Source organism: Somniosus microcephalus, chromosome 1 (genome assembly GCF_052327205.1).
Source record: "Somniosus microcephalus isolate GS21.2 chromosome 1, FLI_Smic_1.0, whole genome shotgun sequence".
NCBI lineage: Eukaryota > Metazoa > Chordata > Chondrichthyes > Squaliformes > Somniosidae > Somniosus > Somniosus microcephalus.
In genome coordinates, this window is record NC_140987.1 from 407,799,867 (window position 1) to 407,929,227 (window position 129,361).

At 44.8% G+C, this 129,361-nt stretch overlaps 2 protein-coding genes across 5 annotated transcripts; both read left to right on the forward strand.

The window, feature by feature from the left end:
- The first annotated feature begins 2,588 nt into the window (after positions 1 to 2,588).
- LOC147125166 (ubiquitin-like protein 3) lies at positions 2,589 to 69,994 on the forward strand. Of its 3 annotated transcripts, none has more exons than XM_085998499.1 (6): positions 2,589 to 3,248; positions 30,932 to 31,113; positions 46,954 to 47,062; positions 49,288 to 49,374; positions 57,517 to 57,594; positions 61,793 to 69,994. In XM_085998499.1, exons 2-6 carry the CDS (start codon positions 31,009 to 31,011, stop codon positions 61,846 to 61,848), a joined length of 435 nt encoding a protein of 144 aa, XP_085854625.1. In that variant the 5' UTR covers positions 2,589 to 3,248; positions 30,932 to 31,008; the 3' UTR covers positions 61,849 to 69,994. The 3 variants fall into 3 exon arrangements, with proteins under 3 accessions (XP_085854625.1, XP_085854634.1, XP_085854644.1); XM_085998508.1 differs by having other exon boundaries at positions 2,592 to 3,248; positions 59,004 to 69,994; XM_085998518.1 differs by lacking the exon at positions 30,932 to 31,113 and having other exon boundaries at positions 2,595 to 3,248.
- An 11,441-nt stretch (positions 69,995 to 81,435) lies between these two features.
- LOC147125167 (cysteine and histidine-rich domain-containing protein 1-like) lies at positions 81,436 to 105,831 on the forward strand. Of its 2 annotated transcripts, XM_085998533.1 has the most exons (11): positions 81,437 to 81,734; positions 83,614 to 83,663; positions 88,060 to 88,116; positions 90,677 to 90,840; positions 91,616 to 91,719; positions 93,645 to 93,706; positions 96,374 to 96,444; positions 98,056 to 98,161; positions 99,286 to 99,405; positions 100,643 to 100,705; positions 105,280 to 105,831. In XM_085998533.1, the coding sequence occupies exons 1-11, from the start codon at positions 81,671 to 81,673 to the stop codon at positions 105,571 to 105,573; spliced, it is 1,155 nt and encodes a 384-aa protein (XP_085854659.1). In that variant the 5' UTR covers positions 81,437 to 81,670; the 3' UTR covers positions 105,574 to 105,831. The 2 variants fall into 2 exon arrangements, with proteins under 2 accessions (XP_085854669.1, XP_085854659.1); XM_085998543.1 differs by lacking the exon at positions 88,060 to 88,116 and having other exon boundaries at positions 81,436 to 81,734.
- The last annotated feature ends 23,530 nt before the right edge of the window (positions 105,832 to 129,361 follow it).

Genomic DNA, 129,361 nt, shown 5'->3' on the forward strand with positions numbered 1-129,361 from the left:
GTCCCAGAGTACTGCAGACATGCCTGGTTTATTTATCAGATTACCAAATTTGTCAAAGAAGATTGACTTGATTCCAATCTAATACCACCAGACATGTCACCTTGGAGCCAACTGCATCCCAAATAGATGTCAAGAAAGATTGTTATTAATTAGTTATTAGACAGCTGACAAGTACAGGTTTGAGTCCTTGCTGGGTGGACAACAAATACTAGGAACAACAGAAAATGCTGGAATAACTCAGCAGGCCAGGCAACATCCGTGGAGAGAAAATAGAGTCAACGTTTCGAGTCAAACTCTGACCACAGCATGGACACACACACTGCCAATGAACAGTGGTTCAGTTGAAAGTAATTCCCTGTCATCCAACTATACTCTTTCATGAAGATAAGATAATTATATTATTGGGTGGTCCTTTATGTGTCAGCTGTGGCTCAGTTGGTAGCATCCTCAGCTCTTGAATCAGAAGGTTGTGGCGTCAAAGTCCCACTCCACGGACTTGAGTACAAAAATCTAGGCTGACACTCCAGTGCAGTACTGAGGGAATGCTGCACTGTTGGAGGTGCTGTCTTTTGGATGAGACATTAAACTGAGGCCCTGTCTGCTCTCAGGTGGATGTAAAAGATCCCATGGCACTATTTGAAGAGCAGGGGAGTTATCCCCGGTGTCCTAGCCAATATTTATTATATTCATGAACTCATTTCTCTTAGCTGGAAGGAGGAGAGCATGCCAGGAGATCTCAGAGACGCCGTAATTGTGACCATCTTCAAGAAAGGTGACCAGTCCGATTGCGGTAATTACAGAGGAGTTTCCCTGCTATCTGCCACAGGGAAAGTCATCGCAAGAATCCTCCTCAATCGCCTTCTCCCAGTGATCGAAGAGCTCCTCCCAGAGTCGCAATGCGGATTCTGCCCACTAAGGGGCACAATGGACATGATCTTCACCGCACGTCAATTATAAGAGAAATGCAGGGAACAGCACCAACCACTGTACATGGCCTTTTTTGATCTCGCCAAGGCCTTCGACACTGTCAACCGTGAGGGATTATGGAGTGTCCTCCTCAAATTCGGCTGCCCTCAAAAGTTTGTCACTATTCTCCGCCTGCTTCACGACGACATGCAAGCCGTGATCCTGACCAACGGTTCCACCACAGACCCAATTCACGTACGAACCGGGGTCAAGCAAGGCTGTGTCATCGCACCAACGCTCTTTTCAATCTTCCTTGCTGCAATGCTCCATCTCACCCTCAGTAAGCTCCCCACTGGAGTGGAGCTAATTTACAGAACAAACGGGAAACTGTTCACCCTCCGTCGCCTCCAGTCCAGATCCAAGGTCGTCCCATCCTCTGTCGTTGAATTACAGTATGCAGACGATGCTTGCGTCTGCTCACTCGGAGGCCGAACTCCAAACCATCGTAAACACCTTCACCGAAGCATACGAGAGCATAGGCCGTACACTAAACATCCGTAAGACAAAGGTTCTCTACCAACCTGCCTCCGCCACACAGTGCTGCCCCCCGATTATCAAAATCCACGACAAGGCCTTGGACAACGTGGACCACTTTCCATACCTCGGGAGCCTACTGTCAACAAGGGCAGACGTCGACGACGAAGTCCAACACCGCCTTCAGTGTGCCAGTGCAGCCTTCGGTCGCCTGATGAAGAGAGTGTTTGAAGACCAGGACCTCAAACCCGGCACTAAGCTCACGGTCTACAGGGCAGCAGTGATACCTGCGCTGCTGTATGCCTCAGAGACATGGACCATGTACAGCAGGCACCTCAAAGCACTGGAGAGGTACCACCAACGCTGCCTCCGCAAGATCCTGCAAATCCATTGGCAGGATAGGCGCACCAACATCAGTGTTCTTGCTCAGGCCAACATCCCCAGCATCGAAGCGCTGACCACGCTCAATCAGCTCCGATGGACCGGTCACATTGTCCGCATGCCTGATACGAGACTCCCAAAACAAGCGCTCTACTCGGAGCTCCGGCACGGCAAGAGAGCCCCAGGTGGGCAGAGGAAACGCTTCAAGGACACCCTCAAAGCCTCCTTGAAAAAGTGCAACATCCCCACCGACACCTGGGAATCCCTGGCCCAAGTCCGCGCAAAGTGGAGGAGAAGCATCCGGGAAGGCGCCGAACACCTCGAGTCTCTTCGCCGGGAGCAAGCGGTAGCCAAGCGCAAGGAGCGCATGTCAACCCAAGCACCCCACCCACCTGTGACAGAGACTGTAGGTCCCGCATTGGACTAATCAGTCACCTGCGAACTTATTTTTAACGTGGAAGCAAGTCAGCCTCAGTTCCGAGGGACTGCCTAAGAAAAAGAAGAAGATTTATCCCTCCGTCAATATTATTAAAAACAGATTATCTGGTCATTATCACATTACTGTTTATGGGAGCTGGCTGTGTGCAAATTGGCTGTGGTGTTTCCTACATTACAATAGAGACTACACTTCAAAAAAGTACTTAATTGGCTGTAAAGTGCTTTGGGACGTCCAGTGGTTGTGAAAGGCGCTTTTACTTTGATGTACAGTAGTTCAGGAATGGAGGAGCAAAGACTACAGATCCCAGAAGTCGCGGGGTACGACCGGATATGACGTTATAGTTTCCATGGCCGACGGCCGCCATGTTGCTGGGTGCCCGGCTCCGGCTATAAACAGACCGGGAAGGGGCTGTGGCAATGGGGAGTGTAGATACGTAGCTCGTCGTTTGTTGGAGTGAAAAATCTTCAAACTTAAATTACCGGGGGTTGGGGAAAGCTGTCAGGATGATCGGGTCCTGGTGAGAGGGAGTTACCCGGGCAGGGCGAAGGGGCTTCTCCCGGTCCGGCACGCCGAGGGCAGCCGATGCAGCACAGCCCCGGTCGGCACTTTATTCACATTTTCATCTTCAGGCATATTCCGTAATCGCTAAGAAAGCGACTCACTGTAAAACAAGAAAAAAAACGCTCCGTGAGATATTTTCGGAGGCGGCAGGCAGGGGCTTGGTTGTTCCCAATGTCAGTGCAGAACACCTGCCTTTCAGTGTGAGGCACTGCGGTTAGTGGCTTCCAGACTGATCGGGGCTGTATGTGTTTAAATCGGGGGCCCCCTCGCAGGTTGGATTAAGGGCACAGGCTTGTTTTCCCTCAAACCCTCCTCCGGTCTCTGTGTAATATCGCAGTCAGACCCCTTGTCTTCTCCAGCCTATACTGGGTGCTACATTTAGTTTGTCAACGCCTCGTACAAGATGTCTTCTGCATCTATTGATAAGGTAGGTTTATGTTTATAATTTTAACTTGGTGATCTCATTGTGGCAGTTTTCTCTTGGCAGATTTAATAACCCCAAACTATTTTTTTGTGTGGTTTGAAGGAGCTGATGTTACTTTTGGAATTGTTCAACAGCTGTTGATGAGGAAGTAGTCTGCATATTTGAGGTTCTGAACACTGGTTCAGACTGCGACAGTGACTGGAGATGAGGATAGATTCAGTAACAAGAATGTGGAGTTTGTGGCAGGAACTGAAAATAATAGTATTTGGTCATCTCAATGTTTACCCATAAAATTTGGAACTTGCCCTGCTGATCTGAGATTGCATTTTGAACAAGCAGTCTGACAACACAGGCAATGGCGGGTTTAAAATGGGTTTATGGGTGAAGATGTAGAACTGGATGATGTTGGCATGAATGTGGGAGATTGGAGATGGTTTGAAAGGAGAGTAGAGGGTATTTTTTTCCCTAGAAGAGGAGGGTTATATTGGTATATTTGAAAGGGAGGTAGAAATTGCTTGAGCAGAGCGAACCATTTACAGCATGAACAAGCATGACTAGTTGGGTGGTCAGTGGTTTAGGGGGAAAGGAGTCAAGGGAGCAGGAGGTGGGTCACATGGAAGAGAAGAGCTCAAAGAGGGCATGGGGAGATAAGAGAAAATCGAGAGCATTGGGAGTTCAGTGTGGGGTGGCAACTAGGGAAGATTTGGCATGTTGGGGGCAGGGAAGCATCCAACTCTACTGATCGGATGGTCTCTGTCTCTGACAAAGCATCCATTTGTTAGAGGGGAGAGTGGAGGGAAATGTCTTTTTAAAAATAAAAAATAAATAAAAAAATTAGAGCCAGGCCTTTCAGGAGTGAAGTTAGGAAACACTTCTACACGCAAAGGGTGGTAGAAGTTTGGAAAACTCTTCTGCAAAAGGCAATTGATGCTAGGTCAATTGTTAATTTTAAATCTGAGATTGATAGATTTCTGTTAACCAAAGGTATTAAAGGATATGGGGCAAAGGCAGGTATGTGGAGTTAGGTCACAGATCAGCTATGATCTCATTGAATGGCAGAACAGGCTCGAGGGGCTAAATGGCCTAATCCTGTTCCTATGAAAGAGGTGAAGGAGGCTGTTAATAGTGGAGAAAAGAAGATGGGTTATCTTTGATCTTGTGGTTAATCCTAGTGTAATCAGCAATTTTGGCAAAGGAATGAGGTCTGGCAGAGCTTAACTGGTCCAGTCAGATCTGGTGATGGATAGCTAAACCGGTTGTGCACCAGATGCATTCCAGTCTTCATTCCTTGAATTTGAGGAGCATAGATCAGGACAGAACTACGAGGTACAACCTAGGAGACGGTAAAGGTTTTGCTAGTTTCCCCTTCCAGTTGAATCACATTTCAGTCAAAGCCAGGGTGCCAATACAATTATCTGCAATAAGGTACTGAATGGCAAGGGCCTTGTTCACTAAGAACAAACATTCTGAAGGAAAATACAAGCTGTGGAGATTTTTATCTAGTGGCTTCCCAAGGGTGCAGTGGTGGCTTGAGTGACCAGGGTGGGTAGGAAGTCGGTGAGGTTACGCCCAAGTGGATTTGTAAGGCAGGAAGGTTGGTAAGAGAGGAAAATGTTTGTGCTGTTACTTGGAAGGAGGCACCAATGGGTGTCTCGATGGACCCTTTGGAGAATGCCAAAAGCTGCACAAAAGGTAGCCATGGATTTATTCAAGGAGGACTCGAGCGAAGGCAGAGGAGTAATAATGGATTGGGGGAGAAAAGCGAAGTGTCTGTGAGGAAAGGAATGAAAGGTGGAATGGGCAGATGACAGGAAGGGGGGAGCAGAACACCTGAGGGGGAGGGGTGGAAAAGAAGAAAGCAGTAATGGATTCAGGTCTGGACTGGCAGGTATTGTGAATGGACACAGGGTATTTGGGTTATATGGGCATGGCAAGAGATTAGGCACGACATGTTGCATTTGTAATCAGCAGGCAGGGAGGTGATGATATGGAATAGTCCAAAATTAAAGCCTGAGGCCCAGAGGTGGGATGAAGTTGACTTGGCCTAACAGCGTGGTGTCCACAACCAAAGTTCGGAGTGCGTTGTGGATCCAGGAGTCATTTGAGGCGCAAGATGGTAGCTGAGGCACAGTGTAGTGGCGCTTCTTAGTTTCCAAACGTAGCTTTGTCTTTTAAACTGTTTACTATAACACTTAACAAACGGAATTACAAAGCAAACACGTATAAACGAACACGGTCAAAAACTGTACTGCTCCAAACCTCACAGCTTCTGCCTCCTTCAACCACGTGCAGTTTAAACTGTAAAATGGCTGCACCCATGTGTGGCTTAGGGACTGTTCCATTATGGCAAGAATGAAGGGGGTGTCTCGGACTATACTACTGGAGCAAGAAAATAGGGGGTTTCTTAATACAATAAGTCGGTCAGGTAAATTAACTATTATGCCATTTAACCACTATTTTAAAGTATTTTCTTAAGCTTTTATGGCTCTTACATTCCGGCCCCTAATTGACTAGGCACATGAAGCATATCAATTACTCAAACATTAAGAGTCATAAACTAATGAGTTCAACATATTTACAATATAAGTGTCCACTTTTTTCGTTCGGGAACCTTTCACGCTGCTTCTTGCAGCAGGCAGAGCTTTGTGATCGGTCTTTCCAGGGTACTGGTCTTGGTTTGCAAACAAACGCGACGAACGACGCCTCTGGAGTCTGGCATGGTCTTAATTATTTTTCCCATCAACCAAGAATTTCTAGGGGCTGAATCATCCACAATTAAGACAATGTCTCCGACAATGAAGTTCCTCTTTATTTTGGACCATTTTTGACGCTCCTGTAGCAGAGGTAAGTATTCTCTTGTCCATCTGGTCCAGAAAAGGTCTGACATATACTGAACTTGCCTCCACTTCCGACGGGCATACAGATCTTCCTTTTTGAAGACTCCCGGGGGCATGGCTGGCTGTGTTTTCAACAACAACAGGTGGTTCGGAGTCAGGGCTTCGAGGTCATTGGGATCATCTGATGTCTTAGTTATCGGTCGGTCATAAATGATGGCTTCGACCTCGCACAGAACGGTTTGGAGTCCCTCGTCGTCAAGCGCTTGCTGCTTCAGTACAGAACTGAGTAGTTTTCTTACGGTGCGTATCTGTCTTTCCCAGACACCTCCGTGGTGGGATGCAGCCGGAGGATTGAAGATCCACTTAATTCCTGTTTGCATCATGGCTTCCTGTATTTTAAGCTGATTCCAACCTTCAATAGCTTCCCGTAGTTCTCTCCGCTCCGACGAAATTAGTGCCATTATCAGAACGCATAATGGACACCTGTCCTCTTCTACAGACAAAGCGCCGCAAGGCGTTAATACAGGAATCAGTGTCAAGCGTGTGTGCCACCTCAATATGAACAGCTCTGATGGTCAAACAAGTGAAAAGCACACCATATCTCTTGACAAGGCTCCGTCCTCGCTTTACCTCGAAAGGCCCGAAATAGTCCACCCCACGTCTGTAAATGGGGGCTTGTCTGGTAACAAACGGTCTTCAGGCAGGTCTGCCATTTTCTGCTCCCCAGCTCTAGCGTGTAACCGTCTGCAAACAATGCATTCAGAGAGTATTTTTCTTATTACGGAATTAGCTCCTGGAATCCAGTATCTTTGTCTTAGCTTCGCAAGCACGTGATTCCTCCCACTGTGTCCAATACTCTGGTGTATATGCTGAAGAATGAGGGTAGCAACCCGGAGGTCCTCAGAAAGGATAGCAGGATGCTTGGCCTCCTCTGGCATAGCAGATTTGTTTAGTCTCCCTCCCACCCTCAGTACTCCATCTTGCAGTGTAGGGTCCAGCTTGTAGATATGACTACCTTTCTTGATTGGAGTATTTCGCTGTAGAGCTTCGATTTCTTCTGGGTATCTTTGTCTTTGACTGAAGCGAACTATCTCCTTCTCAGCCTTGGCCAAATCCTCCATGGTCAATGAATTCTTGCCCAATGTGGTCTTGTGATGATGCGTATACTGCTGTAGAAGCATTCTCTGCTTATCAGGGTTACTTTCACACTGACTGATAGTGGCTCGGTACTCTTTTCTCTTACCGCTCAGGTGTAGCAGCAACTCTTTCAACCTTAGAAACCATGCAACTGCTTTCCTCAACTGGTGCCATCCTGAGAAATGGTTAACAAGCTTGTTCACTGTGTCAAAGTTCTCTTTCGTAGTTATGAGATTTACTGTGACTGATCCCTTGACTTCGACGTCGTCTTCAGCAATCTGACTTGGCATATCTGGTCTTTCTGGCCATGATCTCTCTGTTTCCAGCAGATAACTTGGGCCTTGTATCCAAGTTTCACTCCTCATGAAGTTTTCAGCCTTCAATCCTCGTGAGGCTTGATCTGCTGGGTTTAATGAGGTGTTTACGTACCTCCATTGAGATGGTTGTGTAGCTTCTCTAATGGATGAGATTCTGTTTGCTACGAAGGTCTTGAAGCGTATCTTCTCATTCTCTATATACTTCAGCACCGTCGTGCTATCCGTCCAGAAGACAGATTCTTCTAATGGGAGCTGTAACTTTCCGCATCACCTGGTCAACTTTAACTGCAACAACCGCTGCCGTCAATTCCAGTCTCGGGATGGTGACCTGCTTCAGCGGAGCCACCCTAGATTTCCCCATGAGGAAGGCACAATGTTTCTGGCCCTGTTGATTTGTCAGCAAGAGGTAAGTAGCCGTGCCATAGCCGTCCTCACTGGCGTCCGAGAAATGATGTAGTTGAGCCGTCTTTGTAACTCCAAAGCTCGCGGGCTTGATGCATCTACTGACGTTGAAGCTAGAAAGTTGTTGCAAATCTGTCAACCATCTGTGCCATCTCTGAGCTTGACCTTCTGGGATATCTTCATCCCATCCTCTCTTGTCTCTACACAGCTCTCGTAGCATCAGCTTCACCGGCAGAATGAGTGGTGCCAGGAATCCGAGAGGGTCGTAGATGGAACTGACCACGGAGAGAATCCCTCGTCTTGTGGATGGTCTTTCATTCACCATTATCCTGAAGTTGAACGTGTCTGACTCGATGCACCATTGTACACCAAGAGCTCTCTCGATAGGAAGGACATCGTGGCTCAGGTCCAGATCTTTGACTTCAGTGGCTCTTTCCTTTTCTGGGATAGAAGCTAGAACTGCTCTGCTGTTGCTTATCCACTTAGTCAGATGGAATCCTCCATTCGAACACAGAGTTCTAAGGTCTCTTGACAGTGCGATGGCATCTTCTTCTGTTGACACGGACTTCAGACAGTCGTCGACATAAAAGTTTCTGAAGATTGTCTCCACAGCCTCTGATGGTGCTTTGCCTTTGCCATCTTCTGCAGTTTTTCTGAGAGCGTAGCTTGCACAGCTGGGAGATGATGTGGCTCCGAACAAGTGTACGGCCATTCTACATTCCACCATCGCTTGACTAACGTCGCCATCTGGCCACCAAAGGAAGCGCAGAAGATCAGCATCTTCATCAGGGATTCTAACTTGGTAGAACATTGATTCTATGTCTGCCATCATGGCAACGAGCTCTTGTCTAAACCTAGTCAAGACGCCAATGAGGGTATTAGTAAGATCAGGACCTTGAAGTAGCTGGTCATTCAGTGAAGTTCCTCTGAATGAGGCGGCGCAGTCAAACAGTACACGGATCTTTTTCTTCTTTGGGTGATACACCCGTGATGAGGAATGTACCAGACCCTTCCATCGTCTCTGTTCAACTGTTCCTCGGGCACCTTTACAGCATAGCCTTTCGCTATGATGTTTCTCATGAAGCCTTTGTAGTCTTCGTGAAAGTCGGGGTTCTTGTTCAGCTTTCTCTTTAGACTGATGGCGCGTTGCTCTGCTATGCAGCGATTGTTCGGCATCTTCGCGGTCTGTCTTCTCAGTGGCAAACCAATGTGATAGTGGCCATCAATGAACTGTGTAGACCTTGTCATCAAACCCATAAACTGATGGTCTTCTTGTGACATCTCTGTCTTTTCCTCACAGCTGCGTTCTGAGAAGTCTGCGTTGAACTGCTGTATCAACAGCTCTTCAATGCTTGCGATAGAGATGCGATTAACTGTGACGTTTTGTCGTTCCTCCTTGTTCGGCTTTTGGCCATCATCTCTCCTTACCGGTCCATTGACTACCCATCCAAGGGCTGTCCTGACGGCGTAGGGTCCGTCATCCTTGCTGTTTATCACCTGCCATGACTCCATAGTTTTGTAGGCATTGGTTCCAATTAATAGGCCAATTTCTGCTGCAATGTATGGGAGACGCACCTTTTCTAGGTAAGGCCATCTATCCACATCCTTCTGCAGGGCTAGGTTCCCTATTCTAACAGGAATCCCCCTCTGTGTGAAAACATTAGGCAGGTCTATGAAGTCCTTCTCTTCAAGTCCACACACTTCTAGGTCTGACAGGATATAACTTTGCATTGACTTCTCATGACCCATGGTGCGTAATAGGATTTCTGTTCTTCTGCCTCTAACGTTCAGCTGTCGCATGAGTGATTCTGTGCAGAACGTTGCTGAGCTACCTGGATCCATGAAGGCGTAAGTCTCCACAAGCTTCTCGCTCCTCTTAGACTTGATCTTTACTGGTACGATGGCAAGAATACAGTCACTGTCACCGGCCCCAGTGAGTCCACAAGTCTCTGGTTCTAGCGACACCAGAGCACTTGAAACAACCTTCTCGTCGGTATTGTTTTCTTCACTCTTCTTAGAGACTTGTTCTTCTTTATGGATATGCAGCAGACTGGGATGTTTCCGAGTGCACTCTCTGCATGTTGTTCTTTGCTTACAGTTTCTACTCAGGTGCCCCTGAGAGAGACATCCAAAGCATAGGCCGTTGCACTTCAGGAATTCGATTCTGTCCTTATGTGGCTGTGCTTTGATGTCGCTGCAGAAATCCAATGTATGATTCTTCTGGCAGAATAAGCATGGCTTCTGAAAGGCATTAGCAGACGTCACTGTGCTGCTCTTTTTGGGAGATGAGTTCTGGGGCCTTTCTTCCTCGGCCTGGGTGACGATAGTTGCAAAGCTGCTTCCCCTGGAACCACCTTTCCTGAGAGTCTTTGATTCAACGGGCTTGGCTTTCACTCTTCCATCGGTGGTCGGGCTGACGCCTTGGATGTTTCCAAACAATGGGTCCCTAGCAATTTTAGCCTGTTTGTCTATGAAGTTCACTAAGTCTGCAAACCTGGCTCTACCTTTCCGTCTCTCCATTATCTCAAAGGCTGTTCTTCTCCATTGTTCTCTCATCCTGTAAGGAAGCTTAGAGATGATGATTCTCATAGTCGTAGGATTGTCCATCTCTTCCATGAATTCAACATCCTCCATGGTGTTGCGACATCCTATGAGGAAAAGAACATATGCGTTCAATGCCTCTCCGTCCTCCGATCTGATCTGTGGCCACTTGGTAGCCTTTTCGATATATGCAGTGGCTATCTTCAGCTCGTTACCATAGTGCTCCTGCAGCAACTTCCTGGCTTCTATGTATCCCCGGTCCGGTCTCATGTGTTCACAGCTTCTGACCAGGTCTTGTGGCTTACCACTGGTGTACTGTCCCAGGTAGTACAACTTATCACTGCTGCTCTCTGTTTTGGAGTCAATGGCTTGTTCAAAGGACCTGATGAAGGGCTTATACTTGAGTGGGTCGCCTTGGAACACTGGTATGTCTCTTTGAGGGAGTCGAAACAGATTCTGTTGTTTTACAAGCATCTCTGTAATTTCGTTCTGACGTTGCATCACTTGGTATAGGCTTCTCCCTGTGTCTTCAGGCCTCTGGTGGTCATCAGCAGGGTCTAGTCTAGACCGTCTGACGTCTGGGGTAGCATCACGTGCTCCTGTTAGTGGAGAGGCCACTCTTCCACGCTGTAATGCCAGGGGATTGCCTTCGGGCTCTGTTGTAACTCTTGAAGGTGCCCTGGATCCAACTCTGTGACAACGTTGACTGGCAGTGGCTCCCGCCGTCCCGTGAGCCTTCATAATCTTCGTACGCACTCAGCCTGGCGTCTGAGACCTCGATAGCTGTTTTTATCTCCAGCTGTTCTTTCTTTGCCTGCACCTGGGCCAGTTGGGCCTCTTCCCGTTCAAGAGCTTGCTTCTCCGCTAAAGATGCTGCGCGCGCCATCAACGCCGCCCGTTCAGCCTCCGCTCTCATGCGTCGCGACGAGCTTGTGGTAGAAGCGACTGACCTGCGTCCAGAAACAGAGCTACCTTTTTGATTTTTGCTCGGTCTGGCGGAAGTCTCTGAAATGCTATCGTCTGGTCCGACTTCATCGTCAACTTTATCTTTCTCTGCTGTAGCAGCATCTTGACGAATCTTTAACATCCACTGTTCCGTGGCCTTGATATAGTCCTTAATGCTGGTTGATTTAAGATCAAACCAGTTGTGTTGATCAGCGTTTCCCTCTTCTTCAGACAGAAGTGCTAGTACATCTTCATTGAGTACATTAAATTCTTCATGCAGCTTGGAGAAATCGTAATACATTGTCTTCAGCTTTCTTAATATTAGCATTATCTTCCATGAGACGATCAATTATCTTCATTTTTCCAGTTATCTGAGCTAATTTAGCCTTCCTTGCACCTATGCTTCTATGTAACTTCTCTTCCATTGCCTTTGGGGTGGCTTTATTTCCCTCTTTTGGCCAGCAATCTTTCTGGCTGATGGAAGCTCCTGGCTCCGTAAGGCCTCGGCCATTTTACCCGCAGCTCTTATTTAGCTTCTCAATAGAATGAACAAAGCAAGTAGCAGTCACTGTACCTTCGCTTTCTTATATTGTCGTCTGGCTCCGTGACCATTCGGGTATACGTTCGCCGACGATTCCGTCCCTTCTTAGGGAGCAAGTTTTTGACTAATGTAGTGGCGCTTCTTAGTTTCCAAACGTAGCTTTGTCTTTTAAACTGTTTACTATAACACTTAACAAACGGAATTACAAAGGAAACACGTATAAACGAACACGGTCAAAAACTGTACTGCTCCAAACCTCACAGCTTCTGCCTCCTTCAACCACGTGCAGTTTAAACTGTAAAATGGCTGCACCCATGTGTGGCTTAGGGACTGTTCCATTATGGCAAGAATGAAGGGGGTGTCTCGGACTATACTACTGGAGCAAGAAAATAGGGGGTTTCTTAATACAATAAGTCGGTCAGGTAAATTAACTGTATTATGCCATTTAACCACTATTTTAAAGTATTTTCTTAAGCTTTTATGGCTCTTACACACAGGTTGAAGTTGTCAGTGGAATGAAAGGGCCAAGGGGCGGCGGGGAGCTGACCGTGAGCCAGCAGAGGTTGAACCTGGGGTTTGAGATGGGTGTGTAAAGGGTGTATCCACCGACTCCCTATGAGCAATGTCACGGGAGATCAGCTAATAGTCAGGAAAAAAAACTGGAGTTCTGTTACCAATGCAGTGTGGTCAGATCAAGGTTCAGTCCCTCACTTGGCAAGGTTCCTGATCTCTGTGTGGAGTAGTCGGTGCTCTGTTTCCATGGTTTATGATGCATCCTGAACACCTTTGGTTGAATTACTGCATCTAATACTCTGCCAGTTCTCCAGTGTTTTCAACCAAAGTTGCTTTCCTGCTGGCTTTGCGTGCCACTCAGTAAGTTATTTTGGATTGTGAATTACAAAAGTGTTGACTGTCACCATATAATCTTTATAATAGACAGACTAGATGCAGGAAGGATGTTCCCAATGGCGGGGGAGTCCAGAACCAGGGGTCACAGTCTAAGGATAAGGGGTAAGCCATTTAGGACTGAGATGAGGAGGAATTTCTTCACCCAGAGAGTGGTGAACCTGTGGAATTCTCTACCACAGAAGGCAGTTGAGGCCAATTCATTAAATATATTCAAGAAGGAGTTAGATATATTTCTTAAGGCTAAAGGGATCAAGGGATATGGGGAGAAAGCAGGGACAGGGTACTGAATTTGGATGATTAGCCATGATCTCGTTGAATGGCGGAGCAGGCTCGAGGGGCCGAATGGCCTGCTCCTGCTCCTATCTTCTATGTTTCTATCTGGTGAGACTTTGGAATCGATAAAGGATTGGGGGATTTATATTCTAATCTCTGTAACTCTCATATTTAAAATTATTGGTCTCCCTGTAGCTGGATTTGGCCATGGACCAGGAATTTATTTGTGTAACTTGAACAGATCATTCAGAATTGATTCTTTTGACGACTTGTGCATCAGCTCAGGTGCACACATTGTGCTGGTCCCCTAACAAGATGATGCGGGTGGGGCAGTGAGATTGAAAAGGTCTGCTGTCGTGATGTTGGCTACCTCAAGCAATGGGTGCCCCTGCAGCGTGGAGAGTTTTCAGATCATTGAGTTTAACATTTGTATTTGTAAGTTTTCTGATCATTACTAGCCCTGAAGTGTTCATTACTGGGCAGTGAACGTTTACTACTACTGTATTGATTATCCACTCTATCTCCGAGAATTACTTGTGCCACATAATGTCCTGAATGTCAGTTGTTTGTATTTCTGATGTGTTGTGGGGAAATGATTTGAAGTAGAATAGCTAGAATAATAAGGATTAATGTGTAGCTGTCACGCCTCCCCAATTCTGCCTTTTAAAATGGTCCTTGGGTGATGTATGCATGTTCTCTATGGTAGGTTTCATGCAGCACTAACTTAAAATGATTCCTCCAATTTACACATTTCTCCTGAGGGCACTAACCTATGTTGGATTGCAATTCCACATCACCCAGATTTAAGAATCTGGACAATAAATGTTGGCAAACTACCTGACTCTGGGGATATCACAGCTGAGCCTGCACCTGTCATCATCTGATCTCCATACATACATGTTTTCTAGCAGTAGTCAGTGAGTGGTGGTCAGGGGTGAGAAACATGACTTTTTTTAGTTCCCCTTTCGTAGCTTTGGCACTGGGCAATTGTACAGGCTCTTCTGCTGTCTCTCTAACTTGGTGTAGATGGAGATTGAACATATGATCTTCCTGGTTGCAAGGGCTCGGTGCCAATGGGGTAGCGAATTACCAACTGAACCGTAAAAGTAGCAGCCTTTGGATTCTTTGCATTCTATGCATCGTGGCACGATAAATGGAGAGAATGGGGTATTATTCTTGTGTGTTATCTCGATACCTGCAGCAAAAAAACATTCTCCAGAGTTGCTGGTTCCACTTGATCTGTTGGCATGGATTTATCTGCTGGCTGTGGATGAAAGTATGGGACTTGTATGAATAAGGCATTCAGCTTCTGAAAAGATTAAGAAAAACCCCAAGCTGCACCAATAGCACTACCATGGCAACAGTGAGATCAAGCATTAGTGTTGCATAAGCAGAGGGGGAAAACAATTTATGGCCTACAGCTTTGAATGCTACCCCCTACAGGGAGCAAAAACAAAGATTCTTTACAGCAAAACGTTTTCCGTTTGCTTAACTTTGACTTCAAGAGCTAACCAGTGTAAATCTGGCAGCATTTAAAAAAAAAAAAAAAAAAAAAAAAATCTTTCCAGAATTTTGGTTTCTGCTTAATTAACAGTTTTTTGTGTTTTAAAATGCTTCTCAGAAATGCACTAGCATTGGGAGAGTAAAAAGAGAGCTGGGGGCCCCCATGTGTTCTGTGCTCATTGTACTTCGAAGCACGGCTGTGTGTGGAACATTTGAAAAGGGAATTTGACATCGCTGTGCTTGAATAATTTGTTGTACATTGCATACAAATATTTCTCAGGAGAAATAATCAGCAGGAAGGAGTTGTTGAGCCATAGGTTCAAATTAACAGGTGCCCATCTGAAATGGTAAGATTTTTGTTTTAATATATCTACTGACAATGTCTGCTCTTGCACTTTGCCTGGAACAATAACCTCTCCTAGCCAGTTCGCCTCTTTTTGTATTTCAGAAAGTATGTGTGGGGGGGGGGGGGCTGGAGAAAGGAGAAATAAAAGATCAAATAGCCCATTAAGCTTGTTTGTCCCAACAATTTGCACTGTCCTTAACTTTTCTAAACTAAAGAAGGCAAAACATTGAAGAGAAATCTCTGAAGTGTCTCTTTTACAGCAGCTGGTGAGACTACTCAAACTTTATTCTTCTAGAATTGCACCTACCTCAATACTGTAACTGGGCAAGAAGTTCAAAGAACTGTTATTGCAGTCTGAAATTGAATTAGTATCATGGAATGTGTGGGTGTGTAAGTAGGTTTGATAAGTAGATGTGCAAATAAGTGTTACTGACGCTCTGTCAAGTATTGATGCGGCCACATGTGGGAGTGCAGTGCCTGGTTCTGGTCACTATAATTAGGATCAATGAATTGTGAAGAGCAGCTAGGTGAGCTAAATCTTTTCCTGGATGGGGGGTGACGAGAACAGTGAAGTATGATCCAAGCTTGTAAATTATGAAGATTGTGAAGGTGTTTGCTTTAAGCCAGCAGGTCATTAACTAAAGAACTTGTAATGTAAATGTATCTGAAGCATGCAGCAGTTGCTCCTTGGGAATGGTTTTTCGAACAGTAGACTGTTGCCTGATGTAATGAATGTAGACCCAGCTGACCAGTTTAAAAAGGAAATGCACAGATTCCTGGTTCAGCAGTGAGTAGACGATGTGGATCGATAGCCAGGCAGGAGGGGACAGGAAATTATGAGTGGTTCACATAGTGAAGCAGATGGACGAAATTGTCTCTCTGTCTCTTTCCTTAGTAGTCTGAGTGGAGGGCGTTGCTCTGACCCACTATCACTGTAAATGATTGCCGCTGATTCTTTTCCACTGCATTGGATGATGCAGTAGTTAAAATTGTTTTTGTTGTTAAACACCATCCCACAGCAGTGCTAGGATTAATCTTGTGCCTATTAATTCATTCCCAAGAGGTTAATTAAAATTGCAACTGTTCATTTGGGGTCTCCTATCAACCATGAAGTCAATAAAATGAAACTTCCTGACAGTCTAAAAAAAGTGTTCAGTGCAGTTGAAGCTTGATTAAATCCATTGCTAGATTGGTAGCAAATGGTTTTTCTCATTGGTCAGCATTTCCATGAACTGCAGTTACACATACTAAACTGATTTGATGCAGACTAATGTAAAGTGCTACATATAGGAGAGAAAAACAGACGGCACGTATACTCCAGACTGGTGTTGCAATTGCTAAGGATGATGCTGAAAGAGACCTAGGAGTCTTGGTACATTTATTGCTAAATATGTGCAACCAATGCAGAACCACAAATAAGATGTTTAACTTCATCAGTGGAAGGAGTGATCAAACTTCATAGTCCTCTGGTCAGACCGCAGTTTAGGTTGCCGAGAAACGCGAGATGTGATGTTCAAGTGTTTGGAGGCAGTGCAAAGAAAAGCCGTAAAGTTGATCCTTGGTATTAGGAGTCTGAATTGTGAGGAGAAACTTGGGCATTTCGGCTTAGAAAGGAGGTGTCTGAAAGGTGATCTTATCGAGGTATACACGATTGTTAAGGGTATAGGGAATAGTTAACATGGGATGCTAATTTAAACTCTGGGAGAAGAACAAGGCGGTGCAGATTCAAACTAGTAAAAGGACATTTTAGGTTTTATAAACAGGAATTTTTTTCTTTGCACGAAGAGAAAGAAAGGAAGACTTGCATTTATATAGTGCCTTTCACGTCCACTGGACACCTCAAAGCGCTTTACAGCCAATGAAGTACTTTTTGAAATGAAGTCACTGTTGTAATGTAGGAAGGAGTACTCGTGTAATGTTAGGTAAGAGCACGCATCATGTGGAATAGCCTTGCAGACAGAGTTGTTGAAGGGAAAACTTTGGAACCATTTAAGAGAGAATTAGATGCCACAATGCAGGAATCTTCGAATCTCTCTGGGTGGAAAGAGTTATGATGGGCCAAATGGCCTTCCTGATCTGTAATTAATCTTGTGGTCCAGTATCTTGGTGTGCATATGGTGTGACACTGCAGTGGTTACAGTAGATAGAATTGCTGCTGTAGGGATGCTCGTGGCCTGTTTCCACTGACTTAGTGTTTTTCAGCCCCTACTGGTAGCAGTCTGAATGCGAGCTTGAATGACTTTGGAGGGTGTACCATTTTTAATGAACTGAGTGTTTTTTCTGCCTTGATCATGAATGCTGTAAATGGGACAGTATTTGGTCTTTTTTTTGTATACTGTAATAGGAGAGTCATTACACTGGGTTTCTCTATAATGGCAGTGAGTATGGGTTTTGGCCATTAGGGTTCTATTACTCCTGTAAAGACCTGTATTACTTGATTCTGATTGTGATCTCACTAGTGGCTGATAAATCTTCTCTGGATAATGAGCTAGAAAAGTATGTTTCTTTCTGGTTGTTGAAATTTCAGGAAGTTGGGTGGGGGAGGAGGGAAACGATGTGATTCTGTGTTTACAGAGATGGCTTCTGTCACTTCCTGTTGAGTAGTCTTTGACTTGGCTGCCACATGTTTTCTGCCAGCATTCTGGAGCTGCTGATCAGGTTAGAACTTTGGGGCATTATTACAAATGGCTTTGAGGCTCCCCGATGGCTCAGCAGAGTTACCCAGTAAGAAGCTGAGCCATGTTAGCTGGTAGATTCCTGGTCTGTGCTGAGTTTGCTGAACCCAGCTGTTACAGTTTGCCTCGGTCCCCTGGATTGGGAGGAGTAAACCATGCAGAGCTCCCACTCCTGATGGATCCCTTGACCCCTGCTGGAAGTGCAAATGTATGGCTGGCTCTGAGGATACAACTGAACTTCGCTGTGACTCTCCTGCCATTGTATGTGCGTGCCAGCAGCCAGCGACCCTTCTACAGTACCTAGTGAGCATTCTTCACGTGTCCAGACAGTGCACATCAATGGGCAGTTTAACTGTGAGGGCATAACTACTGAGCGCGATCCTTTTTTCACCTGATAGCCACTGTGACCTTGGTGTATTATCCCTCATTGACCTCTCTGCTGCTGTTGACGCATTTGACCAGACCATCCTTCCCCTTCACATAGTTTCACTCTTACCTATCTGATTGTAGCTGGAGCATCTCTACCAATGGCTTGTTTTCCTACCTCTGCCATCGCCTCGGGAGTTCCCTTAAGGTTTCATCCTTGGTGCCCTTCTCTTCCTCCACTTGTATGCTACTCTCCGTAACATCGTCCGCTGCTGAAACCCTCATGCAAGCCTTTATTACCTCCAGACTCAATTATTCCAATGCTCTCCTGGCTGCCCTCCCATCCTTCACTTTCCATAATCTTTCAGCTCATCCTAAACTATTCCACCTCCTAAATTATCCCACAACAACTCCTGCTCACCCATTGTCCCTGTCTTTCCTGACCTACATTTGCTCCTGTTTCCCCAATGTCTCAAACTTAAAATTCTCATCGTTGTCTTGAAACTCCTCCATGGCTTCACCTCTCCCTATCTCTGAAACCCCCTCCTGCCCCACAACGACACACTTCTCACCTCCCCGAACTCTTCATTCCTCTGGCCTTTTATGGATTCCCCCACCCCTTTCGCCCTGCCATTGGTTGCTATGCTATCGGCCATCAGGTCCCATACTCTGGCATTCCCTGCCTTGGGTTATGTGCCTAGGATCATTGGGAGTTTATTTCTCTAGCTGTCTGCCTGTATTTCTTTATCTTCCTGTTTGCAAGTAGGCCGTGGGAATATGATTGGGTATTTTGGACGTCGTGAGTTGAGAGCTGAATATGTGCTGATGGCTCTTGTTTTTAATTATAGGGTATTTCTTCTGGCATATTTTTCATTTTCTCCTCCATTACACCATTTTCTATGTTCATTCGTGAGTTGGGCTTGAAAACCAACAGCTGACAAGTCACTTTACATCTTATGGAAAATCATTTGGCTGCCAATGTAAGGGGAGTTTTGAAAATGTCCTAATCTCTTACAGTATGTACATGGGTGTATATTGTAGATTTTGTAAAGCCCAGACAAGAAGATTTCTGCATAGAACTGTGTGGGGAGTACGTAATACATTGCTGTTGCACTGCCTTTGTTTGGCTAGTCCTGTTGCAAGGGTTGTCTTCTATCTGTTTTGATAGGGTGGGTTTTTCCAAAGGTCTGTATGAAACTTGACATGGGAATAGTAAAGTGCCTGATCCCTATATCTCTGGGACCTCTTCATGGTGACTTTGTAACTTTTGAAGGCAAGTCTAATGCTGTATAAAGCAGCAGTTTAAGAAATGTGTAATGTATGTACCTTTTAAGGGGGAGAACTACTTTTTACAGCTCATGTATACTGTAGTACCGGCAGTGACCACACCTGTATATAACGTTGAGTAGTAATCTGTACAGCTCAGTTGCAGTCTGAGCCACGTTGAGTAAACACCGTTTGTACCGTTCTCCGCAGTCTGTGTCTGATTATACACGGACGTAACATTGGCGACGAGGCAGGTTCGAACCTACCTGCACCTCTGCATCACCTCCCGGGGATTCGTTCCTGGAGATCAGTGGATTGGAGGTCAAGGCCAGAGACTCGGGCGTCGACCACGGGCAACCGCCCAGTCATCCAGCAGAGACTCGAGAATTGCGGAGGAGGCTGTCGAGAGCCAGGCTTGGCTTTCCAGTCGAGGTGGTCCAGCGAAACGGGCTGGCAACAGGTAGTGCGCAGACCCTTCCTGGACAGCGGCGGGCTAGAGCCCGACCGAGCGGCACAGCAAAGGGCCGAGCAGCGTCGACGGGGGAGAGAGAGAGGGCAGAGCGCACAGGGCGCAGCTGTTGTTCAGGGGCCGAGCAGCGTCGGAGAGAGAGAGATGCGCAGAAACCCGCACGGCGCCGTCATTGCCACGAGGACCGCCGAGAGCGGCGTTGGCAGCAGCGCAGGAGAAGCGCGCGAAACCTACAGGGCGCCGCCATTGCCACGAGAACCGGCAGCAGCGGGGGAGGAAGGAAAGTGCGGGAGACGCCATTTTAAGCCATTGGGGGACGCCATTTTAAACCACACCCAAAATGCCGAAGAGTGGCAGTATCACCGCATTTGACAATGAAGTCGAAGATTGGACTACATATGTCGAACGAATAGAGGTGTACTGCAAGGCAAATGAGGTGTCAGATGACAAGAAAGCGTTGGTATTGTTGAATTTAATGGGTGCAAAGACGTATGGGTTATTGCGAAATCTAGTAACCCCAACGAAGCCAATGGAAAAGAGTTTTGAAGACATAGTAACGATACTAAAGGAACAAGTCCTGCAAGGGATCCCAGGGACCCAGTGTTATTTGGACGACATCCTGGTCACAGGCGAAAATGACAGTGATCACCTTGCCAACCTGGAGCAGGTGCTCACTAGATTGCAGGAATATGGGCTCCGAGCTAACCGCCCCAAATGCGAGTTTTTTAGAAAACATCTCGTATTGTGGCCACGTTATCGATAAAGAGGGGTTACATAAGTCCCCAGAGAAGATTGAGGCAGTAGTCAAGGCTCCAGCACCGGAAAATGTGTCACAACTGAGGTCGTTCCTCGGGCTGGTAAACTACTACCATAAGTTCTTGCCAAATGTGTCTACAATACTACACCCACTGAACACCCTACTGCAAACTGGGGTGCCATGGAAGTGGAGTGACGAATGTAGACGAGCTTTCCAGAAGAGCAAAACACTAATCACATCGAAAGAGGTATTGGCCCATTACAACCCAGCATTACCAATTCGGTTGGCATGTGATGCGTCACCCTACGGCATTGGAGCGGTGCTGTCGCACAAATTCTCGGACGGCTCAGAGAGGCCAATAGCCTTTGCGTCACGATCACTAACCTCAGCCGAGCGTAACTACGCCCAGATTGACAGGGAGGCCCTCAGCCTAGTGTGGGGAGTGAAATAGTTCAATCACTATCTGCACGGGCAGAAATTCACCTTGCTGACTGATCACCAGCCTCTTGTCTCCATTTTTAATCCGAAGAAGGGCATTACTGGTTAAAGAAGGGATTAATACAATTGTAATGAAGGATATTGGCTCTGATGATGTGGAATCTGTATGGGTAGAATTGAGAAATACTAAGGGGGGAAAAAACCATAAGTGGGAGTGGTATATAGACCTCAACAGTAAGGCGGAGGTTGGGGATGGTATGAAAAGGGAAATTAAAGAAGCGTGCAATAAGGGCACAGCAGTCATCATGGGTGACTTTAATCTACATATAGATTGGGCCAACCAAATTAGTAACAATACTGTGGAGGAGGAATTCCTGGAGTGTTTACGGGATGGTTTCCTGGACCAATATGTCGAGGAACCAACCAGAGGTCAGGCCATCTTAGACTGGGTATTATGTAACGACAAAGGATTAATTAGCAATCTTGTACGAGGCCCCTTGGGTCGGAGCGATCATAATATGATCGAATTCTTCATTAAGATGGAGAATGAAGTAGTTGACTCGGAGACTAGGGTCCTCAATTTAAATAAAGGAAACTACGATGGTCTGAGGAGCGAGTTGGGTAGGATTGATTGGGGACTGTCACTCAAAGGGTTGACGGTGGATAGGCAATGGCAAACATTCAAAGACCGAATGGATGAGCTACAGAATTTGTTCATCCCAGTTTGGCATAAAAATAAAACAAAAAAGGTGACTCAACCGTGGCTAACAAGGGAAATTAGGGATAGCATAAGATCCAAGGAGACGACATATAAATTGGCCAGAAAAAGCAATAATCCTGAGGATTGGGAGCAGGTTAGGATTCAACAAAGGAGGACAAAGGGATTAATTAAGAAAGGGAAAATAGAATATGAGAGTAAGCTATCAGGGAACATAAAAACTGACTGTAAAAGCTTTTATAGATATGTGAAGAGAAAAAGATTGGTGAAGTCAAGCGTAGGTCCCTTGCAGTCAGAATCAGGGGAATTTATAATGGGGAACAAAGAAATGGAAGACCAACTAAATTCATACTTTGGTTCTGTCTTCACAAAGGAGGACACAAATAACCTCCCAGAGATGCCGGGGAACATAGGGCCTGATGAAAGGGTGGAACTGAAAGAAATCAGTATTTGTAGGGAAATGATGTTAGGAAAATTGATGGGACTGAAGGCCGATAAATCCCCAGGGCCTGATAATCTACATCCCAGGGTACTTAAGAAAGTGGCCCTAGAAATAGTAGATGCATTGCTGGTCATCTTCCAGAACTCGATAGACTCTGGAACAGCACCCATGGATTGGAGGGTAGCTAATGTTACCCCACTATTCAAAAAAGGTGGCAAAGAAAAAGCAGGGAATTATAGACTGGTAAGCCTGACATCGGTAGTGGGGAAAATGCTAGAGTCCATTATAAAAGATGTAATAGCAGAGCACTTGGAAAGCAGTGACAGGATCGGACAAAGTCAACATGGATTTACAAAAGGTAAATCATGCTTGACTAATCTACTGGAATTTTTTGAGGATGTAACTGGTAAAATAGATAAGGGAGAACCAGTGGATGTGGTGTATTTGGACTTTCAGAAGGCTTTCGATAAGGTCCCGCATAAGAGATTAGTGTGCAAAATTAAGGCACATGGGATTGGGGGCAAGGTATTGACTTGGATAGAGAACTGGTTGGCGGACAGAAAGCAAAGAGTTGGAATAAACGGATCGTTTTCTGAGTGGCAGGCAGTGACTAGTGGGGTACCGCAAGGATCGGTCCTAGGACCCCAGCTGTTCACAATATATATTAATGATCTGGACGAGGGAATTGGATGTAATATCTCCAAATTTGCAGACGACACAAAGCTGAGTGGGAGGGTATGCTGTGAGGAGGATGTCATGAAACTCCAGTACGATTTGGACAGGTTGGGTGATTGGGCAGAAACATGGCAAATGCACTATAATGTGGTTATCCACTTTGGTGGCAAAAACAGGAAGGCAGATTATTATTTGAATAGCAATAGATTGGGAGAAGGGGAAGTGCAAAGAGACCTGGGTGTTCTTGTGCACCAGTCGCTGAAGGTAAGCATGCAGGTGCAGCAGGCGGTTAAGAAGGCAAATGGTATGTTGGCCTTCGTAGCAAGAGGGTTCGAGTACAAGAACAAGGATGTCTTGCTGCAGTTGTACAGGGCCTTGGTGAGACCACACCTTGAGTATTGTGTGCAGTTTTGGCCACCTTACCTGAGGAAGGACGTTCTTGCCATGGAGGGAGTGCAGCGAAGATTCACCAGGCTGATACCTGGGATGGCAGGAATGACGTACGAGGAGAGATTGTGTCGATTGGGCTTATACTCACTGGAGTTTAGAAGATTGAGAGGGGATCTCATCGAAACCTATAAAATTCTGTCCGGTCTGGACAGACTAGATGCAGAAAGGATGTTTCTGATGGCCGGGGAGTCCAGAACCAGGGGTCATAGTCTAAGGATAAGGGGTAAGCCATTTAGGACTGAAATGAGGAGGAATTTCTTCACCCAGAGAGTGGTGAACCTGTGGAATTCTCTGCCACAGAGGGTGGTGGAGGCCAGTTCATTAAATATATTCAAAAAGGAGTTGGATATATTTCTTAAGGCTAAAGGGATCAAGGGATATGGGGAGAAGGCAGGGACAGGGTACTGAATTTGGATGATCAGCCATGATCTCATTGAATGGCAGAGCAGGCTCAAAGGGCCAAATGGCCTACTCCTGCTCCTATCTTCTATGTTCCGGTGATGACTGCGCAACGACTACAAAGATGGTCACTTTTTCTAGGGGCGCACCACTATGAGATTGAATATAAGGGCACAAAACAGCATGGAAATGCTGATGGGCTATCACGCCTGCCACTGCCTGCTGCGGAGGAAGCACCAGCAGTGGATCCTGTCGAAATATTCCATTCGACTATAGTTGAATACCTACCGGTAACTAACGCTTGTATCGAAAAGGAAACCCGAAATGACCCGACACTGTCTCTGGTATATGATTTGGCGGTGAAGGGATGGCCAGCACATGGCGACTCACTGTTGCCAGCATTCTCGACAAGGAGAGAACAGCTGTCAGTGTGCCGGGGGACCTTGATGTGTGGATCCCGAGTGGTAATTCCACCCAAGTTAAGGGATAGAGTGCTCAATGAGCTTCATGAGGGTCATCTGGGAGGGGTAAAAATGAAAAGCCTAGCCAGGGCTTGTGTGGTGGCTGGGAATCGATAAACAAATCGAGGACCTGACCAAGAGCTGCTCAGGATGCCAGAAAGTCCAAAATGCACCACCACAGGCCCCTCTACACCCATGGGAGTGGCCCTCATCTCCATGGCAACGGGTGCATATTGATTTTGCTGGTCTATTCATGGACTCAATGTTTTTAATAGCCTTTTTAATAGCCGTGGATGCGCACTCGAAATGGCCTGAGGTCATCAAAATGTCCTCCACCACCACGGAGAAAACTATTGCAGTCCTACGGACCATATTTGCCAGGAATGGCTTGCCAGAACAGATTTGCTCCGACAACGGACCACAGTTTGTGTCCGAAGAGTTCCGGAGGTTCTTGAAAAAGAATGGGGCAAGGCATTACACATCCGCCCCGTATCATCCAGCCACAAATGGATTGGCTGAGAGGTTCGTACAAACCTTTAAGAAGGCAATAAAGGCTATGTACAATGACAACATTCCGCTGCAGCACAAGGTGGACAATTTCCTGTTCGCCTACCGGAATGCGACACATGCAGTCACCAACCAGGCCCCAGCCATGATGTTCTTTAACCGAAGGTTAAGATCTCGCCTGGATTTGCTCAGACCAAACGTACGAAGAGATGTTGAGAGTAAGCAATTCCAGCACATCCATGAGAAGCCAACAAGGAGCTTCAATGTAGGGCAACCAGTCTTGGCCCGTGACTACCGAACAGAAAAATGGCAGCCAGGAACGATATGCACACGGCAGGGCCCACTAATGTACACAGTGGACGTTGGGGAGAGCATTGTGAGACGCCATGCTGACCCGATCCTAGAGTCACAGGAACAAGTCAACCCCATGCCTCGCCCATACGTACCTGGTGATGAACCCGACGTACAGGTAGCATCTACCCAGAAACAGTAGCATCGGAAGCTGATGAACCAACCGACGACTGGGCCAGAATCGCCTCCGCACCAAGAGCAAGACACTCGGGCAAGGCGCTATCCAGAAAGGACCAGGAAGCCTCCCCAAAGATTGAATTTATAAAGAGACTATTTTCAGCTAATGTTGCATGTTAAAAGTGTTAATTGTAATTAGTTTGATATTTAATTGTTAAATGAGTGTTATGGTACTGTTAATCTAAAAGGGGAGGAATTGTAATGTATGTACCTTTTTTAAGGGGAGAACTACTTTTTACAGCTCCTGTATACTGTAGTACCGGCAGTGACCACACATGTATATAATGTTGAGTAGTAATCTGTACAGTTCAGTTGCAGTCTGAGCCACGTTGAGTAAACACCGTTTGTACCGTTCTCCGCAGTCTGTGTCTGATTATACACGGACGTAACAAAATGCACTTTGCTTTTTTGAAGCACTGCCATCATCTGCATTTCATCTTGAAAGTGCAGTAAATTTTAAAAGATGACTTTGCTGTTATTGAAGTGTCATGAACAAAGGCATAAAAATCTTCATGACCTGGGGAGGTCAATGATAAAATAGCCCCAAAAGATGGATGAGAGTTTCTTGTTTGGCTGCACTCCAGATTATAAAGCTTCATAATCCCTCTTGAGTTCACGTTTGCCTGTTCTGAAAGATCTGATGACAAATGTGGAAGTATTCTGTAAGAAAGATATTGGATCCTTTCCTTCAATCTCCTTAGGTTCACCTAACAGCCACAAATCAATCCCATTAGTTATCTAGTTTGCTGTCAGCTGCCATTGACCTTGACTATAGTGCTGAAACATTTTTAAATTGTCTTTAGGCTTTCCTTTGTGTTTGATGGCAATCTTTGTGATGATTCTGTCTAAACTCTCTTTCTACTTGTCCCTAATAGTTAGATCCATCTTTTGTTTTAACTACTCTCCTATTTATACAAATCTTTACACTTTGTGGCTGGATCATCAGTGTTTCAATTTAGATGGCATGGGAGCAGCAGTATCTGTGGTGGTTTCTTGTGCAAAAATATAATGGTAATGCTCCATTCATAGTTGTATTACTTTATCTGTTGGTTCTGGTTCAGATAGGCAATGATTTGGTATAAACATTGTCCAAGTCAGTATCAGAGGCTTTTTATCACCTGACTTTGCATGATTGTCCCATACCCAGCTTGAATGAACACAATGAAGAATGCTCTTGATACAGTCCATGGTTTCTATGTCAACACCAGACTTTGCTAGTCACCAAGACCATATGCTTGATCAGACAACTACTGATCTCACTAAAACAAAATTCCAATCAAACTATTATTTTCAAGCTAGTTTTCTCTTTCCCTTTCTTTCACTGAATCTTTGTCTGCTATGGTTGCTAGAAACCCTGTAACACCGTGTCTAAATGACAGTTCAACAGTTAGAAAAGCTTGCACTTAATATAGTGCTTTTAATATAATGAAATGTTCTAAGAGGTTTCACAAAAAGGTGGGATCAGATGCCAGGTAGGAAGTGGGGGAACAGCTGAGGTAGGAAATGAAGATGAGGTTAGAGGTAGGTTGTGAAAAGACTTTTGAAGGTGTGAAGAGATGTAACAAGGCGGAGCATTTAGAAAGAATTCCAGGGCGTGCAGAGCATCGCAGCCAAACTGAGCATATGTGTACCTCCAGCAAGAATAATCGAATAGTAACTGAGCTGTAGAGGTGCAGGGCTGCTTGCAGTTTTAATATTAAAAGTAAACTCCCAATTGATTTATGGATCTAATCCCGATGATGTCATTGATCAGACAGGCTTCTCTTTAATGTCCTCACTCTTTCCAAAATTGACAGTTTAACATTTGCCTTTTTATTATTCATTCGCAGGATGAGTCACTACTCTGTCCTGTAGTGACACACCCTATTTGTAGAGTGCTTTGATACAGCACAAAGCAATAGTAAGCTTCCTGTCCTGCTGGTATTGCCCTACCAACAGGGCATTGGCTTTCAGGGCTATTGGAAAAAGAATGGGAAAAATCCCAGCCTCCATTACATCCCTTCAGGCCCCAGTGATCTAGTGTATTGCAGATCTGCCTGGTTGTTATTGGAGTACTGAGTCTGCAATAGAGGGTTGAATCAGTTCCAGTCTTCCTTGCCAAGCATATCATCTTGGAGCCAACTTGACCTGAAAGAGGCCTTGCTTACACTTCTTTCCTCCCCCCCCCCCAACCAGGAGGATCCTTAGTTGGTTAGACAGCTGACTAGTGCGGGTGTCAGTCCATGCTAGTTGAACAGCAGGTGCCATGAACTCTTCACGTATGGTATGTTGCGCAGCTCAACTTGCTGTAAAATGTGTAAGTGCATTGCCAACATCCTCCTAACAACAGCATGGACGAACACCATGTTCCACCATTTGGAGGTGCCGAGCATCCGTTGGTTGTTTCTTTGCAACTCAATTGTAGCTATCAAACCCGGGACATAACACTTTCCAGTAACTGTCGTTTGAAATGTGAAACCTGCATCAGCTTGAGCAAGGTGAAAGGAATACTGGAGGTAGCTTCTGACATGTCGGCTACCTTGATGTTCTAGCAAAGTTGCTTACCAGACTTGCTTCTCACCACCCTGATTAAACCCAAATCCCCACGTGAGAGGCTTCAGCAAAGAGATGTATCACCTGTGAGGCTGGCTTCCCCCTCCATCCTGCTCTGTGACTGATGGGTGTAAATCGAAGCGTTCCTTCTGCATATCCATTTCTCCTTTTTACCACAAGTCCTTCAGTTCTCACATGGTCAAAGGTAGCCATAAGAAATAGGAGCAGGAGTAAGCCATACAGCCTATCAAGCCTGCTCTGCCATTCAGTAAGATTATGGCTGATCTTCAACCTCAACTTCATTTTCCCACCTGATCCCTATCAATCTATCTATCTTAAATATACTCAATGACTGAGCATCCAGTCTTTCCATTGCATGCCGAGGAGTTGTGAACCATGAAGGCAAACTATTTGGATGTACCTTGAATGCCACAAGCTTAATCTGCATTGCAACGTTCCTGTCAGTTGAAGAAAGACCAAAGCATCCTTTGATACTTTTCTGCGAGGCCCTGCAGTATTGCGTCCACACTGAGGTTGATTCCTTCCTGGTGGATGCCTGCAATTCAGACAGACATACTTTGTATCTTCAAATCAAAGCTTATAAGGGGATCTGAACGCCATAATACTTCCCTTATAACACACACCATAATAACCTGTTGTTTAAGATGGTGAGCAGCGTGCAATAGATCCCCAGGTGAGTTCATGAAACTGAGTGCTGCAATTCATTTAAAAATACCCAGAACACATTCTTGGAACATCCCTTACAATGTTGTCATCACATTATTGACGAAGACACCAAGATGATAGATTATGGTGGATCCCCTTTCCTCAGTCTTTTTAGACGAATTAGGACAATGAGTCTTCTATCTGCCCTTGCACATCCTGAAATAAAATCCAAGATTCAGCTTTATTATACTCCTATAAGCATAGGAACAGGAGTAGGCCATTCAGCCCCTTGAGCCTGTTCCAACACTCAATGCGATCATGGCTGATCTACGACCTAACTCCATACACCCGCCTTTGGACCATATCCCTTAATACCTTTGGTTAACAAAAAGCTATCAATCTCCACTTTAAAATTAGCAATTGATCAAGCATCAGTTGCCGTTTGCGGCAGAGAGTTCCAAACGTCTACCACCCTTTGTGTATAGAAGTGTTCCCTAATTTCACTCCTGAAAGGTCTGGCTCTAATTTTTAGACTATGCTCCCTAGTCCTAGAATCCCCAACCAGCAGAAGTAATTTCTCTCTATTGACCCTATCTGTTCCCCCTAATATCTTAAACTTCGATCAGATCACCCCTTAACCTAAATTTTAGGAAATACAACCCTAATTTGTGTAATCTCTCCTCGTAACTTAACCCTTGAAGTCCGGGTATCATTCTGGTAAATCTACACTGCACTCCCTCCAAGGCCAATCTATCCTTCTTCAGGTGTGGTGCCCAGAACTGCTCCCTGTACTCTAGGTGTGATCTAACCAGGGTTTTGTATAGCTGCAGCATAACTTCTACCCCCCCCCCCTTATAATCTAGTCCTCTAGATATAAAGGTCAGCATTCCATTAGCCTTTATTTTCTGTACTAATGGGGATTTGATACATACTTGAAAGGCTATGGGGAAAGAGCAGCGGAGTGGGACTAATTGGATAGCTCTTTCAAAGAGCTGGTACAGGCACGATGGTCCAAATGGCCTTCTGTGCTAGATGATTCTATGAGGGCTGGATGAGACACTAAATTGATTTTCCACTCTGTAACCCAGGGGCTTTGAGGCCAATTGTATCACTCCCCTGCTGCTGCTAATACAGCAGAGATTAGCTGAAGTGGTGCAGAGCAGGATTGAACATGTAAAAGTTCACTTCCATTGTTAAACCATCACTCCCTATGAACTGAAACCTGACCTACCCAAAATACACAGACAGCGTGCTGGAAAGTGAACAATGGTACTTTTTTTTTTTAAACCATTCAGGTATGCACTGGAAATGGTACACGATCTCTGCATTTCTAATCTCTCAATTGCCTGATTGCTAACATTCTGACTGCCTCAGAAAACAGCTGCAAATCATCTTGCAAAGTAAAATTATCAGAAGCAGGAGGGAGGAAGACCATAGATTGGCTAGTTTACAACACTACATTTCAACTTCGTGTGTGTCTCAAAAGAAAAGTGCTGAAGTTCTAGAAACTCGGTCCTCTCGCTTGTAGTTGAGACCAGGTGTCCTTGAGCGGTTTTGAGACTGGGCTTCCACAAAGTCCTTCCGCAAACGGCAATTGGTGCCCGTATATAGTATAATGAGAAATAGATTGGTGAATTAACAAAAGTACGCCATACTTGTACCCAGTTTCTGGCAGCTTCTGGTTACAGAATTAACCAACAAAATAGACTTCAAGGGTAACTGGGAAGGGGAAAAGCGTGGTTTCAACATTGCAAAAGTGAGATCTTCTCACCCCAGCTCTTCTCTCTGTGCTGTGTCCAGTAGATTATCTGTGCAGCTCTGATATTTAGCTTTGGATCAGATTACAAGGAGAATTCAGGGCTTCATGAACAGCACTTTTTCCACAAATATCTAATTTTTTAAATTGTAAGATTACAGGTCTTATTTGTACACATTGGGGATTTTATTGGGTAATCCAAATATGCCAGTGAGAAGCTACAGTCTCGCTATCACTTATTCTGGTGCGTTCCAATTTTAACACATTTGCCTTTTTTCCCCATTGGTCTTCTATTGCAGCTGCAACAGAGATTCTACACTACATTAAAATTATGCGTGTGATGTAAAGAAGATGTCTTCTATGATCGGGAGATGAGTTCACCCATCATTTTCTCTCTCTGGAAATGTTGTTGCTATGGTGATGCAAGGGGGACTATTTCATCTGATTCATGAGCAGGGCTGCTGTTTTATGATGCCTGAAAAAGACTGAATTTGACCTACTGTGGAATATTTACTATTGTTCTGGGGATTAATTCTGGAATTCAATCAGTTTATAAATGGGCCCATTAGTTTGAATGCCTAAGTTTATTACGCAATTTTAAGGTTTCAGGCATTTTATTGATGCTTTGGGGAATGTAATCTGATTTTTGTCCCATTTTCTGTGAAGAATGCAAATCAGTCCTGTTCAGGAGCAATTCAGATTACTTAATGTATTTACCCCTTGTATTGCCCATATAGGTGACTAAAATAGGACTGGGGGGCTCACTTTCTTTTCTCTCTCGGTAGTGTACAGTTCCACTGCTGCTCACTGACATTTGCTGTTTTTCGCAGATGGAGCAGTATTCAAATGAAGTTGGTGTGTCAGCAGGCTAGTTAACCATGTATCCTGTAAACCAAGTCACGCTAGGATGCATATGGACTGTTTGTACAACCTACATAATCATCTCAGTAAGCCACCAGTGGGTGCAAGTAGATCATCTGAATTGGAGAAAATTAAAGATGCCAGCTTCTGGGTAAAAAATGCTTTTCATTTATTAAATTTTAAAGTTGTGGGGGAGACATTGAAAGTGCTAGGCTTCCCATCAAGATGAGCTTTAATCCCCCTGATTCAACAGGTGGTCAGGTTGTCCCTTGTATCCTGAACCTCTACTAGGTTTTCAATTCTTCTATTTTGCTCTTCCAAAATATAACTGACCCTCCCCCACCCCCTCCATTTAAAGCACCAATATTTGCCTTGCTGGACCAGAATGATTGATTTATAAAGCAATTAAAAATTAACATCAGCTGTCTTTATGGGTTCTAAGTGAGATTGCCAAACTGAAGGGAGTGTTGTGCCTTGGACTCGGTCCATCAGTAATTGGATTGAGAATGTCCAAGCTATCTTCAGCTGAGACATTGCATGCTCCTTCTGTGCTGGCTGTAATGAGACTTTCATACCATCAGCCAAGGCTGGATTTGGACCAGGGCATGAGCTGAAAAAGACCATATTCTAACCCACTGCCGCTTTAAATCTTAGTTTGTCATGTGCTAGGAGTGTGTGTGAAAGGGAGTGATGGAAGGAGGGGGTTGACACTGTCCCTAATTAAAATGCTAGCTGTGTTTCTCCATTTACTGGTGCTGAAATTTTTCACGAATAATGTGTAATTGTGTTCCAGTCTGTGAGAGTGTCCCTTGTCTGGCTGTAACAGATGGTACTGCAAGGGCCAGTGATATAGGCTCTGACTTTGCTTGAACCTATTGTTCCCAGCTATTTTGCTTTTGTCTGTAGTCAGTGGCACCAGTCAGTTGCTTGGCTCTGTAGCTTTTTAATCTTTTCTCTTGCATTTTCCTTCCTCTGCTTTCCCATCCTCCCCCTTAATAATACTTTTATTTTATCTCAAACACTAATCATAAATAAAGCAACTGAGAGGAACTGGGTGACACTGTTTTTACAATTTGAGTGGTGCTGATGGTGAAATTCTTAGATTTCTATTTTAATCTAATGACATCCAACTCCTCACTGTATAGCGTACAGTTTTGGTTACCCTACATAGAAAGAAGGACTTGCATTTATATAGTGCCTTATCATCTCAAGATGTCCCAAATTGCTTCACAGCCAATGAGTTACTTTTGAAGTGTTGTGACTGCTACATTGATTCATTAATAAGGGTTTAGTGAAGGTGACTGGGATGATTCCAGACCTTGGGGGACTAAGTTATGAAGAAAATCTCAAGCAACTAAACTTGCTTTCACTGGAGAAAATAAAACTGAAAACTTGATATTGGTCTATAAACTAAGGAAATAATGTTGAAGTAAGCAAGCTATTTAACTTGGAATAATGAGCGTAGGACTAAAGGACTCTCTACTCTATTTCTTGGTGTTCGGCAACTCTGACAAATTACATAGGTGAGCCCTCGCACTGCATGTCCCAGGAAGTACTTTTATTTTCTAGATGTACAGGTATCTTAGTAAATTTGTGGTGTGTTGAGGGATTGAATGGAGCACCCCCTTTGCTTTATTTCCGCTCACTGGTTTATCATGTGCCCTTGTGATCTGCCTTGACTTTAGAAGGCAGAAGAATCATACTTCATTAGACTGTAACTGCTGTTTTTATTAAAAAAAAATTAAAAAAAAATTAGAACAGTTGCCATGACGCACTAAATTTTAAACTAGTAATTAGAAAAAAACAAATAGTTGTGTTTTTTCTCTCTCGGGTAGATTCTCCAATTTAAACCAGACAGGCTGAGAAATAACTTCCAAAAATGAGTAGGACGAAGCAAATTTAATCAACTGTATTAAACGCCGGAAGGCTTCCAGTCAACTATGGAAGATGTTTACATTTGAATTGAATCAGGTTAACCTCCATCTGTCAATGGTCCCTTCACTTTTTTTTTTCTTAAGCAAATCCAGGGTTTTTATGCCTCCACTACTCTATCTAGGAGTCCATTCCAAGTGTTCACCGCTCTGAAGAACTTCCTGCTGCTGATCTTAAATTTACCTTTTTGTTCATTTAAACTTGCAATTTAATTTAAAGTAATCTGAATTTTCATACTCCACTACTTTGTATACCTGTAAGGTCACCCCTCTGGTGCCACCTTAGCTGGCAGAAAAGCTCCCATTTCTCTGGTCATCTCTTGCAATGTAGACTTTTTACACTTGAGATCAGCCTTGTGGCTCTTCTCTACACTGCCTCTGGTACTTGGAATGTCTCCCTTGTTTCTCGGTGATTGAAACTGGGCACAGTACTCAAGGTGCAGTGCAATAGCTATCTCCTCTGACTTGTATTCCACTGTTTTAGCAATTTAATTCAACATTCTGCTTGACATGGTTGGACACATTGAACCTCAAGTCGTAGATCTCTTTCAACTTTATCCGTGGCAGTTTCAACACAATTCTTTTTGTCCTCCAGTTTAATTACACTCATCTGCATTCAATTTCATCTGCCATTTTTCTGCCCAGATACATATTTTGTTCAACAGCATCGCGCATCTGATGTGATGTCCTTAATTAGGGAATAGTTTACAAAAACTAATTGACTAGGTTCATATATGAAGAATTATCACTTCAGCAAAGTACCAGAGGCTGCTGGCACCCAGAACATACCCCAGCAATAGTCAGGAGAGGAGGAGAACAACTAGAACGCAGAGGCCAATTAATTAGAGTTGATTACGTATGCTTCTATAGAGAAATATGAGAGTTAGGGTTTCAGTATTGTGTTTCAAAATGCCTGCATGGAGTTCAATACAATTTTCAATCGCCTTGTATAGGAATTGTATGATTATTGGAGTTGACAATGCAGTTTAATATCTTCATCTTGCTGTGCTCTGGAGCGCTGGGGTCAATTCCTTTTTTATGTTGTGGAATTGGATTTTTAAACCAAGGATTACATTTTAAACAATGAGAAATAAATTATCACAGTTCACTCTTTTTACGTGGCATTTGTATTAACCAGGATTGATGTCAGTGATGCAGTCACCTAGAACTCCAAGCTCTCCATTACATTACAACAGTGACTACATTTCAAAAAGTACTTAATTGGCTGCAAAGCGTTTGGGATGTCTGGTGGTCATGAAAGGTGCTATATAAATGCTAGTCTTTTTTTTTCCTCCTGGGTCATTACAGGGGTACACAGAAAATGGCATGTGCTATTTGCTTGTGTGTCTGTGGCTTACCAGCCTGAGTGTGTCTTGGGAATTTGAGGCCTATTATCTTGTGTAGGCATCTATTAGGAGATGCTTCAGCACAGGGTACAGTCCAGTGGTTGGGGACATAATTTTATAAATAACTTCTAACCCTCTCCTAGGGCACAGGGCTATGTGAAGTAATCTGAGCACAGTGTTAAATTGAGCTAATGAAATAATTTGTCTTTGACCTTACAGAAACCTTTTGGGGATTTGAAAGGAGAAAGGCCAAGGAGAAAAGGGTCTATATTTGTACCGGTCTCCCAACTACAATACCCTGGTACAAAACCTTGTGGTAGACCATACTTGTTGCACCAATTTTTTTTTCCTCTCTCTAAGGCGCTGCCTATTCCATGAATGTCAGCAACCCTCTAATACCTTGGCCAAGTAACCATTCTTGTTTTTGCCTGGGTAATGGCATTCACATGTAGGTAGCATTACAGCTGAGCCAGGTATCAAAAGACATTTTCTAGAAGGAGGCACTGAATATGATGAAGAACAGGAACCCTGATTCTTTTTGTCTTACCGGAGACATTGAGCCCAATTGTGTGTGTATATAGCTGCACCCCCCCCCCCCAAGCTGAGATCACTAGTTCAGTGTAAATGGGGGATTGCACCTGGGACCTTCAGACTATGTACCACACTGGATGATGGTGCACTTGCTGATTGAACCATTGGGATTAAACCTGACTCTTTGGCTGGAATTTTGCTGGCGCTCAGAGGGCGGGTTTGGAGGCGGGTCGGTTGTCAAAATAGCAAAGATTGACGGCGGGTAGGAAACCCGCTGTCAACCCACCTCCACACGAGTCTCCCAGGAGAACTGACCCGACACCAAGCGGCGGGGGAGACAATTTAAGCTTATTAAATGGCTTGTTAAGAGCCAAATTAATGGTATTTTGAGGCTTCCTTCCAAATTTACGATCTCCCCCACTGCTCGGGGAACATGCCAGCTCACCCTGACGTGTTTTGAGTCTGCTCTGATGTTTCTCATAAAACTGACAGCCGCAGAAGTGGTGTAAAGGATGCCATCTTGCAGATGGTCAGTATCAGTGCACAGAAACTTTTGGTTACTTCATTTGTAATACATAGAGATTCCTTAGCTTCCAAGTGTTTAGAGGCAACTGTATGTCCAGTGCCACCTCATTGGAACAACCTCTCTCTCCATTGACAGATCGCTTCTGTCATCTCACCTGCAGCTGCCATCTACTGTAGCAACATTGGTGCCCTTGGAAAAAACCAGACCCGGGTCCTCTGAATCCTTCCACGATCAGCCCCAACACCAACATCACCAGGCACACCAACCGCACCAACCTCATCACCAACCTTCTCCGCCATCACAGGGCATCAGCCCCTGACAACATTGCTGCCCAGGAGGCCAGCGATGGCATCACCATGGCCAGATTTATTTCACTTGACGCTGTAAACCCTGGCTGGCACATGATGTGCCAGGTTGACACCATCCCACACCAGCACCGTGAAGCATCCCTTTAATGTCCAAGCCATTCCGTGCACACTCATCACTATAGTGGGGTGGGGGTGGTTATGTCTCAACATTCACTGGAACTCAGTAAGACACGTTTCAAGGTGCACACAGATCTGTCCAATAAGGGGCGTGTTGGAAATATGGATTTCACTATGTATGACAACACCTGACCGGAAACTTCACATGGACATTGGCTAAACCTCTCGAGTGCCTACCCTTGTGCATTGTTAGTTGGTATGGTTGCAGTAGGGCAAGTGTGAGGGGTGGCTAGTGAGATGGGGATGCGATGAGTGGGTGAGTTTGAATGTGGCTTTACAGTAACGTTTCGTGATCCACTGAGATCATTGAAAGCTTGGCGCCACTGTAGCCAGGGACCCCTGACTACATCCCTGCTTTTGCCCTCCTGTGCAATGTGCAACCAGGCTGCGTCTTGGGGCGGTCTCTTCCACCCTGCGTGGAGAGCCTGGGTGCAAGAATCCACCTTTCTGCAGTGTTTGCAGCACCTCGATGCTGTCAAACACTAACAGAACAACTGTCAAACTCAATGTGGCCATGGTCCCTTTAAGGAAACCGGCTGACGACGCTTCATCAAATGACGTCATCAGACCTGCTTCCTGTTAATTGGCCGGAAAGCCCACAAGACCAATCAAGGGAAAATCCCTTTGACAGAGTGGCTGCAGCCAGGATCGTGACTAGAACCTGGAAACTAGCTCTCCCGACACTGCTGAGAAAATCATGGCCTTTGTTTCCTTAAAAAAAAAAAATATGATGTCCCTTTTGTATATTCTCACTTCACTTTTTTTTTTCTCTCCTTTCTTTGATTCTAAGGAGCAATCAGGGCTGTGGAATCCGCTTTGAATTGCTCTGGTAAAGAGCCAATACAGACATGATGGGCCAAATGGCCTCCTACTGTGCTATAAACTTGTACGGTTCTTTGCATCATTTGTTCATGCGAGCAACCCGATTTCAGTTAATGTTAATCTGAAACTGGTTTCCACAAGGATCATTAGCATGGTGAAGGTGTGAGGCTGCTTCCAATGTTATTTCCATTCTTTCCCTTTTGTGGGGAAGTTCTGGCCTCTTGCACCTCCCCATGGTAATCTTGGAATCATACAGCATGAAAGGAGGCCATTCGGCCCATCTGTGCTGACTCTTTGAAAGAGCTATCCAATTAGTCCCATTCCCCTGCTCGTTCCCCATAGCCCTGCGATTTACTCCCCTTCAAGTATTTATCCAGTTCCCTTTTGAAAGTTATATTTAATCTGCTTCCACCACCCTTTCAGGCAGTGCATTCCAGATCATTATAACTTGCTTTTATTTAGAAAAAAAGTTTCCTCCTCTTGCTTCCTGGCACTTTTGCCAATTATCTTAAACCAGTGTCCTCTAGTTACCGATCCTTCTGTCGGTGGAAACAGTGTCTCGTTATTTGCTCTATCAAATCTATCCTGATTTTGAATGCCTGTATTAAATCTCCCCTTACTCTAAGGAGAACAGCCGCAGTTTCTCCAGTCTCTCCACATAATTGCAGTCCATCGTCCGTGGTACCATTCTAGTAAATCTCCTCTGCAGCCTCTCCAAGGCCTTGACGTGTAGCTGGGATTAGAAGTGCAGTAGTGCATAAGATTTGCAGACACACTGCCATGTCTCCCCACTTTGTGGTATCGTTCATGACCCCTTTTTAATTTAACAATGTAATCTGATTTCAGACTACCTTGATGAGGCTTGAAAGAAAAAATAAATAGAATTTCAGAAAACCATACTTTGATAAATTCATCTGGAGTTATTTAAATCACTGTAAATGGATATAGGTATTCAAGATAAAAGCCAGTTTCTTGATGTGACTTTCAAATCCTTGTGGCATGAAGAAAATATCCCTATATTCTTTGGGGACTCTGCATAGAAAAGAAAATAAGGAAAGGATTCTGAACAGTCCGAGCATGTTGTGCTGTAAAACTAAGTAGGGGAAGGGAATAGAAATGACCCCCCTCAAAAGGTTGAGAAACAATTGACTTTAAGCACAAGGAACATTGAGTATAAAATGTCCAGATGCTGTGCATAGTTTACTTCCTCTCCTTGTCTCTCTAGTCCTAGGTAAGATCCTTGGTCTGTACTGAGTTGTCTTATCTTAACTAATGCAGAAATTGAGACAAGGTGGCCCTGGGTGAGTGAGGGAAAACCCAGCCTGGGTTCCCTCTTCTAAGAAACATAGAAACATAGAAGATAGGAGCAGGCCATTCGGCCCCTCAAGCCTGCTCCGCCATTTAATGAGATCATGGCTGATCATCCAAATTCAGTACCCTGTCCCTGCTTTCTCCCCATATCCCTTGATCCCTTTAGCCTTAAGAAATATATCTAACTCCTTCTTGAATATATTTAATGAATTGGCCTCAACTGCCTTCTGTGGTAGAGAATTTCACAGGTTCACCACTCTCTGGGTGAAGAAGTTCCTCCTCATCTCTGTCCTAAATGGCTTATCCTTAGACTGTGACCCCTGGTTCTGGACTCCCCTGCCGTCGGGAACAACCTTCCTGCATCTAGTCTGTGTAGTCCTGTTAGAATTTTATAAGTTTCAATGAGATCCCCTCTCATTCTTCTAAACTCCAGCGAATATAAGCCCAATCGACCCAATCTCTCCTCGTACGTCATTCCTGCCATCCCAGGTATCAATCTGGTGAATCTTCGCTGCACTCCCTCCATGGCAAGAACATCCTTCCTCAGATAAGGCAACTAAAACTGCCCACAATAGTCAAGGTGTAGTCTCACCAAGGCCTTGTACAACTGCAGCAAGATATCCTTGCTCCTGTACTCTAATCCTCTCGCTATGAAGGCCAACATACCATTTGCCGCCTTAACTGCCTGCTGCACCTGCATGCTTACATTCAGCGACTGGTGCACAAGGATACCCAGGTCTCGTTGCACCTCCCATTCTCCCAATCTGTTGCCGTTCAGTAAATAATCTGCCTTCCTGTTTCTGCCATGCATCTGCCCAATCACCCAACCTGCCCAAATCATACTGGAGTTTCTCTGCATCCTCCTCATAGCACACATGCCCACCCAGCTTTGTGTCGTCTGCAAGCTTGGAAATATTACATCTAGTTCCCTCATCTAGATCATTAATATATATTGTGAATAGCTGGGGTCCTAGGACCGATCCCTGCAGTACCCCACTAGTCACTGCCTGCCACTTGGAAAAAGACCTGTTTATTCCAACTCTTTGCTTCCTGTCTGCCAGCCAGTTCTCTATCCAAGTCAGTACCTTACCCCCAATCCCATGTGCTTTAACTTTGCAGGCTAATCTCTTATGCGGGACCTTATCGAAAGCCTTCTGAAAGTCCAAATACACCACATCCACTGGTTCTCCCTTATCTAATCTACCAGTTACATTCTCAAGTTCCAGTAGATTAGTCAAGCACGATTTACCTTTTGTAAATCCATGTTGACTTTGTCCGATCCTGTCACTGTTTTCCAAGTGCTCTGCTATTACATCTTTTATAATGACATAAGAAATAGGAGCTGGAGTAGGCCATTTGACCCTTCGAGCCTGTTCCGCCATTCAATAAGATCATGGCTGATCATCTACCTCAATTCCACCTTCCTGCACTATCCCCATATCCCTTAATTCCCCAAAATTTATCAACCTCTGGTTGTATTCTAGTGATCCGTGTTAGAAATCCATGCATATGGACATACTTGGGACAGGCTTGGGCTTAGCTGTGACAATGCTATAGTCAGAATAGCCTGACATCATTGTTGATGCCTACACTTGGCTGAGGTACCAATGGAACCATACCCCAGATTGACTGTCTTCAGAAAAGATAGGTAGAAAATTGGGGGTGAAGGAATATGGTGTATTTGGCCACTTATTTGGGTCCCATTCTAAATTGACACTGTGTAACCAGAGAATGTCTCCAGTGGCCTAATATGCTATGTACTATTGTATAGACGAGCTGCATTTGTTTAATGAACTGACCAGCTGCCGCCTTGCCAAAATGGCCTGCAGAATTTACACACAAACTGTTTGACCCGTTGTCAAGTACTAATTTTGTGGCAATTTTAGTTGGTCTGAGCTACAGTGCTGACTTTTATTGGGACTGAGGGATCAGAACCTACAGCAAGTATCTCTATTCGAACTTGCAGTCTATGTTCATATATTGCAGGTCCAGTCTTCTGTCACGAGGGAGAACTCTTGCCTACTAAGGGCCTCTGGTGGCATAATACTGAAACTGCAATCATTGGAAAGAAAATTGAATGCTGGAAACTTGAAATTAAAATACATAAATTGGCTGTAACTTATCAGATTTATTTTATGATCCTAAAGGAAACTGTCCGATTAAACATCAGATTAATTTGTCAATTCTGATATTGCTGGACCATATCCTGCAGCTTTTCTGCATTGCAGTTCGGTTGTTCATGTCTGACTTTTCTTGTGTCTAAGCAAGTTTGACATGATCCAAAAAAATTCTGACACAGGGAATTGCCAGTCTTGGAAGTTGTAAGAGACTTGGGAGTCTTCACCTATTATCAATACAGAACAGCAATCAACAAAGGCAATAGAATATTGAGCCAAAATGGTAGAGTACAAATCATAGGAAGTTGTGATCAAACTGTAGTGCTGGAGGCAGTACAGAGAACCTTGACACTGATCCCTAATGTCAAAGAACTCCATTCTAAGGAAAGACTGGTTAAACTAGGGCTTTTCAGTGTTGAAAAGAGGTACCAGAGAGATGACCTTGGAGATATGAGAGTTAACAATCGATTACTTGATTAGGAACAATAGGGTGATCCTACTGCGTATTCGATGCCACCATGACAAAGACAGCGTTACATGCCTCCTTCAGGAGGAAGGCACCACTAATACAACACTACTGCAGATGGTCCAAACAAACTAAAAAATGTATAACATAACAAATAAACCTAAATCATGTTTTCCTCATCAATGATCATTAATGCCCTGTGGTGCCCACTGGTTGTGGAAGGCCTCAAACTGGACACTGCATGAAACCTCTGCAGGGCCACATAAGAACATAAGAAATAGGAGCAGGAGTAGGCCATATGGGCCTGCTCCGCCATTCAATAGGATCATGGCTGATCTGAACCTAGACTCACGTCCACTTCCCTGCCCTCTCCCCGTAACCCCTAATTCCCTTATCTGCTAGGAAAATGTCTATCTCCATTTTAAATTTATTTAATGTTGCAGCTTCCACAGCTCTCTGGGGTAGCAAATTCCATAGATTTACTACCCTCTGAGTGAAGAAGTTTCTCCTCATCTCAGTTTTGAAAGGGCAGCCCCTTATTCTTAGATTATGCCCCCTAGTTCTAGTCTCGCCCATCAGTGGAAACATCCTCACCGCATCTACCCGATCAAGCCCCCTCACAATCTTATATGTTTCGATAAGATCTCCTCTCATTCTTCTGCACTCCAATGAGTAGAGTCCCAACCTACTCAACCTTTCCTCATACGTCAACCCCCTCATCTCCGGAATCAACCGAGTGAACCTTCTCTGAACCGCCTCGAGAGCAAGTACAGGTAGACTATCCTTTATCCGAAAACCTCGGGACCAGCCGAGTTTCGGATAAAGGAGAATTTCGGATTTCGGAAGGTGGGTCGGCGGGGGTCGGCGGGGGGTCGTGCGCACGACTTACGCTGACGCTCAGCGTAAGGTCGGGGCCGGGGGGGTCGGCGGTTGGCGCGGTTGGCGGGGCCGGCGGGGTCCGCGGGGGGGTTGGCGGGGCCGGCGGGGTCCGCGGGGGGGTCGGCGGTTGGCGGGGCCGGGGGGGTCGGCGGTTGTCGGGGCTGGCGGGGTCGGCGGTTGTCGGGGCCCGCGGGGGGGTCGGCGGTTGTCGGGGCCAGCGGGGTCCGCGGGGGGGGCGGGGTCGGCGGTTGTCGGGGCCGGCGGGGTCCGCGGGGGGGTCGGCGGTTGTCGGGGCCGGGGGGGTCGGCGGGGGGTCGTGCGCACGACTTACCCTTTATCCGAACTTCCGAAACCGGAACCCTCTAAAAACCGAAGATTTTTTCGTTCGTACGCACGACTTACGCTGAACGAAAAAACCTTCGGTTTTTAGAGGGTTTCGGTTTTCGGAAGTCCGGATAAAGGGTAGTCTACCTGTATATCTTTTCTTAAATATGGAAACCAAAACTGCACGCAGTATTCCAGGTGTGGCCTCACCAATACCCTGTATAACTGCAGCAAGACTTCCCTGTTTTTATACTCCATCCCCCTTGCAATAAAAGCCAAGATTTCATTGGCCTTCCTGATCACCTGCTGCAGCTGCATACTAACTTTTTGTGTTTCATGCACCAGAACCCCCAGATCCCTTTGTACTGTAGCACTTTGCAGTTTCTCTCCATTTAGATAATAACTTGCTCTTTGATTTTTTCTGCCAAAGTGCATAACCTCACACTTTCCAAAATTATATTGCATCTGCCAAATCTCTGCCCACTCACTTAGCCTGTCTATGTCCTTTTGCAGGTTTTTTATGTCCTCCTCACTCACTGCTTTCCCTCCCATCTTTGTATCGTCGGCAGACTTGGATATGTTGCACTCGGTCCCTTCCTCCAAATCGTTAATATAGATTGTAAAGAGTTGGGGTCCCAGCACTGACCCCTGCGGAACACCACTAGTTACTGATTGCCAGCCCGAGAACGAACCATTTATCCCAACTCTTTGTTTTCTGTTAGATAGCCAATCTTCCACCCATGCCAGTATATTACCCCCAATCCTGTGATTTCTTATCTTGATCAGTAACCTTTTGTGTGGAACCTTGTCAAATGCCTTTTGGAAGTCCAAATACACTACATCCACTGGTTCCCCTTTATCCACCCTGTATGTTACATCCTCAAAGAATTCGAGCAAATTTGTCAAACATGACTTCCCCTTCATAAAACCATGCTGACTCTGTCCTATTAAATTATGTTTATCCAAATGCTCTGTTACTGTTTCCTTAATAATGGACTCCAACATTTTGCCAACCACAGATGTTAGGCTAACTGGTCTATAGTTTCCAGCTTTTTGTCTACTTCCCTTCTTAAATAAGGATGTTACATTAGCAGTTTTCCAATCTGCCGGGACCTTTCCTGAGCCCAGGGAGTTCTGGAAAATGATCACCAATGCATCCGCAATCCCTACCGCCACTTCTCTCAAGACCCTAGGAGGTAGGCCATCAGGTCCAGGGGATTTATCCGCCTTAAGTCCCATTATTTTACTGAATACCATCTCCTTAGTGATTTTAATCGTGTTTAGCTCCTCCCACCCCCCCCCCCCCCCATTGCCCCCTGTTTGTCCAGTGTTGGGATATTTTTAGTGTCCTCTACTGTAAAGACTGATACAAAATATTTGTTCAGCGTCTTTGCCATCTCCATGTTCCCCACCACTAGTTTCCCGGTCCCATCCTCTAAGGGACCAACGTTCACTTTAGCCACCCTTTTTCTTTTTATATAGCTGTAGAAACTCTTGCTATCTGTTTTTATATTTTTTGCTAGTTTACTTTCATAATCTATCTTCCCTTTCTTAATTAATCTTTTAGTTATTGTTTGCTGGCTTTTAAATGCTTCCCAATCTTCTATCCTCCCACTAGATTTGGCTAATTTATATGCCCTTGTTTTCAGTCGAATACTATCCTTTATTACTTTACTAAGCCACGGATGGCTGTCTTTTACTCCCCTTTTTCCTCAGTGGAATATATTTATCTTGAAAGATGTGAAATATCTCCTTGAATGTAGACCACTGCTCTTGTACCGTCTTACACTTTAATCTGTTTTCCCAGTCCACTTTAGTCAATTCTACTCTCATACTTTCATAGTCTCCTTTATTTAAGCTTAGTACGCTGGTTTGAGATCCAACTCTCTCACCCTCAAACTGAATTTGGAATTCAACCATATTATGGTCACTCATTCCAAGGGGATCCTTTACTAGGACATTTTTTATTAATCCTGTCATTACACAGGACCAGATCTAAGATTGCCTGCCCCCTGGTTGGTTCAGTTACATACTGCTCAAGGAACCCGTCCCTAATACACTCTATGAACTCTTCCTCAATGCTGCCATGCCCAATTTGATTAGTCCAGTCAATATGAAAGTTAAAATCCCACATGATTATAGCTGTTCCCTTATTACAAGCCCCAACTATTTCCTGATTTATACTCCAACCAACAGAGTTGCAACTGTTAGGAGGCCTATAGACTACGCCCACTAGTGACTTTTTCCCCTTCTTATTCCTTATCTCCACCCAAACTATTTCACTATCCTGATCTTTTGACCCAATATCATTTCTGACTATTGCAGTGATTCCATCCTTGATTAACATAGCAACCCCACCTCCCTTTCCTTCCTGTCTGTCCTTCCTAATTGTCAAATACCCTTGTATGTTTAGTTCCCAGTCATGATTATCTTGCAGCCATGTTTCCATAATGGCCACCAGATCATACCCATGTGTAGTTATTTGCACCGTCAACTCGTCAATTTTGTTACGAATGCTGCGTGCATTCAGATACACCTGGTGTAATTACCCAGATCCCAGGCCTGAGGATTTTCTGGGCCTATGTGTTTAAATCCTGGAGTGGGGCTTGAACCCACGGCCTTCTGGCTTGCAGGAGCCAAACTGACACTGTTAAAGAGGACTTACCTCCTCCATTCTGTTATTACTTTGAACCTGTGGCCCTTTGTTCTACCCTCAGAATTTGAAGTCATAAAGGCAATTTTAGGACTGATATCAGGAAGTTATTCTTCCTCATCCGTAAGTATCTTGTGATCGTGGGAGTGTGTAAAGACCAGAATTTCCCCACCGACATGGTGGCAAATTTGAAGAAGTAAGCACTGTGGGACATTTTTCTGCATTAAAGGTGCTATATAAATGCAAGTTGTTGTTGATGAGAACATCCTCATGAGTTTGCTCTTGTATCTCCTAGCATTCTCACCCTCCCTATCAAAACTGTACCCTACCAAGATCATCCTAGAGAGTTAAATAACCCCAGCCACTTTTCTCCACTACCAAGTGTCTCCTTAAACACTCGCCTTCAACAAGAAGTTTGAGGAACTCCTGAACTTCTTTCTCATGAAGATTAGGACCATTCATTTAGCTACCTCTGCTGCTTTCTCTCCTTTCCCTAACCCCAATCCTCCATTTTGCTTTCTCTCCCATCCTCTTGCTTGCCCTCTCCAAGCTCACCTTGTCCATGAGACGCACCTCCTGTTCCTTAGATCCCATGATAGCTAACATTTTAAATGGTTCCGTCTTCTCGCGTTCAAAATTGCCATCATTATACCCCCTTCAATAAACCCACCCTCTGTCCTGGAAAACTGCCACTCCATCTCCAACTTCCTTTTCCTCGCAAGTTCTTGAAGTTGTTGTTGTTCCCAGTATCCAGTCATGGATGAGCCTCAATTTCTCCAAGTTAAACATTGGCCTTTGTCACGTACCCATGCCACTGAATTCATCCCTCGCTGTCTCGGGCTGAACCAGACTGAAGTCTCGGTTCAATTCAACCCCATATACATACCATCACAAACACTGCCAACTTCCACCTCCACCCTTGCTGCAGCCCATCTGCTGCTGAAACCCTCAGCATGCTGTTGTCACCCCCATATCTAATTCTTTCAATATACTTCTGGCCTCTCTCATGTCCCCCACCCTCTGTAAACTTCAGCTCATCCAAAACTCTGCTGTTCCTATCCTATCCTGGACCAGGTTCCCCTCTGACTTTCTGGCCCCTTGTGCACACCCCCCCCCCCCCGCCCCGACTTTTTTCTGCCCCATTGTTGACGGGCATGCCTTCATCCACCTAGGCTCTATACTCTGGAATTCCCTCCCTTAAACCCTCCACCTGCACACCTCCCTCCTTATTTAAGACACTCCTTAAACCCACCTATTGGACCAAGCTTTGTCACCCTCCTCCTTTTGCTCTGTATCTTTTTTTCCTTGTCTCTGAAGAGCCATGGGATGTGTTTTTCTATATTAACGGTGTTATATAAATGCTAATTGCTGTTGAAATCTGCTTGGTAACTGTTTGTTTGGGTTACATTCCACATCAATTATTTGAACCCCTTTGATATTTCAGGATTACAGTGTACCTTAAAGTACCTTTTAATAATTTAACCTGGAAATCTCTCCCTTTGACCGCTTGTTCAGGTTCCGCTCCTAGACAGCTGTGTAAAAGGCAACCAAATTCACTGATCCAAATAGTTTCTGTCTTCTATGTTCCTATCTTAATAAATCGTGTTTTTTTCATACTGTAGAATTGCTCTCTGGTATCTTTCCAAGGATCAAAAAGTTTTGCAAATTTTACTTTACTGTCAGCCCTCAAGTATTCCTTACTCATTATGCTTCCAGCAGAGCTCTGCAGGAACCATTACTGTTTAATGGCTACTGTCAGCATTTCCTGTGTAAATATTGAATTAACATCGTGTCACTTGGGTACATTTTCCTCAAGACTTCTTTGTGTGGCTAAAAGGTGTCTCAGTTTGTTTAATGTGTGGTTTTCCTGGAAAATATGTTCACTATGTATTGTGTTTGGACTTATTGCAAATAATTTTGTTGATCACAAAGGTACTTTGTTTTTCTCAAGGGATGTGTGTTTTTCTCGAGGGATGTGTGTTTTTATTCACTTTTCTTGACATCACTGAGACATGCAGGGATAGGGTTCTACAACTGTTGGCTGCTCGGTGGTTATTTGCCATTTAGACAACAAATCTCAGCAGGTTACTTAACCATTGTGGGGGGTGCATTATGGCTGATTGTTTTTCCCTGTCATCCATAAATGTACATTTGTATCTCCTAGCATTCAATGGATGGTAATTGGAAGCAGGAATCCTGGCTGATTCTCTTCCACGCCCCCCCAACCCCCCCAAAATGCCTAGCCCACATCAGTGAGGCCAATTGTCATCCATCTACAGCATCACTCACTGAGATTAACTAACATCACTGTAACTAACATCACTGGCTGAGATTAGCTAACTCGGTACAGACCAAGGATCACCTTCATCTGTACAGCTCAATTGCACTGTGGACTGTGCAGTTGTGCACTCTGAGCTATCCGGGTGTCTGGCGAGAAATATTTTAATTTTCGTCCATGATGAATCTTGCAGAAATGTTTACTGAGGCTTACAGGCTCCGGTGGTCTGTGTGGGATATTGTTTCAGGCTGCATTGGCTATTGTGCTTTGCTCTGTCTTTAGCCACCAATTCATTTCTTCCTCTCATTTCTGTTGCCCACAGGTAAACCTGCGCCTTATTTTAGTTAGTGGGAAGACACAGGAGTTTGTGTTTTCACCGAATGATTCTGCTGCGGATATTGCCAAACATGTCTATGAAAACTGGCCCATGGGTAAGTGTCTTAGATATTCCACGGGGTTTTTGTGATAGTAAATGTACTAGCTCTCTAGGGGTGACACCTTCCAGAGTGCTGATTCTAACTTGATGAACTGCTCTAGCTTTGCTCCCATGGTTCAGGATTTCATGATTTATTGCCCTGAAATAATTTTTCAGTGCTTTGCGCGTGAGGAGCAATTTTGTTTTTGTACAAATCTTACTTTAAAATTAAGAAACCAAGATGAAGGATCAATGCTGAAAGCCCAGAATACCACCAAGGTTGAAGACATTAGGAGAGCAGATAGAATAAATCAAGAAATGCTGGTTTGGTGACGCCACATTTGGGTTTCAAAAGCTTATAGGAAAAGGGGCAGGTTAAGGAATTCCATAGTTTTGAGATCCTTGGGAAGAGTGAGCTAAAGTGCAAGGTGGTGCATGAGTCTTCAATTCAGTAAGATTGTAGTCATAGAATCATAGAAATTTTAGAATCATAAAAATTTACAGCACAGAAGGAGGCTATTCAGCCCATGTCTGTACAGGCCGAGAAAGAGCTATCCAGCCTAATCCCACTTTCCAGCTCTTGGTCCGTAGCCCTGTAGGTTACAGCACTTCAAGTGCATATCCAAGTACTTTTTAAATGTGATGAGGGTTTCTGCTTCTACCACCCTTTCAGGCAGTGAGTTCCAACCCTCCAACCCTCCCACCATTCTGTGGGTGAAAAAAATTCTCAACTCCCCTCAGTGTGGAGGATGAAAATGTAGATTGGTGTATTTCGAGCCTAGGAGGCAGAAGATGAGACATTTTTAAGAAGCACTGAATGTCTTTTTGTGTCGGATCACATTGAAGGATTAACAGCTTTGATATCCTCACTACAGATTTATTAGAAAATAATACTAGAAATTCTATACTATTGCTTTTGAGTAATTGTTTAGCACGCCTTTTCTTCGGTTGGAAAGTGGGTGATGAAACATAAGCAAATGGGTTCTACTAATGCTGCTCAGTGGTTTTGGTGCCAAGGAAAACTCTTAAGCATCTGAGACAGGCATGTTCACATTACTTCAATGCATTGTTGGTGATTGACCAACCAGCTTGGCTTATTGAGAGAACCTAGCGCGGTAGACCTGTCACTGGGGGCTAGGATTTTTCACTTTCTTGCAACTCTACAAGGCAACAGGTAGAGTGGTCCTGCAGGGGAACTGATTTAGAAACAAGTTTTTAAAAGGGCTGGCATGTTAAGAATATGCATAGAACTGAGGCAAGTCCTAGCATAAGCCCGAGGTGGCCATAAAGAGATGAGCACAAAGATCAAGTGGGAAATTACCAGCTCTATTGAATATGCTCCATTTCATATTTCCACACAAGTGTTACAAATCCTAATCTCTTGGGTGGCAACCAGTCCAATTGATAACTGCCAACATTACCCAGAGCTATTACCTGTTAATAGAAGTTGGGTTTCCAAGGGGAGAAAAACAGGATTGTGTATCTATTCTTGTACCTATTGAGTTGATTCTTAATATGCCACCATCTGTCATGTCTATCATTTTGAGGGGGTGACCCTTTGCAGTAGCCATTCTTCATGTGTGAAATGTACAGCAAGTGTCATCAGGTTATTCAAGGGGGGACATTACAGCCAAATTTGATTTCCACCCTACCTATCACCCTTAATAGTATGGGTCGCTACATGGTGATCAGGAAGTAATCAAACCTGGGACCTTCTAGTATGCATGGCTCAGAATCTTACTGGATAGTGCAGTTTCATCAGAGGAGTCCTATTGTAAAAAAAAATGTAGGCATATTTCTCAACCTTCCTATTAATGTCCCCCTTGTCATCCTCCCATATCCCCTTTTCCTTCTGTTTCTGGTTTTAAAAATTAAGACCTCATTCCTCCTCCAACACATTAGTTGTTTGACAGACTGTTTTCCTTCTGATTTTCCTCCTTCTGCCCTTGAAGGTCTGACTTGTACTGCGATATGGTTCCAGTGGCACAGCCACCCATCCCATTCAGAAACTGAAATGCAACCTGCAGATTTGAGGAGCGAGAAGTGCTTTTATGTGGTTCGCATAATTTTTATTTTGTGTAATATAATTTAGATTTTGCAGCTATCTTTTTCATTTTGAAATAGCACTCCCCTCCAGTAAAAGTGTTGGATGATTCACAAAATGCACTTTTTAAATTGGAGATTTCAAAACATTTGTCTGTTTTGTAGCTGAATATATATTTTTGTTTGCTACCCTTGCAGACTGGGATGAAGAACAGGTCAGTAGCCCCAACATTCTTCGGCTCATTTACCAAGGAAGATTTTTACATGGAAATGTCACCTTGGGGGGTAAGTTACAAACTTTGTGTGGCTTTTTTGCCATTTAAAAGTTTCTGGGAAGCTTGGGCAGTGTGTTGCTCCAGCATTCTGTCCAATTTAATTGGAAATGTAAAATATAAAAATGTTGGAAGCTCACAGCAGGTTATCTTTATCTGAAAGAGAAAGATAGGTGAAGATTTTCTCTCACCATGCTGAAAGGCCTGCTGTATGTTTTCGATGCATTCTCTTTGTAAATATGAACAGGAGTCGGCCATTCAGCGCCTTGAGCTTTCAGTTGGATCATGGCTGATCTTTTATCCACCTTTGTTACATATTCCCTGATACCCTTACCTCTCAAATCTGTCGATCTCCGTATTGAAAATTTCAGTTGACCAGCTTCTACGATTGTATGATCCACAGCCTTTTGGGAGAGAGAATACCACGTTTCCACTACCCTTATATGTGAAGAAGTGCTTCCTGATTTCACTCCTGAAATGCCTGGCTCTAATTTTAAGATTATGCCTCATTGTTCTGGATTTTCCCACCAGAGGAAATACTCACTCACTCACTCACTCACTCACTCACTCACTCACTCACTCACTCACTCACTCACTCACTCACTCACTCTCTCTCTCTCTCTCTCTCTCTCTCTCTCTCTCTCTCTCTCTCACTCTCTATATCTCTCTCTATATATCTATCTCTCTCTATATATCTATCTCTCTCTATATATCTATCTCTCTCTCTCTCTCTCTATATATCTCTCTCTCTCTAATATATATATATATCTATATCTCTCTCCTCTCTCTATATCTCTCTCCTCTCTCTATATCTCTCTCTCTCTATCTTATCGAATCCTTTTGAACACCTCAATTAGGTCACCCCTCAATCTTTTACTCCGGGGAATACAAGCCAAGTGGATGTAAATAATTTAACCATTTAAGCCTGGGTATCATTCTGGTGAATTGGTGCTGTACCCCCTCCAAGGCCAATATATCTTTCCTGAGCTGTGGTGCCAAGAACTGAATGCAGTACTCCAGATAGGGTCTGACTAAGGCTCTATGCAAATGAGGCATAATGTCTTCCCCGTTGTGTTTCGGCACCCTTGAGATAACGACCAACATTCTGTTAGGCTTTTTGATTGCTTTTTGTCCACTAGCTTTTAGTGGTTTGTGTGCATAAACACCCAAATCTCTCTGCACCTCCACAGTTTCTAATTTCTCGCCATTTAGATAAATACTCTGATTTTTCTTTCTTGGCTCCAAAGTGGATGACCTCGCCCATACCCACATTGAACTCCATTTGCCAGAGTTTTGTCCATTCACTTAATCTGCCTATGTCCCTTTTATAACTTCCTGCTCCCATCTGCACAACTTCAATGTACAATTCTCTATTCCTTCATCTAAGTCATTGATTAAATATGGTGAAAAGCTGAGTTCCCAGTACAGATCCCTGGGGAACACCACTTGTCACATAGAAACATAGAAAAATAGGAGCAGCAGTAGGCCATTCGGCCCTTCAAGCCTGCTCTGCCATTCAATATGATCATGGCTGATCCTCTATCTCAATACCATATTCCCGCTCTCTCCCCATACCCCTTGATGCTTTTTGTGTCTAGAAATCTATCTATCTCCTTCTTAAATATATTCAGTGACTTGGCCTCCACAGCTTTCTGTGGTAGAGAATTCCACAGGTTCACCACCCTCTGAGTGAAGAAATTTCTCCTCATCTCAGTCCTAAATGTCCTACCCTGTATCCTGAGACACTGACCCCTCATTCTAGACCCCCCCCCCCCAGCCAGGGGAAACATCCTCCCTGCATCCAGTCTGTCTAGCCCTGTCAGAATTTTATACGTTTCAATGAGATCCCCTCTCATTCTTCTAAACTCTAGTGAATACAGGCTTAGTCGACCCAATCTTTCCTCATATGACAGTCCTGCCATCCCAGGAATCTGCTGAACCTTTGCTGCACTCGCTGTATGGCAAGTATATCCTTTCTTTGGTAAGGAGACCAAAACTGTGCACAGTACTCCAGGTGTGGTCTCACCAAGGCCCTGTGTAACTGTAGTAAGACATCCTTGCTCCTGTACTCAAATCCTCTTGCAATGAAGGCCAACATACCATTTGCCTTCCTAACTGCTTGCTGCACCTGCATGTTTGCTTTCAGTGACTGGTGTACAAGGACACCCAGGTCCCTTTGTACATCAACATTTCCCAATCTATAACTATTTAAGTAATACTCTACCTTTCTGTTTTTCCTACCGAAGTGGATAACTTCACATTTATCCACGTGACTACGAGTGAGGCAGGTACGGGGATCCAGGAGGTAGAGCTGGAGGAGCCGCAGCCCTTGCTCTTGTCCAACAGGTTTGAGGTTCTTACTCCCTGTGGGGACAGGAGCAGGGACTGCAGGGAGGATGAGCAACCTGGCCACAGCACCGTGGAACAGGGGGCCATTCAAGAGGGGGGAATAAATAGAAATGTTGTAGTGGTAGGGGATAGTATTATTAGGGGGATAGATAGAGTCCTCTGCAGCCGAGAGCGAGAGTCCCGAAGGCTGTGTTGCCTACCAGGTGCCAGGGTTAAGGACATCTCCTTTGGGCTGGAAAGAAACTTGCAGTGGGAGGGGGTGGATCCAGTTGTCGTGGTCCATGTTGGTACAAACGATGTAGATAGGACTAGGAAGCCGGTTCTGTTAAAGGAGTATGAGCAGTTAGGGGTCAAATTAAAAAACAGAACCTCAAGGGTAATAATCTCTGGATTATTACCTGGGCCACGAGCGAATTTGGCTAGGACAAATAAAATTAGAGAGTTAAATGCGTGGCTCAAAGACTGGTGTGAGAGAAATGGGTTTTGCTTCCTGGGACACTGGCACCAGTACTGGGGCAGGAGGGAGCTGTTCCGTTGGGACGGGCTTCACTTGGCCAGTGCTGGGACTAGAGTCCTGGCGGATCATATAACTAGGGCTGTAGAGAGGGCTTTAAACTAACTAGTGGGGGGGAGGTTCCTAGAGAGCAAATAATAAAAATGACAACAGAGAAGGTCATAGACTTAGGTAGCAGTGGGAAAATTAAAAACCAGAGCGTGTCAGGAAGGGGCAGAAGGTATGGAGTAAAAGGTAAAGTAATAAAAAGGGCAAAAGCAGGAACTAAGTGTCACAAAACATATTTGAAAGTTCTCTATCTGAATGCACGTAGCATTCGTAACAAAATAGACGAGTTAATGGCACAAATAACTACATATGGGTATGATCTTGTGGCCATTACAGAAACATGGCTGCAGGGTGACAATGCCTGGGAATTAAACATACCAGGCTATTTAACGATCAGGAAGGACAGGCAGGAAGGAAGGGGAGGTGGGGTGGCTATGTTAATAAAGGAAGGAATCACTGTAATACAGAGAAATGATATTGGGTCAAAAGATCAGGATAATGAAACCGTTTGGGTGGAGGTAAGGAATAATAAGGGGAAAAAAACACTAGTGGGCGTAGTCTATAGGCCTCCGAACAGTTGCAACTCTGGACGGAGTATCAATCAGGAAATAGTTGAGGCTTATAATAAGGGAACATCTATAATTATGGGGGATTTTAACTATCATATTAATTGGACAAATCAAATTGGGCAGGGCTGCCTTGAGGATGAGTTCATTGAGTGTATTAGGGATGGGTTTCTTGAGCAGTATGTAACTGAACCGGCCAGGGGGCAAGCAACCTTAGATCTGGTCCTGTGTAACGAGACAGGATTAATTAAAAATGTCCTAGTAAAGGATCCCCTTGGAATGAGTGACCATAACATGGTTGAATTCCATATTCAATTAGAGGGTGAGAAGGTTGGAGTTGGATCTCAAACAAGCGTGCTAAGCTTGAATAAAGGAGACTATGACGGTATGAGAGCGGAATTGAGTGGATTGGGAAAATAGATTAAAGGGTAAGACGATACATGATCAGTGGTGTACATTTAAGGAGTTATTTTACAACTTCCAAAAAAAAAATATATTCCACCGAGAAGAAAAGGGTGTAAAAGAAAAGACAGCCATCCGTGGCTAAGTAAAGAAATTAAGGATAGTATTCGACTAAAAACAAGGGCATATAAGGTAGCCAAATCTAGTGGGAGGATAGAGGATTGGGAAAACTTTAAAAGACAGCAAAAAAAATAACTAAAAGATTGATTAAGAAAGGGAAGATAGATTATGAAAGTAAATTAGCAAAAAATATAAAAACAGATAGTAAGAGTTTTTATAGTTATATAAAAAGAAAAAGGGTGGCTAAAGTAAATGTTGGTCCCTTAGAGGATGAGACTGGGAAATTAATGGTGGGAAATATGGAGATGACAAAAACACTGAATGAATATTTTGTATCAGTCTTTGCAGTAGAGGACACTAAGAATATCCCAACACTGGACAAACAGGGGGCTATAGGGGGGGAGGAGCTAAACGCGATCAAAATCACTAAGGAAGTGGTACTCGGTAAAATAATGGGACTCGAGGCGGATAAATCACCTGGACCTGATGGCTTACATCCTAGGGTCTTGAGGGAAGTGGCGGTAGGGATTGTGGATGCATTGGTAATAATTTTCCAAAACTCCCTGGACTCAGCAAAGGTCCCGGCAGACTGGAAAACTGCTAATGTAACACCCTTATTTAAAAAGGGCAGTAGACAGAAGGCTGGAAACTATAGACCGGTTAGCCTAACATCTGTAGTAGGTAAAATATTGGAGTCAATTATTAAGGAGACAGTAACAGGACATTTGGATAATCATAATTTAATAGGACAAAGTCAGCATGGTTTTATGAAAGGGAAGTCATGTTTGACAAATTTGCTGGAGTTCTTTGAGGAAGTAACATATAGGGTGGATAAAGAGGAACCAGTGGACGTAGTGTATTTAGACTTCCAAAAGGCATTTGACAAGGTGCCACACAAAAAATTATTGCTTAAGATAAAAAATCACGGGATTGGGGGTAATATTCTGGCATGGATAGAGGATTGGCTATCTAACAGAAGGCAGAGAGTTGGGATAAATGGTTCATTCTCAGACTGGCAATCAGTAACTAGTGGTGTTCCGCAGGGGTCAATGCTGGTTCCCCAACTCTTTACAATCTATATTAACGATTTGGAGGAGGGGACCGAGTGTAACATATCAAAGTTTGCAGATGATACTAAGATGGGAGGGAAAGTAGTGAGTGAGGAGGACATAAAAAACCTGCAAGGGGACATAGACAGGCTAAGTAAGTGGGCAGAGATTTGGCAGATGGAATACAATACTGGAAAGTGTGAGGTTATGCACTTTGGCAGGAAAAATCATGGAGCAAGTTATTATCTTAATGGCAAGAAACTGGAAAGTACTGTAGTACAAAGGGATCTGGGGGTCCTGGTGCACGAAACTCAAAAGGTTAGTATGCAGGTGCAGCAAGTGATCAAGAAGGCCAATGGAATGTTGGCTTTCATTGCTAGGGGGATAGAATATAAAAATAGGGAGGTATTGCTTCAGTTGTACAAGGTATTGGTGAGACCGCACCTGGAATACTGCATACAGTTTTGGTGTCCATACTTAAGAAAAGACATACTTGCTCTCGAGTCAGTACAAAGAAGGTTCACTCGGTTAATCCCGGGGATGAGGGGATGGACATATGAGGAGAGGTTGAGTAGATTGGGACTCTACTCATTGGAGTTCAGAAGAATGAGAGGCGATCTTATTGAAACATATAAGATTGTGAAGGGGTTAGATCGGGTGGATGCGGGGAGGATGTTCCCAATGATGGGTGAAACTAGAACTAGGGGGCATAGTCTTGGAATAAGGGGCTGCTCTTTCAAAACAGATGAGGAGGAACTACTTCACTCAGAGGGTGGTAGGTCCATGGAATATGCTGCCCCAAAAAGCTGTAGAAGCTACATCATTACATAAATTTAAAACAGAAATAGACAGTTTCCTGGAAGTAAAGGGAATTAAGGGTTACGGGGAGCGGGCAGGAATTTGGACATGAGTCTAGGTTCGGATCGGACATGGCCCTGTGGGTAGCGGAGCGTTGCCAGGGGCCGTGTAGCCTGATCCTGCTCCTATTTCGTGTGTCTAATTCTGTTAGATTCAGGAGATGGTTCTGTGATAGTAGATTGGCGGTTAGGATCAGATCAGCCATGATCTTATTGAATGGCGGAGCAGGCTTGAGGGGCCGATTGGCCTACTCCTGCTCCTATTTCTTATGTTCTTATACTGCATCTGCCATGTATTTGCCCACTCGCTCAACTTGTCTAAATCGCCTTGAAGCCTCTTTGCATCCTCCTCACAACTCGCAATCCCACCTAGTTTCATGTCGTCAGCAAACTTGGAAATAATACATTTGGTTCCTTCATCCAAATCATTGATATATATTGTGAATAGCTGGGGCCCAAGCACTGATCCCTGCGGTACCTCACTAGTCACCGTCTGCCACGCTGAAAAAGATCCATTTATTCCTACTCTCTGTTTCCTCTCTCTTAACCAATTTTCAATCCATGCCAGTATATTACCCCCAATCCCATGTACTTTAATTTTGCACACTAACCTTTTATGTGGGACTTTATCAAAGGCCTTCTGAAAATCCAAATACACCACATCCACTGCTTCTCCCTTATCTATTCTACCAGTTACATTCTCAAAAAACTACAGTAGGTTTGTCCAACACGATTTCCCTTTCATAAATCCATGTTGACTTTATCTAATCCCATTGCTATTTTCTAAGTGTCCTGTTATCACATCCTTTATAATAGACTCTAGCATTTTCCCTGCTACTGATGTTAGGCTAACCGGTCTGTAGTTCCCTGTTTTCTCCCTTTTTTTAAATAGTGGGTTTACATTTGCCACCATCCAATCTGCAGGAACTGTTCCATAATCTATAGAATTTTGGAAGATGACAACCAATGCGTCCACTATTTCCATGGCTACCTCTTTTAGTACTCGGATGCAGATTATCAGGCCCTGGGGATTTATCAGCTTTCAGTCCCATTAATTTCTCCAGAGCAGTTTTTTTTTACTAATACTAATTTCCTTTAATTCCTCCTCCTCACTAGACCCTTGATTCCTTAGCATTTCTGGGAAGTTATTTGTGTCCTCTACTGTGAAGACAAAACCAAAGTATTTGTTTAATTGCTCTGCCATTTCCTTGTTCCCCATTACAAATTCTCCCGTTTCTGACTAAGGGACCTAATTTGTCTTCACTAATCTTTATCATTTTACATACTTGTGGAAGCTTTTACAATCCACTATTATGTTCCTTGCAAGTTTACTCATACTCTATTTTTCCCCTCTTAATCAATCTCTTGGTCCTTTTTGCTGAACTCTAAACTGCTCTCAATCCTCAGGCTTGCTATTTTTTCTGACTACTCTATATGACTCCTCTTTGGATCTAATCAGAGTACATATCCTTTGTCCTACTGTCTCTTACCTCTCAAATAATTTCCAACCCATATCGCAAGATTGTCTCCAATTCTGTGCACATCTGGCGGGGGGAAATTCGGTATCGCCCCATTTGGGGCGCCATTATTGGCGGTGCGCAAAGTTTAGCGCCCGTTGCTAATTATCGCCTCCGACAGCAAACTTGGCTTTTATCGCCCCTGGAGGTGATTGGAGCGTTAAATCAGGCGCTTCAGACCTGTCTTAAGGCGCAAATGGCGAGGCGCTGCCTCAGAGCGCTGGTGAAGCAAGGAAGGGCAAATCAAAATAAACCTGCGAAGTACTGCTCAGTACTCAAAACTCCTTCACACAGCGTTGAATCTCTCCAGAAGTCAGTCAGCCTCTCTCTCTCTCTCTCTCTCTCAGAATGCGTGGTGCAAAAATGTCACCAACAAAAAAAGGCAGGAAGCCGGTCGCCTTTGAATAGCGCTCCTAGTCCCTTTCTGACAGGATAACGCTCCACTCAACCTGTCGTTGCTGGCGGTAAGGCAGGGGGGTGCCACTCAATATCCGGTCAGGGGCGTTGCGCACTCGACTGACGCCACAATCTGCCGGTGCAGGAAATCATGGCGGTAGTGTTTAGCGCCACCGCAAAATGTCTAGTTAATTTCGCGAGCGGCACAAACATCGCCGCGCCCGGCCTCTAGTTGCTTGGCACCCTCTGGAGGCGCAAGCAACTGAATTTTTCCCCTCCTGGTATAACATCTTTGTCATGCTAATGTATTCTGAAAATGTTGTCCCTCCTTTCACAGCCCTGAAACTTCCTCCTGGAAGGATGACCGTGATGCACTTGGTTGCCAGAGAGACATTGCCAGAGCCTAATTCCCAAGGTAAGGTTGTGTCACTTCATGTGTATTCGGGAACTGAAATTATTGAAGCGTTTCCATACTTTCCTCCCCACTTTTCTACAGGAGAATACTAATTAAATTTAAAGATAATGTAAAACTTTTATTTGCTTTTTGAATTTGTTTTAATTCCCTGCCCCTTGAAAGCAGTAGCTCTGGGTGCCAGAAATAATCATTCTTCCCATGTGAGCCTTGTCCATGAAGTCCACAGGTTGTTTGACCATGGAGGGTATTACATGCAAGTTTGGAAGTTGTAATCTGTCTTCGTCTGATGTCCACACTTGTGTTCTTACCGAATGCCATCACTGAATAACGGGGGTAGAAATCCTGACTGCTTGCTTATGTCAATTATAGCAGATATTGGCTAGTTTGGCACTGACAAGAGTTTGAACCTGGGCCGCCTTGTCTGAATGGCTCAGTGCAATACTAGGCATTTACCAACTAAGCTACCAGGAAGTCCTCTTTTACGAAAAGATCATTAACTTGTACACAGGGCATCCATGTGGGAAGGAGGGGCCCTTTGTAGCAGAGGGACAGTTGTGTGGTCAGTTCGCCTTGTTTAAGTAGCACAGCAGGATCTGAGGGTGGGATATGTTGTGACAATGTGTTATGGTATTGCTGAAATTTTTTTACAGCTCCAGTCAAGACGGTATAAAAATTTCATACATGCATTACGATTTACTGAAATGTAGTGACAATGTTGAAATTGACCTGCCTGTGTACCCACAACTTCAGGACCTTTAAATAGAGTAGGAAAAATATATCCAGGAATATGATAGAAGATAGACGAAGATAATAGTTAGCAAAGGCAAACTCGACTCCGCTGCTAGTCTGATGATTTTTTCTTCTGGAATGTGTATTGAAATGACTCTCTTGCTTTGGTCAGGATTATGTTAGAACAATAAAAAGGAATTTGCTATATTTTTTTTTCCCCCACAAGGTTGTCTTTTTTTATTCTCCTCTTTCTCACCCCTACCTGGCTCTCTCTCTTCCCCACTGCCCCCCCCCCCCCCACATATTCCCCAAAACCTAGGTTTAATTCAGCTTTTCATTTGCTGAAGTTGCATTGTGCTGTATTCATATTAGAGTACAGTGTCATGATAACTTTAGCACCGATTAGAAACCTGCAACCATCAGATCTATGTGGCTCAGTACTGCACCTGGCAATTACCCACTGTGTTATCGGGGGCTAGGGGAGAAGAGAAGGTGAGGAAGCTTTTAATATCCTTGTATAAACGTGGCAAAGTATTATCTGGCCAAAAAAGGTTATTAAGAAAACTGAAAATGGTGCCTAATGGAAAAGATGGAGCTAAAAATGTTAAATTCAGTTAGTAGCCATTAAAGAAAACTACTTTTCAGTGTTGCTACCTTTTTTGCTCTGCTTTTTTGTACAGGTCAAAGAAATCGGGAGAAGACTGGAGAGAGCAATTGTTGTATGATCTTGTGAGAACTGTTTGCCTTGTACAGTGCAGCTGCTAATCAAACGAAGACCTTTTTTTAGGAACTTGTAAGAATTGTCCCGGAGTCTTCACATCCAAGAGATTGGTATGCAGCTGACTGATGACAAGTTCTTGCTTACTAATTTAGAGTATTCCTCATCATTGCATAGAATTCTACTGTGACATTTATCACATTAAGGATTTATATCCTGTCAAGGATGAACTGCCTGGGAAGAACTTTAAATATCTACACCTGTACAAATTAGAGGGGATGTTCCTGCTTTGGAGAAGCAGCAGTGACATTGGAGGCAAATCTTTCCATTGTGACCTTATTTATTTTTTTCTAATAATTAACTTTATTTTTTCTGAACTATCGATTTTTATTTCTCCAGTTTTCTTCCCTTCCATCGTGGAAGTGTTGACTTCTTGTTGGATACAGCCCCATGTGTGTCAGCCACCCTCTGCTTCCCTGTCCAAGTGACTGTTATGTGTGGGCCTTGACAGTAAATAGCAACAGGCTATTTGACCACTGGGGCATCCCAGCTGAACCTCTTCCTGTTCTCACTTGATGCCCGATCATGCACTTTACAGCAAATGGCATTAGATAATCAGGAGAGGGAACCCTGGCTGCCAATTTTCCCCCTCCTTGATTCAGGGGCACTGAGATCAGTTGTAGAACCCCTACTGCTGCTTTGGGTGAGACTTCTGTGGCCTGTCTGGCTCAGATTAAGTTTAATTGTTAAAGGAGATGTTAACATTGCCTTTTTAAGGAGGAGGGGGAAGATTTAATTTCCTGCAACTGTCCCCTCTGGTGGAGAATACGAGACTCCCTTGCTGTCAAGTTTAGCTGTGGTGAAGATGCACTTCAGACATTGCACATGTTTCAGCATGCGCTTTTCTAATAGGTCCTTTTTAAAAATAAAAAAAAATGTTTAATGAATGTGATCACTGTAGGGTAATATCCAGCCTTTTTATAAATAAGTGTCTGGAAGACACTTTACCTGACAGAGTGGAAAAGGAGTTTGTACTTTGGAATTGGTCTACCTATCATGTGAAGGTGCTTCAGAATATTTAGTGTGAAGTTTTGTCAGAGCGCCAAGAAATACTGCTTTTCTAGTTTACAGTTTGTATGTCTGAAGTTGTTCCCCCCCCCCAAAAAAGCTACTGTTAAGTCTTTCAGTAGAATGAGATTGCTGTTATTTTGACTCAAAGATTTGTCTTTCCCTTTCCGCTCCTGCGCAGCAGTTTAGATCAGAAACTTGAATGGGTTTGGGTCTGCATCACAAAACTCCAGACAAACTTCATGAACCATCTTAATGTAGGCTCTTATTGAATTTATTTCATATTTATTTTGGATTGAAGGAAGTGGTTATGTGGTCACATTTCAAAGTAATGTAGTACTCCTATAGGCTTGGCCTGATCCATGTTGCTGGGGAACAGAGACCCAATTTTGTGCAACCTGAACCATACAAACAGGAGTAGGCCATTCAGACCCTCGCGCCTGTTCCTCATTCAGTTAGATCAGGGCTGATCTGTACATCCAATCCATTTACATCCCTTCGGTCCATATCCCTCAATATCCTTACCTAACAAAAATCTGTTACTCGCCGTCCTGAAAATTTTAATTGACCCAGCACCCACAGCCTTTTGGGGGAAGAGAGTTCCAGATTCCCACTACCACTTGTGTGGAAGCAGTGCTTCCTGATTTCATTCTGAAATAGCCTAACTCTAATTTTTAAGATTATGCCGACTTGTTCTGGATTGCCCCACCAAAGGAAACAGCTCGTCTGTATCTATCTCATCAAATCTCTCTCATTTTACACACCTCGATTTAGATCACCCCTCAACCTTCTAAGCTCATGAGAATAAAAGCCAAATTTATGCAACCTGTTCTCATAATATAACTCCAAGTCCTGGTGAATCTGCGCTCTACCCCTTCCAATGCCAGTCTATCTTTCCTGAGGTTTTGTGCCCAAAACCATACTCCAGCTGGGATCTGACCAAGGCTTTGTACAACTGAAGCATAACTTCCTCACTTTTGAATTCCAGCCCCCTTGAGATCAAGCCCAGCATCCCATTAGCCTTTTGGGACCTGTGCACTAGCTTTTAGTTTGTGTGCATGGACACAAGTCCCATTGCTTCTCTCATTGAGCTCCACCTGCTGTAGTTTTGCCCACTTACTTAGTTTATGTCCCTTTGTAACTTCCTCCTCCTCCCATCCACACAACTTACTGTGTCTCCTAACTTGGTGCCTCCCACAGGCCATTCAGTCTGCAAGGGAAGAAATGGGCAGTGGTGCATTTGGACTTCTACTAGTGGATATTCATTATCTGAATTGTGTACATTGTACTGAAGTTGTTCTCTCCCATCCTCGCCCCATGTTGGATTTTTACACATGGGATACTGTGTCTGCTATTCAGTAGAGGACTACAGAATGAAATCCCCCATAGCCAGCTTGTTGGTATTCTGGTGCTGTTCCACAGTACTGTAATATTGCACCTTACTCACAGGTTCCTTTTTTTAATCAAGGAAAAACAATATTTGTGGAATGAAGAAACAAAATGACTGTGCAGACCTAACTCTCCTGTCATAGCTGCTCAAGAATAGCTGCATTGGTGTAGCAAACAGATGACTTATATTTAAATGTCTAAACAGGGAAATCCACTTGACATCAGCAAAGAAAAGGAAAGTACTGTGTATTTTGGGGAGGTGACTTTAAATGTGTGCGTATTTGTATGTTACAGGAAAACTACCTAAAGCACATCCTGCTGAAGCTGACTTGCAATCCTCCCTATCATGACGCTAAACTTTAAAGCCTACCAGTGGTTTTGTTGGTAAATTTGATCAATCCAATCCCCAGATGCAGTCTCACCATTCACGATGGAGTAGGTATCTTGTGAGTAATTTGTTTGTGATGTCCCTAGTGGTGACATTGGGAGTGGTCAAAAAGGAGCCTTATTTCCCACTCCCACCCCCACCCACCAAAATGAGCCATACACTAAAATAGTTGCTTTGATTTTATTCTTTAAATCTAAATCCATAATTCTTTTTTGCTTTTTGCTTCAGGAGTGATGTAATGAAAGCATTAATATTGACAGTGTATGTCAATCTAAGGATATGTTTACACTACAACTGTAGTGGCAGTGAGAAATAGTTTCACTCTTATAGTGCAAATGTGGCTTAAATCCAGAGTCTGAGCTTGACTTGACACAAGAGTGCGATTCCATGAAGTACTTTGCTGCAGTGTTGGTTCAGACCATAACTCCACATTTATAATGCACCGTTTACCATTGCTATGAAGCAGAAACTGCTCCACACACATCCTAATTTTATAGTGGAAATGCATCCTGCTGATGAGTGGTTCTCCTACCTCCTTTTATAGTGGAATTTTCTTATTCAACAAAAAAATATCACTTTTAGACTAAGTGTAATGAGTTGTCTTGATAGCGGAAGTAAAGTTTCCATCTGAGCTCTACAGATAGTCTCTGGTTTTATCCCTAGTCTGTGTTGAGTTAGCAGTTCTTGGATAATGGTAGAGACGATACAATTGATCGTAGCACCGTTTTGGGTTCGGGAAGAATTGGTTGGCTTCTCGCTCCTGAGCTTTCTATGCTGCATGAGGACAGGATTGTGATGTCCTCCACGTTTCAGATGGGACCATTCATCAGAACGCGGGATCGTTTCATAAAAAGTAAAAACTGCAAATGTTGGGAATCTGAAATAAAAATAAAATGCTGAAATACACAGCAGCTCCATCAGAATCTAAAGTGAAAAAACAAATTGATGTTTTGGCCCTTGATCCAACTGGACTTGATTGATCTGTGTATATTCATTACTTTTTTAATTTCAGGATTGTTTGTTCAGCATTCTTCTGTTGTCTGACCCTCAAAATTGTTGATCCAGTTACATCTTGTACTTGGCTTTTTAAAAAGAAGTCTGCTGATCTTCGGGTGGCCCTTTTTTAATGTAACATTCGCCACAGAAGCAATGAATAAATGGAAAGCAGCTCGGAAGGGACTGATGGCTGCAATTCTGAACCTGTTTTTCACAGCAACTGTGAATGAGCTGTCAAAACCCCAAGGGAAGGAATTGAAGTGCTGAAGCTTTCCCAGTTTTCTGTAGTTCAAAATTCCTGATGCAAAAGGACAATTTATCTCGGGAGAGAACTATTGTATAATAAACTAAATCATGAATAATGTATGGCTTTTAATAATTGTATGATCTAATTTAACAGGCATGTGTTGGTACAACACATTTTTATTTCTATAAATGGGTTTGATATGCCTGCTTTTAAAAAATCTTGTTTAAAAAAAAAAAGATTGAAGTTGCTTAAATGTATAAAACCTTTAAAAAATATATATATAACCAGTGTAAAACTTGCAGTGAAGAGTCTCTGTGGATTGTCTGTACTGTATTGTACCCTGAAACTCCAGAACCTTTCTGGCTTCAGACATGCTACTGTGCTGAGCTTACACAGTTGGGTTAATTCACTTTATTACCTTCCATCTTTTTCTACCACATTTTAATTTGTAAGGCAATGAGTTCCACAGGCTGCACGATCTCAATGGTCATCACAGCCAAGCTTAAATTGTCCTCGGTCAGGGCCACACGTGCAATTTTACAGCTTAACCAGAGTGCATGGCCATCAGTTGTAATGCCTCAGATGTGATCAGCTAACGTCAAACGTACGACCTACTTGGTCTGTAAGACTCGGCTTTTCATTGACTTAATTAGCTGAACCATCAAAGAATAAACCAAGTTACTTTATCACCCTGCATTCTGCTATCCATTTAGCATTAATATCACGCATATAATGGCCAAGAGAGGTTAGAGATAAACAACCAAATTGAATTCATTCCAAGTTGGAAAGAAATGTTAAAGAAGTTGGGGTCTGTTTGGAAAAGACTCGATTTAAAATTTTGGAAATTATGAAGGGGAATGATATTCAGTGGTGAAGAAGTTAATAAGAAACCAAGTTAAGCAGTTATTACCACCGAGTGAGAGAGATTTAGCATGTTACTAGAGAAGATTATTGAACAAATAGTACCAATGGATAATAAAGGAAACTGGATGTGCTTCTGGAAAGAGAAGGGATTAACAAAGTGCAGGGCCCTGATTGGAGACATCCAAGGATCTTGAGGGAAATGTGAGAAGAAACAGCAGAAGCCTGATAAATTATAATTCAAGCTTCTATTGAGAGTGGATGTGCTGGAAGTGGCCAATGCCATACCTACTTTCAAAAAGGGAGACCGAGTTAGCTTGGATATTTACAGGCCAGGTAGTTTACAAAATTTTCTGAAACATGTTAATCTTTAAAGATGAAATTACAAAATAGAGGAAGTAAAAAATAATTACAGCAGCTAATACCAATTTCAGAAGAAAGATTATGCTTGACAAACCTGACGGTTGTTTGCCGAGGTGAAGGATATGGGAAAAATACAGTGCCTCTGTGCATTGGCCTTTCAGAAATATTTGAATATAAGGTTAGTTTACAGAGGAATGTGAGGCTGTGGAATGCACTACTGGCGTTTGTGATTGTTGCAGAGGCCACGTTAACATTTAAGAATAGTTTAGATAGGTGGTTGAAAGAAAGGGTGTTAAAGGGATATAGGGACAGGCTGCTCATGGGGAGAGTAAACACCAACACGGACGGTTGGGCAGAATGGCCTGATTCCGTGTTGCAATTTCTATGTAACTAAAGACCACAAAACTGCAGGTGCTGGAAATCAAACGGAAACAAAGTGCTGAAGACACTCCGCAGGTCAGTCAGTATCTATGAAGAGAACAGATGCTTGCATGCAGCCAGACTTGGACGACATTCAGGCTTGGGCTGATAAGTGGCAAGTAACATTCGTGTCACACAAGGGCCAAGCGATGACTATCTCCAATAAGTGAGAGTCTAACCACCGCCTCTTGACATTCAATGGCATTACCATCACCAAATCTCCCACCATCAACATCCTGCGGGGTCACCATTGATCAGAAACTTAAGTAGCCCAACCACACACATACTGTGGCAACAAGAGCAGGTCAGAGGCTGAGTATTCTGCAGCACGTGTCTCATCTGACTCCCTAAAGCCTTTCCACCATCTACAAGGTACAAGTTAGGAGTGTGACGGAATACTCTCCACTTGCCTGGATGAGTGCAGCTCCAACAACACTGAAGAAGCTTGACACAAAGCAGCCTGCTCGATTGGCCCCCCATTCACCACCTTAAACATTCACTCCCGGTGCACCGTGGCTGCAGTGTACCATCTACAAGATGCACTGCAGCAACTTGCCAAGGCTTCTTCTACAGTGCCTCCCAAACCCGTGACCTCTAATACCTAGAAATACAAGGGTAGCAGGTGCATTGGAACACTATCACCTGCAAGTTCCCCTCCAAGTTACACACCAGCCTGACTTGGAAATATATCACCGTTCCTTCATCATTGCTGGCTCAAAATCCTGGAACTCCCTCCCTTACAGCACTGTGGGAGTACCCTCACCACACGGACTGCAGCTGTTCCAGAAGGTGGCTCACCACCACCACCTTCTCCAGGGCAATTGGGAATGGGCAATAAATACTGGCCTTGCCAGTGACGCCCACAACCCAGGAACAAATTTTTAAAAATACTAGTTAACATTTCTGATGTCGGGACTACATCTGAAATGTTAACTTGACTATTCTCTCCACAGATGCTGACTTAATTGCTTAGCAATATGAGGAAAAAATAGAATTAAGATCAATTTTAAAAATGGAGTGGTTTGTTGAACTAAATGCCTATTATCTGGTCTAAAAACTGCAATTAAGAACGCAGGAATGACGCAAGGCCACTTAGCCCCTGTTTCAGGATCCAGTCTGACCATATATCCATCCCTTGCCCCTGCCTCCCCATCATAAACTCATCTCCCTGTGGAATTGAGAGTCGATACAACTCTCTTTTGAATGATTCAACTGAGGCAGCAGCTGCTGCCCCAGGTGTCTGTGCCACAATCAGGTACTCAGTGTTAAAATATTCTATAAATTCTTTGCAGTAGTAAGTGAATTAGTTACAGGATGCACAGACTCAGGATTAATACTAGAGGCATAATGAGGGAGGTTGGAGGAAATCTTTTCATGCAAAAGGTTATTAGAATGTGGAATGCATCATCACACGTGGCTATTGAAGCTGAGTGAATCATAACATTTTAAGAGTGGATTAGATAAACATTATTAAAGGATACAGAGAAAGCAGGAAACTGGTTTGGAACTCACACCAGCACAGCCACAAGTGAACCTAGGCTGCACCTTTTCCATTGCTTTTATATCCTCCCTATAATGTACCCAAAAGCACACAATACGCCAGTTTTGGCTAATTAAGGTCCTTTTCTCTGTGTCTTAAGTACAAAATGTTGACACTTTAATATCTACATACCAAGGCCCTTTTACTCCATTAAAAATCTTACCATTTAAGGTATATTTTCTTTCCCTGTCTTCCTTCCAAATGTATTACTTTGGCTCTTGCCTCGAGTCAAAATGTTGTGGGTTCAAATCCCCACAATAGATTATTAGAGTATATAATCTAGGCTGACACAAGGGAGTGCTATATTGTTGGAGGTGGCATCTTTTGGAATGAGATGTTAAACTGAAGCCTCGTCTGCCTGTTCAGATGACGTGAAAGATCCCACGATACTAGTCAAACATCAGGGAGCTCTTCTGATGTCCTAGCCAACATTGCTTCCTCCCTCAACCAACACCACCAAAACACATCTCTGGTGAATCCGGCTACACCAGGGAAGGAGACCCTGAACCAAGTGCAGTGGGGGAGAAGGAAAGAGCCAGTCTAAAAGAAAAAATCAGCCTCGCTGCCATTTTCTGGTGTCCAGGCCGCTTGGTTTATATTCACAAACAAATGAGGGAAACATGGCCTCTGCACAAAACTGCCTAATTTGATTCTATTTGGCTATGTTACTCCGAGAAATGGCTGGTGTGGGATTTTTTTTTTTAAATGTCACACTTATCGGGCTGGGGCACAGTAAAGGACGCTTTACTTTCCATCTTGCTGTTCTGTACGTGGGCGTGCTGACACTGGATCCCTGAAATAGAAAGTTCCATTCCCCAGTACTAACAACCTTTATTTTTTTTAAATAAATCTGGCCTGATTAACTCATGCTTCTCCAAGTGCTTAGAAATTTCAACCGGTATTATAGATTCTATGATTTACCAACAATTGAAGAGAAAGTGGCCCATAATTTCCCAGTTTATCCCGGTCTCCTATTTTGAACACAGGTGTCATTTGTCACTGCCACTGGAGGGTGGCAAATGTGAAGTCTCAACTTGAAATCTTGTTTGAAGTTTAATTTTATACGAGCTATAAAATTTCTCTTCAGGATCCCAGATTATCATAGTGCTGAGATTTCCATGGTCTTCACTCGTGTACTCTCTCTTTTTCTCTGTGTGTTACATAGAATCTACAGCACAGAAACAGGCCATTCGACCCAACTGGTTTGTACTGGCATTTATACTCCACATGACCTTCCTCCAACTCTAACTACCGCTGCTCTATTCCCTTCCTCCTCATCTGTGCGTCAAGCCTCACTTTAAATGTATCATGCTATCTGTTCCATGTGGCTGCAAATTCCACATTCTGACCTGTGCGTGTGTGTTTCTCTTTATCTTACTCTGTGTTTGTGTCTCCCTCTATGGCTGTATCGGAGTATTTCTCTTTATCTTTCTTACTCTGTGTTTGTGTCTCCCTCTATGGCTGTATCTGGGTATTTATCTTTATCTTTCTCACTCTGTGTTTGTGTCTCCCTCTATGGCTGTATCTGGGTATTTCTCTCTATCTTTCTCACTCTGTGTTTGTGTCTCCCTCTATGGCTGTATCGGAGTATTTATCTTTTTCTTACTCTGTGTTTGTGTCTCCCTCTGGCTGTATCTGGGTATTTCTCTTTATCTTTCTCACTCTGTGTTTGTGTCTCCCTCTATGGCTGTATCTGGGTATTTCTCTTTATCTTTCTTACTCTGTGTTTGTGTCTCCCTCTATGGCTGTATCTGGGTATTTCTCTTTATCTTACTCTGTGTTTGTGTCTCCCTCTATGGCTGTATCGGAGTATTTCTCTTTATCTTACTCTGTGTTTGTGTCTCCCTCTATGGCTGTATCTGGGTATTTCTCTTTATCTTACTCTGTGTTTGTGTCTCCCTCTATGGCTGTATCGGAGTATTTCTCTTTATCTTTCTCACTCTGTGTCTCTATGGCTGTATCGGAGTATTTCTCTTTATCTCACTGTGTTTGTGTCTCCCTCTATGGCTGTATCGGAGTATTTCTCTTTATCTCACTCTGTGTTTGTGTCTCCCTCTATGGCTGTATCTGGGTATTTCTCTTTCCCTGTCTTGTTCCATGTTAGTTTCCTTTCTGGATGAAGCGTGTAGAATAAATGATGAGGCAATGCCTTCAATGTAGGAGCAGATGGGTAAGACCAGAGAGGAGATGCTGGCCTAGAAATTCAGTTGCGTTTGCGCCCAATTAGGGGCGAAAGAGTGGGTTGCGCCGGAAGTTGCGTCGCGCCCGAAATTAGGTGGGCCCTAACATCGGCGTTAGCCGGTAGCGCTGCGCCGGCACCGATGACGTCATCGGTGTGCGCAGTGCCCCGGTACCGCCCGAAACCACGCCGATCCCCATCTTCAGTAGCGGCCGCCTCTTCCGTGGCGGGCGCTAACAACATCGGGAGACCGGGTCCTTACTGCAGCCTTAGCGGCGCAAGTTAAGGTGGAGGTGCGGGGCGGCTGCTTTTTCGGCGGCCGCCTGCCCGCACCTCCTTCCCCGGCCTCCTCCACCCCCCCCCCCCCCCGCGGCATTGCCGGCTGGTTTCCGTGGAGCCCGGCACTTCTCCGTTGTGCCGGGCTCTTTTGCCGGCACTTGCAATCGGGGCTCCGGCCATTGCAGGCACCTCCCCCTTAAGAGAAGGGGGAGGCCTGCAGTACAGCAGCCTGCCGCACCGCATCGGGTGGCGCAGCGGGACCGGGAGCGCTGAAATTCACTTTCAGCGCCCCAAGCGGGGCGGACACACCCTGTACCAGCGCCCGGTTCCGCTTTGGGGCGCTGAAAGTGAATATGGGGCGGGCACAACTGGCTCCGCGGCGGGCGCAAAATTTTCAGCGCAAACGTGTTGGCGGGGCTATACCCAATTTCTAGGCCGCTGTGTATAAATCACTAAATGCATTCGCAGTTGTATAATGGAATTTAAAGAAAAATGATTTTAGCACTGCTGTGTAACTTATTTCCCTCAGGGAAGGGGAGTTTTAATAAGTCAAGCAATTTTTCAGTTTTAAACATAATTTATTCATTTTCTCACATAAATTACAGTTTAAAAATATATATAATTAGCCAGTTTGACAACCTTAGTGTCTAAATCTTTTTAGAGGTGGTCGAGTTATCACTTTAGTAAATGGTTCCTCCTCCATCCCCATCGTGGGGGAGTAGAAGAAGCCCCAAGTTGGGTGTTGAAACCAAAATTTGGCGTTTAATATGGTTGGAGGGCAAGGTTCGTGATGAAGACGTCCTGTCTCACTCTTGTCTCATTTTTTTCTCTTTCTCCTTATCTCATTCTCCTTGTGCATCTCTGTCTGTCTGCCATTTCATCACGTTTTATTAGAACTTTTACTATTATTTACCATTAAAAAGCATAATAGACACCATCCCAACACCTCAACTCTTTCTTTATAAGTCAATGAAATACTGGGATACAGAATGTAGGAAGTTCTTCTAGTGTCCTGGCCAACAGTGATCCCTCAACCAATATCACCAGAAACAGATATACTGGTCATCCATCTCATTGCTATTTGTGGGACCTTGCTGTGTACAAAATGACTGGTGTTGTCTACAAAACAACTGGCTACACTTCAAAAAGAAAGTAATTCTTTAGTTATGAAAGGTGCTGTATAAATGCAGGTCTTTTCCTGATTAAAGCTTTTAAGGCCTTCATATTAAAGAGCAGAAAGTATTTTGTTATTACTAAGAACTGAGTGCCTCTGGTTGTAAGTATCAATAAATTATTGGGCTACAGACTGATCTGAGTTGCCGAACCACCTGTTGAAATTTTAGAAAGTCATAGTGATTAAGGACACTTTCTATGAAAACATTGGGCTCAATTATAGTTTTAATAGAGGCCTGTCCCCGAATGATCAAAATGCTGGGCAGTCTCCCCTCTATAGTGTCCTCTTGCTTTCTCTCAGGTGGGACAGTGGGAGGTATGATTTCACACATGTATCTACCATCGAATGAGGTTGCCTGACAGACACCTACTATTACTAGAGTGATCTGCCATCGCTCTTATCTGTTTTGCCCTGTCTTCTACCAAAACAGCAGCAGCTAATACTGACTCGGGGTGGGGGGAGGGGGATCACACAAGCTTTAGTACTGAATAACAAACAGTACCTGGGATATACTATAAGGAATGTGTGGTGGACCTACAAGGCTGTAACTGAGTATTGAAGTTCTGATGTTGGGAACTGCTCAAACCTCACTTGTCTGATTTAAGATGTCATTGGAACCCCTTCTTCCTCCCGACCTTCAATTTTCTCCCTCTTTTTGTAAAAGCAGTAATTCATGCCAGGATACAATTTCACAGGCATCAGCAGCCCTCAGTGATCTCACCCAAATGTCCAGTCCTCATGTTCAAGTGAAGTATCAGCAGGCAATACAACCATGGCAATCATTACAGCTGTGCCTCATCCTGTCTTTACCTGTTGTTCATGCATATTTTATATTCTGGGGTCACTGGATAGTGAATAGGAGTGGGAATCCTGACTGATTCCTCCACTCCCAGCCCAAGGATACTGAGGTTACATCCAGCTGTTGTCCTTACATCAATCAGCTAAATCAGCACATGTGAACCAGCACAATAGGTAGTCAGAGCCTTGGTTTCATCTGAAGGACGGTATTTCTGACAATGCAGCATACCCTTGGTTAGGATTGCCAACTCCTCAGGATTTAAAGATTAATCTCCTGGGCATTGCTGCGAGCAACCGGGAGAACAATCATAGGGGCATTAATAAAAATTGTCTTTTTTTTTGTTTTTGAACACATTCATTTATTAGTTATAAAAATATGGGGATGGGAAACAAAGCTGTTTGACTGGGTGGGGCAGTTGGAGGTGGGAGGTCCTAGAAACACAGAAACATAGATGATAGGAGCAGGAGTAGGCCATTCGGCCCCTCGAGCCTGCTCCGCCATTCAATGAGATCATGGCTGATCATCCAAATTCAGTACCCTGTCCCTGCCTTCTCCCCATATCCCTTGATCCCTTTAGCCTTAAAAAATACATCTAACTCCTTCTTGAATATATTTAATGAATTGGCCTCAACTGTCTTCTGTGGTAGAGAATTCCACAGGTTCACCACTCTCTGGGTGAAGAAATTCCTCCTCATCCGTGTCCTAAATGGCTTACCCCTTATCCTTAGACTGTGACCCCTGGCTCTGGACTCCCCTGCCATTGGGAACAGCCTTCCTGCATCATGTGATGAAAATTCCAGGAATACGTCCTACCACAGCTGGCAACCCTCCTTAAATAAAGGCAATTACAAAGGTATGAAGACAGAGTTGGCTAAAGTGGACTGGGGAAAATAGATTACAGGGTAAGACGGTAGATAAGCAGTGGCAGACATTTAAGGTGATATTTCATAACTCTCAGCAAGGGTTTATTCGAGTGAGAAAGAAAGACCATCCGTGGCTAACTAAGGAAGTTAAGGATGGTATCAAATTGAAAGAAAAGGCATACAATGTTGCCAAGATTAGTGGTAGGCCAGACGATTGGGAAATTTTTAGAAACCAGCAAAGGATGATTAAAAAAAATAATAAAGGGAGAAGGTAGATTATGAGAGTAAACTAGCAAAAAATATAAAAACAGACAGTAAGAGCTTCTACAGGTATATAAAAAGGAAGAGAGTAACTAAAGTAAACATTGGTCCCTTAGAGGATGGGACTGGGGAATTAATAATGGGAAACAGGGAAATGGCATAGACTTTGAACAAATATTTTGATCGGTCTTCACGGTAGAAGACACTAAAAGCATCCCAATAATAATTGATAATCAAGGAGCTATAGGGAAGGAGGAACTTAAAACAATGACTATCACTAGAGAAAAAGTACTAGGCAAACTAATGGGACTAAAGGCTGACATGTCCCTGGACCTGATGACCTGCATCCTAGGGTCTTAAAAGAAGTGGATGCCAAGATAGTGGATGCAATGGTTGTAATCTACCAAAATTCCCTAGATTCTAGGACGGTCCCAGCGGATTGGAAAACCGCAAATGTAATACCCCTATTTAAGAAAGGAGGGAGACAGAAAGCAGGAAACTATATGCCAGTTAGCCTAACATCTGTCATTGGGAAAATGCTGGAATCCATTATTAAGGAAGTAGTAGCAGGACATTTAGAAAATCATAATACAATCAAGCAGAGTCAACATGGTGTTATGAAAGGGAAATCGTGTTTGACAAATTTACTAGAGTTCTTTGAGGATGTGACGAGCAGGATGGATAAAGGGGAACCAGTAGATGTAGTGTATTTGGATTTCCAGAAGGCATTCGATAAGGTGCGACATAAAAGGTTACTGCACAAGATAAGAGCTCATGGGGTTGAGGATAATAGCATGGATAGAGGATTGGCTAACTAACAGAAAACAGAAAGTCAGAATAAATGGGTCATTTTCAGGTTGGCAAACTAACTAGTGGGGTGCCACAGGGATCAGTACTGGGGCCTCAACTATTTACAATCTATATTAATGACTTGGATGAAGGGACCGAGTGTACTGTAGCCAAATTTGCTGATGATACAAAGATAGGTGGGTTAGCAAGTTGTGAGGAGGACACAAAGGGCTCAATTTTGCCAGGCCCGAGGAGGCGGGAATGGAGGTGTTAAAATTGCAAAAAGTGGCGGGCGGGCCCAACCCCGCCTCCATCCCGCCTCCAAGCAATTTTTCCAAATGCGTGGTTGCTGATCCTGCCTCCGTCTCGCCTTCAAGAGGCGGGATAGGCCCTTAAGGCCCTTAAGAACCACTGAATTGCCGCTATAATCCCATTTTGAGAGGCCTTTCTGATTTTAACACTTTTCCGACATGATGCCCGCCTCCTCTGAAACACGACGGTGAAACCTGGTGGTAGCACAATTGGATTGCTGACTATCAGCTGCAGCTCCACCATTAAATAGGAGATTTGATCAGTCATCATTTGCAGGTGGCAGGACTTTGTTGTCTCAGGTCTGGGGGTACTTTTAGCAGGCATAACCATAGCTGTGGAAGTTTGACACCCATCTCCAGTGTGACCTCCTGGGAAACCCCTCTCGCCACCTTGACTGAGCGCTTCCTCAACTGAGGTATATACCAGAAGCATGGGAACCATTTCTTTCCTTTCCTCCTGGACATCAGATGAGGACAAAGAACAGCTGTGGCAGCAGCAGAACCATGAACAACAGCAGCACCAACATCAGCAGCAACAATAGGAGTGCCAAGCTGCTGCTCACCCACCTGAGGCTGCACAGGCCAGAAGGCACCAGCGCACGACCACATTGCTGCCTGGGATGCAAGGGACGCACTCATCTTGGCCAGATTTGCTTAGCCTGCACAATCAAACAATTTTGTCTCGCACCTTCTTATCAGACCATCAACAATGGCCTAGAACCTGCGGATTCCTAGCACTCTGACCACCATACTGACAATTGCAAGTAATCCTAAGCCTTCAATGTGGAAGTCCCATTAGCAAAATGACACACACCACAACTGCAACAGTTGCCATCATAATTTTTATTTACAATAACCAACTGATGGCTTCTCAACATTAAACATCACATTTCACCCAAGTGACTACCCTTGTGACTATTTGTGCAGTATCTTTCTCTTACGCGTGCTCCTACGTGGTGGTTCCCCCTTGGCATCAGCAGATGTGGAGACCCCTTGCTCACTTTTTTGCTGCTCGTGTCTCGACACCTTTGGCGGGTGTCCTCTGGGGTTGCGAACCTGTGAGGGCTCGGCAACAGTCTGCTGCTCCTGCGGCTGTGCAGGGGTTGAGATGCCAATCTCAGTTGGGTGCAGACTCTGGTAGGGCTCTGACCGAGGGCTCTGCAGTGGCATGGAAGTATGAGCACTTGGAGAGGAGCCCCTACTTCCTTGTTCTCTGCCACCAACATCCCTCTCATGGGTCAGGTCCACCTCAGCGCTTGCAAGTGGCTTGAGAGCACCTTGCTGCACATCAAGGGGGGGGGGGTGGGCATGGGGACCCGTATCTGCACTGGCAGTCCTACTCAGAAGGACTTCCATGAAGGTCTGGTTTCTCTGTTCAATAGCTAACCATCGCTCCTCCAGAGATGTCAGTCTATTCTGAACACTCACCATGTTTTCTACACTCTGGTGACTTAGCTCCTCCATGGCCATAGCCATCCTCTCGTCCACTGTAGCCATCCTTTCCACGAAGGTTGCCATCCGTTCCGTGGTGCTGCGTTCATGTGCCAATGACTCCATAAAGACTCTGCTCATGTTCGCGATGGACTCCTCCATTCGCTCCATACTCGCAGCGACCCTGGAGACAAAACCTGCCAGAGACTCCTGCACCTGTTCCTGGAGTTCCAGCACCGCTGTTCTTCTGGATGGACCCAGAGGCAGAGGGTCAATATGCAGCTGAGCCGAGCTGGGAGAGTCCTGCGCCCTCCGACTAGGACTCTCCACTGCTGTCCCTGTCTCCACAATCTGCTGATGCTCACTTGTGAGCTGTGATACACCAGGTGACAACACTACTCTATCTTGCAATGGTCCCACCGAGGTGTAAGTGCCTGTGCTGGTGCTGGGTTGGCTGAATTCTGCTGACGCTGCGCTCTGAGGTTGCAGCTTCCTCTGAGGAGTCTGGAGGCTCAGGCTGTTCCTCCTGGATAGTGGGGACGGGTACTTGTGATGGTCCTGTGGGGGAGTAAAGGAAGGAGTCAGAGATGTGAGGCCAAGGTTACATGCACATTGCATATTGCAGATGATCATAAGTCCATCTGTTAAAGCTTCAGAATCATTATTAGCGACTCATGCAATGTCAATGAGAGAGATGATAACATTCTGTCACCAGCTTTCTCTGATGCACCCGTCTGTCTGTCCCCCACTTGCACATTGTCCTCGAGTCCCACGATCTCCAGGACCGCCTCCTCCCAAGGGGTGAGGTGGGCTACTGAGGGTGGCCCTCCTCCTGTCCTCGCTCTTTCCCTCTTATTGTGAGCTCCCTTTTCCTGCAATGAGGGAGACAATTGGAGTTTGAGTGAGAATGAAGGAGTGAGTGTAGAGAATCCATAGCATAGATGCTTAGAAGGAGACAAAGATGGAGTGAGGTAGCAAGACCAAGGGCCCTCCCTGTGTGTTGTAAGTTGTTTTCATAGCATCACAGTGATAGGGAGTGTGAGGACTGCATAGTCGAATAGTTAGGTGAATGTGAACATAGAGAGAGAGGGAATGGGTAAGGGTGCAGGGATGTCAGTGTCAAGTGGGATGTGGAGGAAGAGGTTGCTAAAGCTGAGTGCTGGTGAGGAGAGGCAATGGGGATCAGATTGAGGGTGATGGGAAAGTCATACTCACTTTTCCAGTGCGCAGAAGGTCATGAAACCTCTTCCTGCACTGAAGCCAGGTTCTGCGGATCAGAGACAACGAGTTGACCTCCTGGGCCACCTGGATCCACACAGCCTTCATCTGCTGGGGAGGCTTCTTCCTCCCTGAAGAAGGGAAGAGCACCTCCTTATTAGCTCTTGCTCCCTCCACCAAAGCTTGCAGGACGACGTCATCAAATCTGGGAGCAGACTTAGGTCTCCCGCTGCTCATATTGCCTCCAGCTCCCTCTCAAAGCAAAGGCCAAAAGGTTGGCAGTCTGCTGAAGAAGCAAGGCTTCTTGCAGACCTTAAATGCAGCAGCAATGATGACGTCATCGGAGGCGAGTTTCAGACTGAAAAAACTAATTGGGCCATGGGTTCCCACACGCTGCAACTCAATTGCCCAATTAGGTGAAAATCACATCATTCTCCCACATCGATTTGGAATCAGGTGGATAACACGAAAAGCGGATGACACGACCCCAGCCCGCCCCAATGACAAAATCGAGCCCAAAGAGTCTGCAAAGGGATATAGATAGGTTAAGTGAGTGGGCAAAAATTTGGCAGATGGAGTATAATGTGGGAAAATGTGAGGTTATCCACTTTGGTAGGAAGAATAAAAAAACAAATTATTATTTAAATGGGAGAGAGACTACAAAATGCTATGGTACAGAGGGATCTGGGTGTCCGCGTACATGAAACACAAAAAGTTAGCATGCAGGTACAGCAAGGAATTAGGAAGGCAAATGGAATGGTGGCCCTTATTGCAAGGGGGATGGACTATAAAAGTAGGGAAGTCTTACTACATCTGTACAGGGCGCTGGTGAGGCCACATCTGGAGTACTGCGTGCAGTTTTGGTCTCCTTATTTAAGGAGGGATATACTTGCATTGGAGGCAGTTCAGAGAAGGTTTACTAGGTTGATTCCTGGGATGAAGGGGTTGTCTTACGAAGAAAGGTTGAGCAGGTTGGGCCTACGCTCATTGGAGTTTAGAAGAATGAGAGGGGATCTTATTGAAACATATAAGATTCTGAGGGTGCTCAATAGGGTAGATGCTGAGAGGATGTTTCACCTCATGGGGGAATCTAGAACTAGGAGGCATAGTTTCAGAATAAGGGGTCGCCCATTTAAAACAGAGATGAGGAGGAATTTCTTATCTCAGAGGGTCGTGAATCTTTGGAATTCTCTACCCCAGAGAGCTGTGGAGGTGGGGTCATTGAGTATATTCAAGGTGGAGATAGACAGAGTTTTGAGCTACGGGGAGTTAAGAGTTATGGGGAGTGGGTGGGAAAGTGGAGTTGAGACCAAGATCAGATCAGCCATGATCTTATTGAATGGCGGAGCAGGCTCGAGGGGCCAGATCGCCTACTCCTGCTCCTATTTCTTATATTCCCCTCAGTACTGCACTGGACTGCTAGCCGAGATTATAGGCTCAAATCCTGGAGTTGGTCTTGAACCCAAAGCCTTCTGACTCAGAGGTGAGAGTGTGATTAGCATAGTCTAGCTGATGGAAAGCTTTCAATAGAGGTTTCTAACAAATGTACATGAGATAAAGATTTATAAAATGAAATACATGAAGAGGGGGGCATACTTCCCATGCTGGGTTATCAGGGATGCCAGAAAAGCCTGCTTAAATCTGTTCTGCAAAGGCATTTCCCCCAGGTCAGTCCCCTCTTGTCAGAATGGGCTGCGTTTGGTCCAAAAAGGTGAGGCTAAATTAACGTTGGTAAAGTTAATGAAATTAACTGATATTCCCCTCCACCCCCCCCCCCCCCACCATGGTACAGCTGGTCAAAACATTACTAGCTATGATACTGAGCCATACAAATCAGAAGATCGCAGGTTTAATTCCCAATCTGTGCTGAGTTAGCCCATCGCAGCCAGAGTGACAGTTGGGTCCTACAATGTTGGCTAAGGAAGAGACAAGTTAACCAGGGTCACCACTCCTGTTCACCATTGACAAGTGCCTGTTTGTGGATACTGGGTGAGCTCAAGGTCAAATAGCCCCCAGCCAGTACTCACTGTTTAAGTTCACACTTGAAAAGGGGTCACTTGGTCCGTGACTACACTTCAAAAGTACTTAATTGGCTGTAAAGTGCTTTGGGACATCCTGTGAAAGGCGGTATATAAATGTAAGCCTTTCTTTCTTAGGGAAAAGAAGGAGGATCAGGATGCAGATAATGATTCGCAGGAGAATGAGGACAATCTAGAAAATCATCCAATGCTTGGTTCAAGAAATGTCAGAAGTGCACTGATAAGGGACACAATTCTCTGAGAGAATGGGATCCTCAGTAAATTCATAGAGACACCCAGATCCCTATATCTGTTATCGCCACCACCTCCCCACAACATTGCAATCTCCAATTTCAATTTATACAACTTCCCAAGAATGCACCCAGGTCTATTTTTTAAAATTCGTTTATGGGATGGGGGGAGGTCGCTGGCAAGGCCAGCATTTATTGCCTATCCCTAATTGCCCTTGAGAAGATGGTGGTGAGTCGCCTTCTTGAACAGCTGCAGTCCATGTGGCGAAGGTAATCCCACAGTGCTGTTAGGTAGGGAGTTCCAGGATTTTGACCCAGCGACGATGAAGGATCAGCGATATATTTCCAAGTCAGGATGGTGTGTGACTTGGAGGGGAACTTGGAGGTGGTGGTGTGTAAGCATCAGCGCAGGCCCCAAGGATTTTTTGTATTGGACATTTTGTATGATTGTTACTGCTGATTAACCAGCAGCCTGTTTGGAGAAGATGGGAGGGGCCCAGGTGTTTGTGATGGACAGGAGATTCCAGCCAGGCCTACAAACTGATTACAGGAGAATGTCTGAGCAGACAGAGTTTTCTGGGAAACAATGAGATAGCCCCAAAAGGCAGGAACCGGACAAAGGAGGGCCATTGGAAACTAATGGGAAACCACTTAACCCGGGATCAGGTAAGAAGTGCAGCCCATCATCTGCCGTTAACACTAGCACCTAGATGGGATAGCCCCGAAAGGCGAGAAACCAGACAAAGAAGGGTGATTAAAAAGACATCACTGAACTTTTAGGGTATAGGAGAAGGCAGCTTTGGCCATTCTTGCTCTCTCTCGCTTGCTCTTGCCTTTGCATGCCCTCATCTCTGAACCAAGGACCAAGCACCCCGTCCGAGACAAAGGGAAGAAACCACCACGAGTGACAAGAGCCACACCTTGCTCTTCGACTGTAGGAACGAACCTCGAAACTGGGACTTGGATACTGCATCGGTGATACGGAACCAGGAGGCATGCTCTACACAGGGAAGCAGCGAGCAAGAAAATGGACAATCGGGGTGAGCATTGTTCAAGCCCACGCATCCTTAAGACCACCGGTACTGTGTGAGGGGGGTGTTGTGTGTCCCAACTAATCCAGAGGGGCTTAGTGGGGAGGTTCTGTGTGTATTATATAGTGTATGGGTTTGTGGGACAAGTCCATGTTATACTCTGTATAGCAACACAGTTTGATTTTAGGCGTCTTAATATGAGACAGGGCCTGTTCGACGGGCCAAGTTGTATTGTTGTACTGTTTGTTTTACGTCACCAGGCATTTTACGTACTGGAGGCGGGTGTGTGTGTTAACCTTATTAAATACCGTCCGAAAAGCTTGTCTGTGTTCCAATCCTGTTCACTGTAATTCCTGTCGTCTAGAACTAAGTAGGAGAGGTGATTCGAACACCAAGGCAAACCACCTACAGGTGTTATCATGCGCCCGCTGCCCTTGTCCTTCTAGGTGGAAGAGGTCACGGGTTTGGGAGGTGCTGCCGAAGGAGCCTTGGCGAGTTGCTGCAGTGCATCTTGTAGATGGTACACACTGCAGCCACGGTACGCCGGTGGTGGAGGGAGTAAATATTTATGTGGAGGATGGGGTGCCAATTAAGCGGGCTGCTTTGTCATGGATGGTGTCGAGCTTCTTGAGTGTTGTTGGAGCTGCACTCATCCAGGCAAGTGGAGAGTATTCCATCACACTCCTTACTTTTGCCTTGTAGATGTTGAAAAGGCTTTGGGGAGTCAGGAGGTGAGACACTCACTGCAGAATACCTAGCCTCTGGCCTGCTCTTGTTGCCACAATATTTATGTGGCTGGTCCAGTTAAGTTTCTGGTCAATGGTGACCCCCAGGATGTTGATGGTGGGGGATTCGACGATGGTAATGCCGTTGATTGTCAAGGGGCGGTGGTTAGACTCTCGCTTGTTGGAGATAGTCATTGCCTGGCACTTGTGTGGTGCGAATTTTGCCTGCCACTTATCAGCCCAAGCCTGAACATCGTCCAGGTCTTGTTGCATGCGGGCATGTGCTACTTTACTATCTGAGGAGTTGTGAGTGGTGCTGGACACTGTGCAGTCACCAGCGAACATCCCCATTTCTGACCTTATGTTGGAGGGAAGGTCATTGATGAAGTAGCTGAAGATGGTTGGGCCTAGGACACTGCCCTGAGGAACTCCTGCAGCAATGTCCTGGGACTGTGATGATTGGCCTTCAACCACCACAACCATCTTCCTTTGTGCTAGTTATGACTCCAGCCAGTGGAGAGCTTTTCCCCCCGATTCCCATTGACTTCAGTTTTACTAGGGCTCCTTGATGCCATACTCGATCAAATCCTGCCTTGATGTCAAGGGCAGTCATCTCACCTCACCTCTGGAATTCTGCTCCTTTGTCCATGTTTGGACCAAGGCTGTAATGAGGTCGGGAGCCGAGTGGGCTTGACGGAACCCAAACTGGGCATCAGTGAGCAGGTTATTGGAGAGTAAAGTGCCACTTGATTGCACTGTTGATGACACCTTCCATCACTTTGCTGATGATTTGAGAGTAGACTGATGGGGCGGTAATTGGCTGGATTGGATTTGTCCTGCTTTTTGTGGAGAGGACATACCTGGGCAGTTTTCCACATTGTTGGATAGATGGCAGAGTTGTAACTGTACTGGAACAGCTTGGCTAGAGGCGCGGCTAGTTCTGTAGCACAAGTCTTCAGCACTACAGCTGGGAGATTGTCGATGCCCATAGCCTTTGCTGTATCCAGTGCGCTCAGCAGTTTCTTAATATCACGTGAAGTGCATCGAATTGGCTGAAGACTGGCTTCTGTGATGGTGGGGATCTCAGGAGTAGGCCGATATGGATCATCCACTTGGCACTTCTGGCTGAAGATGGTTGCAAACGCTTCAGCCTTGTCTTTTGCACTCACGTGCTGGGCTCCACCATCATTGAGGATGGTGATATTCACGGAGCCTCCGCCTTCCGTTAGTTGTTTAATGGTCCACCACCATATCGGACAGGTTGTGGCAGGACTGCAGGGCTTTGATCTGATCTGTTGATTGTGGGATGCTTAGCCCTTTCTATAGCATGCTGCTTCCGCATTTTAGCATGCATGTAGTCCTGTGTTGCAGCTTGCCCAGGTTGGCACCTCATTTTTAGGTATGCCTGGTGCTGCTCCTGGCATACTCTTCTACACTCCTTATTGAACCGGGGTTGGTCCCCTGGCTTGACAGTAATGGTAGAGTGAAGGATATGCCGGGCCATGAGGTTACAGATTGTGGTGGAATACAATTCTGCTGCTGCTGATGGCCCACAGCGCCTCATGGATGCCCAGTTTTGAGCTGAAGAAGAAAACCGGAAAGAAAAACAAACACCCATTCCTGGGAAATTAGGGGGCATTTCTATCTATGAACCGGTTACCAGAAATATCAAAACTCAGCTTCTGCTCTTTTTAACGCTAACTAAGAATAAAGTTTTATTTTATCTTCTGTTCTCTTGTCTAAGCTCCTCCCCCACGAAGGAAGCTGTCAGCTCGGCTCCTGCCAGTTGTCTATCTCCAGATCACTTGAGGGATAGCAGCATGTGTTGTGTGACTATCTTTGGGCAATACCCAATCTGACCCCCCTCCTCCTGTGCGCTGGGGAATTTCTCAACCTCCTTATCTCGCTTTTTTTTTCCGACGGCAGAAGATTCTTCTGGAATATCCAGCTCCCACATCTATTTAGATTTCAGGGAACCGGATCTCGCTTGGTATTCCCGGGAATAACACTCAAAGTGAAAGTGACACGATGTCTGAGCTCTGTTCTAACCCAGGCTGCGGGCTGCGCTTCCAACCCCACAGTAACACCGACGGTGAGTCACAGACTTTACACAACTCTTAAACTTAACCAAAGTGTCTCTCTGTAATCGGGACAATTCTTCTCGCAGCTATTGGCGCCCGCGGGCTCGAGGTAAGTTATTTTTGTTACTGAAGTTTGTCCATAACCTTCATTATTTTGTAGGCCGTTCAGAAAGCTTGTTTAGGCAAGGCAGTGCTTTGGGATGTTTCTGTTCAATCTTTTTCTGCTGGTCGCCATGCGGCTGAAAGGACCGCCTTCTTGTCCCTCGATGTATAACGTTTGTCCCTCTTCCCCTATTCGGTGTTGATATTACTTACTAAGGTTGACATCTTTATCCTTGCTGCCCCTCCGAAGCTGACGCTGCTTGTTTGAGTGACTAATGCTGTCCCAATGGCTCAGTACTAAAGGCATTGCACTCTATACTGGCCCATACAAACCATAGAGAACACTTGGCCCATACCTTTAGTGCCCTTGGCTCAAAGCAAAACTATTCCACTGCCCTGCCTGGTCCCCACAACCCTGTATCTTCATACGCTTCAAATGTTTTAGCCATTTTCCCCTTGAAAGATGTGATGGTCTCTACTTGAACTGCTCCCTCTGGCAACACATTCCATGCTTTCACAACTCTCTACCTAAATACATTTCTGCTAACCTCTCTCAACTCACTCAATCACAATTACAATTCATAACCTCTCATCACCGACTCCTTATCACAGTCTCCCCAACCAGAGGAAAGTATTTCCCTATTCACCCTATCAAAAGCCTTCATTATTCTAAAAGCCACTATTAAATCTCCCCTTAGACTTCTCTGCTCCTGTGGAGCCAATATCTCAAGTTCTATCTCCTAATTATAGGCATCATCCTGGTGATTTATTTACACTGTATGCTCTTTACGATTTTTAATCTAACTTGTTGAAGTGAATCATTACTTTGCTGTTGTATTCTCTGCCCTGTTTATAAAACCCCAGATGTTACTGGCCTTTTTATGGCTTTATCTATATGCTCTTGCACTCTCTCTTCATCCACACCCTTCAGTGCCTTTCCATTGAGCGTATACTCTCGTTCTCTGTTTTCCCCCCAAAATGCATTACCTCATACATTTCTGCATTAAATTGCACCTGCCCATTTCTCTTGAAGCCTCTAACAGACTTCCGCTCAGTTTGTCAATACCCCCGCCCCCCACACCTTTGTGGTGTCAGCAAATTTTGGTATCATACTTCCTATGCACTCACGATTCCTTTATACGTGAAGTTCCCCCAGCCTTTCACAGGCAATTGAAGAACCCAGATTATTCAATCCCATCTCCCGCCTGGCTAACGTCAACATTTCCACCTAAGGGCCAGCCTTTGAACCCACATTCAAAGAGAGTGGACTGAGATTGTAAGTGGTCACTCGACTGGCTGGAAACCAGGGTGCATGATCAATCCAATGCTGGTCTTCCTGTCCGCATTGTAATACAGTATAACAATGCAACATTTTACTTTTCCAGCATTTATTTGTTTAAATTGAGAAACCTATTTGAAGGGGGGGCAATGTCCATCATGTAAGACACCATCGAATTTGGAAAGAATAGGCGAGAGGATGAGGTAAATCAAAAGTTGTGATTAGACAAAGTTGGGGCAGAGCCTATGGATTGTAGGAGGAAGGGAAAAATGGGAAGTAAGGAGTTCCAGGTGCTAGATGAGAATGAGTTAGAGTAGGAGATAGTTCAATGCATCTTGATTTCATTACTGTACTGATATGGGAACGACAGGATAAATCATATAACCAAGCGCATCTCCTGATGCCTGCCAGGGGAGCTTGCACAATTTTTATTAGTTCTTCCCTTTTCACTGTTGTGCACTCTTACTTTTACTATGTTCAATATAAGTTTTTGACTCTTTCTTCAACAGATGCTTGCTGTTACCATCCAGGGGTTCCCATCTTCCATGATGCACTCAAGGTAGGTTCAAAAGCACAAACTATTTCCAGATATAATTAAATCCTGCTAAACACACGGGCCTAGAAATTGGATTGCACTCCAAAATGGTTGCGATCTGGGTGCAGTGCATGCTGTACACGCTTAAAGAGGCTGGCAGTAGGACCATGACAAATTGGTCTGCCAGCCTCATTATTTATTACTGCGGGCCCCAAAGGCAGCTTGCCGGTCGTGGGAGGGCAGCAAGATCAGCCGGCTAGGACGCCAGCTGAAAACCTAAGGTGAGTCTAGGGGAGGGGGAGCGAGTGGTGACCGGTTCCTCCTGGCTCCACATTCAGGTAAGTATTGTTTTAAAAACTTCGCTTTTTGGTGGTGGCCTCTTGCGGTCCCTTTAAGAACCATTGGTTAGGCCACTTGTAGGCCAGGATCTTCTCACTCTACTGGCAGAAGTGTCCCACAGGAAAAGAGTTTGGGGCATTAGCAGTGGGCAATAAATGCCAGCGTCACCCACATCCCAAAAACAAATATAAAAAATACTCCTACCTCATCAAGAAGTGGGTGGTACAGTCCACACAACAAAACTGCCCATAATTTAGGACAAATTGGCACCAAGTTATTATGCCTCAATCACTGAGCCCAGAGAACTGGTAGGCATGGACTGGTTGGGCCGAATGGCCTGTTTCTGTGCCGTATATCCTATGTAATATCCTATGTAATATTTGGTTTAAGAAATGGAAATGTTACATTGAGCAATAGGAAGCATTGTTCAATAGTTCATGTTAAAGACACAATAGGGGAGGATTTCTACTATGAGCTAAATGTAGCAACCGGGTAAACATATTTATAAACAAGCCTATGATTTAAAATAAATATGTTAATGTGCCTGCTAATTTATCGAGGGGAATTGGATCCAAGTGTGTTAAACGTTTGTACAATAACATTGTTCACAGTAATTTCCAGGCTAAACTGTAGAAAGGCCATGTGTTACATTAGGTATAATTATTTCTGAAGTGCTTTCAAAATATTTTCATATGTTCAACTTTGTTACAGGGTAATTTTTCTCCATTTTACCCCCTCCTTTCCTGAAGTAGCTGATTCAGTAACTAACTTGCACTTATAAAGAACTTTTAAGGTAGCAATATATCACAAATGATGGAGGAAACAGGTACAGAGTAAGAATTAGGAGATGAAACTGAAGATGTGCTCAAAAGTTTTGAGAAGGTTTTGGAAAGCAGTAAAATGGAGGAGTTTAGAAAGAGGATTTCAGAGTGGTGGGCCATGGTGACTGAAGGTTGTACCACTGGTGATAGGGCAGGGATAAGGGAGAATGCACAGTCGGCCAATGGGTACAAATTGGGATGTAGAGTAGAGCTTGGGAGGCACGTGAGGAGGGTATTGTAGAAATTGAGAATGAAAGTATGAGTATAAAGTATGGACAGAGGGGGCAATGCAATAAAGGTGGAGATAGGAGATCTTGCTGATGAATAGAATGTGGGGTTTGAAGCACAGTTCAGGGTCAAACAGGAAACCAAGGCTGTACATGTTGGGTTCAGACTGAGTGTGCAGCTGGGTGGGGAATGGAATTGGAGGGCAGAGAATGCTGTTTCTGAACAGAACTAAACCTGATGCATTCAGTTATGCCGGTTAAGCCTAAGAAAGTTCTAGATCATCCATGATTTATGTCAGCAAGGAGGTTGAGGAAACGAGGCCCCAGAGAGTAGTGAGTGGGATGTGTGCTGAGGGGAGGAAGAATGAGGTGGTTGGGGCTTACTGCTCTGGGAGAGCCAGTGACAGGTGCCGTGGTGGGTGTGGCAGAGGATGCCTAGTTTGGAGTAGAAGAAGCCACCAGCTCATCCAAGAGGGATTCAAGTCTATGATAGTGGTAGGAATGGAGATCAGTGGGGGAGTAGAATCAAGTGAGGTGGACTGAGAGGAGCACATTGCAGAAGTGAAGATCATGGGTGGCAGAGACTAGAGGAGGAAGGGAACAAAAACATGAGCTGAAGAGGAAGTAGAGCAGTACTGGGAGATGGTCAACAGGGAAGGAAAGACTGAGGCATCAGCTAGTATACGTGAGTGTGAATTTATGTATAAAGCGTAGGAACATTTACACATTTGCAATTAATTCCTTTAAGTGGATACCTGAGAACCACAGTCAGAATTTGGGGCCTACCCAGTGTTCGAGAGTCTGGGACCTGTCTTGTGATCAGAGAACAGAGCCTGCCTAGTGATCTGAAAAAACAGGCCTGCCAGCCTCATGTTGGGATACAGTTCCACAGACACTGGCAGCTTTTCAGAGCCTCATGCAAGTATCTTTGTGTGAGCTTCCACAGTGAGTGTTGTAGGCTAGCCAACTGTTTGGGCATCACAGTCGAGCCCAATTATATCCTCATCTGACACCCACACATGCACTTCCCTGCAAGGGTCACTGGATATTTCTCACGTGGAACTCTGCCTTGTTTTTACTCTCCTTAGTTTGCTGAGGCCAATTATAGTGTCCCTACCAGGAACTTTAATGGTCTGTATGGCTCAGTACCACGGAACTATAAGGGAACTATGAGCTTAGAATTTTGCTCAATTCCATTTAATTCTGTGCAATGTATGTGTGATTTTGTCAACATGAAACTCCTCAGCCCTTTATGTCTGGTTCAAACATGACACTGTGATTATCTTTCTGTAATATTGCCAATTTTGCCTCTTAGTGTCACTTAGTGGCCGATGTTTCTTTACTCATACTCCCAGTTTTTTTCCCCATCTTTAGCCCTTCATGCTATGCCACATTCCCAGTATCATTCTGTTGAGCCAGCCCCTGGGGATGAAAGTGACTGACACTCCAGGCATCTGTCGCTCCAGGCAAATACTTGTGCGCCAAATGGCTTCACCCTCTGTGCAACTCAGTGGGTGAGACAGAGAGCCCACAGGTGGGAGTTTGCAGTTATGAAGCTATGCCCCACTACTCTGAGTTAAAACACAAGCCCTGGATAGGAAGGGGTAAATTGAGCCTAATGAAAAGTGTCAGTAATGAACTCTAACAGGTGGTGGTAAACTCAGCTGCCCAGTTGCTCCTGGGACTGAAATCAGAGAATGCTCCTTGAGAGCTGAATAAGAATAATGTAACCAGTATGAGCTCCCTACTATATGTTTCCAGTGATCCATACTTCAGGCTTTATAGGTACCTGGTACCACAGCTTATTTATATTAATTCATACATTTCCTAATTTAAATATAAAAATATTACAATTACATGATTAATTTTTTCACCAGAGTTTTCCCACCTCTTCTCCTGAAGTTAATGGAGTACAGTTCCACGGGTCTGGCCACCTCCAAAGTGATCATACTCCACATGGGAACCTAAACAGTGAATGTTGACAGGATATTTTACCATGGGGCATCAGAAACAACCTATTCCTGTTCTCACCTAATGTCCACACACTTTCCAGCAGAAGTCACTGGATAGTGATCAGGAATTACATAGAATTACAGTACTTAGACATTAGGACATGGAAACAGGCCATTTGTCTCAACAAGTCCATGTTGGTGTTCATTCTCCACATGGCCAGCCAGCTCCGAGCCCTGTGGCAGAAAAGAGTTAGGACTCTTGCAGCAGTATGTGCAGCTGAAGTATGCCCATCTCAGGACTCAACTGCTTTGAGATGTCCAAAGAGGTTCGCATTGACACACAGCAGGCAGTCATCTCACACATTGCTACCACTCTGGTAACACCAAGGAAGAGCACTAGTTTGAGGCTAAATGTTCACATGGAGGTGTTGTCTTTCGGATGAGATGTTAAACAGAGGTCCCGTCCGCCCTCTCAGGTAGACGTTAAAGACCCCTTGGCACTTTTCGAAGAAGAACAGGGGATTTCCCCCGGTGTCTTGGGCAACATTTATCTCTCAGCCAACATCATTAAAACCACTTAATTGGTCATTTATCTCATTGCTGTTTGTGGGACCCTACTGTCTGCAAATTGGCTGCCATGTTTCTCTACATTACAACAGTGACTACATTTTAAAAAGTACTTGCTGTGAAGTGCTTTGAGACATTCGGAAGTTTTGAAAGCAAGTTCTTTCTTTCTTCGATCAAGGAGGACACATGGTAGTAAGAAGAAAATAGGGAACATAACAAACTGGAGAGAGTCTCCCACTTACTTTCCGTCATTACCACCTCGTTTATGTTCAGTAGTAATTACGCCTGAATGCGTGGCCTCCCTGCAGCATCTCCCCATGCCAGCATGGCAGGAACTCAGGAACCCAGTACCTGGGGTGATGCAGACAGTTCTAACATGGTGCTGCTGTTGGCTTTGGGTCCTTCTGGCTGTTGCCCAAAAATAGCAGCCATCAGACCTGCAGCCCTAATGCTTGTCAAACTGGGCAGGTGGGAAAAAAAGTAGATTGACTATAATGGTTTTTTATTTCATTAGGGATGGTCATGTTGCAAAAAAAAGACGATCGACTTTTCAGAATTTCTGGCAATCCCGGTAAGTAGACTTCAGTGTTCTCATTAATACGGAATCTCAGATAAAGTCAGATTGTCATGTTAGTTAATATTTTTAGTATTAATGGGACCAACTTTCCTCCCCTACACTTCTGAGTGCAAGTGGACTCTGCCCAATGGGACCTGAACCCACCCGTAGAATGTCCCTTGGGTAGGGTTTGCGTCCAATGATGGAGCTGACCAAAACATCAATGAAAAGGCCTGCAGCCATGATGCTTGTCCCACTGGCCATGTAGGACAAGCATCAGGACTGCAAGCCTTTTTGGTGCCTCCAGACATTTGCTGCTTGTCCCTTCTCATATCCTTCAATTTTAGGGAGCCTGGTTGTTGTGAATGAAGCTACTTTTGGTCCTCTGTCAAGCAAAACCTCAGGAAAATAAGGCAGCAGGTCTGGTGATATCATTTCTGCCTCATTAACCATCACATTTACATACTTGTGCTACTCCAGGTGCAAACGCTCCCCTCCACCCTCAGGGGAACCTTCCTTATATGGACCTCACCTAACATCCACCAACACTCATTTTTCAGCAGGAGTCACAGGAATATGAGCAGGAATAGGAACCCTGGCTGAATTATATTTTTCCCTATCACTAGCCCAAGTGCTGAGGCCAATTATACTGCTTCCATTATACTGGCTGAAATCAGCTAACTCAGCACAGACCAGGGCCAAACCTGGCACCTTTCTGGTCTGCATGGCTCAGTACCACAGTGCCATTTATCAACTGAAACACCAGGAAGCGCATCCCTTTAAAGTTTGTTTTGATGGATTTTATTTTCACCCTACCTTTCAGTCTCTTTGTGGTGCATACGAAAAACAAAATCTGTATTTCAGAACGTAAGAATCTCTACATCTTGGGGCAATTCCCTGAACAGTTGCACCTGCAGTGTTGGATGGGCAAGCGAGCGAGCAGGTCTAGCCCATTCATTGAGAGTGGCATTTTGCACCCAGATCCTGGTTTCTGCATAAATGGCCAGCACACGTTTCATGCAATGTCCTCATTAAGTCCCCCCAAATTATTTAAATACTTGCGTAAGTGCCTGCTGGTCCTATTTCAAGGTTTTCACCAGGAGTGCATCAGTCTCAATAAGTACCTATTTTAAATGGGCACTGGAGAGAAGGACCAGTCAGCCATTTGGGGAGTGCAGTCCTAAAGGTAAGTGCCATTAGTATTTTCACAAATTAATTTTCTTGCATGAATTAGTTGATTATCAGATTTATTTTGCATATTTTCCTTGTGTGGGCTATGTTTTTTTTGTGGGAGGGGTTTGTTATATTTTGAATCCGTGGCCTGCTCGCAGCTGCAATTTATGTTGCTGCAACCCCAATTCAGAAGATTGGCATCCTGCTGGGTATATCTGTCTTTTTGCTTGTTTTGAATGAAGGTTTGAGGAGGGTGATCTGTTCACTCCTGTTTACAAAGAAGGATGTGAGGCAGGCTCCCCACACCCTCCCTTTTGCAGTCAATTATGTCTATAGAACCAAGATGCAGCTACCTCAGTATGTTTGACCTTATCTACCCCTGGAACCTTTTAATGTTTGACCAGGAGAAAATAAATCAAAAATGTATCTCTCAAATCAAAACAAGGCTGTAAATCAAGGATATCTGCTGTGTTGATCGAATAAATGTTAGGCCAAATGCATTTGTCATCAGACTACAAATTTTATTAGCTTTAATGGAGCAAAGCCAGCAATTATCAAGTAATATTAATCCAAATGATTTTGGAGTCAGTCACTTAACATATAAAAGCTAACTGCTGCCGTCACAGCTAGTTTGACTCTTAGAATGGATACTGTGGCTGAATGAAATCCCAGCCTGGGTTATTTATGTAAATTAACTTGATTTTAATCCCATAAGTACCATAACAAAAATAAACCATAGATAAAAAGCAGTGTTATGTCACATGCACTGTGTGGGAGCTTTGCCAGTTCCAGAATCCCTATGAAGAATCTGTCCATATATAGTTAACATGAAAGTTTAACTAGGCCGATGCCATGAATTATTTTTAATGAATTTCCAGTAATTCCCAAGAGATGGCTAATGTTGCTGAAACCTGATATGTAAAGTTAGGTCATCTGGTTTGACGCCTCAGTAACGCTTTGCTAACCAATTCATCTATCTTTTTTCTGAACGATGGGCGTTTCAGTTTTATCAGCCAAGTGCCAAGGAGTTTGTGCTAACAGATCTAAAGTAATGGTTTATGATTGCTTTCCCATCAGGGATCCTCCTGCTAGGATAGGCAAGTCTGTTCTCTGTAGTGCATTATTTCTTTGAAATCTATTTTGGTTGACAATTTTGATTAACTGCGAACATACGTTCTTTTTGTACCAGCTTGACTTCAAAGAGAAGGGAGGTATACAACTCAGATCAATAGTCTAGAGATTGCAAGTTAAGTGAAGTATTGTAATCCATTGGAACCTGCTTTTCTATGTTTATGGTTCTGTTTAATTTTTAATTTACTCCTTAGCCAGAAAAACTAGCTTGTAGGCCCTGGATGAAGTACTGGATTGATTGGTTTAATTGAACATTCTTGCTGTGCCTTAGGGATGCACTAAAGGCCACCACTCCAACGTAAAGCCTCCAGAGCCTCTGAAACCCGAAGAGACATGTAACAAGGATCCAACAGATAACTTGAAGCCACAGATTGGCACTGAGTACATCATCAAGGGACCCAAGTCAGCAGAGTCAATGAAGAGAGAAAGACCGAGGTACCATGGGTGATCTGTTTGCACACAGTAATTGGCTTAAAGCGCAGAGACAACCTAGCAAATGCCTGCTTGACTCTCGTATTCAAAAGCTAAAATGACAACAACAAGGAATAAAACAGTATTATGAATGGTCTGAGCACTGCCAAATTAACCCAAAAGATTGGGATTAATTGTTGGGCCCAACCTGGATATACTGATAGCTTTGGCTACTTATTTCACCATTGTTAATTTGACAAACATTTGCACTAGATTTGTAATCTTGTTCAAAGATACCTATTTTGGAAACAGAATTGCCACATTGGTGCAAAAAGGAACATTTTTCTGAGATTAGTTGTTGGGACAGTGCGGAACCCTGCATCTAATTGATGCTGGACCTGACTTCGGAGTGCTTGATGGAGCAGTAGAGAGTTTTTCTCTGCGTCTAACCCATGCTGTACCCAAACTGGGAGCATTTGATGACTGACGGTGCGAGATGGGACAGCATTGGAAGCTTCATTCTCAATCTTGGAGCACCTGATAATACAATACAGAATGAATTTATTCTACTTCTAACCCATGCTGCACTTGACCTGAGGGTGCTTGACAGGGGCAGGGTAGAGGGAGATTTGCTCTGCATCTGATCTTTTCTCCACCTGACCTGAGAGTACTGTTGTTGACTTTGGAGGGATGTCCCATTCCCCAGTGCTGAAAATCATCAGAGTACTGTTAAAATAGTAGATCAGAACACTCTGCCTGATAGGTTGCCCTTGTTAAATTGTTTTCTTTATTCTGATAGTTCTGATGAACCGATGGTAAAACTGCCTCAGAAAGTCTCTAAGTCACTACAAGAGTCCCTGGAGAAGCTCAGTGAGTCAACCCAGAAAATAGCCACAAATATAGGTAAATACTATAGGAACCAGCGGTAAGTAGACTCTAAGGGCTGAATCTTAACTCCCCAAAAAGGGTGGGTTGGGGTCGGGCCAGAGGTTAAAATGCAAAAAATCTGAAACAGGAACCCAACCCGTCTCAAACCCGCCCACTTCCGGTTTTAATGGAGGCACGACAAGGGGCAGGCGGCCAATCCACTTGCCAGAGGATGGTTGGTTATTTAAATATTATAATGAGGCTGTGTGCCTTCATTTTAACAGTCATTCTATTTTTAACTCATGTCGGCTGGCTGTCCCAGGTGAAAGGAGGTGAGAAGAGCTGAATCCATGAGGTAAGTGCCTTTACAGCACTGCAGATGGGCTAGGAGGAGCAAGGTGTGTTTCCTCCAGGCCCAACAAGCTACCCAGTAGAATCCCCCGCCCCCGCGATCTGTCTGCTCCCCCCCCCCCACCATCAGACCTCCCCCACACCATCGGACACCCCTCCCCAGACCACCATCTGCCCTCCCCCCGCAACCACGATCGGACCACCCCCCCCCCCCCCCACCATGATCGGACCGCCCAACCATCATCGGAACCCACCCCCCTGCGGTCATAACCCCCCACCGTGATTGGAACCACCCTCCGCGATCGGGACCTCCTCCCCTCAATCTCTCCCATCCCTCCCCACTAAACCTACCTCCTCTCCTCAGCTGCAGCCTCGTGCTGTAGGCTTTCCCGCTCAACAGGCCTCCAGCTTGTCAATCAGGCTGCCTGTGGGTGGCAAACTGACAGAAAAACAATTAAAGGAGTCCTGCTGCAGGACATTCGGGAAACCCGTTCTTCCAGGTTTCCCGACCTCAAAACAGCATCCCCGCACGGAACGCGCCTCCAGGCTAAAATCCAGGCCTAAGAATCCATTCTTTTTAAAACTTCATTCTGGGGATATGGGCGTCGCTGGCAAGGCCAGCATGTATTGCCCATCCTTAGTTGCTCTTGAGAAGGTGGTGGTGAGGCTTCTTCTTGAACTGCTGAAATCCGTGTGGTGAAGATACTCCCACAGAGTGAATTTTGATCCAGCAACAATGAACGATTGGCGATATAGGTCCCAAGTCGGGATGGTGTGTGACTTGGAGGGGAACTTGGGGTTGATGATGTTCCCATGCATCTGATGCCCTTGCCCTTCTAGGTGGTGGAGGTCGCTGGTTTGGGAGCTGCTGTTGAAAATTCTGGAGGCAATTTCGCCGCAGGTCCAGTATAATGTAATTCCTGTGCTGCTGGACCCAGGGGCAGAGATTTAGGAAAGGGTTGTTGAAAGTTAAAGAAGTATTAAAAGCATTGCTCGATTTTTCTTTCAGGGGATGTAGAAAAATGAACTCCGTGTTCCTTAAAGTAAGAGATCAACAGGTGGAGTGGGAGGGAAGCCCATGATAGAATAATCATATGTGGACTCTGGACAGAGTAGGTTTGGTGATCAGAATGACTTTTTCTTCCTTCAGACTTTGTTGTCTGTGGAGAGCTGCAGATCAGAGTTAAGAGTCGAGATAGGAAGATGATGAATATTCTGGAATCTTGTTGGATTACCTTTGGGCATCAAGAAGTACTTAATCAGAATTTTCCCTTGAGTGATTAAATGGGTCCGTGATGATCTTTGAGTTGTGTGTATGTGGTGTTTAGAAGGAATGGACTGGATGGGCCAAATGGGCTTTTCTCATTCCATCCTTTCTTATGTTCATATATAAACTGTAAACATATTATTAATTTAGGCCAAAATATAGCATCACATCACTATTAAAAAAAATGTATAATAATTTTTCAATCAACGGTAATGATCCGTTTCTTCTTAGTTACTAGACTGGCCGATGTTAGAGGTCCCTGGAAGGACTGTTTCAGTGGTAACTTATAGCCAGGTTACACCGGCGAATGATTGAACTAAAGCTGTGTTATCTTCTATTTCAGAGGAAGACGCCATAAGTGGAATTAAAGTGGGCACTTCATGTAAAAACGCTGGCTGTAAGAAGGTGGGTCGCACATTCTAACTCCCCTTTATTCCAGTTAAGACTCTGTTTTACTTTTTTTCTCCCCTTTGATCAGGACTTTCACTCCATACTACTCTCCCGAGCTAAGACTGCAGGCAGGTAACCTGCTCCTCAGGTCTCTGCCATGCACTTCTGGAGGTGGTGGTCTCGGAGGTGGTCCGGGTGACAACTCTTTCTCCAATTGTTGCTCTTTCCTTGTGGCAAAGTGCTTGGCATTTGCTTGGGCATGAACCTATGACCTGCCAGTCCGTGGGGCATTACCTCATGCCACCTTACCATCGTTTAGTCAAACCTGTTTACCAACATGGCTTTGCTGATGGGGACAGAGTGTGTTGGGAGGAATGGAGGGAGGGTGTGTGTGTGGAGGAAGCATCATAGTCAAGCCAATCCTGTCCTTGCCACCAGGATTCACGGTAGAAGGTTTTCCCAATTATAACACTACCTATTGTTGAATTGGCTGAGATCAGCTAACTCAGCATGGACTGGGGATGGAACCTGGGACTTTCCTGATTTGAATGATTCAATATCACATCAGATGGTGCATCAGGAAGCCATCGGGGATGCTCTTTCTTGCTCTATTCAGCTTTCAGATAATTTGTGCTTTTCTGTTGTATTTTTCTTCTTCATTTGGTTATTTTTCTTCTCTCATTTGGGCCCACACCCTCAACCAACCATGCACCATTCATCGAGTATGAGGGTTGGCAGTGCTGGCCAGTTCCAGCTGTCGGGAATATACAAGTATGTTAAGGGTCTGATGTAAGAAAAGGAGACTGACCATCAAGTAACTTTAAAGTAAGCTTTAAGTAACTTATAAACACACTATATACAAGAGAGGTCTTTACCATGCCTCTGGTAGAAGCCTCTTACAATACTGAACAGACCAGTATTTATACCAGTCCAACAGGAAGTGACATTTACAGGAAGTGAGGTATGTACACAGTTCATAGTTCATAGTTCACAGGAAGTGATGACATAACTTCCCGGAAGTTAGCATTTTTATCACATTCTTCCCTCCTGCAGGATTAGGAGGCTGTGGTCTACCTTTTGGTCCGCAGCCGCCGAACAAGGAAGAGTCGTACCCGTTTGGATTCCCGTCGTAGAGGCCCTTGATAGGCAAACTTTAGCAAAGTGTCCTTTTTTCCCGCAATAACTGCAGATTGCATTGCGAGCAGGGCAGGTTTTCCTAGGGTGAAAAGCATCTCCACAAAAGAAGCATTCCTTCCTAGATTGCCAAGAGGCTGCTAAAGTGGGGTCGTCCTCCTCTTCTTCATCAGAATTATCAGAATTAGATTCCCCCATGATAGGGTTCACCTGAGACCGCTTGAATTGTCTGGTTGCAGCTACAGCAGCAGATCGAGATCTGGGCAGCTGATAGAGGTCTGCATTTCTCTTTGCCAAATCCAGTGAACAAGCTAGGTCAAAAGCTTTTTGTAGCTCAAGTGTTTTACTTTCTAGTAGACGCTGGCGTATAAATGGAGAGGCAATCCCGCAGATGAAAGCATCACGAATCATTTCTTGGCGGTACAGCTCAGCTGAGGCTGCCTGAAAGTTACAATCTACGCTGAGCCTGCGAAGTTCTTGCAGGAATTCGTCAATTGATTCCCCTGGCCCTTGTCGGGCTGTGGCCAGTAGATGTCTAGCATAGACCTCATTTGGGGTCTTCGCATACAGTTTCTTAAGTGCCCGAATCACCTCTTCGTAATTATCCCATTCATCAACATATTCGAACACTTTTGGGGTCACATAATTGACAAGTATCTTCAATTTAGCAGGAGCATCCACTTTACATTCATCCAGAAAATTCTCAAAAGTACGATACCAATGCTTCCATACCCTGCCAGCTGCTGGTGTATTCGGGTCCAAGTCCAGACGAATAGGTCTAAGGATTTTATCCATGATGGGTGGTTCCCTGGATCCTTAACTTCCGAGTTTGTCTGAAGGTCTAGTATTTGTCAGTGTAAATACTAAGTTACTTAAATTGATGTAAGAAAAGGAGACTGACCATCAAGTAACTTTAAAGTAAGCTTTAAGTAACTTATAAACACACTATATACAAGAGAGGTCTTTACCATGCCTCTGGTAGAAGCCTCTTACAATACTGAACAGACCAGTATTTATACCAGTCCAACAGGAAGTGACATTTACAGGAAGTGAGGTATGTACACAGTTCATAGTTCATAGTTCACAGGAAGTGATGACATAACTTCCCGGAAGTTAGCATTTTTATCACAGGGTCCATTAATATTTTGATTTCCCTCCCTCCTCAATTGTGGACCTGACCTAAGATTTAAGAACTTGCAGTATACAGAATCCTTTCTCTCATCTCTTGCATGACCAATAACAACAACGTGCATTTATATAGGCGCATCACAGGAGCAATATCAAACAAAGTTTGACACGAGCCATATAAGGAGACATTAGGACTGGTTACCAAATGCTTGGTCAAAGAGGTAGCTTTTAAGGAGTGTTTTAAAGGAAGAGGGAGAGGTGGAGATGTAGAGAAGTTTAGGGAGGGAATTCCAGAGCTTAAGGTCTACCCATCATGGATCATTGAAATATTAGCACATGGGAAGACCCAGGACAAGGCATATTTCCTTAACTTTGTGATGCCCTTCCCTGTAGTTCTCCTGTTTCATTTTTCTCTGCTAGACATTTCAAGGGCCAGAGAGCGATCGGGAGACATGCAACTTTCATCCTGGAATACCCATCTTCCATGAAGGGTGAGTTTTTAAAACAATAATATACAACTCCTCTACTTAAGCCATTGACGCTTACTGGGTTACTTTTCCATGGGCATTATCAGTCCTCCAGTATCTTGCCTGAGTGGCTATTCTTGATGTGTAAGACTGTGAATGTCATCAGATTATTTGACTGTAGAGAGCATCATGGCCATGCCTGATCCCATTCTTCCCCAATACCCGCACATGCACTTTTCAGCAGAAGTCAATGGATAGCAATCCTCCCTAACCCAGGGACATGCATTGGAGGCCAGTGTAGTGCCCATCTGCTGTCTCAACTGAGATTGATTGGGGTCAGAGCTTGGGACCTTCCTGATCCATGCGGATTGCTATCATGTGGTGTAATTACCAACTGAGCCATTGGGAGCTCCCTTCGCTGCAATTACTTTCCTTTCAATAAGCTCCCATTTGTATATATTTTGCAGATATGTCAGTGTATGGCAGAAACAAGATATCAAAATATAATATTGAAAACTACCAGAACAAAGCACAGACAAATATAGACTAAAGGGTAAATTCAGCGCTCCCAGCATTCAGTTGCACCCGAAGGTAGTGCGGGTTGGGGAATTAGGACTACAACACTCCCTTGGGGCGCAGCTCAATGCCAGGGGAATGGTATCACTGCGTTTACCTGTAAATCTCAGTACTTAAAATGGCCACTACAGGTGACATGGTAGCACAGTGTTTTTGAATTTTGCTACTTTGTGCCATAGAGCACTGGGAGGTGACAACTTATTCATATTAGCCATGGCATTATGGAAGGTGATGTCCTGGGCAAGTGCTTCTTAATAGGAATGGAGCAAGGGAATATTGAAGAGAGTCACTAAGGAGAGAGGGATGAATACTGGGGAGAGTCACTGCAGGGAGAGAAGGAAGGAATACTGGAGAGAGTGGCTGAGAGGAGGGGCATCAGAGGGAGAATCTTTGCAAGGAGGGACCAACTGAGAGAGCGTCATTGCAGGCAGAGAGGGGGAAACAAGGCAAATACTCACTGCAAGGAGGGAGAAAATATCACAGTCAGTGCAGTGATGGAGGCAGAGAACATCGAATGAGAGTCACTGCAGGGAGGGACAGACACTGCCAGCTACCCTCACAGACCTGCTATCAGTTGGTTTTAGAACAGCATTGTATTTGGGGATGGAATGTGGCATAGAAAGTTACAGAAGGGAAAATGAAAGAGAAATAATATTTTTGAATTGTCCAGTTAAAACAAGCTGCCGGTTGCTTTATGGAAAGCAAACTTAGAAGAAGCTTCAGTCCTTCGGAAAAGTATTGTGGAGACTTTAAGGCCACTGCACCGCTTCCTCAAAATCTTTCAATAGTTGGATGAATAACTGCTTAGGAATGAGATTGAGAGACAAAGATGATCAGTAGAAATGTTATGCCATATATGCAACTGTTCAATATAATGTAGGATGTAATGTTAGAGATGTTGGAGTTTTGCTTGATTTACCTTTTGAGGGCAGGGAATAACTTTGCTGAACCTTTTTTCTCAGGAGATTAAATGGTCAGGTAGACTCCATGGAACTGAGAGAGGATTGGGCTTGTTGGACCAAATACCATTTCTCTTTCTATGTTTTTCTTTTCCAATAGAATGAAATATTGGAGCTGCTGTAAGATAAAGACCACAGAGTTTGAAGAGTTCATTGAGCAGCCTGGCTGCATCAAGGGAAAGCATCTCTGGACCAAGAAAGAAGCAGTAAGCACCACGTGGAATCCCATCTGGTCTGTTGCGATAAAATGAGCCAGTTCTGGATGAAAAAATTCCCGGTTTGGTACAACTAGAGCTGCAGGTTAAATCCGGTCTGCCAGACATTTTTGCACTAGCCCACTAGTGTAATCTACTATTGACTCAATATCCAAATGCCAGCCTGAGATAAAGGAATTTCAGAGCTGGTGAAGTGGGAGATCACTTCAGCCATTGGGATATTGTAGCAAGAATAATCACCAGTTAATTACTTCTGGAATAAGCTCACTGTGATGGAAGTGAGTAACCATAGTGCATAACACCCCTAAAACTGTTCTATCTACTTGCTCCCAGAAGAGAGATGAGCCAGAAAGTGATATAGAAAATGTTTGGTAAGTGCACTGCTCAATGTGAAACTGAACCATGCAGACTAGGAAAGCTGGGCAATCTGATCTCAGCCAGGGCAGCAGGTGGGCAGTACAATCCACTTCAGTTCCCCATGACTAGTGAAGGGAAAAATCAGACAAGGTTTGCACTCCTGACTGCTATCCAGTGACTTCTGCTCAGTGAGTCAGTGCCAGGCAGTGTATTTACCACTGAGCCTATAGGAAGCCATCTGTGTAATTTCAACTACAGAAGCTTGGCATGGCGTGTTGGCATGTCCAATGTACTGTTGGTACAGGATGTGGGCTTGCGCACATGGTAGCCTTCCCCCTGCCCTCTCCATACATATCGAATAGCATCATCTGAGATTCAACAAACATGAGGAATTGTAACCCACCACACAATGGTGAAACGTGGTACGGCACCACCATCTATTCTGTCTACTCTCTCCCTGGTTTCTATGTTAATTTTATAAACCACTAACACAATTACTGTAGTTGGATTTTAGAATGCAAATGTCACTAGCAGAATCAATATCCAAGGTGTGAGATGTTCAACTCACTCCTGAATCATGAATCATTCAGTATACAGAGAACTATACCTGTATTGCCATAGCTGTGTGATAGTTACTTTGCTGTGCTTTCAAGCATGTAATACAGCCATTACCTTGAGTTGGAAACTGAACAGGCAGGTGATGTAAAAGAGCATTTTTCACTCACTGATACTTACCATGCCCCATTTTACTGTTTTAGGATAAAAAACTGGTTGGCTGCCGGCACGATTGGCACCAGACTGGCAGTGTGGTGGTCTTTACAATCTATGCAAAAACTTCTAACCCAGAGCTCAGCTACGTAGATGCTAACCGTACAATGGTAAGTGCGACATCATTTAAACCCTAGAGTTTAAAACCTTCAACAAATATAGACGGAAAAATCAAAGAATCTTAAGCAAATCAGAATTTTTATTTATTTTTGAGAAACTTCAGTGAAAGCTTTTAAACATAAAAGATATAATAAGGGCGGTTTTGATGAAAGTGGGTGCTGCTTTAAGCAGCTTAGTGCTAGCTGTTTTAGAGAAGATGCAGCAATAACAGTGGACTAAAGCTTGGTAGGTTCAAGGGTATAGAAGGCAGATATTTAGGACCTGATTCAACCTGGGTTCCACCAGTGCATCACCTATCTGAACCTCAGTGAGGAACAGTGGGTAAAGTGGCTGTGCCTTGCCAGGGACATAATTTCAGGATTGTGTCAGTTCCTGGAGCCAGACTTGAGCCAACCTATTCTTAGATTTATGCAGTGAACTCTGATCCTTAAGCAGCTAATTTCTAATGTTATGAAAATGGATGGAAACATCCACTTACTCCTAACATCACAAAGAACATAATAAAGGTTATAGCAAGTGGACTGCCTTGGCACTTTTAAAATGTGAGCTATACAAAGCCACAAGTGAGGTCAGGAAGGTGATTTACATCTCTCACTTTAGTGTACTCTGGAAGAAAGAAAAGAAAGACTTGCATTTATAAAGTGCCTTTCATGACCTCAGCACATCCCAAAACGCTTTACAGCCAATGAAGTACTTTTGGAGTGTAATCACTGTTGTAATGTAGGAAACACGGCAGCCAACTTGCGCACAGCAAGCTCCCACAAACAGCAATGTGATAATAACCAGATAATCTATTTTTAGTGATGTTGATTGAGGGTTAAATATTGGCAGGACACCTTGGATAACTCCCCTGCTCCACTTCGAAATAGTGCAATGGGGTCTTTTACATTCACCTGGGAGAGAAGACGGGGCCTCGGTTTAACGTCTCATCTGAAGGACGGCACCTCCGACAGTGCAGCACTCCCCCAGTACTGCACTGGAGTGTCAGCCTAGATTTTTGAGCTCAACTCTCTGGAGTGGGACTTGAACCCACAACCTTCTGACCCAGAGGCGAGGGTGCTACCCCCTGAGCCATGGCTGACACTCGTTGAGATGATTACCACTTATGCATCAATGGACACCCAAAATCTCTGTGCACTGAAGTTGAAACCTTTAATATAGCTGCAGTCAAAAAGGGGGAACTTGATACCCACAATATTTACTAGTTTTGTTCTTTGTCTTTTACAGTTGACTATCCACATCATGTTTGAACAGGATAAAGCTTTTCACAAAGTATTAAACCTGTGGGGTGTAAGTATTCTTTCTGTCTTTTTTCTCCAGTTTTCTCTCTCGTCTCTTAAAGGTGCTGACTCTCACTGGGGGATGGTCTTCCAATACTTCCCCACTACCCATTAAAGGCTATATTTTATGTGTGAGTCTAGACAGCAATGTCAGCCACATGTAGCATCTCTACTGCTCCCTTACTGAGATTAGCTAACACGGTACAAGCCAGGGGATTAAACGTGGGAGAGAGCTGGTCTGTAGGACTCACTTCTATGGTGGCCATGACTGAGCTATTGGGGCTCTTAACTTTTCTTTGAGACTGGGCTATCACACCACCTTTTCACTTTTGGGACCTGGCTTGCATCCAACTACGACTGATAGAATAACAGTCTCCCTTGTGTGGGCTGTAAGAGTCTTGGTGAGAAGCATTTGGGACAGTCTCAACCCAATTCCTAATGGATGCAAGTCCACCACACAAAATTACTCACTGGGCATTAGATTAAAACAGTTACAAACTCATTTCATGTAGTACCTTTCGAACCAACGGATGGAAGAAAGACTATTGTTGAATCCAGTCTCAAGAAAGTTCTTTGTAACAAAATATAAATGGAGACAAAACATTAAGGCCGGAATTTTGCCAGCGCTCAGAGTGCCAGTTTGGAGGCAGGTCCACTGTCAAAATAGCAAAGATCGACAGTGGGTAGGAAACCTGCTGTCGACCCGCCTCCACACGAGACTCCAGTGGAGAACTGACCTGACACCAAGCGGCGGGGGATACAATTGAGCTCATTAAATGGCTTGTGAAGAACGAATTTAATGGTATTTTGAGGCTTCTTTCCAATTTTACGTGCTTCCCCGCTGCTCGGGGAACACGCCAGCTCACCCTGGTGTGAGTTGAGTCTGCTCTGATGTATCTGATAAGCTGACAGCTGCAGAAGTGGTGTAAAGGATGCCGTGTTGCAGATGGTCAGTTTCAGAGTGCAGAAACTGTTGCTTACTGCATTTGTAACACATATAGAGATTTCTTTAGCTTGCAAGTGTTTAGAGGCAACTGTATGTCCAGTGCCACCTCATTGGAACAACCTCTCTCACCATTGACAGATCACTTCTGTCATCTCACCTGCAGCTGCCATCTATTGTAGCAACATCGGTGCCCTTGAAAAAATCAGACCTGGGTCCTCTGAATCCTTCCACGATCAGCCCCAACACCAACATCACCAGGCACACCAACAGCACCAACCTCATCACCAACCTTCTCCGCCACCACCTGATGCTGCACAGGACACAGGGCATCAGCCCCTGACAACATTGCTGCCCAGGAGGCCAGTGATGGCATCACCATGGCCAGATTTATTTCACTTGACGCTGTTAACATGATGCGCCAGGTTGACACCATCCCACACCAGCACCGTGAAGCATTCCTTTAATGTCCAAGCCATTTCATGCACAGACATCACTATAGCGGGGAGCAGGGGGGGGGCGGAGTTATGTCTCAACATTCACTGGAACTCAGTAAGACTCTTCTCAAGGTGCGCACAGATCTGTCCAATAAGGGGCAGTGTTGAAAATATAGATTTCACTGTATGACAACACATTACCAGAAACTTCACATGGACATTGGCTAAATTTCTCAAGTGCCTACCCTTGTGTGTTGTTAGTTGGTATGCTTGCAGTAGGGTGAGTGTGAGGGGTGGCTAGTGAGATGGGGAAGTGATAAAGTAGATAGAGAGGGATGGGTGGAGGTGCAAGGTAAGTTGGTGTGAGTAAGGATGTGCAGGAGAAGGGTATGGAAGGCAGAGTGATGGGGATGCGATGAGTGGCACAGCAAGGTGAGTTTGAGTGTGGCTTTTTAGTAACGTTTCATGATCCACTGAGATCATTGAAAGGTTGGCGCCACTGCAGCCAGGGACCCCTGGCGACATCCCTGCTTTTGCCCTCCTGTGCAATATGCAACCAGACTGCGTCTTGGGGAGGTCTCTTCCACCCTTGGAAGGGAAGAGAACCTCCCTGCGCGGAGAGCCTGGGTGCAAGTGTCCACCTTTGTGTAGTGCTTGTCAGTGTTTGCAGCACCTCAATGCTGCCAAACACTGACAGTACAACTGTCAAACTCAATGTGGCCATCGTCCCTTTAAGGAAACCGGCTGATGACGCGTCATCAAATGACGTCATCAGACCCGCATCCTGTAAATTGGCCGGGAAGCCCGCAGGGCGGGCTTAACAGGGCCAATCAAGGGAAAATCCCTTTGACAGAGCAGCTGCAGCCAGGATTGGGACTGGAACCCGGAAACCAGCTCTCCCGCCACCATCCTGACACCGCTGAGAAATTCACAGCCTAAGTTTTTCTTTAATATTATTTGTGAACAATATTTATATAGCTATAATACATTTAAAATCTTACATTTGCATACACTTTCTGTTCTGGGGAATACTGCTTCTCTGCTCCCCAAATTAATGTAACTTTTGCTATTTAACTACAAATAATATCAAATCAAAGTACAGTATTACATAAAAATAAGGACAGAATGCATGACTTTAAAATGAAGACTGAATTACATCTGCCTGCCCTATTTCAATTATGCCCCACCCTCTAACCCTGCTTCACCTGAAGACTACACGTCTTGACTCCCCATGTGCAACATCAAGGGAGATTGACTAGTAATTTATTAAAAAGTCTTATGGCTGAACATACTTACTTCCTCTGTCCCAGTGTGGTCACACTTCTGGCATACTTTCTCAAGCGCCTGTAATGCCAGCTTTATAACTATGAGTACTAACTTATCCCTATTCACCATGATACCATACTTGCCATTTATAGTATATTCTAATCTCTGAGTCAGGAACTTGTGGGTTCAAGCCCACTCCAGAGACTTGAGCACATAATGTAGGCTGACAAGTAATGTAGGCTGACAAGTAAGTACAGTACTGAGAGAGTGTTGAATTGTTAGAGCTGCCATCTTTCAGATGAATCATTAAACTGAGACCTCATCTGCCTTTTCAGGTGGACATAAAAGGTCCCATGGCACCAATCAAAGAAGAGCTGGGGACTTCTCCTGGTGTCCTGCCCAACATTTATTCCTCACCAGCACTACCAAAACAGATTATCTGATCACTTATATCAGTGTTTCTCAAACTGGGGTCCGTAGAGACTTTCTAGGGGGCTCGCGGCCGGAGGTAATTTCAATCCTGCTCCTCTTTAAAAAACCAACACTGATTCGGTTCTTGCAAATTATTCTCAACGGCTGGGCCCGCCTCCTCACAGAGGCCCACAGCTCTCACTCATTTTGCAGCGAGTGCTCCCTGCCGGTCGAACTGATTCCTCTCCCTGGCGCCTCGACCCTGTGCCATCCTCCTGACACGTGATCAGAGCGCCCGTGGGGCTCTTAAAACACGTGCCTGAACGTGTTCACACAAACGTGTACAATCCCACAGTGCAGCTGTTACAGAACATGTCTTGGGACAGTATGGCGGTGAGTCATGCTTCCAGCAGCATCGCAGCATGTGCATGGGTGCTCGTGCCCTCACTCAAAATTGTCCAGCACCAAGTGGCTAATAGTGGCCATCTGTTGCTGCAGAGTACCCAGAATTGGTGTGAGAAGCAGGCGCACCCATCTCAATGCTGCTTGTAAGTAAATACCTGTTTTCTTAAAAGCATTATTAAAACACTCTTTACATGCAGCTTTCTCATATTGAGTATTATATGTTATTATAATTTAGATGTGGGTGTCCGTGTTTGCTGATCAATTTGAAAAGGGGTCCTTCAACCATAAAGGATTGAGAACCACTGACTTATATCATTAGTATTAGTGGGACCTTGCTGTGCGCAAATTGGCTGCTGCATTTGCCTACAGAACAATGCTGACTGCACTTCAAAGTAATAAATTAGCTGTGAAGTGCTTTGGGACGTCCTAAGGACATGAAAAATGCTGTATAAATGGAACTTCTTTATTTCTTTCTATACTTTTCTATCCTCCCACCATAGATGGCGCTATTGCTCTAAAATTACCAATCCCAGCTATGTTCACAACCAGTAAAATATTTTGTAATCCAGCTCTCCTGCCACTAAGAGTAAAGTATACTTTTAATTTCCATTTGTTTCTTTCTAACTTTTATATCTTTCCTTTCAGTATTTCTCCCATCCCTGCTCACCTCGGCCGCTACCGCATGCCCCTGCTCATACCCCCCATTAAGTTAGGCCTCAGGCTTCTCCCCCCAACTCCCCCCCCCCCCACCCCCGTCCTGCTCCTGGTCACCCAGCCTGCACTCTTTACCTCTGTTGTCAACTGCATTTGCCTACTTGCCCTGCACCTGCTGCATTTGCCAATTCTTGGGCTGTCTGCATCCTACTCCTGGTACTCCATACTCCTTACCTTCTTTGCCAGCTGGTGGTTTTGTCTTGGGCTTCTGCCTGTGCATTGTCCTCATCCCACTCTGCCAATTTCCTTTCAGTAACACAATGGGAGATATACTAGTTTATAAAACAATAAAAAATAAAGGAGCGCAGTCTCCTCATTTAAGACCCTCCTTAAAAACCCACAACCCTCCTAATAGCTCTTTTGGCTTAGTGTCAAATTTTGTTCTTCCAATTACACCTCTATGCTCAGGTCATTGATGTAAAGAAAAGCTTTGTCAATATGGACCCAACAAAAGTGGAAATCAGCCTTAACAAAATGGATCCCGTGACCTGGGCCAAACTTGAAATGCCACCTCATAAAGTTGAAGAGAAGGAAGAGAAGGAAGAGAAAGAAACGAACAAAAAAGAAGAGAAAGAAAAAGAAAGTAAACCTTTGGCCCAGCAGAAGAAAGAAATGTACTTGGGAGATGAACCACCACCTCTAGATGATGATGAGTCCGACGACAGTTTTGGACTGTCTGATACTGATGAGGAATTTGATTGATGACTCGTTCGATGTTGGGTAGCAGCATTCAAGACTCCACAATATGAAAAGTGAAGGACTGTGATATTATGCAGTTTCACTTATCCGATATTGTCTATTTGATTATTTTATGATGACTGTTTGACTTATATTTAAGACATTTTGGAACTTAGTTTGCAGTGTGGACCATCGTGATACAGCAAATGCCTGCAGATCAGAATGTAAAAGACTAAATATTGAAATTAAATGATAATTCAGTGGCAGTATTGCCAGAGTTCAGTCTGACTTTAACGTGCTCTTATTTTACATTTTTATATATTATAGGTGGCATGAAAGTAGGAGGCATCTCAAACCAACTGTAACCAGGACAGATGTCTCATCAAAAGCAAAATACTACGGATGCTGGAAATCTGAAATAAAAACAGAAAATGCTGGAAATACTCAGCAGGTCAGGCAGCATCTGTGGAGCGAGAAGTCCACATCAAGTTCAACAATTTCAGGCCATAACCTCTGCCCCTATCTTTTTTTCCCATTTTTTTTCTCTGTCACATGGCAGCTATCGATCATTCTGCCATTGCCATTTACACCTCATCTAGAGTCATCTTTTGTGTCTTAACTTGTCCCATTACCATCTCCTTTTGCCTTGCACCATTATCCCTTTTGTCTCTTAATCACTCCTGTCTTCCATCCTATCACAGACCTTCCCTTTTGTTCTTTCCTCCCCTCCCCCTTTTCCTGCCCCTACACTTGCTTAAAAACCTGTTCCATCTCCAACTATTTCCAATTCTGACAAGAGTCATCGACCTGAAACGTTAACTGTTTCTCTCTCCACAGATGCTGCCTGACCTGCTGAGTATTTCCAGCATTTTCTGTTTTTATTTCAGAAGTCTCATCAAGTTGACTCCCATAGTAACAGAGAGCACAAGAAGGGAATTTCTCACTGTCCTGATGGCTCAGAGGTAGACATAGGAAAGAATTATGAGCTGTAAAGAGTGAGGATTTTCTATGTTTATGCTCAATTGTTAAAGGAATGAAATATGAGGAAAAAATATAGAAGCTTAAGCCTGCAGTCTAGAGAGAAAGTTAGGGTTTTATAATGTATTAAATGATGACCGGAAAGGTGGGCCTAGATTATTACTTCATGGGAAGTCAGGCCAGTTGAACAAGAGGACATAAATAGAAGTTAGTGAAAAATAAATGTAAAATAGATATATTAGGAAACTGCCTTTATTTAAAGGACAATTAACAGATAAGGAAGTAGAGTTTAAGACATTGGCCCTGAATTCCCGATCAGAGGCTTCCTGCGATCAGATGCCTCCGATCGGAAAAAAATCTACGAACTTACCTGCTGGTTCTGAAGATCCTGAGGCTTGCGATCCTGAACCTCTCCTCTTCGAAATGCGCAGAGGCCCAGGTATCCCAGGGGTGCATGCGGTTCGCTAACGCCCTTGGGATCACATGGGCCAGGTGAACCAATGGAAGAAGGGAACCCCCCTTCATCCTTTTGACAGTTCCATACGCACAGAACTGTCAAAAGTATGAATGGGGATCACATTTAAAAACACACTAAAACATGAAATATTTTTTTAAATTACATATTTAAAATGAATTAAAATGCCATTTAATTAAATATTTTAAACAAAAATTTAATTTTTTGCAAAAAATAATGAAATGTTTTTACGGGGTTAAAAATAAACTTACCTTTTTTAAGAGTTTTTAATTTATAAATTAGTGATCAAATTTTATTTTTCTATTTTTTAAAACTCTTATGCTGGTAAAAGCAGGCCTTACACCTGCTTTTACCAGATGTAAGAATTTGACAGGCTTTCAGCGGGCGGAAGTTGTGCAAAAAGCGCAACTCTTCACCCGCAGAGGCACTTTTCTTGGGCATGTGGAGGATCTGTCACGAGAATTCTTGACAGATCGCAAGTGCCGGGTTTTAGTGCATGCGCTTCGCATTCCTGAAACTGCCACTTGCGTGGCTCCACGGGCGCGTACACACCTCGCACGCACCAGTGGGAGGTGGAAAATTCAGCCCATTAATGCAATTTGAAATTTGGTTGTAGGCAGAGTGAGCTGGAGTATTGAGGGATAAATTCTGACTGGCCCTTCAGCCTCAACTTTGATTACGTTAATTATGTGTGTGTGTGTGTGTTTGTTCAAGAGCAGGAACTAACAAGCAATTAAATGTTCTGATTATCTAGATAATTAAGAGTTATGCATGACTCATCACATCACACTCAATGGGCTCAAATAGCCACTTATCTGTTCATAGAATCATGGAATGATACAGTACAGAATGAGGCCATTCGGCCCATCATGCCCATGCCGGCTCTTTGGTAGAGCTATCCAATTAATCCCACTCCCCCGCTCTTTCCCCATAGCCCTGTAAATGTTTTCCTTTCAAGTATTTATCCAATTCTCTTTTGAATGTTGCTATTGAATCTGCTTCCACCATCCTTTCAGGCAATGCATTCCAAGTCACAACTCGCTACATAAAACATTTTTTCCTCATGTCGCCTCTGGTTCTTTTGCCAATCACCTTAATCCTTCTTCCCTTCTGCCACTCGGAATACTGGAAACTAGAAAAATAGAGAGAAAGGAGGGGAGAAAACCAACAAATACGCCAATCATAGAGAGGGAATTAATGGGTTAAATGACCTGCAGACTGAGGAACAGAAAACAGGTAGGTAGTAAAGATGATAATGCAGGCATATAGGCCTGGATTACGCCATCAGCATCCGAACCGAATGCACACTTACCTGCTGGGAATCCCCCTCCAAGAGGTTGCTGTCAGACGCTGCGGAGTAGAGGGCAGCGTACAGGCTCACGGAACCCAGGGGCGCACCGTCTGCGGTAGTGTACCTGAGATCACGTGGGCTGGTGCTCTAATCAGCAAACAGAAGTGTAAGGATTCCGGGGGCTTCTTTTAAACTGGTTTAAGGTAATCTACCTGGCCAGCAGTCTTTTTGCTGCTGCACTCTAAACCAATTTACAAACAGCGGTTTCGAATCGCTACCCCTCCTTTAGTTCTGAGTGGAGGAACTTATAATTAATGATATTAAAACGGAACACGTGGTTTGGATGAGAGAAAAAATCAAGCTTTATTAACTAAAAGAAACTACAATCACAATATCAAACTATCCCACACGAACACAGTAAAATTGTAAAACTATATATCAAGGGGGTACACACGGCAAAAACGAGGGATACAATGGCTACAATGTATTTAAACAATCTTAGCAATTCCCTTAAATCACCATCCCCCCTTAACTCCTGCTAGGTTGCCTTGTGTGGAGTCAGAAACTCTGCTGACGTGGTCCAGCGAAGAGAGAGAGAGAGGGAGAGAGAGAGAGCTCACCTATCGTCCCAGGAAGTCAAGAGAGCCAAGAGCCAAGAGAGCGAGCTGGCTGCTCAGCCCTTTTTTTATACCTGGTGAGCCCCTCACATCCTGCCTTGCAAGGGCTGTGTGCAAAATTAACCCCAAAGCTGTGATAGGCTAACTCAAAGTGGTTAGATTGAGTTAATGTGATTTTCAGAGCTCCCGTTGCTGAAACAAAAGGGAGATACATCTGCTCTATAGTCCAGTACTGGGTGATTGGAAACCCATTCAAGATACAAAGAGTCTCTTCTGCAGTTTAGGTGTATCCACTCGATATACAAACAAATGCTAATAGCATTCAATTGCTTTGTAAACAAAGCATTGTCCTTTGTCTTCATTGAACCTTACTTCCAGACACAGAAAGCTGCATTCCAAACCTCTTTTGTCATTCGGCCATGTGGTGTGACAGCCATTTTATCCCTGGAAATTTAAAAAGCACATTGCCCAGGGATACTTTAATCAAAAACATGAATCTTCAGAACTGTAAATCATTGCGAATTCTTACAGTCCGCCCTTGGATACTTCCAGCTTGCTTGTAGTATCCTCTTGAAGAAATGAGCAATGATTTCTGACCCCCCACAAACAACCATCCCCTGTATTTACCTAATAGCTATCTGCCACTGATCCCCGTCCCATCTATTCCCCTTAAATTCAAGAAAAAAAACCATGGTACGGTAGGCATCTTACAGATACTTCAGTTTTCACTAAGGGGTCTCATACCCCTACACGCTTGTAAAATTATACAGTGTAAACCAAATTTACAATCACTTTTTTTACATCATAAGTTATTACAAAATGTTGCAATCTTAGTTACACAATGTACTCAAAAATTATCGCAAGCACGGAGAGGGTCCTACGCCTCTGCTCAACTTGGAGTTGTCACAAATTGGTCCCAAGCACGGAGAGGACCTCACGCCTCTGCTCAACTTGGGGCTGCAACACAAAAAATCATTAAACAACATGCTTAAATGAACCCCGATCATCACATGCCGATGATGGGTCGTGAAATTCGACTGGGTATTGCTCCTCCCACTCGGGCAGTAAAAGTACCTTCCACCCCCCTTTGATCGGCTTAAACTTTAAAACAGGCAGAATGGATTTAGCGACCAGCCCCGAGCCGTTCCCTTGTCCTCTGTGGAGGCGGGGTACCCCTCACGTTTAAAATTTACCTTGGCACAGACCGAGACCGGGGAGTGTGATAAAAATGATAACTTCCGGGAAGTTATGTCATCACTTCCTGTGGACTATGAACTATGAACTATGAACTGTGTACATACCTCACTTCCTGTCATATGTCACTTCCTGTTGGACTGGTATAAATACTGGTCTGTTCAGTATTGTAAGAGGCTTCTACCAGAGGCATGGTAAAGACCTCTCTTGTGTATATAGTGTGTTTATAAGTTACTTAAAGCTTACTTTAAAGTTACTTGATGGTAAGTCTCCTTTTTCTTACATCAATTTAAGTAACTTAATATTTACACTGACAAATACTAGACCTTCAGACAAACTCGGAAGTTAAGGATCCAGGGAACCACCCATCATGGAGAAAATCCTTAGACCTATTCGTCTGGACTTGGACCCGAATACACCAGCAGCTGGCAGGGTATGGAAGCATTGGTATCGTACTTTTGAGAATTTTCTGGATGAATGTAAAGCGGATGCTCCTGCTAAATTGAAGATACTTGTCAATTATGTGACCCCAAAAGTGTTCGAATATGTTGATGACTGGGATAATTACGAAGAGGTGATTCGGGCACTTAAGAAACTGTATGCGAAGACCCCAAATGAGGTCTATGCTAGACATCTACTGGCCACAGCCCGACAAGGGCCAGGGGAATCAATTGACGAATTCCTGCAAGAACTTCGCAGGCTCAGCGTAGATTGTAACTTTCAGGCAGCCTCAGCTGAGCTGTACCGCCAAGAAATGATTCGTGATGCTTTCATCTGCGGGATTGCCTCTCCATTTATACGCCAGCATCTACTAGAAAGTAAAACACTTGAGCTACAAAAAGCTTTTGACCTAGCTTGTTCACTGGATTTGGCAAAGAGAAATGCAGACCTCTATCAGCTGCCCAGATCTCGATCTGCTGCTGTAGCTGCAACCAGACAATTCAAGCGGTCTCAGGTGAACCCTATCATGGGGGAATCTAATTCTGATAATTCTGATGAAGAAGAGGAGGACGACCCCACTTTAGCAGCCTCTTGGCAATCTAGGAAGGAATGCTTCTTTTGTGGAGATGCTTTTCACCCTAGGAAAACCTGCCCTGCTCGCAATGCAATTTGCAGTTATTGCGGGAAAAAAGGACACTTTGCTAAAGTTTGCCTATCAAGGGCCTCTACGAGGGCCAATCCAGCTAAGGCCTACCGAACTGCCCCAATTAGGGCCTATCAAGATGCTCCAGCTAGGACCTATCAAGCTTCCTCTCGAGCTCTCTCCCGAAGAAGCACACCGAGAGTTTTAGCCACTCTCTGTGCAATGACACCAATTACAGCTGCTTGCCCACAGAACCTGTCTCATGCAGCCACAAAAATTTCAATTAAAGGGCATACCTTAGATGCCTTAATTGACTCAGGAAGTACTGATAGTTTCATTAAGGAACAGATTGTTGCGAAATTGAAACTACATGTCTTCCCATCGGACCAGGCAATTGCGATGGCCCAGTCATCACTTAATACCAGAATCTCCGGCTTTTGTGTTGTTGATATGACACTTCATGGTCGTATGTATCCCTCCACCCGACTTTCGGTGCTCAAGGACTTATGTAGTGATCTCCTCTTAGGGCTGGACTTCCAAAAACAGCATAAGAAACTCACCATTGAGTTTGGTGGATCCAAACCCGGACTTACTATTTCTAATATACCGTCTAAATTACCATTTTGTGCATTATCAGCAGCTTCACTTGATGAACCCTCATTATTTGCCAGTATTCCGCCTCAATGCCAACCGATAATAACGAAATCGCGGCGCTTTAATCAGGAAGACCAATCTTTTATTGCGGCTGAAATCTCTCGACTTCTAGCAGAGGATATCATTGAACCATGTTCGTCGCCCTGGCGGGCTCAAGTCGTCATTGTCAAGAACCCTCTAAAACCTCACAAACAGCGACTATGCATCGATTATTCGCAAACCATCAATCAATATACCGACTTGGACGCCTACCCATTGCCACGCATTGATGATATGGTTAATAAACTGGCCGAATACAAAGTGTTCTCAACTTATGATTTAAAAAGTGCCTATCATCAGTTACCCTTGAAGGTCTCAGATAAGCAGTACACAGCCTTTGAGGCTAATGGACGGCTGTACCAATTTCGTCGCCTCCCATTCGGGGTTACTAATGGAGTGGCTGTCTTTCAATGGGCAATGGATGGCCTGGTTAAGCAGGAAAACCTAAGGGACACTTTTCCCTATCTTGATAACATTACCATTGCAGGTCACGATCAACAGGAACATGACTCCAACCTCCAAAAATTTCGGGATGCCCTCCATCGCCGTAATTTGACCCTGAATGAATCCAAATCTGTTGAGTCGCAACCGACCATCAACATCCTTGGCTACTGCGTAGGCAATGGTATCATTAAGCCAGACCCAGAAAGACTTCGCCCGCTCCAAGAGCTCCCGTCACCTAAGAATCCGGCTTCTTTACGTCGGGCTCTCGGTCTGTTTGCATACTACGCTAAATGGATTCCTCATTTTTCGGACAAAATCCAACCCTTGCTGCATACTAGATCATTTCCACTGGGAACAGCGGCTGTTGCAGCCTTTAACCTTCTCAAAAAACAGTTGGAGAAAGCGGCTCTTCACTCCATTGATGAGAATCTCCCTTTCGTGGTTGAATGTGATGCCTCGGAGGTGGCGATCTCGGCTATTCTGAATCAGGAAGGTCGTCCTGTAGCATTTATGTCCAGGACCTTACAAGGTGCCGAGCTACATTATCCTCTGGTTGAGAAAGAAGCCACAGCCATCATAGAGGCAGTACGGAAGTGGAACCATTTTCTAGCTCGCCAGCACTTTACATTGATCACGGACCAACGATCAGTCGCCTTCATGCTCGATAATCGAAAACGAACCAAAATTAAGAATAATAAAATACAACTTTGGAGGATGGAACTGGCCTCTTTTGGTTATACCATTCTCTATCGGCCTGGCAAGGAGAATGTGGCCCCGGACACCCTCACACGGGCATTCTGCTCCACTATGTCATCCTCCACTCTCATGGATGTCCACAATGGTTTGTGTCATCCTGGCGTTACGCGCATGCTACATTTCGTACGATCATGGAATCTCCCTTTTTCCACTGGAGATGTAAAGAAAATATGCTCAGAATGCCGGCTTTGTGCGGAATTAAAACCTCAGTTCTTCCGCCCCTCAGATGGTATACTCATACATGCAACCCAACCGATGCAACGACTTAGCATCGATTTTAAGGGCCCAGTGCCCTCTTCAACTCGGAACACATATTTGCTCACCATGATCGACGAATATTCACGTTTTCCGTTTGCCTTCCCCTGCTCCAATATGCTGGCGTCCACAGTAATCTGCTGCCTTGAGCAGGTATTTTCTCTCTGTGGCATGCCGGCTTATATTCACTCAGATCGGGGTCCATCCTTTATGTCAAGGGAACTCAAGGACTACCTCTCAGAACGGGGAATTGCTACAAGCAAAACAACACCATACCATCCCATCGGAAATGGGCAGGTAGAGAGGTATAACGGTATCATCTGGAATTCCGTACGTCTCGCTTTAAGATCTCGGGGCCTACCAGACCAGCAATGGGAAACAGTGCTTCCGGATGCATTGCACTCTATACGGTCCCTGCTTTCTACAGCCACAAATACTACACCTCATGAGCGGTTCTTTGGATTCCAGCGTCGCTCATCTCATGGGACATCACTCCCGTCATGGCTAACTACTCCTGGACCTGTATTACTCCGAAGATACGTTCGGACGTCTAAAAATGACCCTCTTGTAGACGAGGTCGAACTAACCGATGCCAACCCCACCTATGCAAACATACGATATTCCGACGGCCGAGAATCTACCGTATCATTACGGGATCTGGCTCCCTGCCCACCAGGACCTAGTGGGACATCGGGTGATGGCATTTCACCAGGAAACTCTTGGGACCTATCGGGTACCCCTCTCCAGGATCCTGATCGGACACCAACTAGCTTGGTGCCGGGAGAACCCCGTGCTCAAGGTTGCGACCCTCCCAGTACCGCGCATGAAAGTACTGATCCGCCACAGACCAGCTCTGCACCTCCCTCTGAACAGAGGCAGTCCGACTTTGAACCTATTGGGGCTCGTACTCGAAGCCATGATCTCCCCAACCCTTCACAGGGCAATCCAGGCCACACAGACTCTGACCAATGGCCAACCGCATGTAAGCGGACCAGCGACCCTCTACGACGGGAATCCAAACGGGTGCGACTCTTCCTTGTTCTGCGGTTGCGGACCAAAAGGTAGACCACAGCCTCCTAATCCTGCAGGAGGGAAGAATGTGATAAAAATGATAACTTCCGGGAAGTTATGTCATCACTTCCTGTGGACTATGAACTATGAACTGTGTACATACCTCACTTCCTGTCATATGTCACTTCCTGTTGGACTGGTATAAATACTGGTCTGTTCAGTATTGTAAGAGGCTTCTACCAGAGGCATGGTAAAGACCTCTCTTGTGTATATAGTGTGTTTATAAGTTACTTAAAGCTTACTTTAAAGTTACTTGATGGTAAGTCTCCTTTTTCTTACATCAATTTAAGTAACTTAATATTTACACTGACAAATACTAGACCTTCAGACAAACTCGGAAGTTAAGGATCCAGGGAACCACCCATCATGGAGAAAATCCTTAGACCTATTCGTCTGGACTTGGACCCGAATACACCAGCAGCTGGCAGGGTATGGAAGCATTGGTATCGTACTTTTGAGAATTTTCTGGATGAATGTAAAGCGGATGCTCCTGCTAAATTGAAGATACTTGTCAATTATGTGACCCCAAAAGTGTTCGAATATGTTGATGACTGGGATAATTACGAAGAGGTGATTCGGGCACTTAAGAAACTGTATGCGAAGACCCCAAATGAGGTCTATGCTAGACATCTACTGGCCACAGCCCGACAAGGGCCAGGGGAATCAATTGACGAATTCCTGCAAGAACTTCGCAGGCTCAGCGTAGATTGTAACTTTCAGGCAGCCTCAGCTGAGCTGTACCGCCAAGAAATGATTCGTGATGCTTTCATCTGCGGGATTGCCTCTCCATTTATACGCCAGCATCTACTAGAAAGTAAAACACTTGAGCTACAAAAAGCTTTTGACCTAGCTTGTTCACTGGATTTGGCAAAGAGAAATGCAGACCTCTATCAGCTGCCCAGATCTCGATCTGCTGCTGTAGCTGCAACCAGACAATTCAAGCGGTCTCAGGTGAACCCTATCATGGGGGAATCTAATTCTGATAATTCTGATGAAGAAGAGGAGGACGACCCCACTTTAGCAGCCTCTTGGCAATCTAGGAAGGAATGCTTCTTTTGTGGAGATGCTTTTCACCCTAGGAAAACCTGCCCTGCTCGCAATGCAATTTGCAGTTATTGCGGGAAAAAAGGACACTTTGCTAAAGTTTGCCTATCAAGGGCCTCTACGAGGGCCAATCCAGCTAAGGCCTACCGAACTGCCCCAATTAGGGCCTATCAAGATGCTCCAGCTAGGACCTATCAAGCTTCCTCTCGAGCTCTCTCCCGAAGAAGCACACCGAGAGTTTTAGCCACTCTCTGTGCAATGACACCAATTACAGCTGCTTGCCCACAGAACCTGTCTCATGCAGCCACAAAAATTTCAATTAAAGGGCATACCTTAGATGCCTTAATTGACTCAGGAAGTACTGATAGTTTCATTAAGGAACAGATTGTTGCGAAATTGAAACTACATGTCTTCCCATCGGACCAGGCAATTGCGATGGCCCAGTCATCACTTAATACCAGAATCTCCGGCTTTTGTGTTGTTGATATGACACTTCATGGTCGTATGTATCCCTCCACCCGACTTTCGGTGCTCAAGGACTTATGTAGTGATCTCCTCTTAGGGCTGGACTTCCAAAAACAGCATAAGAAACTCACCATTGAGTTTGGTGGATCCAAACCCGGACTTACTATTTCTAATATACCGTCTAAATTACCATTTTGTGCATTATCAGCAGCTTCACTTGATGAACCCTCATTATTTGCCAGTATTCCGCCTCAATGCCAACCGATAATAACGAAATCGCGGCGCTTTAATCAGGAAGACCAATCTTTTATTGCGGCTGAAATCTCTCGACTTCTAGCAGAGGATATCATTGAACCATGTTCGTCGCCCTGGCGGGCTCAAGTCGTCATTGTCAAGAACCCTCTAAAACCTCACAAACAGCGACTATGCATCGATTATTCGCAAACCATCAATCAATATACCGACTTGGACGCCTACCCATTGCCACGCATTGATGATATGGTTAATAAACTGGCCGAATACAAAGTGTTCTCAACTTATGATTTAAAAAGTGCCTATCATCAGTTACCCTTGAAGGTCTCAGATAAGCAGTACACAGCCTTTGAGGCTAATGGACGGCTGTACCAATTTCGTCGCCTCCCATTCGGGGTTACTAATGGAGTGGCTGTCTTTCAATGGGCAATGGATGGCCTGGTTAAGCAGGAAAACCTAAGGGACACTTTTCCCTATCTTGATAACATTACCATTGCAGGTCACGATCAACAGGAACATGACTCCAACCTCCAAAAATTTCGGGATGCCCTCCATCGCCGTAATTTGACCCTGAATGAATCCAAATCTGTTGAGTCGCAACCGACCATCAACATCCTTGGCTACTGCGTAGGCAATGGTATCATTAAGCCAGACCCAGAAAGACTTCGCCCGCTCCAAGAGCTCCCGTCACCTAAGAATCCGGCTTCTTTACGTCGGGCTCTCGGTCTGTTTGCATACTACGCTAAATGGATTCCTCATTTTTCGGACAAAATCCAACCCTTGCTGCATACTAGATCATTTCCACTGGGAACAGCGGCTGTTGCAGCCTTTAACCTTCTCAAAAAACAGTTGGAGAAAGCGGCTCTTCACTCCATTGATGAGAATCTCCCTTTCGTGGTTGAATGTGATGCCTCGGAGGTGGCGATCTCGGCTATTCTGAATCAGGAAGGTCGTCCTGTAGCATTTATGTCCAGGACCTTACAAGGTGCCGAGCTACATTATCCTCCGGTTGAGAAAGAAGCCACAGCCATCATAGAGGCAGTACGGAAGTGGAACCATTTTCTAGCTCGCCAGCACTTTACATTGATCACGGACCAACGATCAGTCGCCTTCATGCTCGATAATCGAAAACGAACCAAAATTAAGAATAATAAAATACAACTTTGGAGGATGGAACTGGCCTCTTTTGGTTATACCATTCTCTATCGGCCTGGCAAGGAGAATGTGGCCCCGGACACCCTCACACGGGCATTCTGCTCCACTATGTCATCCTCCACTCTCATGGATGTCCACAATGGTTTGTGTCATCCTGGCGTTACGCGCATGCTACATTTCGTACGATCATGGAATCTCCCTTTTTCCACTGGAGATGTAAAGAAAATATGCTCAGAATGCCGGCTTTGTGCGGAATTAAAACCTCAGTTCTTCCGCCCCTCAGATGGTATACTCATACATGCAACCCAACCGATGCAACGACTTAGCATCGATTTTAAGGGCCCAGTGCCCTCTTCAACTCGGAACACATATTTGCTCACCATGATCGACGAATATTCACGTTTTCCGTTTGCCTTCCCCTGCTCCAATATGCTGGCGTCCACAGTAATCTGCTGCCTTGAGCAGGTATTTTCTCTCTGTGGCATGCCGGCTTATATTCACTCAGATCGGGGTCCATCCTTTATGTCAAGGGAACTCAAGGACTACCTCTCAGAACGGGGAATTGCTACAAGCAAAACAACACCATACCATCCCATCGGAAATGGGCAGGTAGAGAGGTATAACGGTATCATCTGGAATTCCGTACGTCTCGCTTTAAGATCTCGGGGCCTACCAGACCAGCAATGGGAAACAGTGCTTCCGGATGCATTGCACTCTATACGGTCCCTGCTTTCTACAGCCACAAATACTACACCTCATGAGCGGTTCTTTGGATTCCAGCGTCGCTCATCTCATGGGACATCACTCCCGTCATGGCTAACTACTCCTGGACCTGTATTACTCCGAAGATACGTTCGGACGTCTAAAAATGACCCTCTTGTAGACGAGGTCGAACTAACCGATGCCAACCCCACCTATGCAAACATACGATATTCCGACGGCCGAGAATCTACCGTATCATTACGGGATCTGGCTCCCTGCCCACCAGGACCTAGTGGGACATCGGGTGATGGCATTTCACCAGGAAACTCTTGGGACCTATCGGGTACCCCTCTCCAGGATCCTGATCGGACACCAACTAGCTTGGTGCCGGGAGAACCCCGTGCTCAAGGTTGCGACCCTCCCAGTACCGCGCATGAAAGTACTGATCCGCCACAGACCAGCTCTGCACCTCCCTCTGAACAGAGGCAGTCCGACTTTGAACCTATTGGGGCTCGTACTCGAAGCCATGATCTCCCCAACCCTTCACAGGGCAATCCAGGCCACACAGACTCTGACCAATGGCCAACCGCATGTAAGCGGACCAGCGACCCTCTACGACGGGAATCCAAACGGGTGCGACTCTTCCTTGTTCTGCGGTTGCGGACCAAAAGGTAGACCACAGCCTCCTAATCCTGCAGGAGGGAAGAATGTGATAAAAATGATAACTTCCGGGAAGTTATGTCATCACTTCCTGTGGACTATGAACTATGAACTGTGTACATACCTCACTTCCTGTCATATGTCACTTCCTGTTGGACTGGTATAAATACTGGTCTGTTCAGTATTGTAAGAGGCTTCTACCAGAGGCATGGTAAAGACCTCTCTTGTGTATATAGTGTGTTTATAAGTTACTTAAAGCTTACTTTAAAGTTACTTGATGGTAAGTCTCCTTTTTCTTACATCAGGGAGTATGGGATCTCATGACTCCCAGTCCCTCCCCCTCCCGTCTTCCCTCGACTGGCTGCAGAAAATGATGGGTGCCTGTGTGGCGGCACTCCCTGGCCCCACACTGATCCGGCCACCCACTCATCCTTCCCAGCCATACTTATCCTCTTTGCCCGTGGGCCCCCGGGTGAGTTCCTCCCTCCCCCGACCGCACCCACGCGACTCTTGGGTCTCCCCCTACTCTATACAATCATTCCCGGGCCATCACCACCCATCCCCGGGGAACGCGTCCCTATGACCAGGTGCCCGCGCTTCCCCATCGTGACTCCTCAACAGCGAGGTCTCCCGCACGTGAACTTCGGTCAGGATAGTGCTGGGTTGGGGGCTATGCCCCACCCAGCTGGGGCCGTCTCCTCCCCGTAGGAGGAGTAGGCAAGTTCCTCCGGACTCGGTCCGGTTTTTTCCCGAAGATCGCTGCGGGGTCTCCTGGATTCGTCCAGTGGCGAGGTGATCCCCAACATTCCGTATCTTCATTCGATGTCCAGCTCGGGCTGGGCGAACATGGCTGCTTCATTTTCCAATCTCCTGTAAAAACTTAAAAGGGACATGCAGCCAGGTCTCACTGACCTGCTGCCTTAGGTGGAGACATGGTCAGGTCCCTCGACCTCGGACCAAAACACAAACATTTGGCACACATGTGAACTTAAACTCTTTGCTTAAACATTAAAACTAGTTAAATCAACAAAACTTAAAATACACCTTAAGAGCACGCTATATACACACACATAGCTATAATACAAATGCCGCCCGTCTCCGGACGGCCCGTCTAATCTCTGGCACTGTCGCAGATTGCTGCTGGCTGCAGCGAAGCTGGTCTGCCTCCTGTCTCTGGTCCCCCGCAGCTTATGGCTGTTGAGTGGGGGCCTCTGTTCTCTGGCTTTTCCCTGGCTCGGGAAACCGTCCTACTCCACTGTAAAGTGGGTGACCATGCTTTCTTAGGCTGGGGCACCCGCTGAGACCTTCTGAGGGGTGTCTCTCTGGGGGAAACTTTGGCTGGCAGACCCTGAGCTTGGGTCACAGCCCCAGCTGGCTGGGAACCTTCTCCCCCATGTCCAAATAGCCCGCACTGTATAATGTACCTGGCAGCCTGCCGGTGCAAATCTCTCTCTGGGTTTGTCTGCTCTTCCCTGCCCACTCCTGTGCTGGGGGCAGGTATACTCTCACCACCCGCGGCTGGTGGCTGGAAATTTTCCTCCCCATGTTTAAAACCTGGTGTCAGCTCCCTCCCTATGTCTCCTGCAAGAGGGATTGCTATCCCTGCCCCCGCAGGGTCCCACATCATGGGGGGGACCCCTCTAGAAGCGGGCTGGGAAGCTGGCTCCTTTAAATAGGCCACAGTGCCTGTCTTTACAGGCGGTGAACTTGAACTTGCCTTGTACAATTTGTCTGAATTTCTCTGTGCCCCATCCCTGCCTGTAATCACTGCCACTGGCCCGGACCCATATGGGTCCCAGAAAGTGCCTGCACGTGCACTCTCTTTGACCAGCATACCGGCCAGTCATTGTGGGGAGGCAGAGGTGGGCGAGGGGGTTGCAGCACCATTGATGGCTGCTACCTTTCCCTGGTTGGTCAGGAGAGACCGCATTGCTTCCAGTAGCGACTCGACTGAGGCGGGGGAGATTCCTGTCTCTACTCTTTGGGCTGGGGCTGGGGGATTCTTTCCCTTGCTATTCTTCCAGGAATTCTTACAGTCTTTTCTCCAGTGACCGTCTTTCCCACACCCATAGCAATTTAACCGAGCCTGGGAGGGACTGTTCCCCTCCTGGTGCCACTCTTTCTTATACTGAGCCCCAGGTTCAACCTCGTGGACTTTACCCTTCTGCTGGGGGCTCTCACCATTCCTCCCATTCCTAAATGTCACCATGAGCTGCCGGATTACAGTCTCTTCGGTTACTAGGGGGTCTCGGGGGTCAAACCATGCGTTGGCCTTTGCTCTTATCTGGGGCAGGCAATTGTACACCAGGCAACGAAGCCATTGGGTCTGCTGCTGCTGGTTCAGCTGTGCCCTATCTTGTCCCCCTGTACATGCACGGTTGTAGACTGGCCACAGCCTGTCTGCAAATGCCTGTGGAGTCTCCCCTTCCTGCTGCAGGGTTCTCCCTACGCGATCGAACGGATTGCCGTCGTTCGCACCCATGGCTTCCAGTATTTCCTCCTTCAGGTCCTCAAAACCCTTCTCTCCTCTCTTGGCCTCAGCCGAAAGGGTCTGATAGAGCTTACTATCCACAGAGAAAAGCAACATTCTGGCTTTCTCTTCATCATCACAGCCGTTAACACCGGCTGCCTGGTCTACTTGTTGGAAGTGCAGTGAGGGGTCTCTCTTTTCAGAAAGCATGGGAATATGTTTCACCATACCCCTGAGCTGTGGGGTATCATAAGGGACCAGATAGGTATTCTGAACAGCCCCTGGGTCATTATTATTCACCGGCTGACCGTACCTCCGTTGTCGGAGGGGGTACACTGGTCCTGGTCCCCGCCTGCCTAGCGGGACCTGCTGGCGTTCTCCTACCACCCCATTGTCCACCCCTCCTTGCTGCCAGAGCTCCTCAAAACCCGGAGCTGTGGGCTGCTGACTTGGGATCTCTAATTCCCTAGCCAGCCTTTCCCTGGGTGTTGCCTGTGGGGCGGTTTGATTTGGGCTGCCAGTAAAATCCAGCTGACCTGCCTTCGGGCTGATCATGCAAATCATCCCCCTTGCTGCCTTTAAAGCCACGTTAAGACTTTCTATCTCTGCCCTACAGGGGCCATGATCTGCTTCACCAAACCTGGCATTCTCTTCCCGCAGTCTCATCTCACTGTCCCTCGCCTCTGTGACTTCCTGCACAAGGCGCTCTATAAATGCCTGGCATTTCGTGACCTCTAGTGTGAGGCGTGCATTCTCTTCCCGCACCCTCATACCACTAGCTCTGGCCTCTTTAAACTCCTCCTGCTCTCCCATCACACCCTTCCTAACCCAGCCACCTATACCCCGATAGGTGAGCCTACACGCTGCTGCTAACATTCGCAGGGCTACCCACATACTGAAAACGAGAGAAACAAGAGCTGATGCTTTCACCAGATCCAGACCACTTATTAAATCAAAAACTGCTTCCACTCCTACCTGGCTCGCCAGTGTAAGGATTTCGGGGGCTTCTTTTAAACTGGTTTAAGGTAATCTACCTGGCCAGCAGTCTTTTTGCTGCTGCACTCTAAACCAATTTACAAACAGCGGTTTCGAATCGCTACCCCTCCTTTAGTTCTGAGTGGAGGAACTTATAATTAATGATATTAAAACGGAACACGTGGTTTGGATGAGAGAAAAAATCAAGCTTTATTAACTAAAAGAAACTACAATCACAATATCAAACTATCCCACACGAACACAGTAAAATTGTAAAACTATATATCAAGGGGGTACACACGGCAAAAACGAGGGGTACAGTGGCTACAATGTATTTAAACAATCTTAGCAATTCCCTTAAATCACCATCCCCCCTGAACTCCTGCTAGGTTGCCTTGTGTGGAGTCAGAAACTCTGCTGACATGGTCCAGCGAAGAGAGAGAGAGAGAGAGCTCACCTATCGTCCCAGGAAGTCAAGAGAGCCAAGAGAGCGAGCTGGCTGCTCAGCCCTTTTTTTATACCTGGTGAGCCCCTCACATCCTGCCTTGCAAGGGCTGTGTGCAAAATTAACCCCAAAGCTGTGATAGGCTAACTCAAAGTGGTTAGATTGAGTTAATGTGATTTTCAGAGCTCCCTTTGCTGAAACAAAAGGGAGATACATCTGCTCTATAGTCCAGTACTGGGTGATTGGAAACCCATTCAAGATACAAAGAGTCTCTTCTGCAGTTTAGGTGTATCCACTCGATATACAAACAAATGCTAATAGCATTCAATTGCTTTGTAAACAAAGCATTGTCCTTTGTCTTCATTGAACCTTACTTCCAGACACAGAAAGCTGCATTCCAAACCTCTTTTGTCATTCGGCCATGTGGTGTGACAGCCATTTTATCCCTGGAAATTTAAAAAGCACATTGCCCAGGGACACTTTAATCAAAAACATGAATCTTCAGAACTGTAAATCATTGTGAATTCTTACAGAAGATCTCTCATTAGTACTATTAGAGATCGTAGGGCTATTCTCCATTCAATCTTCAGTACTTCAAAAATACACTTACATTTGTGACTTTGGGGGTCGGGTGTTTCAAAAAAAGTATGGACAGCTCGAAAGTTTGGCGCTATTATGCTTTTTAAAAAAGTACTGACTTAGAGCAAGTTACATTTCCAATAATTTAGATTAAAAATCACCACTACCCTTCTGGGCTACACACAATCAAGTGTTCTCCAGTTAGAATGCTTCCATCCAGAGAGGACTGACTGTAAGTAGAGCTGGAGGAGTTTTCTCTCTGCAAAGCAAATTTGAAGTGTGGCTTTCTTATACACATTGGAATTCCTATAGTCTCTGGGAGCTATGCTGCATCTTCCATAATATGCATTTCAGAATCGTCTAAGCAAATCATTAATTTTTTTTATGTACAAATTGGAAAGCTATTTTCACCTCTTCGTATTACTGTTTAACCTTCCTTTTTAATTAATGGAGTGCAATTTCTTAATTATCTTGTCAGGAGGCAAAGGCCCTGTGCTGTAAAATTTTCATATGTAATTGCTGGGCAGTTGGTGGACATTTAGCCCAAATCTACGCTAGCAATTAGAATTCCAATGTCGGTGCGGATCATCTGTCAAGTCGGAACTTGATAGATCGCAAGTTCGAGATTTAGCACATCTGCAAATTCTGGCCCATAGAAATTTCAAAAGGAAGTGTGAATAGTGGGGGACGGTGGGAATTCAAAGATACGGGAGAGGTCTGTGTACAATTATAAACATGAAAAATAAAGAAAAATGAATAGAGAAAAATCTGCAGAAGCAGCAAATACAAAATAAAACAGAAAATGCAAGAGAAACACAATGGATCTGCCAATTGTGAGGAAAGAAAACGAATGGGATCACACCAAGGGCTCAGACACCCTCCAGCACTGTGCTTTGATGAAGGGTCTCTAATCCAAATGTCACCCTGCCTCCCCTCTGCCCTGGACTGTGGTGGAACTTTCTACAAATCGACAAGTGTACAAATCGGAGAGATGTGCAAGAACTATAGAGTGGTGATATTGAGGGACTTTAATTACCCAAATATCGATTGGGATAATGTTAGAGTAAAGGGAAAGAAGGGGGAGGAATTTCTGAAATGTGTTCAGGAGAACTTCCTTGACCAGTATGTTCTCGACTGAACTAGGAAGGAAGCATTGCTGGATCTGGTGCTGGGGAATGAGGTGGACCAAGTGTTTGTGGGAGAAAAATTGGGTAAGAGTGATCATCGTATCAGAAGGTTTAGGTTAGTAATGGAGAAGGGCAAGGAACAATCTAAAGTAGAACTTCTAAATTGTGTAAGATTAGGATCACAGGCTATGCATAGATCACCCAAAGGGTTTAGAAGTTGCAAGGCTTTTATTAAAGAGCTACAGTTTTAAAGCATAATCAGGTATTACATATGGTTTAAGCTGAGTATAATAGACATACAACCCATGACAGTAGAAAGCGATCTACGACTCCCGAAGCGGAACGCCACAACCGGACGGACGGTTGGTTAGATGTCTGATGAGACAGCGTGGAGGTCTCGGGTCAGCAGGTCTCTGCAGTCAGTAACAGCAGTCAGTTCTGTCTATTCGTCCCCAGGCTGTTGGAGGTGTTAGGCCTGAGCCAGCATTGATTTCCACTTTGAAAAAGCCTTCGCCCCTCGCTCTCTGACTTCTGCTCTCAGCCCACTATATTTATAGTTATTTCGGTGGGCCGTGATCTATCTAATGTCAATCATCTATAATCATCTTTATCCCAAGTGTGGTGCGGGAAAACATCCCTCACTGCCTCTTTCTGCATGGCTGCAGAGGCCTTTCTCTTATCTTTCTGAGGAATGTTTTGTCATGTTTCTTTAAGGACATTTTATGGCTTTGTGGCTCCTTATTGCCTAGCTATGACTATCCTCCTGTGTTTTCTTGCATTTTACGACCTTATCATTTTGGTGTTTGTTAATTGACCTTGCTGACACTTAACCCATTTGTTCCTGACTGCATTTTAATTTCTGTTCTAAGAGTCAAACTTCATCTATGAATCTAATAGCTATTTCTTACAATTGGAAGAGGGCTAACTTCAATGGGATGAGAGGGGATCTAGCCAGGGTAAAATGGAACCAAAGACTGACAGGAAAAACTGTAACGGAACAATGGGTGATCTTTAAGGAAGAGATGTTCCAAGTACAGGCTAGGTACATTCCAGCAAGAGGGAAAAGTAAGGGAACCAAAGCCAGGGCTCCTTGGATGACGAGGGAGATAGAGAATATGATGAAACAAAAAAGAGGGTGTATGATGCATGTCAGGTGAATTCTTCAAGTGAGAACCAGGTCAAATACAATAAGTTGAGAGGGGAAGTGAAGAGGAAAATAACTTTGGCAAAGAGAGAATATGAGAATAGAATGGCAGTTAACATAAAAGGGAACCCGAAAATCTTCTACCAGCATGTAAATAGTAAGCAGGTAGTAAGAGGTGGGGTGGGGCCTATTAGGGACAAAGAAGGTGATATATTATGCTTATAATCTACATCCTAGGGTAATTAAGGAAGTGGCCGTAGAAATAGTAGATGCCTTGCTGATCATCTTCCAAAATTCTATAGATTCTGGAACAGTTCCCATGGATTGGAGGGTAGCTAATGTTACCCCACTATTCAAAAAAGGTGGTAGAGAGAAAACGGGGAATTATAGACCGGTAAGCCTGACATCGGTAGTGGGGAAAATGCTAGAGTCCATTATAAAAGATGTAATAGCAGAGCACTTGGAAAACAGTGACAGGATCGGACAAAGTCAACATGGATTTACAAAAGGTAAATCGTGCTTGACTAATCTACTGGAATTTTTTGAGGAGGTAACTGGTAGAATAGATAAGGGAGAACCAGTGGATGTGGTGTATTTGGACTTTCAGAAGGCTTTCGATAAGGTCCGGCATAAGAGATTAGCGTGTAAAGTTAAAGCACATGGGATTGGGGGCAAGGTACTGACTTGGATAGAGAACTGGCTGGCAGACAGGAAGCAAAGAGTTGAAATAAACGGCTCTTTTTCCGAGTGGCAGGCAGTGACTAGTGGGGTACTGCAGGGATCGGTGCTAGGACCCCAGCTATTCACAATATATATTAATGATCTAGACGAGGGAACTAGATGTAATATCTCCAAGTTTGCAGACGACACAAAGCTGGGTGGGCGTGTGTGCTGTGAGGAGGATGCCGAGAATCTCCAGTATGATTTGGACAGGTTGGGTGATTGGGCAGATGTATGGCAGATGCAGTATAATCTGGATAAATGCGAGGTTATCCACTTTGGTGGCAAAAACAGGAAGGCAGATTATTATGTGAACGGCAATAGATTGGGAGAAGGGGAAGTGCAACGAGACCTGGGTGTCCTTGTGCACCAGTCGCTGAAGGTAAGTGTGCAGGTGCAGCAGGCGGTTAAGAAGGCAAATAGTATGTTGGCCTTCGTAGCGAGAGGATTCGAGTACAGGAACAAGGATGTCTTGCTGCAGTTGTACAGGGCCTTGGTGAGACCACACCTTGAGTATTGTGTGCAGTTTTGGTCGCCTTATCTGAGGAAGGATGTTCTTGCCATGGAGGGAGTGCAGCGAAGATTCACCAGACTGATACCTGGGATGGCAGGAATGACGTATGAGGAGAGATTGGGTTGATTGGGCTTATACTCGCTAGAGTTTAGAAGAATGAGAGGGGATCTCATTGAAACTTATAAAATTCTAACAGGACTAGACAGACTAGATGCAGGAAGGATGTTCTGGATGGCGGGGGAGTCCAGAACCAGGGGTCACAGTCTAAAGATAAGGGGTAAGCCATTTAGGACAGAGATGAGGAGGAATTTCTTCACCCAGAGAGTGGTGAACCTGTGGAATTCTCTACCACAGAAGGCAGTTGAGGCCAATTCATTAAATATATTCAAGAAGGAGTTAGATATATTTCTTAAGGCTAAAGGGATCAAGGGATTTGGGGAGAAGGCAGGGACAGGGTACTGAGTTTGGATGATCAGCCATGATCTCATTGAATGGCGGAGCAGGCTCAAGGGGCCGAATGGCCTACTCCTGCTCCTATCTTCTATGTTTCTATGTTTAGAGGCACAGGGCAAGGCTAGAATACTTAATGAGTACATTGTATCGGTGTTTACTAAGCAAGAGGATGCTGACAAAATATCGTAGAAGCGGAGATGGTAGTGCTAATGGATGGGGTGAAAATTGATAGGCAGGATGTACTGGAAAGGCTAGATATGCTTAGAGTGGATAAGTCACCTGGTCTGGATGGCTTGCATCCCAGGTTGCTAAGGGAAGTGGGGGTGGAGATAACGGAGGGGCTAGCCATAATCTTCCAATCTTCCCTAGATATGGGGGAGGCACCAGAGGATTGGAAAGTGGCAAATGTGACACCATTGTTCAAGAAAGGGTTTAAGGACAATTCTAGTAACTACAGGCCAGTCAGTTTAACATCAGTGATGGGTAAGGTTTTAGAAACAATAATCAGGGGAAAATTAACAGGCACTTGGGGAGGTTTAAGTTAATTAAAGAGAGCCACCGCGGATTTGTAAAAGGCAGATCGTTTTTGACTAATCTAACTGAATTTTTTGATGAAGTAACAGAGAAGGTTGATAAAGGGAATGCAGTGGATGTTGTCTATATGGATTTTAAGAAAACGTTTGACAAAGTACAGTAATCCCTCCCCAACCACGGGGGATACGCCCCTGAAAACCCCCGTGGTTAGTAAAACCACAGAAGGCAAATACAGTATAAATGTTCAAATAACACAATAAAAAAGAATATAAAAGCAATAAAATCAGGTTATTTACCTTAATCCTAAATTAAAAACCGCGTATACGCAAAATTCACTGCCGTGGTTGGCAAACGTTGTCGCAGAGCGGAAACCGTGTATACTTGAAATCCGCGTATGGCAAAACCGCGGTTGGGGCGGGATTCCTGTACCACATAACAGGCTGGTTAACAAAATTGAGGCTCATGGAATAGGAGGGTCAGTGTCAGCTTGGATAAGAAACTGGTTGAAGGACAGAAAACAGCGAGTCGTGGTAAATGGTTGTTTTTCAGACTGGAGGATGGTAGACAGTGGTGTTCCCCAAGGGTCAGTGCTGGGGCCACTGCTTTTTTTGATATATACAAATGACTTGGATATTGGAATACAGAGTAAAATTTCAAAATTTGCCGATAATACCAAACTTGGAGGTGTGGCAAACAGTGAGGAGGATACCAATCGACTGCAACAGGACATAGATAGGCTCGCAGAATGGGCAGACAAGTGGCAGCTGGAATTTAATACAGAGAAGTGTGAGGTGATGCATTTTGGCAGAAGGGATAGGGAGAGGCAATATAGACTTAATGGCACAGTTCTAAAGAATGTGCAGGGACAGAAGGACCTGGGGGTTCATGTGCATAGATCTTTGAAGGTGGCACGACATATTGAGAGAGTAGTTAGCAAAGCATATGGGATCTTGGGCTTCATAAATAGAGGTATTGAGTACAAAAGCAGGGAAGTTATGCTGAACCTTTATAAAGCTCTGGTTAGGCCACAACTGGAGTATTGCGTCCAGTTCTGGTTACCACACTTTAGGAAAGATGTGAAGGTCCTTGAGAAGGTGCAGAGGAGATTTACCAGGATGATTCCAGGGATGAGGGATTTTAGCTACAAAGTTAGGTTGGAGAAGCTGGGTTTGTTCTCCTTGGAGCAAAGGAGGTTGAGGAGAGATTTGATAGAGGTGTACAAGATTTAAAAAAAAAATCATTTATGGGATGTGGGCGTCGCTGGCAAGGCCAGCATTTATTGCCCATCCCTAATTGCCCTCGAGAAGGTGGTGGTGAGCCGTCTTCTTCAACCACTGCAGTCCGTGTGGTGAAGGTACTCCCACAGTGCTGTTAGGTAGGGAGTTCCAGGATTTTGACCCAGCGACGATGAAGGATCGGCGATATAATTAAAATCAGGATGGTGTGTGACTTGGAGGGGAATTTGGAGATGGTGGTGTTCCCATGCGCCTGCTGCCCTTGTCCTTCTAGGTGGAAGAGGTTGCGGGTTTGGGAGGTGCTGCCGAAGAAGCCTTGGCGAGTTGCTGCAGTGCATCTTGTAGATGGTACACACTGCAGCCACATTACACCAATGGTGGAGGGAGTGAATGTTTAAGGTGGTGGGTGGGGTGCCAATCAAGCAGGCTGTTTTGTCCTGTATGATGTCGAGCTTCTTGAGTGTTGTTGCAGCTGCACTC

What these genes read in the sequence shown, in the direction of transcription:
- LOC147125166 (XM_085998499.1), top strand. Translation starts at nt 31,009, where the DNA reads ATGCATATGGACTGTTTGTACAACCTACATAATCATCTCAGTAAGCCA. An exon ending in TTAAAGATGCCAGCTTCTGG is followed by an intron (nt 31,114 to 46,953) that starts GTAAAAAATGCT and finishes TGTTGCCCACAG; the next exon opens with GTAAACCTGCGCCTTATTTT. An exon ending in CTATGAAAACTGGCCCATGG is followed by an intron (nt 47,063 to 49,287) that starts GTAAGTGTCTTA and finishes CTACCCTTGCAG; the next exon opens with ACTGGGATGAAGAACAGGTC.
- LOC147125167 (XM_085998533.1), top strand. Translation starts at nt 81,671, where the DNA reads ATGTCTGAGCTCTGTTCTAACCCAGGCTGCGGGCTGCGCTTCCAACCC. An exon ending in ATACCCATCTTCCATGAAGG is followed by an intron (nt 96,445 to 98,055) that starts GTGAGTTTTTAA and finishes CTTTTCCAATAG; the next exon opens with AATGAAATATTGGAGCTGCT. An exon ending in TAGATGCTAACCGTACAATG is followed by an intron (nt 99,406 to 100,642) that starts GTAAGTGCGACA and finishes TGTCTTTTACAG; the next exon opens with TTGACTATCCACATCATGTT.